This window comes from Calonectris borealis, chromosome 16 (genome assembly GCF_964195595.1).
Source record: "Calonectris borealis chromosome 16, bCalBor7.hap1.2, whole genome shotgun sequence".
In the NCBI taxonomy this organism is placed as follows: domain Eukaryota; kingdom Metazoa; phylum Chordata; class Aves; order Procellariiformes; family Procellariidae; genus Calonectris; species Calonectris borealis.
This window is the reverse complement of record NC_134327.1, coordinates 9,881,381-10,025,559: the sequence shown is the minus strand read 5'-3', so window position 1 is coordinate 10,025,559 and position 144,179 is coordinate 9,881,381. Positions and strand designations below refer to the sequence as shown.

At 39.1% G+C, this 144,179-nt stretch overlaps 5 protein-coding genes and 1 long non-coding RNA gene across 10 annotated transcripts in view; 2 read left to right on the top strand and 4 right to left on the bottom strand.

Moving 5' to 3' along the window:
* The window catches only part of BAIAP2L1 (BAR/IMD domain containing adaptor protein 2 like 1), a 44,137-nt gene extending 1,916 nt beyond the window's left edge, over positions 1 to 42,221 (top strand). Inside the window, exons 2-14 of the mRNA XM_075165213.1 lie at positions 7,636 to 7,711; positions 11,135 to 11,221; positions 28,938 to 28,999; positions 29,098 to 29,169; positions 29,503 to 29,640; positions 31,026 to 31,178; positions 31,633 to 31,800; positions 32,535 to 32,685; positions 33,875 to 34,082; positions 34,398 to 34,475; positions 34,825 to 34,990; positions 41,030 to 41,070; positions 41,610 to 42,221. Of these exons, the coding sequence (XP_075021314.1) occupies positions 7,636 to 7,711; positions 11,135 to 11,221; positions 28,938 to 28,999; positions 29,098 to 29,169; positions 29,503 to 29,640; positions 31,026 to 31,178; positions 31,633 to 31,800; positions 32,535 to 32,685; positions 33,875 to 34,082; positions 34,398 to 34,475; positions 34,825 to 34,990; positions 41,030 to 41,070; positions 41,610 to 41,685 (1,476 nt within the window). The 3' untranslated portion in view covers positions 41,686 to 42,221. The remainder of the gene's footprint in view (positions 1 to 7,635; positions 7,712 to 11,134; positions 11,222 to 28,937; positions 29,000 to 29,097; positions 29,170 to 29,502; positions 29,641 to 31,025; positions 31,179 to 31,632; positions 31,801 to 32,534; positions 32,686 to 33,874; positions 34,083 to 34,397; positions 34,476 to 34,824; positions 34,991 to 41,029; positions 41,071 to 41,609) is intronic.
* LOC142089142 (uncharacterized) lies at positions 6,489 to 27,096 on the bottom strand. Of its 2 annotated transcripts, XR_012676117.1 has the most exons (4): positions 25,884 to 26,843; positions 25,688 to 25,765; positions 19,616 to 19,757; positions 6,489 to 7,527 (listed from the first exon to the last, which is right to left on the bottom strand). It is a non-coding gene; the product is annotated as an uncharacterized LOC142089142 (long non-coding RNA). The 2 variants fall into 2 exon arrangements; XR_012676116.1 differs by lacking the exons at positions 25,688 to 25,765; positions 25,884 to 26,843 and adding an exon at positions 26,872 to 27,096.
* A 1,426-nt stretch (positions 42,222 to 43,647) lies between the features above and the next one.
* BRI3 (brain protein I3) lies at positions 43,648 to 58,744 on the bottom strand. The gene is made up of 3 exons (XM_075165214.1): positions 58,363 to 58,744; positions 56,576 to 56,690; positions 43,648 to 44,036 (listed from the first exon to the last, which is right to left on the bottom strand). Exons 1-3 carry the CDS (start codon positions 58,526 to 58,528, stop codon positions 43,904 to 43,906), a joined length of 414 nt encoding a protein of 137 aa, XP_075021315.1. The 5' UTR covers positions 58,529 to 58,744; the 3' UTR covers positions 43,648 to 43,903.
* A 3,997-nt stretch (positions 58,745 to 62,741) lies between these two features.
* TECPR1 (tectonin beta-propeller repeat containing 1) lies at positions 62,742 to 89,809 on the top strand. Its single transcript, XM_075165212.1, has 25 exons — positions 62,742 to 62,905; positions 66,111 to 66,343; positions 68,043 to 68,225; positions 68,740 to 68,862; positions 69,520 to 69,645; positions 71,217 to 71,391; positions 71,488 to 71,588; positions 72,957 to 73,058; positions 73,415 to 73,560; positions 74,432 to 74,958; positions 75,811 to 75,956; positions 76,918 to 77,073; positions 77,589 to 77,738; positions 78,383 to 78,540; positions 79,825 to 79,952; positions 80,237 to 80,339; positions 81,015 to 81,111; positions 81,513 to 81,592; positions 81,920 to 81,976; positions 83,500 to 83,674; positions 84,905 to 85,040; positions 85,390 to 85,482; positions 86,221 to 86,327; positions 86,821 to 86,940; positions 87,637 to 89,809. Exons 1-25 carry the CDS (start codon positions 62,752 to 62,754, stop codon positions 87,829 to 87,831), a joined length of 3,771 nt encoding a protein of 1,256 aa, XP_075021313.1. The 5' UTR covers positions 62,742 to 62,751; the 3' UTR covers positions 87,832 to 89,809.
* A 2,712-nt stretch (positions 89,810 to 92,521) lies between these two features.
* BHLHA15 (basic helix-loop-helix family member a15) lies at positions 92,522 to 96,105 on the bottom strand. 3 transcript variants are annotated; one of them, XM_075165209.1, is made up of 3 exons: positions 95,639 to 96,105; positions 94,303 to 94,451; positions 92,522 to 94,000 (listed from the first exon to the last, which is right to left on the bottom strand). In XM_075165209.1, the coding sequence occupies exon 3, from the start codon at positions 93,962 to 93,964 to the stop codon at positions 93,464 to 93,466; it is 501 nt and encodes a 166-aa protein (XP_075021310.1). In that variant the 5' UTR covers positions 93,965 to 94,000; positions 94,303 to 94,451; positions 95,639 to 96,105; the 3' UTR covers positions 92,522 to 93,463. The 3 variants fall into 3 exon arrangements, with proteins under 3 accessions (XP_075021310.1, XP_075021311.1, XP_075021312.1); XM_075165210.1 differs by lacking the exon at positions 94,303 to 94,451 and having other exon boundaries at positions 92,522 to 94,176; XM_075165211.1 differs by lacking the exon at positions 94,303 to 94,451.
* A 1,825-nt stretch (positions 96,106 to 97,930) lies between these two features.
* LMTK2 (lemur tyrosine kinase 2) lies at positions 97,931 to 143,528 on the bottom strand. 2 transcript variants are annotated; one of them, XR_012676115.1, is made up of 15 exons: positions 143,172 to 143,528; positions 128,319 to 128,443; positions 127,264 to 127,408; positions 125,394 to 125,467; positions 124,742 to 124,860; positions 123,252 to 123,339; positions 114,146 to 114,279; positions 110,944 to 111,028; positions 110,190 to 110,311; positions 108,603 to 108,752; positions 105,423 to 108,342; positions 103,752 to 103,887; positions 103,106 to 103,354; positions 101,841 to 101,961; positions 97,931 to 101,165 (listed from the first exon to the last, which is right to left on the bottom strand). XR_012676115.1 is itself a non-coding variant. In XM_075165207.1 (14 exons), the coding sequence occupies exons 1-14, from the start codon at positions 143,320 to 143,322 to the stop codon at positions 101,933 to 101,935; spliced, it is 4,527 nt and encodes a 1,508-aa protein (XP_075021308.1). In that variant the 5' UTR covers positions 143,323 to 143,528; the 3' UTR covers positions 97,931 to 101,932. The 2 variants fall into 2 exon arrangements, 1 of the variants encoding a protein (XP_075021308.1); XM_075165207.1 differs by having other exon boundaries at positions 97,931 to 101,961.
* Between the last annotated feature and the right edge of the window lie 651 nt (positions 143,529 to 144,179).

The following is a 144,179-nucleotide window of genomic DNA, read 5'->3' as shown; positions in this document are numbered from 1 at the left end:
AAAAACAGTAATACGAAGTTAATGTTGACAGTGTGATGAAATGTCTTCTGTGTGGGTATTTTGAGAGGTCTGGTATGTTGCATCACATAGCTAGTACTCAGAGGCCTGGAAACCCTCCTGCCCTGCCCTCATTAAAAATTGAAACTTTATCCAGATAAGGTATAAAGGCTGCTTCAGATAGAGAATGCATTCTGGATCTACTTTAAAGCAGTTATTTCTATATCAAAGTTAAAATCTTGAAAATGGTTCTTTACTTCTGAAGGGCAGAGAGCGCTAGCCTGTGTATTCAGCATTTGCCATGACTGTAATCACAGCTCCCTCATCTAAAACAAACGAACACCTCTTTGTCCTGTGCTTTAGTCTGCACGGTGAGCACGCTCCTTTGTTTAATAATGTTCATCTAACTTCTACTCTTGCATTGTGCCATCCTCAGTAATACAGCGCTTAAAACACCATGCTGGTATTGATAAAATCAGCAGCAGTGTGTTTCTCCTAGGAAGGAGAAAGGCTTGGTCTGGGGAAACCAATTCGGTGTAGTGTAGCGATGGCGCCTCTGTGCTGCAGGACTGAACACAGGCTTTTGACTTCTCAAAAAAAAAAAAAAAAAATCAACTTTTGGGTGACCTGGAAAAATAATAGAAAATGAAATTGAATGCCTTGCTGGTTTGTTTTCCACTTTTTTTTTTTTTAATTTTCTTACAGTGCTAATCCATTGGATTTATTAAATACATAGTAACCTGTGTTATACAGAGCTTCAAAATATACTTACAGAAGTCATCAGGTGGCTAAGTAATGCCCTTGTATTTTTATCTTACTCATCCTTTTTGTTGGCAACAACATCAGAAAGTGAATACCTCAACATTTTTTAGCTAACCTGACTAAATAAACAACATAATCCACAAATACGTGCATGTGTGCACACAAAAATCAAGGCTGACATTTACTCTTTATGTAATACTTGAAGAATCACTTTAATGCATGATAGGAATGGCACGTGCAAAATGAAGCCCAAGGGTGTGGGAGCCTATGACTAAAGAGGGCCACAGCCTCCCTTTTGCCAAGGAACTGCTGCGAGGTTCACTGGTATGACATCGCCCTGCCCTTGTAACGCACTGCAGCGATGTGGCATGCTGTGAGGGGACGTTGTGTGACCCCCCTCACGCACACAGCGTCAATCAGTAACCCCCAGAAAGTTGTTACGTGTTGGTGTGTCACCGCAGCTCATTTTGTCTGCTGTATATGGGGGAAGAGACCTATTTGGCATCCAGCTACGATACACACAGTGCAGGGGAAAGGGGACAAAACAGGAAAGTACTGAGTTACAGACCTGTCATTCTGTCTGTATGGTCTAAGGGCTCGGCAGGCGTATTGCTCCTGTGGTTTGAGGTTTCCGGAGCTTTTGGTAATAGCGTGATAGCTGTAATTCATTGATGTTGGTAATCTTGGATTTTAAAGATATATTTCTCTGTATTCAAGTAAATCTTACCCAGAAATTTTGATTATCAACCAAAGTGTTATTAAGAAAAAAAAAAAACCCAAAACCAACCAATCAAACAAAAAACGCCACAAACCAACTTTGTTTGTTCAATGGAGTGCTGTGTTCTCCTGAGGGTCATATAGAATTATTTTGGTAAGCTATATTGTTTTATCATGGAAATATATCCGATAAATTCAGTTTAAAGCCCTAAATTCCATGTTTCTGTATTTAAAAAAGATTTGCAATTGGATTAAACTACCAGACCTCTTTACCAAAATTAAAATTCACCTATGGTCCTAGTACATGCTGCAGTAAGGCTGTTGTTTTGCATCACTGAAATATAAATTTCACTTGGGGGAAGAGGAGCCTTTAGGAACTTGTGTGTGTATAAAGTCCAGTTCTATCTTAGTACAAATTATCTATTTTGACCTCACTTAGACTTATTCCTACTTAGAGTCTATCCTGGGTCATGTGTTCATAACCTGAAAAAGTTTGTATTTGAAACACACTGATGGATGATGTATTAATGTTTCTTTTAAACAAGAAATGTTCCATCAAGCTGACTAATAATTAGTCATAAGAACTAGTCTTTTTGAATAAACACTGGCATCCTGATTTTCTTTTTTTTCCATTCTGTTAAACCTGTTTTAAAACAATATTACGCTAACTTACAACTGAGATAGCTTAACGTGAGATGTGTTGAGGGCTTAATCGTGCCCTTCTGAAAACTGTATTGAGGATTTCAAAAGCTAAAGGAGGAAATGAAGTAAAATAATGTACAAAATGCTTCAAGCACAGTAGAGCATGATCTACTTAGATCTACAATAGAGTATGATCTACTTTCTATATAGCTTTTTGGATCTTCTTAAGTGGGTTCTTAGATATAGTGTAGCAACACTGAAGACTTTTTCCAAAAACTTAATTTCAGTGTTTTCCAAATTGAGGAATAACAATTTAAACTAAATTATTAGTAGGTATACAAAGGTTAGCTATGAATAGCTATGGTGATGGTAATATGAGTAATGTTAGACATCAAGATCTACTTTTCTGTGCTAGTTTTATAATTTCAGATTTCTACCCAAATACATCGTTATCCACTTTTGCAAAAGTGCCTGCAGGATGTAAACTTGAAACTACAGGGAGTCTATGCATTGTTTAGTTGTATTCATACCTGCTGAGCTATTGTTCTGCGAGGTGTGTCTTTAAGTAAAAAGCAAAGCTAGCATTTACAGGAAGGCACTTTTACAATGGCTGTCATTTGTTTTGAAGATTAACGTTGTTTATATGACTATCAGGAACTGCGGAAGATATAATACCTATACACAACAAGTGGAAATACAAGGCTTGTTCCTCTTCAGTCAGCTCCTTGCTACTAGGCTGGTTAACTCACATTGGTTTTAAGTGGTGGAAGGCACATAGCAACTTTCATACCAGATTATATGAGGATTTAACTACTTGAATGACCAGAATAGGTTTCTCTTATGCTTTTTCTTGGAAGGTCACTTTTGCCAACTCTAAAATTCGCTGCATAAAAAGATGTTTCCAGTTGCCTATTTTGGAAGTGTTTCCGTTCATCCTAAATAATAGAAAGCTGTAGGATCTGATCATGTGCCTCCTCTTCTCTTCTAGTTAATTATTCTGTTCATGAGAGGTAGTGTGTCACTAGAATATAGGACACTAGATTGACAATTAGGAGGCCTAGTTTGTGTTCCTCACTCTACAGGCAAATGACGTGTTGTGAACTACTTTGTCTCTCCCAGCTTTTTTCTTATTTTGTGATGTCTATTTGGATTAAGACAAAAGTTTTATTCCCATGTCTTTGTACAGCATGGCAGATAACAAGATAGTGATGTTTTCTGAGACTTTTGACAATTTTAAATTAGTGGTTCTCTTGATCAGAAATTCTTCTTTGTTCCTCTGTCTCTGCTTTTTTGGAAGTTTTGAGATCTGGCTTTAACATATGACTTGCAATTTTGCACTGGTGTTCAGTTCCACTCATTTTCATGACCTTTTCCTTAGACTGCAAGTAAGAGAAGCTATAAAACTGTAAGACATCATCTGAAAATAAATAGCTATACAATTGATTTCTGAGTGGCCTTTTTCCCCTATAACTTCTGAAGCTGAACAAAATATTACAATCACTTTAACTGATCTGAAATGTCTTGGCAATATCAATTTTATACCTGATCCTGAAGAGGGAGTTGCCAGTGACAGTCTCCCTTTTTGAAAAAGTGCTCTAGATATTTCTTCCTGGACAGTACTTCAAAGAGAGCAACAGTGGTTAACTATAAAAAGAGCACTAGAAGCACAGCCAGGTTTTTGTTTGCTTTGAGAATCTAGTCTTCAGTAGAAAGAAAAAAATACATATTATGCTAAGAAGAGAGAGGAAACTCATCTAAGAATTATTTCATTAGATCATCTTGGAGACCCAGTGAGGGGGAGTGGGGGAGGAAGCTAAGTCTTTCTGTCAAACACAAACCCTTAGTAGGAAAGTAGATGAGCCTTGCAGAGTGCTGTGAGGATCAGCTAACCAGACCCTGTGTTAAAACCAAGCAAATTCCAAAGGGGAGTTTCCATTGCGAAGGTTTTTGCTGCTTCTCGGGCGTTCACGTCTAGAGACTGGTGCAGACGCTTCTGCTAACAATCAACCACTGTGGCAGCGCAAAGACTGAAAGACTTCCAGAGACTTCTTGGTCTAATGGAGAAAAGATCCATTAGTTGTATGCCTTCCAGCTACTGGAGGCACTGAGCTATAAATTGTTTCTTCATCTTTCCTAGCAGTTTTACATATACGTTGAGCAGATGTGATGTACTGGAGCTCTTCCTCGGAGTTCTCTCTTTCAGTGGACCTGTTGTGTTTCCACAGCGTGGTCTATATCTGCTATACATGAATACCCAATACGTATAAAGTTGGCTAGTGAAAATAAAGAGCTATGGGGTCTGGCTTCAGAGAGGGTTGCTGTTGAGGGCATTTTTGCTGGGTTTTGTTCAGTTCCTCCTAAATGAAAACAACTAATGACACCGTTTTCTGTTTGAAATCTGAATTAAAAGATGTCAAGAAAACTGGAATCTTAACCCCTGAATCCTTAAGACAGTCATTCCAAAAATCAGTATTTCAAGACCAGTAATTAACATGTTACCATTAGAATTTTTGGGAAGGTGGCAGTAAGGGTTTTACTCTGTAAGTTCTTATTGCGAGGAGCAGAGTAAGCAGGGACACGATCTGTCTTTCAAGAAAAGTCTTTTCAGTATAGAGTGGCATTCAAGGTGGCATTGGGATTCCTACCTGCCATGGATACATATGGTTTCTATGTCATGTACACCTTTCTTTTCCCCCATATCCTTGGAATACAGGACTCTGTATCCTAACACAATGCCCTAATTCACCCATTTTTTTCTTGTGATTCACTGAATCCATATATGCCAACAGACATCATCTTCAGTACACTGCTGGGAAGAGAAGGCAAAAAGATGGAATAGGAAGAGACAACTTACCCCTTGGAACAAAAGCCTCACACTCGCACTGCCTCAGCTATGGGGAGGGCAACAGAGGCACAGCAGCAACATTTACAGTAGTAAATTAAAGAGTTGGGGTGGGAGAAGGGATGTTCCCAGACATTAGAGCTTGAAAATCCATACTGTTAAGTTGTTAGAATAGCCCTTGGCATTGTTGGCCCAACCTGAAACACGCTCTCCCAAATGATTTCTGGATGTGGTTTGTGAGTTAACACAAATCAAGGGCCTGGGGACAATAGGTAATTTGCTTGCAGCGATCGTGTTTGGGTGGGTAAGAGTTTGATGGTATAAACCAGTAACAATCCCAGTTGCATTTAATTTGTGCAAATAAAGGCAATGGGGCTAGGCGGTGGTGTTCTGTGTCTGCTGTTGATGTCACATATACTATACCATTATTAGAATCTATTAGTTTTATATCTTTTTTTTAATATCTATATTTTTTACTCAACATGACTTAAAATATTATTGGTGAAATCTCTGGAGTTAATTATTTTCTTCACTCTTTAAATTGACTGGAGTTTGGGTACAGCACTGTACTTGAAAAATAATAATAAAGTTCTGTCTGAATGACCTTGCCTGAAAATAAGACAAACGGGATGGTATTCCTGTTCGTTCTGTGTCCATGTATGTACTAAATATAAATATTTTCATTCTGTTAGTAGTATAACAGACAAAAGCTTGACACTATTTCACTTGTCATGCGTCTTGTATTTCTTGTAAACAGAAAGTGTCTGTTTTGAATTCTTTGAACTTGAAAGTTCTACTGTGTGAACAATATCTAGAAAGATGTGAGTTGTCATAATAATAGTAAGAATAACAGAATGGTGTCTTCAGGTATCTAATGATCTTCCTTTGATGATGATAAAATTTTAGAGAGTAATGTCACAGCTATAGTTTTTTAGGAAGATTCTGGGAAAAGAAGGTCTAGAATCTGCAAAAACTTTTAAGGTTCTCCTTTATGGAAATATAGGGCTTGTATTAAATTTATTTAAAAAAAAAAATATTCATTACCAAATTGTTCCTGAGACTTAGCAGCTGGTGTTATATGAAATTGTATTTTGTAGGGACGAGAGAAAAGAAAGGTTTAGAACATTGCAGTTACTTGACTATTAAATGACCAGGCACATACAGCAAATTCTAGAGTACTTGTTCAGATGTAGTTATTTACATACATAAAAGGGTTTTTTGTTAAACAAACATGCTGTGTCTTTAATTCAGATAGCAATTCTACCTGAAGAAACCAAGAAGCCACCAAATAAGTGAAGCTCAGAGCGCTCTCTTTCAAACTTATTTATCGTTGTTCAAAAGTTAATTGCAACATCCAGTATTTTGTAATACCACTATTTATGCTACATATGTTTGATACATCTTAAAAGGCATGATTCTGAGGAGTGAATAACTACTGCATGTATATCGGCATGTCAGCTTTTTTTTTTCCCTTCAGTGCTCATAACAAGATAAAAGTAACTTTGGAATATTGATTTGGGGGGGGTGGGGAGAGAGTTATTGTCTTTGACCAGAAAGAGGTAAACTGAAGCTTTCCTATGAGTAGGGACAACTCAAACTTTGTACGTGATTTTCCTTTTTGGAGTGGGCAAAGCTGCTTCTCTTCTTTTCTTCATCCCCCAACTTTGGGAAAATTCAACTTCGGATTCAAATTTAATGGCTTAACTTATTTTCTACTTTTTGCAAAGACTTGAAACTTTTCTATTTAATGGTGTTTTTCTATTTAATGGTGTAGCTATTTTCTTGCACTGTGAAGCTGCCTGTCACAATTTCTACCACTTCATCAGTTTATAGAATTTGCTAGGTATTAAAGTAGTCATGCTTGGAGCTGCTGGATTTCAGATTCTGGTTGTTTCAGCCAATAATTGTATTTAACAGCCAAAGCAGCTGCAGTGGATTTCTTTTTTTTCTCCTTCTATTTAAATAAGGTCATCATTTTCATTTTCTTTCAGGAAGAACTACAGCTTCGCACAATAAAATGCAGCATTTTCAAACTTTAAAAAAAAAAAAACACCAACAAAAAAAAAAACCAAAAAAAAACCACCACCAAAAACTGATTTCCCTAAATACTATCTGTAACTTAGAAAAGATGAATAAAGTGCTTAGTCTTCCCGTAATCAGATATCTGGTGCATTTCTTTTCTTTTTTTTCCTTTCCCCAGCAGTACTTTTTTTCAAGGGGGAGCGGGGGCAGGGGGGTGAAGAACTGAAATCTTGAACGATCATGAGAAAGTTCTCTTTATTGTCTGACTTTATAAAACAATTAGTGGATAAAGGTTTTTCTCTCATTCTTATTTCATCATCACCTACCATAAAAGAAGGGTCTGTGCAAACTTTGATCATATACTTGGCATCCTTTTATATTATAAACAGCCAGATTCCTTTTTACCTTTATTGAAATAGTTTACCTTTTTTTTTTTCCTGTTTGTTGATCTTAAATGCTCAGTTTCTTCTCCCTTCCATCCTTTGCTCTCCTCTTCCTCCCAAGTCTTCTATTTTTCATCTATCCACAGACTTTTCAGATGTGTGCTGTACATATGAAACATAAAAGTAGACCTAAGTGACACTGAGATAAATACTTTCATCCACTGTTGAATTGCCTTGGCTATAACACAAATTTTGTTTTCTGTTCACTAGAATGTTATGGAACAGTTCAATCCAGGACTGAGGAATTTAATAAATCTGGGGAAGAATTATGAAAAAGCTGTTAATGGTAAGTCTTCTAGGTGCTAACTTTAGAGAGAATGTTTAATTTTCATTTAAATATACATATTGGATATGACGGTTATGTATAAGCTTGATTTCCAAGCTGAACTTTGGATATGTGTAATTAGGGGAAAAACAAACAAACAAAAAAGTGCAAACACCCAAACATATGTACCTTCTCCCCCCCCCCTTTTTTTTTTTTTACTGTCCTGCAGAAGTTGCATCCCAAACACTTAGGCACAGAGCTACTGCAAAATAAACTGAACATAAAGTGTAAATAACCAAATAACCCACATTAGACTAATAATATAAATGGAAAAAAACAAAGTTATGTAAATTAGATTTCTCTTTTTTCCCCTGGAAATATCTTCCAAAGATATTTCATGTTCTTAGATCTGTTCCTACTCATCTATACACATCACTACCTAAGTAACCCTGTGAACAGAACAACTTGAATAAATAAGACTTGCAGGAGGGGATTAGGTTTTTTTTCTTATCCGTACTAAACCTGATGGTATCTTTTTAATGGAGTCAAAATCGGAACGAATAAATTTGAATCTAAGGACTGAGTCTCTCAAACTTTTTATAATGTGGTGGTTTACTTCCATTATTGACTTCACAGAAACTATCTATCTAAGAATGTGTTTCCAAGACTGGGCTCTAGATTCCCAAAGCTTATATTGTAGGACCTGTTAGAGCTTGCTCCATTTCACCTATGCAGACCTGTTGAGCTGCTTGATACTATATTAAAGCAATGTAAAATCTCTCTCATTTTGCCTCATTCAAGTCTGTGGCATATCTTTCCCCTACGTGTAATCTAGTACTCCGAGAAATGTGATACTGCAGAAGTAATGCATAGCCAAATAGACAGTGAAATCTCTCTTCATGCAAATTTTAGACCAGGCTTGAGAAAAAGATAAAACCAAAGCCTGCTGGAGATGAAAACAGGGAAATGTTGACTTATTTGCAGTAATGCCTAACCTGATGGATTAACATTGTGGTTACCTAATACATAACCTTAGGGATTATAGGTAGTACCAGAAGTAATAACAAGTGTTTTCATGTTTGGCTGAAAGATTTTTATGCCAGTTTCTGAGGGTTTTGCTTTTCACATACTTTACTGTTGATACGTTACACTGTGCCTCTTCTCTTTTAATTTGTCATCAGTAATTCACAATATAACTGTGCACAGCAACACTGGAGAGGCTGATAGATACTGTGTTCTAGCAAGTTTGCCTTTTAAGACCGGCTGATAAAGCATACCTAGCATGAATGTTTAATTTCAAATTAATACATGTTTACAATGTTGCAACAATGGTTGAAATATTACATTAAAGTCATCTTTGGGCTGTCATAAATTGTTAATCTTTTCTCCATAAGTTCTGAGTGGTATAAATAGATCTGTAACAAGGACTAAATACTCTGTTGCTAAACAAATACTTTGCAGCTTTCCAAACAAGTCAGGGTAGGCTGACCAAGAACATAAAACTTACAAGAACTTCTGATAGGTTTATAATGCATTTTTATACATTTTGAGGATAAAAGGTCAAAACTCCTTTTCCACAAAAGTAGTTTACTAGCCATAGTACTGGAAAAGAGACTATACAAGTGGAGTTCTTGATTTAGCTTGATTAGCACAGGAGAAATCACACACATTTTCTTCCTTTTCTAGTGCCTGTATTGGGATAAAAGATTGACTTGGGCTATCTTGAGAAAACATTAGATAGGAAGAGTTGGAATAACATAAAATCTTTGCGTATGGGCGGCATACTGCTCCATCAGTAGCACCAGTACAGTTCTGTTCAGAAGGTTTGAATATAGTGCACCTATGAGACGCAGCTTAGACAGAAATTCCCATTGTCTAATGCAACAGGGCCTCAAAAAGGATCTTTGTTTCTTTTGGAAAAGTTTCAGGCTTCTCAGTGAACATACTGTTAGGTAACCAAAGATGTCACCTTTGCTAGTAAAAACTATAAAACACAGACCTAAAATACTGTAACTGGCAATTACCATTTCCCCCCAGAAAAAAGTATTCTGAAGTCAACAGTGAGAGTCTGCACGGCTGCCACTTTAGGTTAAAAATCTACTACAAAAAAATTATGAAGACTTACTTCAATAAGTATTTTTCACTGCCTTTTACAATAAAAGCTTGCCAGTTTGTCCTTGTTATTTCTTTTCTTTGCGGTGTATAGATCAGTTCTAGACACTGCGAAGACGCAAGGCAACCATTGCGTGTTGTAGATCTACTACGTAGGTAATCTGTTTCTCACTACTGGCATCCCTGCAGTTTGAATCTTGATGTTTCTGTGTTCATTCTAGCAAAACTGGCTTTGCTGTTTAAATCAGCTATAACCAGGAAATGATTAACTGAGAATAACTGAAACCCCAGTGATATATATTAAGAGCTTATTGGTTCCTGTAAAACTGGAATTGAACTATAAACAATAAAAGGTGGGGAACTGTCCTGGGGTCAAAAAAAGATGAGTATCCAAGTGTTAAGTAGGGTCTATCTTTTTGGTCAGGAATGCTAAACCTTCCAGTTTGTTCTTAAACTGTATATGCACTTGTTACCTGAGGTTTTTATTGCTTAAAGTACTTGGAGTACAGGTTTCTCTGCCATCCTGAGTTCAGTGACAAAGATAAAAGTAGGCACTTTCCTGGAGTGTCAAAATAACTCTGTGCAGAAATTATATCTATCAATGCTAATTTTCCATGTCTGTCCAAGAAACCAGAGATCTTCCAACATTTAAGCTCACTAAGTTGCTGAACAATGTAATTTATAATAATCTTGGGAACATTGATGGTATGTTGAAAATTGAGAAAAGAATGCCAAATGGGTTATCTGCATAAGCTGAACATCATCTTTCAGAGACTTAATTTTTGAAGTTTTAACATTTAAGGCCTAAAATTTCCTTAAAGTGGAAAAGTTGGTGTTTATATGTAGGATCCTCAGATTTCAATGTATTGTTGTGACAAGAAATCATATTTGTTATTGCAGTATATGATGACTGCACGGTGTTATTCATAATGGTAATTTTTAGGAGTGGCTGTATCAGATGTATCGAACCTTTCACATTTCACTTTTCTTTTAAATATATCACACCTGGTGAACTGTATTTCATTATAGCTTTTTTTGAAGTGAGATTCTCTTTCAGCTAAGATATCTGGATATGTATGAAAGTTGGAACTAAATCACAGGCTGAAACTTCATTAATATATTCTGATGTTCTGTCTTTGTCACCTGATTTCACAAATTAGCAGGTAGGACAGGCACTTGAGTAACTTTCTCTGATAGCAGGATTTCCTTACTGCCGTATACCACTCTCTTGCTGTGTGCCCCGGATTACAAAATTTCATAGGATCATAGATTAATGAAAATGGAAAATACTTTGATTTTTTTTAACACTTTTTTTTTTTTCCTCCCCTCAAGCTATGGTAGTGGCTGGAAGAGCATATTATGATAGCCTTGCAAAGATTGGGGATATATCAGCTGATTCTCCAGTTTCTAAAGAATTAGGTAAGTTAAATCTCTTTTTTTTTTTTTTTTAAATTACTTCAGAATATAAACTTTATTTTTGTTTTCCTACTGGCAGTTCACAGAACTAATGTGAAGTAGAGAAGGATCGGAAGAAGTGTGTTTTACTCTTAAATAATGCATAGATGGAAGGGATTAGATTCCTTTAAGACGTATTATTTCTCAAGACACTTACAATGTTTTGACAAAATGACTTTTTTTTTACTTTTGTGAATATATTTCTGCCTATGCATTCAAAAGCATGTATTTTTTAGGTTCACATAATTCTATAATAAATAAATATGGAAAAATGTGTAGCTTGATTTTTAGTACAGGGATGAATGTTGAAATATTTCTGCAACAGAATACTGTTGAGGTATGAGGAGTCCTAGTGTATGGCAGCAGTTCTAAGCTAAAACAATTTTCTGGATGAGTTCCACTGTGAAGAGTTTAGTTCTACTTCACTATTTTTGATCAAGTATATCACTAAAAGTTCGCAGACGCATTATATTTATTTTCTAGTTGAGCTTTTGACAGAGAAACTGTAGAGTCAAAGATTGACTCTACATTGACATTAATGTAAAATTAATCCAAGTTCTGTACTTTCCTGAAAATAATTTCTGAATTTTTGAAAGATCGTCATTAGCACTTAGTTTTGTACTGCTTTGGCTAGCATTGAAATGATACTGCTCAATCTACAAAAATGAAGTTGTCATCGAACTATTTGTAATATTTCTGACACTATAAAACAAAGAAATAGGAACTATACTGGAAAGAGGAAACATTTGTTTAAGGCCTTCATTTGCTTTTTGACAAAAATAACTTGATGAAGTGTCTTGTCTGTGAACTTTTGATTATGGGCAATGTAGAACTCTTTCAATGATGTAACATGCGTCTGCTCCTGTAATTCACAATAGTATGTTAATTCAGCTGATTAAAAAGGATGTTTTTAAGTAAATGTTTTTTTAATGATTCTGCTGAAGCAGAATTGAGAGGAAAGACTCTCCTTGAATGGTGACCACTGGTTTCTATGTGCCTGCATACATTTTTATGATTTGTTCTGAAACCACTTCTGTGTGAGTGTTAACATTCTGTATTGAAAGTTGGGAGCGGCAGAACAGCAAACAGTACAAAGCAAACAGTCCTAATGTAGTTGCTTTCTGTATTTGCTTTGCAGGTTGTTTACAGGAAGGAGAGTTGCTGGTTTCAAATTGTAGAACAAAAGCATGAGAAAGTTAAAAGTAATAACCATGCAGAATCTTATAAAAATATCAACAAATGCATAACTACAATTTTTGCAATCAAGCAGTTGGTCATATGCATAGAAGTAATCTATTTATTGAACTTTGTATGATTGTGGGATATTATCTACTTGTTTGAAAATACTATCATTGGATAGTCTCAAGCTAAATTCTGAAAATAACTGTTTTTCCCTATTATTGGGGACAATACAGAATTGTGATTGAAAATATATTTTTGTTTAACTATGATTTCTTCCCTGCAATTATAAACCTTTTTCTAGATATACTGTATTGAGAAAACATGGCCTTCTTCAGGGTCAGGCCTCTAACACTGCTTTCCGTTCATCTTCTACTTAATCTGTTACTACAGAAAAATCTTTTCTTAAGGAAAACAGCAACTCTGGATTTCTTCCAGCATACTCTCTGATAGAATACTTACTTTAGAGATAAGAAAAGTCAATGAACACTAGAAAAGGCAGGATAATGTGGCTAGGAGTCTGTGAGAGATTTATTTGCATTTTCTTGAAAAAGTCTTAATAGTTCTGGAGCTGGGCTGCAACACTGACCTATTTAGCAAAGAAATATGATACACCCCAGATGTCTCTAAAAGTATCTTTGCTTAAAAAGAAAAAAAAGAATTTACTGCACCTTTTAGTATTTTAAAAACATTAAGATGCATGCTGAGCAATATCAGATGTGGAAGGACTAGATCAAACTTTGCTGTGATTTGCTCGTTTGTGGACCTTATTAACCCTAGTGGAGTTACTGTAGGCCCAGCCCACTGTGGAATTGTCTTTTCTGTGAGTTCCTTTAGACTTGCCAAAAGACACGTTATTGGCCACTAACAGCTCTGTCACGCATAATACTTCTGTTATCTTTGCCAAAAAAGAGGTCAGTAGTCATCAGTTAAGTTTTGTGATATGGCTGGGAACTGCTTTTCTGGACTGTATTCTCTTGAGCAGCAAGTGAGCTGACACACTAGCTTGTTTTATAAGAGCAACAGTCTAAAGGTGACTGGCAAAGAAGCAGAGAGGAGCAATGTCCTTAATTTTATATGTGCGTGTTATCTGTATCCAAATCTGATCTTTGGAATATTTCTGTAACTTTTTACTTTTCCCTTGTTTAAAATTATATTATAAGGCCTCTTCCTGTATCCTGTATTAACTGAAATCAATAGCAACATTCCCACAGATATCAGTAGGAAATCATTATATTCTTAGTATTTAAGATATTATCCTGCCCCTTCACAATGAATTAGGTAAACCAACAACGACCAAGTTCTAAAGTGTTTTGGAATGCTTTAATATTTGAGCATAAATTGAGGTACTGTGTTCTGGATTTCCAGTGTTTAGGTGTTTGGACAACCAGAAAATGTACATGTTTTCATCTGAGTAATAAAAATTTGAAGCACCCAAAGTAAATATTTAAACTAATGCTTGAAACTAATCTGTATAAAAACAAACAAGCCCCTCCCCTCCATGGTTTACCAATTTAACCACAATCAGGACAATTGGCTTATAGGTGGCAAGACTTCAGAGTAATCAGAAATCCATGGTGCTGATTTTTTACCTCATTTTATCATCTACAGCAGAAATGAAGGGAAAGCATATTTGCCAATTAATTATCTTTGACTCATCTTAAATGTACATGCCTTCTTCATTAGCGTTGTTTCACCCATCAGCCACTAGGTACTTTTTGGCTGTAAAACAAGGTGTTAGAACAAGATTTCTTCCTTTCCCCCTTTCTCCAATAGTTAACAAATCAAGCTGTAATTTTTGCAGATACAGTTCATATTTAAATCAGTTTTCTGAATAATGAACAGGGGAATGAGGCAGGAACCAAGGTTTCGGGTCTTTCCTGTAGCAACCTCACCTTTAGTAGTGGCAGATGAAAAATAATGTATTATTCTAAATTCAGTTGTGTTGCATTAAACTTCTTACGCTTAATTATGAAAGGACTGCAAGGCTCAGATGGCTAAACCACAATATTATTTAGAATTTATGGAGAATCTTTACTGGAATATCGCACTGAGTCATTTCACAGTTCAAACCCAAACCTGCTGGGTGACCTAGAGCATATTTACTGCCAAGTGTGATGTAAAGATTTGTATCAAAAACACAGTCAATCTTTCCTTCTCATAAGGAAACGCAGAACATGGTCTTCCTGTAATGAGATAGTAAAATGGATTCCAGCCCCACAGGCAGGGTAGAAACAGAAATGGAAAAGAAATAGGGAAGAAAATTTTTGAAGTAGAGAGTAAAATGCATAGAGGGCAGAGAAAAAGTGGGGCAAAAATGTCGAGTAAAAATCTGAGAAAGTGCTTTCCTCTGTTGAATGAGATTGGAGCAGAGGAGGGAAACAAGAGAATGAAATTAAAATCTGGATATTCCAGCTGATTCAGAGCTTTTGTACTAAGTATCTGTATCTTTCAATTCTGGTTGAAGCTCTCTGAATTATTTTAATACAGAATAACTTAATATGAGTAAGTTGAGGAAGTAGAATAATATACTGCATTCATAATACAATCCTTATGAATAAGGGATAAGTTGATTTACGTCAACATTCTTCCTAATTTTTTATTTTCCTAAATTTCGAAGCTTGTAGTCCCTCAGACTTGGCTATGAGCATTAGAAACATAACCTGAATTTATGTAGTTCAAGTTATTCTGCAATATGGAATTTGCATATCTATCTTTCTTAGGCACCTTTTGGAAATCCCACTAGGAAGAAAAGATAGGAAACAAGAAACTGCACGGTTAAAAATGTTAAGATTTTATACTATGCAAATTCCAGCATACCACATCAGCACAATAAAATTTTGTGTTTCAATAATGCACTAAAAATAATTTCGCGTAGATACTATACCACTGGTAGAGTGTTAAAATAGTAGCTTTCATGATGTGTTGGCAATCTTTTTTGTCTTGCCCAAAATACGGGTTTATGAGGCTTTGTCTGATCGATTTTTAGTGCTTATAATTTTAATAAACTCTCTCTTCTAGTAACATAGGCTGTCTTTGTAGCTTTCACTTGCTCAAGGAATCAGGAAGTTATTTCCTGCTCACTCATTGAATGCTACTTCTCATATCTTCCCAACTATCCTCTTTAGCACCTGCCAGTTATTGTAGCTACAACTCATTTATTGTATTATGGTGTAAAGTCCCAATTTGTTTGTTATGTGGCAACGGTATCTATAGCAGCCACCCACAATTATATTATGGGTCTGTACCTAGAGCTTATTGCTCAAGAACTAATAAGTGTAAACTATTCCTTGCTTGTCAAACTATAAAAAAGCCAAATTGTAAGAAAAATACTACATTGTATGGTCTTGACCAATGGAACTAAATTGCAGAAGTTGAGCATGTTAAAAGGAAAATCAGAGGAGACAAAAATCTCTTCCCTAATCTAACCAAGACTGATAATTTATTTAAAGATTACTCTGTGTTATAGGCTTATTTTTTTCATAGTCTCATTCTGTTAAAACTTATCTGGAAACAGGTATGCAAAAGCTTATGCTCATCTATAGTCTGAAATGTAAGAATTTGGAAAAATTTAGGTTCTTTTCAGGAGACATTTTCTGGTTAAAAACCACTACAGGTTATCTAGAGAAGCAAGTATTGAACAAAAAGATTGCTCTGTGTTATGGCAGTCACATGATAGGGAGAGGTGGGGAGAAAAAACCCAAAAACTTCTAATGGTGCGTATAGTAAGTGGAATCCTTGCCTGACAGAGGATGAGCCCTGAACTTTATATTCCTCTCATGCACAAAAGAAAGGATGTTCTTAGGGTCTAAAAGCCAGTATTTGAACATATTCATGAAACACAAGTTTGCTCATAAATTTTTAAAGGTCTCCCACAACTCATCATGCTTTGTCAAATACAAAATCTCAATTTTTTTGTGATATAGCAATACACACAGTAATATAGTAATTACAGTAATACTACGATATGGATAACTGGGGGCAGGGGTTCTCTATATGCATGTTTCCTTTTTTTGAGAGCCCTTATACTTCTCTGCAGTTAGCCAAATGTCTATAGTTATTGGGGTAACAGCATATTAGTTTGAGACTCAAGGTTGATAAACCATCGGTCAGTTAAGAGAATAAGCTAATGATTAGTGAATAGGCCTGCAATTTATCCAATAGCTAGCATTTCTTATGAATCTGTATGAGTAAGCTAGTAAGTTAGAGCTCTTGAGTAACATCTAACAGGATCACAGAGATCCTTTGGTAACTGTTTTCTAGCTTTTCTTAAAGCAAACGAACAATTAACAATTTGATAATAATGTAAATTTAATACTAATGTAATTAGTAGTGTGAAGTTCAATCTATAGAGAGTTCTATCTGATTTTTTTTTTTTAGTGATAACCACTTCATTTTACATTTGCAGCTAAGAGAAACCCTGTGGACTTTTATCTTTCTTTCCTCATTTCTATTTGCAGAAATAAGACCTTTCTATACCAGAAACTGTGAGCTTTAAGTGGCCAACTCATACAGAAAAAATTTTGGAACTGAATTGGAAAATTCTTATTTTGCTAAAAAGAACGTATCTCCTTGCTGAAAAATTTCTAATCAGAATGTAACGTAAGGCAATACCATCTTTTAAAAACACTTACCTTGCAAGTATGTGTCATTCAAAACTGTCTATTTCCTTCCTGATTAATAAGCAAAATTGCCACTTGAGCGGGTGCTTTTCAAAGCTATAGCTCTCTCCTGCTACTTCTGTGATATAGCACATAAGTGTCACTCTCACTATTGAGAAAGCCAAGCAGAAAAAGAAAACTGCATGCTTTAGGATGAATGTAGCTAGTTGCACTTCAATTAAAAAAAAAAAAAAAAGGGTGGGGAGGGGGGAGTTGTTGGCTTACTTTAGCATATAAATTGACCCTTTCAGCTGGAATCCTATTTCACTTGTCTTAGAAAGATGACACCTAGCACCCTTCCCTTCACCGGCTCATTTAAACTAAAGAAAAGAGATCTGTCATCTTGTCCCATCTTACTTAACTGCATCAGTGTCGTTTCTTCTCTAGTAAAAATGTTCTGGTTTTGGAATAGATTATGTCGGAGGGAAAGGCAAGTGAAGCATGCCAGCAACTACAGAACCTCTTTAGCACCTCATCGGGTGGAAACTTCTGGGAAACTAGCTTAGAGGCTGCAGTTTAAGTAGTTAGTATATCAGGCCAGCTTTTCCTATGGAGCATTAATAAAATGCTCTTCTACTGTATTTATAATGAAATTGCATTGGAAGAAGCCACTCCATTCTTTTCTTATAAAAGGAATGTACAGAGCACGCTATCTTGAAAAGGAAATACAAAGTAGTCATGTGGGTTTTTTTCAGGAGTGAGGTTTTGTATCTTCTGATTTTATAATTACATTCTGGGTTTGTGCTATATAGACCTACAATCTGCTATAAGAAAGCTAGGAGGAGTTGAGCCAGCCTTGCTAGATACATTTCTACTGATGAAAACAGTAACTGGATTAGTGGAAACTTCTTGCTATTCATAGTTCTACTTTTCAAGGTCATTTACAAGGTTAAAGTGAGCCAAACAATCATATTGACAAACTTTTTTTCCTCTAGAATCAGTGCTTTTGATGTTCAGTATTCTGCATGTAAACTTTTGATAAAAGTCTGCTGGAAGAAAGAAAAACTTCAGCCTTAGATTCTTAAATATGAACAACTTAACTCCACATCTAATAATTTGCCTGACCATCTATTGCAGAGCTATTGGAAGCTGTATATATACACTGATTTATAAATCAATTTAACTATTCAGATATTCATAAGCATGTGCCCTGCCAATGGCCTGGCAAAAGCTCCTGCAAGTCAGTATTCGTGAACAGTGGAGAATACTTGGCACTGTGCTATTAATAAAACAAAAAGAAGGGCAAGAGAAACCTGTTACCATGTTGCTATCCAGAACCATTATTAACAAACAAACAAAAATCATAGAGCGATAAATAATCAGTGAAGAAGGTTGCCACAAAACATGTCCTGGACAAGGGTGATCAGGTGGCATCAAACAATGAAGCTAAAAAATCGTTAGCTTAAAATCTTTCGGTTGTTGTTGTTCTTAAGTTCTATAATCTTTCCCCGCTAAAATATAAAACAGAAATGATCCTACCGAGAAAGAGAGTGAACAAGAGATGGGTTTGTTATTAAACGTAAAGAATGTAAATGCTTAAAAATGGATATTGCAGCTTGTTCTTGTACGACTACCCCAAAAAAATGTTTGTTCTGTATACAATCATGTTGTTGTAACTTCTATTATGAAGACTTCCAGTTAAGGTGCAAATTTTCTGGTTCTAGAAATGGCTGAAGGGAGGAATAGATCATGAAAATACACAAGGCTTTTTGGGAACAATTGCAGGGCACTGATGTTGCAGAATACTAGCACTAGGGGAAGAAAAGATGACAGGTATTCATAGGACTTTAGTGATATTTTTCCAGTTATTTTTTCAGATTAAATTCTAGATAATTGGTCATATTTCTGAGTCAATTTCAGTATTTTATTCCTTTTTTTTTTCCTCTCATTACAGCAACCTGTAAACTGAAGCTGAGTCTCCTGCTTTTAGTGATAAGATATGGGTATAACACTCTTACAGTACACAGCCCTGAATTTCTCAGGGTGGTTAACTTACCAGTTCATAGGTAGCATTGGCAGTACTGTTCCTTGTGATGCATCATTATGGTGTTACGGTTATAGTGTAATAGCTATGACATCAATGCATGTGTCTTTGCACCTGCTACTGTAAGCACACCTACTTGTGTGTGATGACTCTGGAGTTTAGCACAGAACACCCATAATGATACATGTGACCACACACCCTCAAGGGAAAAATTAGATATTCAAAACACCTAAAGTGAGCGTGTACTTAATTGATAACTATGCCTCAAAGGCTGAAGAAAATAGCAAAAATACCATGAAGGGCATCCTTAAAGATTTTCTGACTGTATTGGAACAGTTAAATTTCACATGAGTCTCACAGGTAGCGAAGACATCTTTCATCTTGCAGTGGAAACCCTGAACTTCACCTGTGTGTACACACAATGTTTTCTAGATTGTGGCTAGTGTCTGTCTAGAAGGGAGTAATTCGAAGTGTGAGAACTGGCATTCTGCGTGCACGGCAGGTGTGTGTTCTCCGGCAGCTCTTTGAACTTACCCAAACATAGTACGATCACAAGGTGCTGGGGCTAGTACAGCAGGCAGGGGGCCGTTCTCTCTCAGCTGATGTTTAGCAGTCGTACTTTTTCTTCACCGCCACCCCCAGGTATGTCTGTTGGCGAAGAAATAAGCCTGAGAGCCTGTGTAGAGAAAATATACTTAGTTGTCTTCTCAGTGAGAGAAATAGACGGAAAATGGAAAGTGAATGACAACATTGCGAAGAAAATGACATCATATATGTAATTAGCTTGTAAATCCTTTAACCAAAGGTCTAACTATATTTTGTATGTACAGTCAGCTCTTACTGATGAATTATTTCTAAACAAAACAAATCCAGTATCAGTTGTAGATGTCCTTGATGTTCCTAAGTTGTGGGGCCGGGGGGAACGGACAACCACTTGTCTTGGACTTCTGAGGAAAAGACTCTTATCAAAACTTTCAGCTCAGTTTGGGTGTGGATTTTGGGGGGGTTTTTTTGGACACTGCTAAGACCGGGAAACTCGATGGCAGTTCCAAAGTGCTGTAATAAAAATTGCAGTGATTCCTTGCCTTTTACTGAATATTATGTAACATTTGTAATGATAACGTAAATATTTATCCTCTCTAGTACTGGAAACCCATCAAGAACTTCAGAACTTCATGTTTAGCATGATTTGTTTGTTCCAGTCCTGCTGAAACACAGAGATTAGCTCTGTTGTATGATCTTCCCTAACTAATCTGCCTAAAAACAGCAGGGCTTCATACAGGCAAGTTCAGGCTTGTGGTTGTATGGTAACTTATTTTCTTTGCACCTGACTTGTGTAAGGATTACAAGTCACTGGTTTAACACCACTGCAGCTCAAGTATGAAAAGCTATTGTATATAAGGCTTTCAAGGCCCTATGAAAGATCAGTCTCTGACAAACATATATTGTGGTTTTGTATGTTTGGGTAAAAAAATAAATGCCTGCAGCAGTCTTCATATATATTACTAATGGAGTAACAGGTGGAAAAACAAGTTTGCCATTGTTCATGCATTATTTATGTGGCATATGCTTTTCCTTTCCTTTTTTTCACATTAAAACTTAGTTACTATGCTTACCAATCATCTGAAACAAGATGAATATTTCATGTTAATTACCATCTATTCAATGATGTAGTAGGTTTAAAAAATTCTAATCTCTGAATTTTTTTGACTAAGAGATCAAAACAGCTTGGGAGAGAAAGGGGAATTAGACTAGCAGACTGAACTTTGCTAAAACTGTAATAAAGTCACATTCCTCTCTAAAATATAATGTAAGCTAATATTTCTGTTCTGTTTAAAATTGTAAAATAGGAGCATCACACCAAGAACAAACTCAGAGTAACTGGAAATTGTAATGGTCTTGATAATCTCTTAAGTATTCACTCTTGTAAAGTCTTATGTGGGAATAGCTAATTTGTGAACAGTTCATTGCCCACTTTATAGCATGTAGTGCATGGTATGAATTTTGTAGTACTTTTAAAAATCACTTATGTCAAACTGAAAGAATTTTGCATTAATTTTAGACTAAGTAAAGTATATCTAAAAAGCAAGTTGATCCTTGGGTTTAACTGAATATGGCTTTTTTTATAAACAGTCATAGACTTCCTGAGGTATAAAGAGCTGAGGAGTTCTTTGTATCTTTTAATATTAAATATTCCAAAGCTTTAAAAAAAAAACATAATTTGAATTCAAGTCTTATGTATTGGGGAAGTACTTCATTATGCATTTTATACTATTTTCTTTCACATGATCATCAACAAAGTTTTAGGACAAGGAAAAGATTACTACATAATTTTGATCCTGAACTACAAAATAAAATGGTATCGTAAATAAGAGGTGCTAGGCTACCCTGTAGAAGTGAACTGTGCTCTATCCCTTCACTGTTTGTCTAATTATGAAATGGGAGAAGGATTTTTGAATATCAGGATTCTTTAATTCTATTCTTCATGCTGAAAGCAATGTGTAATCTAACGGCAGGGAAAGTGTTAAAGAGAGTATTGCCAAGTATGTGTTCTAGAAAACTTTACTCCAAATAATATACAGCTAAGCTGCTGAGAATTGGTGGTTAGGCTTTTGTTTTTCCCTTTAGACATATAAATTCATTTTGGGTAAAATCACAGCCATCATCTTATAATTGGTCCTGAATGCATTTTTTTCCATCCAGTTCCACAACATAATAAGCCTGTGACTAGAAGACGGAGGTCCTTGAGAAGATGGTCACAGCTCAACCGTGGCCACCACCAGTGCAATTTATGCACACACACACACACACACACACACCCCCCTCCGATTTTTAACTTCAAGCAGATGAAGTTTTGACTGTGGTCAAACGTACATAAAAACTCTGTGCATGGGCTAGAATATATTTTTTCACTAGGGAGCCATATGAAGAACACAGGCAGTGAAGCCCTATGAGAAGGAGAAAGGAGAGCACTATGAGTTCATCACCACCTAACACTATGGGTCCCCAACTCACAAAATTAGCAACAGTGTCTTGCACAATCCTGTTTATTGCTTACTGGTTTTGTCTGGACATGGAGGCAAGATACTTAGACTTAGGCATCTTCAAGGGTCTTACGAACTTTGGAAGACTGTTTATCTCTTCTGTATCAATGAGACTGTAAAATATCTAAAAAGATTTTAAATATTTAGAAGTAATGGAACTTGTGAAAAAATAGTGATAAAACTGAGCTATGGAGAAATTGAAACTTCTTAACTCTGAGCATTAAATCAGTTTCAGATAATTACTTGAAATATTGTGAGCTAACTTTAGGTGAGAAATGATGCTTTGAAAGCAACTTCATATAAAACACATAGTTAAAGGGGAGCTGAAAGCATGAGATTATTTGTATGTTAAATGAGTAATTGCTGCAGTTTATTTTGTGCGGGAGCCTAATGAAAACAACTTTGACAACACATGCTGTTAACAGGACTACAATTTTTATGTCTTTATGTATCTTTAACTGTATAGCACTCTAAATTTTATTTTTGCATGTCAAATAATATCATAATGTTCAGTTTCATTCCTCATTTTTTGATTTTATTTTACTGGACTAGTACATGAATACACAGATTTCAGCCATTGTGTCGTGGAGGGTTTTTTATTTCTTTTAAACCATGTTTAATCTGTTTTAAATTAACTTATTTGCTTGTTATATCGCAGAAACATATCTGTTGTTCACAGCCTTGGTGAGAACTCTGCATATTTTAAAATAAAAATTCATCTGAGAATGCCATTTAGAATGTGACATTATCTTTGCTTCTATTTTTGTTTTATTTACAGTGTTTATTTATTTACAGTTTTTATTTATTTATTTGCTGTTCTAGCAAAACATAACTATCTATTTGGAGGTGCTGCTTCAGGGCACTACATCTAGCATGTATAGTGGACTTAAAAAACTTTATTATACTCTGAAATCTCTTCCCCTTTTCTCTATTGTAGGTTTTTTTTCTCTTTTTCTATTCTTCCCCTTCACCTTCTGCAGTCACCTTCACAAAATGGTATTGAATGGTCATGGGTCAATGCCATTTTATAAAATGAACTACAGAGAGATTTACTCCTTGCTTCCTATTTCATGTTCGTTCATGCAGTAAGGAAAGGCAGACTTGACCGAGTCCTATTGATTTATGTGCATATTAGTATTAATTCTACAGATTGTGAGGGTTTTTTAAAGCATTCTGGACAAATTGTATTAGAAGCAAAGTACAGTTAGAGCTTGGGAAGTTTTACATTACTTTGTCCTTCTTTATGATTTTATTCTTTCACATTAAATTCCAGTAAGGCTTTTTGCCTTCTTTAAAGCATCTGTTGCACAATTAAATCCTTCTGCAATAAATCCTTCCTATGACAGAATGATAAATTTAACGCATTTGAGGCTTAACAGGTGTTTTGTTTAATCATATTTATTTGTTATCCTGTATTCATTTGAAACTTTCTATTTTACTACCTTTCAGGGGCTACTGGCTTCAAAGGACTTTTTCTAACTTTCCCTTGTCATAAATACTTTTCTTCTGGGCAAAGGGTAACTTGGAAGAAAGAGAGCATCTTGACAGAAATGGCATCTAATAATACATTTGAACTATATTCTCTCCATGTGTAGCTTTGACTCAGCCCTTCATTCTCTTGTTTAATGTAAATAATTATGTAGTTTCATCTCTAAGACATGAAGTTACTAGACCTGCCCTGAATGCAAAATAGGACAACAGGAGATAAATGAGTGATATAATTAAGCACTTTGTCTGTTCCCAGACATGTAAGAAAGTCTCTCTATTAAGAGACTTAAAATTTTTCAAGAGTGACCTCCTCTAAATAAACCAAAATTGATGTATATTTCAGGTAAGGTGATGCAATTAATACTTCTATTGATTCTAATATAGCTATTTAGTATTTTCAAAGTTTAAGTGATTTTGTTGGTAGCTGTTAATATTTGTTTCTGTGACAGAACTCTATTGATTAAGTTCCATTTTTGTTTCTAACTTGAACTAATTCTTCTAGTCTTCTATTCGTAAGAACAGTCAACATAAGCTAGAAACATAAATACGCAGTACAATCACCCAGTGCAAACAGTGAGGTTTAAGTGTAACTGCTGCAGAAGTTCTGTATTCTGGCCTTACAATGAATATTTCTGTTAGACATTGCTTTCCTTGTTTTTCATCTACTGTGAAGACAGTCTTTTAAGGATGTCTTCTTGCTCATGGGATGCTGTGTATGGAGAAATAACTGTTACATGCTTTGGCTTAGTGATTTTTTTTTCTTGGTAACAAACCCAACAGTATTAATGGAATTCTCATCTGTCTTATTTTCTCAATAGAAAATATAGATACAACCAACAGCCTTGGTTAAGCCTAAAAATATTCCACAAATTCCTGAAGCTTCAGCTTAAAAGATCTTTCTACCTATGCATTGAACCCATCTGAAACTAAAATAAATTTATCATGGCACTTGGCATTACTGGTCATGGTCATATTTCAGATTATAGCTGTATTACGTAGCATGGTTTCAAGAACCATACATGAGAAATGTTTGGTTTATTTTTAAGTTATTTAAGGTATTTGAGATATTCCCCCAAAATCCCTATCTGAAAGAGATTGTTTCTTCTCTTCCCTGTAGTGCACTTATAAGGCAATAGCAAAATAACAGAACAAGTATCTATAAACATTTACAACTACGTTTTGGTTTTCTAAAACAAATGTGGGAATACTTAATGTACCTCTACTCTTTTAGTCACAAAGATTTCACGTTCAGGGTGTGGGGGAATGGAAAGCAGAAAAAAGTATCTTTGAAAGGCAAGTATTTTAATAGTTATGTTTATCAAGACTGGTGGTTTTGGTTTATTAATTCATTGCATAATATGATGCCTAACACTGGTTAAAGTTTACAGTATGTCTGCCACAAATTGGACTTAAGTGGTCTGTTATCATGCACTCCAGTCATGTCATTATGTTTGATAGGTTTGGGGTTTGCCAATAAATGATGACAAGCTTAATATTTGATTATTGTGTATTATGAGCTCTCATATATAAAACCTGATCATGAGCATTTTTAGTTGATGTGGGAAATACATGTTTGTCTTCACCTTAAGTGGTTTTCTGTACCTTTTTACAAGATGAATATTTACTGAACATTAGAGCCTGGCCTTAGGTTATACTGTCATTAATCCAGAGTAACCCATTGTCTTTATTAGACCTATTCTATAATTCACGATTGTAATTAAAATCAAAATACTATATTGAAGTTGTTCAATTTCCATTCTACTTGGACACTGTTATATGTAGACTAGGGGTTGTTTTGCCTTTCCTGAATTAGTCTTCCACAAAAACTTGTCTGCTTGTAGAAATCTTATTTGGGAGGCCATCAAAATGTGGCTAACCCATTACCTTAAACTGGCAGTAAATAAACAGTATATGTTCACTGTAAAAATGTTCCCTATTCGAAGTGCACAACCTGACCTATAATTTAAACTATAATTTAAATCTTAATAGGTCAGAGTGTGCTTACTATCGGTTCTTTTCAAAATGTTGATTCAAAACATGAAAGAGGAAATTAAATGGGTGAGCCAGTACATACAGTGCCTGTGAATTACCGGTGCAGTAAGTAGATTCCAGCATAAAATGGCTTTTGCCTGATGCACAGCACACGGGGAGTCTTTGGTTGAGAGAAAAAGAAAATGCAATTAGAGATATAGTCACTGATATCTAAAAATACTACTTAGAAGTGTTCTAGAACACTCTAAAATAAACTCGTAAAATAATCCAGCACAAACCATTTAGAAGGAAGTGTAGTTTTTAAAGTTCTCTTCATTTCAGGACATGTTTTGGCAGTATTCTTTGTAATAAAGATGAAAAAACCTGTTTCTAACCAAGCATTCACAGCCGAAAGACTTGAAGGCTGCAGTCAGTTCAAGTGCTGTGTGAGACAAAAATAACAACCTCCGAGCGTCAGGTTTTCCATTCTTGACGCACCAGGTGAATGGGTTGTTTTATTGAGCGTTTACACTGTGGTGGCAGGGCAGGCCAGAGGAAGGGAGTGTGAAAGAGCGATGCGAGAGCTGAGTCAATACCCGACGTTGTTGGATGTCTGTCGGTACTTGGAACGCTAAGGTTGGCTGCGTTAGCGTTGCCAAGTATTAGCTAAGTGTGCTGCTTTGGCAGCAGATTCTCAGAACGTACTTTTTACAAAGAGGGGAGGATAAGTTCAGTTTAAAAAGAACAAAAATCTATAAGGGCCATTTCAACACTCACCCTGAATTTCTATGACTTCCCAAATAGCTTTCTAGTCTGCAATATTTAAAACCAAACAAACTTTGTAATTTTATTTGTATTTCTTGATTATTTTTTTCCTGATTTCTTTTAACACTATTTTCCTTTTTAGGTTGCAGATAAGTGTTTACAAAACTCTTCTAATTTTAAAAGCCCGTTACAGTCTAAAATGTATCTTTTCAGTTGTGTTCGGTGAAACAGAAACACTACGGACTGAAGTGCATTCACTTCTACAGCCTTAAAATAACAGGGTGGCTTACTCATGTCCGTTACTTCAAGTGCTTATGTAACTACATTGTATTTACTTTTCTATTGCATACTAGCAACTAATTACTATAGCGCCTCTCACTTCTCATGGTATTTATACTTCTGTAGTCACCAGCAACTTTAAACATGAACAAAAAAATCATAGCACTCTGTAGGCTGTACAGAAGGACTCGGGGGGGTGGGGGGGGGTGGGGAATACAGCACCCCTCTGTCTCCCCCACCTACCATCCTGAGTGCTAATTCCTTTTTCTTGCTAATCAAGGGGTTGACTGTTCTCATTGTATTCTGATTCCTTCTTCCAAGTGTCCTGTAGCCTGTTGTGCAAAGAGACGTGGAGGCTGGGATTGGGGCGTGAAGAGGGATTCCTGAAAAGTCGGGAGAGATGCATGTTTTTCTTCCTGCCTCATGTTTCCCCATAAACCATAATGCAGACCCACATTTTACATTACTTAGTTACTGCGTCATATTGCTTCACAGGACAGAAGATATGGTTCTCATTTCAAAGAAACAAAAATTTTGAGATGTAACTTGAAAATGACAGAAAAGAAGGGAGAAAGGTGATAGGGGACACTATGGGAATGCATTTACGTTATATGGGAAGGTTACGAAATCACTAACATGCACTATGGGGAGACAGGTTTTGATGGCTGGGGAGAATACGAGAAGGACCTCATGAAAAGTTGTCATTCATTGTATTTAGCCAAATTTTTTAATTATCTGCACCTTTTGGGAGCTTTTGTGTGTACCTGAAGGATCTGAAGCATTATAGGATGATAAGTCTTTGCTGACTAACTCAGGAGGGGTTCTTAAAGAATATGAACGGTAGAAAACAAGATTTGTAAAGCAGCATGTTGAACAGTTAATGCACCCTTTTTTTTCCCTTTGAAAAAAGGAAACTGAGAATCGCATAAGATAACAAATAGGAGGGGACACACAGAGCAGTCCCATGCAGTGACTCTGCCAGTGATATGTAATCAGAATTACAGAATTGTGTGTACCTTTGTAAAGCTTGCCGGTACATTAGGACAGCACTATTGCGGGTTTAATACTGCAAGCACCTGCATGGCAAATACTTCCCGGTGGGATAACTGCAAGGTTGACTGAGGAATAGACAGATTACTAGAGGAGGCGTGCCAGTTAACCAGCTGTGGAAGTGAACCTGCTGTTCTTGCCATGGAAATGGAATGACAGTAAAATACATCTCTAGTCAAGACTTTCAGATGTGACGCAGTTTGGGAATCTGATCGTGGCCCCAGCGCTTTGAGTTTTTTGTAAAGGCTCCTGGTTGAGACCTGGTAACCATCTACAGGTCTAATTCGGGTGAAGACAAACTGGGCACTTCAGGACGCTTCCAACTACTCTTCTCAGCAGTATGTTGCAATCTCCCAGACAAGACTGGCACACACTCAGTGCGTCAGTGCCAGCGCAAAGAAGGGAGTGGGGATGGTGTGGCCATCTGTATCCAGAGCAGGATGATGTGGCTGTCTGCATACAGGGCAGGACTGCAGCAGGCGCAGTTTACATTGGTTTGCACATAGAACCACACCCAAAGGATTGAGGTATTTTTCCTCTATACCCTCTTAAAGCAAAATGAAACAGTCCAGCTTTTAACTGCTCGCAGTTAAGAGTAAGCTGTGTAATTTTGTTCTGGAAGACAGCAGAGCATAATGGGCATATTTAGGATCTGTTGAGAGGATGCCGAGAAATCTGCTGCTTCTTGGCTGTTGGTTAATGCCGTACAGTCAGGCTGTAATCGCTGATAAAACAGCATGGGAAATTAATCAGCATATGTATCAGATCTGTTTTAGCAGGTGTGCTGTGAATGAATGTGAAAGGTTACTTTGTTAATTCTGAAGGTGCAGTTAGTTAATAAACATTAAAGTTCAATTCTCAGACTAAAAAATGGAGAGCAGCTATTTGGATAGTAACAACTATCTCTAGTTCTTGTGTGCTGTTCTCTGACTTGGCAAGAAAAGAGGCTGTTACTAAATCAATATAAGCTATTCTGGAGAGAAGGAAGTATTTATTTTGTCTGGCACTCCATGTCCCTTTTGCATAATAATGCATGATTAATTCTTCCACTGTCACTTATGAGCTTCTTGGTTTGTCTGTGGCCAGATCTAGTTATTTATTTAAACTGCTGTGATGAGCAACAGCAAGAAATTTCCTATCCCTCTTAAATATATTCTGGTTAATAAATATATTAGTTAAATATATTTTATTACTGCTTTTTGTTAACTAACTTCAGAACTCTATGAAAGAAACAAATATGGTTGTATGTTTATCAACAGGCCAAGTTCTCGTAGAAATTTCAAGAACACACAAGAAGCTTAATGACAGTCTAGAGGAGAGCGTAAGCTAAACAATTTCTTTTTTTAATCTATTTTCCTTTTGAAATTATAAATTACTTTTGCCGATTTTTAATAACACTTCATTCATTTGCTTTTAAAGTTCAAAAAATTTCATAAGGAAATTATATCTGAACTGGAGAAGAAAACAGACCTGGATGTAAAATATATGAATGTAAGTACATTCAATTCTAAAAGTCATATTTTATTTACCTATTGCTAGTCAAAGAATTTTTCAGAAATTGCTCCCTAACAGTTAATTAACCAATACATTAGAATTAAGCTTTAGATACATAAACATGGCAAAAATTTTCATGCTTGTTTTGAGTTAAAAAGGGAACCAATACATGACGTAATGGCATTTTTAAACTAAAGTTGAGAAAGGCAATTGCCTAACTCATTTGATGTGTATTAGCGGTATCCCACAGGTTATAGTAATGTTTTTTAGTCACTTACCCAGTTACATTGCTGAGTGCATTATGAGATGTTTTAAATGCTTTGACTGCAGGCAACTTTAAAGAGGTACCAGACTGAACACAGAAGCAAATTAGATTCTTTAGAGAAGTCTCAGGCTGAGCTGAAAAAAATCAGAAGGAAAAGCCAAGGAGCACGAAATGTAATGAAATATGAGCATAAAGAAATGGAGGTCAGTGTATTGTCTCTTAAGTTATTTGTTTCTTTCTTTGTATGAGAACTGGTCAACAGAAAATTTTAAGCTATTACAGGTCACATCTGCTTTAAAACTTGACTTCTGAAGCTTACCACGATTTTTGTATATGCAATGTTATTAGTTAATATACATAACTCCTCTGTAAGTTGTTTGGTAACAGTCAAACTCTACAATTTCAAAAAACATGCATTTTTGGTTCATCAAAGTTGGTTTATATTAAAGGCACTCCTAGAGTATGTATTCCAGTTCAAATTAAGCTCTGGACTGCTCTGCTGTACATATTCAGAGACTTCTGCTTCAGTTTCTAGGTTTCATCCCTTGACCGCTACTTGTTTTTTGTTGGTTTTTTTTTTTTTAAAGTACCTCTGTAACTACACCTTTATGCAGAGGTTTACACAGGGAGTCAGCTATGCTATGCAAATTCAGTAGTAATTTGCTACAAATTAATTTCCCAAAATAGGCAAATGCCAACTTCTGTTATCACTTATTATTACCTTTCCTACTGATCTTAAGACTGCATTGCCATCTTGAGGCGAAATAAGAAATGGCAAGGCAATGAAGAGAAATTTTATTTTAAATACTAAGTCATATTCTGGTTGTCGTGTATCTCAGAAAATACTTGCCATTGATATTTTTATTTGCACAATACTTTTATTTCATGCTAGCTTATATGTTTTTTTCCTCCATATTTTTCTATTTTAATATTCTTTTCAAAGAAAGCTTTGTTTATAAGACAGTACGGTAAACATAAATAGTACTAGCTCCTATTTCTTACTAGCTTTCTTTTAACCTGCATTCATAACAGTTCTTTTTTTTTTTTTTAAGGTATTGGACTGAGGATTCAAGGATTAGCATTTAATCACAGTTTAGCCATGAATCCTCATAACCTCAGACAAATACAGTTTAGTCTTTTTAGTAACTCATTTTCCTTTTTCTAAAATGAAGTAGAGATTCATCATAGCTTTGTAAGAGTAAATGTAACTGCTATAGAGCAGATGAAGGTAATTAGTCTAATTAGAACACCTGTGGCCTTAAAATTGCTCAGCACAGTTGTTGCTTTGATGTCATATTCTTATTTACTGCAGTATTTTATTTAGAGGCTAAAAGACTGTTTCTTGTTTTGCTTCACTTCCCCCCCACTCCCTAAATAGATTATTGATTGCCTGTAATAAGAATATACATTTACCTGATGAGATTAGGGGAGTTAGGTGTGTGCATGAAAAGAGAAAGACTTGGAAGTAGAGCCACCCTACCCCACCCGCCTTTTATCTAAGGCTTTTGGAGTTTGCTTCAGTAATTGGATATATTATCAAATAAAACTCAGATACTGTATGTGATTTTTTTTTTCTTTTTTTTCTTAGTATTTGGAAACCGTGAGCTCTCGACAGAGTGATATTCAGAGATTTATTGCAGAAGGCTGCAGAGAAGCTCTCCTTGAAGAAAAAAGAAGATTCTGTTTTCTGGTTGACAAGCACTGCAGCTTTACCCAGCACATGCACTTCTATCACATTCAGGTCAGTGGCATGAGTGTAAACAGAAATGAAACTCCTGAAATCTAATCATACAGGAGATCAGACTGCCATAAATAGCTAAGATAGCACATAGGAACACTGTAGTGCCAGACACTACAGCATTGTGATCCGTTCATAGAAAATGTTTACCATGCAATATTCTCTTAAATGTATTGTAGCAACAATAAAGGGTTACTGTGACTTTTTAAAAATCATATATTAAGAAAAAAATGTATGGACTGATCAGGTATTTCCAGTATCTGACCCTGAAAAAGGACAGTCTCTTTCTACAACATACTATTTGTTTCAAAGAGGTATTACTTACAAAAATCTTTGAAAATACTTCCATTTTGCTGGTGTTATCATTTTGATATAATAAAAATTAACAAGTAGGTCTGTGCAATTTCATGAAAAAAAGCGTATCTTTGACACAAGTACCTTTTAAACTTGGATGCAGTGTGCGGACTTCCTAAAATCCAAGCTGCCTGGGTGGCAGGAAATCTGTAGCGATGCCACCAAAGTGCCTGAAAAAGTCAGAATGATGATAGACGAAATAAGGACCCCTGGTTCCACTCCAATATCAGGAACTCCACAGCCTTCACCAATGATAGAGAGAAATACCACGGTATGTTGTGCTTTGATGGTTAAAGGTTCTCTCTTAAATGGGAGTAGAGTGGCTTCACTAGCTTCTTTCGTACTTTGGGATCGAGTCTATTATGTACCTCACTTGGAATATACTGGGGTCGGGTATGAAAGCAAAATCATTAAGCTGAATCTCCGCTACAGGAAAAATACACAGTATAGAAGGCAGAAGCACATATCCAAACAAGGCTCAGTTTTCAGTTCAGTACTTAGGACTTTTTCTGCAGAGCCCAGCCTCAGGACTACTTTTGTTCTAACCATTCCATTTTCTACGTTCTTATCTGTAAGTTATAGTGATCACATATAACAAAATGTTACTTTCTATTTTCCTTCCTTCTTCCGTCCACGATTCTTATTAGCGTATTAGAGTACAGGTTAAATTCTAAATTCTACCTATTTGTATGTTGTGTCACCATTAGTTGTTGAATTTCTAAATGATAGTGGTAAACAAAAAAACCTGGAGATTATCTAGGTGTAACTGTGCTATTTGTGGAAAAAAGATCTATCATAGCATTCCCACTAACAAATGTTTATAAAGGGACAGAAGCCTCTTACAAGCTATTCTATCAGCAATTTCATAGGAACATGAGGACTTTCTGACGGGTCTAAATATGTATCACTTGGGAATATTTAAGCATTGCTTTCTAGAATTTGATGTTGCAAATACGTTGTCACCGTCTCCTCAGTATTGTGATACCGTTGTTCTTTTGACTCTAGATTGGAAATGATTTTCATCTTCATCATGAAAATGTATCAAAGGTGCCCCCTGCTCCTACAGGTAGGGCATACACTAGTCCACTGGTTGATATGTTTAACAATCCTGCAACGGTTCCAAAGACGTCTTCTGAAAAACTAAATAATTCAGCCGGTGAGTGTCACTTTGTTGCAAACTATGTAAGTGTAAATGACATACTATAGTGTTCGAAATTATCTTAGGACTTCTTGACTACTATGATGTGAATTCCAAGACACATAGAGGAGTAGAAAATGGTCTTTACGAAGTATTTATATAAGTTACCTAACAGGAGAAATATGTGTTATAAGATGAGGAGAATTGTTTGCAGTAAAATGCAGGTCAAGATAGGTAGATTCTATTTTAATCACTTTCTGTGTGTCCCTGATTAACGCAGCTTAACTGTTCTTACGACTTCCAATCTTATCAGAAGAATACGTTCTATAATTTTGAACAAGACACATCTGAGCGATTATTTCAGTGCACACAAATAAACACAAACTACTATTACAGTCTCACTTTGATTTCCTTTGAGGACATGTAGCAGTTAGGGAAGAATGCTCATGGGACAGAATGAGCACAGTCTTGTATTTCTTTCCTGAAATGTAAAATCCTATTAAGATTTGTTTTCTAAGTTTTTAATATATTGATTTTTTTACCTTCTCTGCTACAGGGAAGGGAGGGAAAGAACTAAGCTTAGATCACAACATAAGAAATGCAGAACTTTTCAATGTGGTAATAGCAATTCCAGCATTTCTTCCTTAAAAAGGCATTTACAATAGATTGTACTGGTCAAATAACATACAATTTTGAGACCTCCTTTACGTTTTCTTCTGGTAAACATCTGGTGTCTGCAGAGTGCCAACTATCTGCAACTGTCATCGATTCAGTTGAAGTTGAGTGCTAGGCACATTTGAAAATGAAATCTTGGACTTTATACCCAGTTACATTTTTATTTTTTAGAATGGAAAATTTTCAAATGTCTTTTACGGCTGAGAACGTTTAGCATTTTTCATGCCAAAAGAGGAAAGAAGTAGCAAGTTAAAACTTACATAACTTTTTATGTCTGTTGGTTCAACTTTATTGGGGGGGGGTGTGTATATAAATGCACATGCTATTAAGAACTTCATGGTGATAAGAAACATTGGCAGATAATTGAGAGGTGTCTAAGTGGAAACCAAAGCAATACAAAGTCTCAGAACTTGATATGCACTTGAGTATTCCTTTATTACTTTTTTTTTCCCTGTTAGACTACTAGTTGTATTTAATTTTGTTAGTGTGTGGCTAATTTTGCCTTTTTTTTGGTCTTTTTCTTTTTTGACAGAAAATTCAGATGATGCCAATTTACCGCGTTCAACTTCTGTTGCCACGGGACTAAACATAATGAAAAGGCAAAAAGTAAAGACAATCTTCCCACATACTGCTGGAAGTAACAAGACATTGCTTAGCTTTGCACAGGGGGATATCATCACACTTCTTGTAGCTGAAGAAAAGGATGGCTGGCTTTATGGGGAACATGACGCAACTAAAGTGTAAGATAATCAATATATTACCCAATTTGAACGTGAAGGAAAAACATGTCTCATCAGATTTTGTTAGCAGATATTAGTAAATGGTTTTCCACCTTTTTTGCTGGCTGTCATTGACTGGAGACTTGGAGTCTTTCTGTAAGGTAAATCATTGCATTTATTTTAGGGAGATTTTGTACACTAATTTGGTATCATCAGACATCGGGTCTTTAAAAGTTAAATCTCAGTTCATTGAGTCTACTGTTTTGTCCACTGTTGTCTTTTGAAAGATCTTTCCAATTCTATATAACATGAAATTGAAAAACTTTCCCGTTACAGAAAAGGATGGTTTCCATCATCGTATACTAGACCACTAGAAGAACCAGCGGAAGAAAAAGCATTTGTCCCAGTGCCCAGGTAACATTTTGGGTGGGACTTGCAGAAATGCCCACATCTTCTCTAACACTTATTAAAAATGTTATTTTTCTGCTTATGTTCTTTGTTGTTCAGTGACATATACAGTAAATACTTTCTAACAGTCTGTAGTATGATGCCTTGATTACATTAACATATTTTAATGATTATACAAAGACCCAAGAACTAGCTTCACCCCAACTTTAATTTAGAGTCCCACTGACTTCAGTGGAATTGTACGCCTTTATCAACTTTCAGCTCATGCACTTTTGTGCGTTCCTAGGGCTAAAGATAAGTGAGAGAGATGTATTATAGGAACTGAAAATGTTATTTGTTGGGTTCTGTCTTGCAGCCCTGCACCAATCCGAAGTATTAGTTCTGTAAATCTCGTGGAAAAAGGTGATGTTGTCCTCCCACCGCCAGACTATCTGGGGTCTTTGCAAACAGATAAAAGAATGGAGTCTTCCAAAGATACTACTGTTAAAACACCAACTGACAGACCAGAAAATGCAGGTCCAGTAAGTAATCAATACCATGAATCCGAATGTTCTGCCCTGCTTGCTTTCGTTGACCTACTTAGCTGAGCTCTTAAGTGAGGCCCTGGAATATTCTACCTTAGCTACTTGTACTTGACTTCAGTGGCCCTTCGATGCAGCTTTCTTCTGGAGTATCATGGGGTTTTGGCATTTCAATCTATCTGTAGTAATAGGAAGGGAGAAGAATTATTCAGGGATGTAACTAAGAGTACTAGGAGACTTACTCTGCATAGCAAACTTCTCGGGAATGAAATCTGTGAAATATTAAGAAATTCTCATAGAAAGTAGTACAAATCCATCACCTTAAGTGATTTTAGAGCTATAGTGGACAGGTGATTTAAAACAGCATAAACTCTGTATTCAGGAATGCTTTATGCAGCCCCATGAAAGTTAGTGCTGTTTTTGTGGATGTTGCTGAGGAATATATGTACTAATGTCCATATTCAGCAAAACCACAGCTGAGTGGAAATACATTAGAAAATAAATAGATAATGCTATATAAAGCTAGTATTTCTGCTATTAAGTCAGCATTCAAACAATGATTCAAAATGAAGACTGATCTAATCAAATTAAGCAATTACTAGTCTTTTTCTTGCTGCTTGTTTAAAAAATATTTTGCTGATGTGTATCTAATGGTGATAAATGTTTTTGAGACTTTCTTCAAAAAGTCTCTTGAAGCAGAGATCACATTTTGATGGCAAAAAACCTTCTGTGATTTTTATATATATAAAAAAAATTTTTTTTTTTATATATATAAAAAAACATAGTTGTCACTGCTAAAATTGAGAAACTGTACCACAGTATGATCAAAGTTCCATTAGTAGGTATGATAGCAAACTTCTCTGAAGTCAGGAATCCTATAATTGGCTGCCAGTAGCTAAAAAAATTCACATTTTATTGTTTATTGGTACAACTAAAATATTTTGTATTTCAATATAACATCTAAACAAATTTTGGGTTGTCCTTCTCACAGATGTTTTTGGTTTCTAAGTAATCTGTTGAATCATACAATAGAAATTGAAGTGGCCTTTGTAAATTTGTACTTCAAAGTAAAATTAACTAAAGAAACTTAAAAAGCAGAAACTGGAAGTTTGTTGCATCACGTTTTGATTAATGGTGAAAGAGTCCATTCAAGTTCAAAGGATGACAGAATATTTATAACGGTACTCCTGTAAAATGGAAAGGCATCAGGAAACAATGGTAGTCTTCAAAGAAGCCTCCTCTCCTTCTGTTTCATTTAAGTCTACTACTAGGATGTCAGATATATCTACAGCATTTTTTACTTAGAGGTATTGGCATTGGAGAGGGTTAACAGGTCTTTGTTATATTGACAAGCAAAGAGAATGAACTGTGTTTAAATAAGTACAAATAGAAACATTTGCTTAATAATAACAAAAATATAACTAACTTCGAATATGTCACTCTAGAAAAAACTACCATTGGAAAGACACAGGTATGACACAAATTACATCGTCAGTAACATCTGAATTTTAAACTATTATCTGCATTTCAGAAGCATGGAGAAAGACAGAATTTTAACAAATGGGAGGAAAGGAAATGAAATTATATTAATTTTCTTTCTTGAGTAAATAGTGTGTCTTCAAAGAAATCACTTTTGTAATCACATCATAGATTTGTATCTAGTTCTTAGAAGAACAGGTCACCTCAACTTTACAAATATAAAAAATGTGAAAAATTGCTGGAGGTCCAGCTATACAGGACTTTTCAGAAATGTTCCCTCCAGTTGTACTTGGCTTTGTAAAGCCACTCTACAGCTATTTCAGAAGAGCAGCTATAGATACAACACAGAGACACACTTCTACTAACTGCCAAAATATCTCTTGCAGATGCAGAAATTGAAACAAAAAAGTATCTTTTCTCTGGCGGGGGTGGAAAAAAGGCTAGTGCTTCCCATTATAGAAAAATCTGTGATCCTTAAAATGCATGAGGAACTAGAAGCAGAGAAAAGTGTCTTCCATAACAAAAAGGATGAAAGTTGCTTGACAGGGACTTACGAAGCTTTCCTCTCAGTTAGAGATCTTATCCTGTTTAGACTAGACAAGTAATGTTTTGGGATTTTTTTTTTTTTTTATCTAAATATTCCTATTAAAAGATTAGCTGATTTTTTTTTTTTTGTCAGAATAGTCTATCCTGCTCGAGGGTAGGAAGTCTCTGCAGAGGGACCTGGACAGGCTGGATCAATGGGCTGAGGCCAAGTGTATGAGGTTCAACAAGGCCAAGTGCTGGGTCCTGCACTTCGGCCACAACAACCCCAGGCAACGCTACAGGCTTGGGGAAGAGTGGCTGGAAAGCTGCCCGGAGGAAAAGGACCTGGGGGTGCTGGTCGACAGCCGGCTGAACATGAGCCGGCAGTGTGCCCAGGTGGCCAAGGCGGCCAATGGCATCCTGGCCTGTATCAGAAATAGTGTGGCCAGCAGGAGCAGGGAGGTGATCGTGCCCCTGTACTCGGCACTGGTGAGGCCACACCTCGAATCCTGTGTTCAGTTTTGGGCCCCCCACTACAAGAAGGACATGGAGGTGCTGGAGCGTGTCCAGAGGAGGACAACGACGCTGGTGAAGGGTCTGGAGCACAAGTCTGATGAGGAGCGGCTGAGGGAACTGGGGTTGTTTAGCCTGGAGAAGAGGAGGCTGAGGGGAGACCTCATCGCGCTCTACAACTACCTGGAAGGAGGTTGTAGTGAGGTGGGGGTTGGTCTCTTCTCCCAAGTAACTAGCGATAGGATGAGAGGAAATGGCCTCAAGTTGCGCCAAGGGAGGTTTAGATTGGACATTAGGAGAAATTTCTTTACCGAAAGAGTGGTCAGGCCTTGGAACAGGCTGCCCAGGGAAGTGGTTGAGTCACCATCCCTGGAAGTACTTAAAAGACGTGTAGATGTGGCGCTTAGGGACATGGTTTAGTGGGCATGGTGGTGTTGGGTTGACGGTTGGACTCGATGATCTTAGAGGTCTTTTCCAACCTTAATGATTCTATGGTTGTACGATTAGCATCTATATATTTGAATGTAGCATATTTGAATCCACATTGAAGTAAGTGGTTTTATTTATCAGTAATGAACCTTGTTGTGTAGGAAGTATATAATTTGTGCAGTGATGTTATGTTTCTAGGACAATGTTTTTCTATGGGGAATAAAGCTTTTCCAATGCATGAAATGAATCTCAAGAAGTAAGGTCTAAATTTTAGTGTTCAGTCATTTTCAAATCAAGTATCTGGGAACTTCTAAAATTATTATGAAGACAAGCATCCTTATTTTGACACATTTGTGGCTTTCATTTTTGGATAAAGAAGCAATGAGCCTTAACAATTATCTAATGTCAGATTTATACATTGGTTCATTTATCCTATGGCTAGCTGTTGAGACCTATGGGATCAACATGTCCTTCAAATGCAATTATGTTCGCAATAGTCAAAAGATGTATCAGCCTGTGGAAGCTGCCAAGCAAGCAGTACAGTGAGTTCTTTGCCCTGTGACAACTGAAACGTGACTTACTATAGAGCTTTAAAATTATTGAATCCATTAAATTGTCTCAGTATCACTGTACTGTGCTGCTGTCTTTAGTATGGCTAACTGTTATCAGCCGGTTCTCAAGAGTAGTCACCTTAAGGGTTGTTTTGTTTGTTCTATGGCATTAGTTCAGGGGTTTTGGGAATAAACTTAAGGCTTGTGGACTAACATCCTTGTTGAACTGAAAAACCAAAAGGAATGGCAGATCATTTAGTTGACAGACTAGGACAGAATTCTAATTAGAACAGTATATTCCCTTTAGAGACCAGAATGGGCTTATAGCCTCTTAAGAATGGAAAACAAATACATCTTTTTTGAGATTCTAAACTTCCACAGGGAAAGCAAGATAAAAAAAATAAATTAGGAATTCTTGAGTATAAAATAATGACTACTCTTGTTGAGGTACCCCATAGCTCATAGCAGCTACCTTTTTACTGTGACCCCATGATTCTTCTTACCTGTTACCATACAAAATAAGGAAGAGTCGCTGCACTTGCATCCAAGTTTTTGCTCTGAAGTCACTATTTACTTTCATTCTTTTGGAAAGTTGCAGAGCTTCCTTGTCTTTCCCGCTTCCGTACAAATCACCAACCCCCACACCACCATAAGGCTTTGGAAATAAGCTCAACATTGTACCAGGCTGGTTTGTATGTAAATTCTGTATGAGAATACATGTAAAACAGTGCACTTACAGTGTCTTTTATGCAGAAGCAGGAAATGATTCATTGAGGCATCTTATTTTTGTTTCAGAATACACAGGAAAATAGCTCAGGATTTCAAGGAGGAAAGATGAGGAATGTTCTTGCAAGTTAAATTATTCATGCTGAGTTATATAGGACAGTACTATGCAGAACAGTATCAACTACAAAAAGACTTAGTAGTTGATGGAGCTTTGATGAGGGTTGGTGTTCAGTAAGAAGTAGCACGTAATTCAGGTATTTGTTCATTCTAATTAATTTTAAGGGCTAATTAGGCCTCATTCTAAGGTCTAATTCTATTTATGACTGATGTACATGAGCAATTTCATTAGAATCACAAGTCGAGCACATGCTTAAGAACCCTGCTGAATTAGGTCCTGAATAAATAGAGATTTCTTCACCTGCATCATGGTATTGTGAATATGGTAGCTAGGAACAAGTGTACAATCGATGGTGTACCTGAAAAGGAAAGGCTTACAGGCCTCTGTTTAGCAGTGAAATTTTAAGTATTGAAAACAAAATGGTCATATAGACTGAATGATTAGTACAAGTCAAGCTGCTACAGAAAAGGTGACTGCATATTCCTGCTTCTACGTGCAAGAACGTATATTCAAATTTTCACTTTGAACTTTATCTCACACCTATTAGAAGTAATGCAATTAGTTTGCAGTTTGAAATATGTCATTTTTAAGTATGATTATTACTAAAAGTCAGAGGGGGAAAAAACTAGAAATTAACTAGAAAAAACTTCCATGTAGTTTTGGCTTGCGAAGGGTAATACTTTGCAACAGTTTTCCGTTTTGTCACACCTGAAACACTGCATCCTGTAGCAGCACTGTGACAGAGCGACACTGCCATCTTTTGGGTTAGCTTAACTTCGCAAGAACCATGTACACTTCATCACAGAAGTACAGTGCAAACTGTAGCTATAAAAACAAGTCTTTTCAGATTGTACACTTAGACATGACAGTTTCATTATAATGAAATATTAGCAATAGCTATGCAAAACTATTCCTCCTTTTGTATCACTCCCATACAAACAGTGCAAATTATACATGTACATGCCATGAGCTGTTGTCTTGCTTTTTTTACCCACCACCACTACTCACAAAAGTCACAGGAGGTACCTGAACTCGTACTCTGTAAATCAACAATAGCTAAACACAGTAGGTTGTATAAAAAAACTCTACATAATACTGATCAGAAATCTGCCCTCACATCAGGCTTTTAACATTTAAATATGTCATTATGCTGGCTGCTGATTTTTTTTACTTAATGACTTCACAGTTATACGAAGATACACTGACTGTGTTTGCTCTGTAAGATCTGCTCCAAGCCTAGTTTTGGCATTTTGCTGTGACAACTAGCAGTTTATAAATTATGTTACAGAAACAGTATGGTATGATATTTGTGCTGCAAGTAGTTCTGTCCTGTTTCTTTTGGTTGATGGCTGTTGCAGTGACATTTCATTTGCTATTTTAACCTATAAAATGCCCAGCTAGACATCAGGTGATCACTGAACTTAAACCTGGGGTGGGGGTGGAAATGGATACCACACAAAAAAAACCCAAACCAACTAATGCTAACACCATTTTTTAACTTCCTAATTTTGATGTTCTGAGATAATTCTCTCCTCCACAACTACCTCTCCACTGTTCAACTGAACTACACAATAATTATTCTAAATAGCTAAATATTTTAGGCTGCTTGAATGATAGGGTCTCTTTTCCTTAGCAAGATAGTGAGATCACCTGTAGCATATTTTTGTAAATCTATATAAGTATCTTTTTCTTTTACAGAAACCTGATATGAATGGCATTATAAAACCACCTTTTCTAAGGTATGCTTTTTAAAGCTTTTACACTAATTTAGTTGTGTTGATTTTTATATTAGCTTATATTATTATATTGATTGTGAGGGGAAATAAGGATGTTTTTCCTGAATTACTCTGTGACCTTTCCTAGGCATTGGTAAAACATGGCTGAAATTGGTTGCACTTTTCTCAAGAGTGGCATCAGGTAAAACACATTGCATAGGCCCTTCTCAGAAAAATAAGTGTTTCTCCAGTAGTTTGTCAGGAAGCAGGAATTAAACTATGTCTTTGAGGGTTAAAACCAAAAACTTTTGAAGACTGGGAGCTGTTTAAAAAAAAGTCCAGATTAAACTGGGCATTAACTTCCCAAATTTTGGATCACTGCAAAGTGAGTCTTCATATGTAAGTTTAACTTGAATTTTTAAAACAAGCTAAGAGTTGCACAGAATCTTTTAGTCTAAAACCGTAAGTTAGTCTTCAAACAACTTGGATGAAGAAACTGCATGGCTTAAATTTGGTTTTGTATTGCAGCAAGCCTTCTAGTAACTTTGTGCATTTCTTTTCAGTGGAGAAAATCCTTTTGCAACTGTGAAACTCAGACCAACAGTAACAAATGACAGATCAGCACCAATTATTCGATGAATATACAGCCATACACATGTACTTCCTCCTTATAAACACCATTTTCAGTAATGACAATTACTATCTAAACTTGTTCTAAAAATTTATTTAAATGTAATTACTGTACAATAGAAGCATACTGGAATGGATTTCTGATTATTTTTAAAACCTATACTTTCTAATGAGGTAATTGCTTTGGGCTAATGTTTGAGCACTTTGGCTTGATTTTACAGTATGCCTTTTTTGTAGTAGGAATTGTGAAAATACTGGAGATAGTTTGGAGACGCTAGTAAACCAGTGTAACTAATAGCTCACAAATCTGAATCTTTGGCATTCATTATTGGAAACTGCAATGGTAAGTTTTAGAATATAAACCTGCATATGCCACTTACTAAATAAGAAAAAGATAATTTTTTTTTTTCCAAACAGAACAATGTAAACAACTGCCTTACTCCAGAATAGAGAATTACCTGTATAAAGTGATTATATATTATTTTGTTTAAGAAAGACACCCTAGGTTATAAATAAATATTTATCCTTTAAGAATAGACAATTTGTAATGCTTTGCTTAATGTTCAGATACAAATTTTCAAGTGTTAACATAAACCCATTTTAAGTCTAATATTACATTGTCAACACATTTTTCAATGATAATTTTTTCTTTAAAACATGTTGTCCAACTTTAGTCTTATAAAAAGTCATAATAAAACAGTGCCATGGTTTTTTTCTCAAATGCTAATATAAAAAGCTGCCTTTGAAGTTACTCTATTACTGCAGCCTTCTACAAAAGAAAAACAGATTAAGTTTGAAAGTTTTCATTTAAGGAGCCTGGCAATGGCATAAATGCTGGCATAGTACAGCATCTGAGTTAAGTGAAATAGCTTTTAACTTCAGTCACAACAGAGTTGTACAGTTTGTTACCTCAGGCTCAGATTTTCTAAATCCAACAGAGCTAACTTGTCTCAAAGACTTTTCCTACAGTAATAATCATTTCAGAAAATAGCCTAGAATGCAAGAAACTGGCTCTGCTCTGCATCAGCATTGGGTGCTTTATCACTGTACAGTTCAGGTGATATTTCCCACCTGCCATATGAAGTCTGTATTGTGCTACTGCCAGTGATTAATCCTTACTCTAAATCATCCTACTTTACATATGTACATGCTTCCTACAGCATTCCATGGATATTTATTTTGTTGTGCCTGCTTCTACAACTATAAACAGTAAATTCAAGTCATGTGAAATGCCTTTCAGTTACTTAATATCAAAAAATAGTATATGAGCATGTGATGGCTGCAGAGGTAGAGTCCACTCATTCCCCCTCCTCCTCTCACGCTGCCTTTCACGTTCAAGCCTAAGGACACTTCATTTGCTATGGAACCTTGCATAAATATCCATTATCCCATTTTGAAACACAAACTTTTCTGAAGTGTAACTTACACCAGAGCCCATTTTCTAAAGTGTATTAGAGGCAAGTCAACCTCGACTGTATAAGCTTTCAATAATTCAGTATCAGAATTAAATAATCTGAAATGCAAAAATCTTACTCAGGGCAGCTTATACATGGCAGCACCACAGCCTCTCTTCCTAGAGAAAAGCACCCTGCTGCAGTCAGAAGTTACTGTTGTCTGTGAACTAACACCAGCTCTAGCCAACACCAGATAAGACACCGCTGCTGCAGCCCTTGGAGGTCATGCGTGTCCCTATAAGCAAAACCTTCACTAATTAAAACAGGGCTCTTACTGTTTGTTATTACTAGTGCCTAGAGGGTCCATTAGCATAGTGGTAGCACACACAGCACTTGCAATACTTTCCTCAAAAACATCTGATGTGCTTAAACAAGCACAGCCCTAAACTATGTCTTTTTTTTATCATAAGGATTCTGGCAAATATTTATCCTTCTTTGTAGCTAGGATTACTAACTCTACTTTCAGACTACATGTTATCAGACACATTAGTCACATACTTAATAATCCAGCCACAAGTTGAGGATTGCAAAAGGAAAAGCAGTTTTATTTAGTTTTCAACAGGTGCCACTAAACATGGAAAACAAGTTGGGTTTTCATGTTTTGCAATGCACATGCTCATAAAAGATTAAGTTTAAATTACATGCAAGAGACTAAATTTCTTCACACTTTACAAAACAGGTCTGAAGCAAATAAAATGATTGTACATGACATTTACATTAGAAAGAGTATGCTAACAGTTGTAGCTTCCGTAAGCACGTCCACGGTCATCCCCTTAGCCAAAAGCTGCCCCACAATTAGGGCATCTTCTCTGCCTCAGTGCAAGACAGAACAGAATCCCAATTGGAAAGAACACAATGGCACACAAAACACCAAGACAGGTGAAGGTGTCCTCCAACACGCCAACCCTGTAAAAATGGAAAACAAACTCAGTCAAGGACACCCACCAAGTTTGCCCCAAAGTTACCACTTTGTGATCTCGCAGTCACTAAAAAACACACCTTTTAATACACCACGTAAAAAGAGGTTTTGTTTTTTTTTTTTCCTTCTTTTAAAAGGCCTTTATTTTCATAGCTTGCAGCAGAAGGTTTTGAATTATACCACTTAAAGAAAACCAGGAAAGTTGCAGGTGATCAGACTGTGGATAAAAAGTCTAAAAGGTTTAATTTAAACTAGCTGTTTAGTTCCAGGCAGCAACCATTTCTCTATCACTGCAATCCACGACTGGTACTTGGAACAAAACATACCCACCACACCTCTGAGCAGTTCTATCAGGTCCAAATATTGGTTAATGCAAGTACACTGAAGAACACACAACGGATGTAGCACCTGCTATACAAGGAACAAGTCACAGTACTCTCAATTTAGAAAACTTTAACATGAAAAAGCCTGTGCCTCTGCAGCCATCTCTGGTCCCTAAAGAATCTGAAAGTCATGGTTCTTCTCCTGTATTCTTGCATCCTAGCTCAACTAACCTTGCCAAGTAGCTACGTAGGAATAAGAGATCACATATTCAGGACAGAGACTGTAAGCAAGTATCAAACTTTATTCCTTGCTAGCCCTTCTTGGGGTTAAGTTTTTCTGTATAGGTGAGGATACCATTTCCTAGAACTAAACCTTAGCGTCACTACAGTTTACTCTCATAAAAATGAAAAGAAGCCTGCTTTTAAAATAACTTACTGACTCTTCTGGAACAATACAGTACTAAAGATTTAACTGCACCAATGTTGTTATACTGGTTATTGCATACCAAAAAACTCCGTTTCTCAGCTTTTTAGGTCTTTTATAACAGGCCGCAGTCACGCTTGTGTCATATGCTTTGCCTGCCTAGTTTCCACAATTATCCTGGTATGAACCCTCTCAGTTCATTCAACCTCAAGTCTCCCACAGTATACATGCACTAGAGCTCTTTCAGAAAAAAAATAGTCCTTGTTTTCTGAATGTTTTGATCTGATGATTCGGTGCTTTTTCTCAGCTTCTTCCTAAGGGAAAGATTTGAATAGGCAGCAAGTTGTATAATGCTGGTTAAGGGCTTCTCGTGAAACATCCAGCTCATGCTTTTATGAAGCAAGTTAAAACCATTGCCGACAGCGAGATGAAATAGGTTTGTTTCAGTCTGTTACTTCAAATTAATACACAGCTTGGCCATGTCTGGTTCCTGCAGTTGCCAGCACATTCTCTCAAATGTGCTGGCATATCTTTCTTCAGAGAGCGCAAGTCAGTATCATTAACATGCAAAGGACTAGGTGTGCTGGGCATTTAGGGCTCTAAATTTAGCAGGATGAGAGGGACTTAAAAAAATTCTAACGGTAGATTTACAGTGAGAGAGCACTTCAAATGTCAGCACTTTGTTGTGGAAGGTGCCAATTAAATAAGTGTGTAGAAGACTTTGGTAACTACTCACATTCAGACTTCCTAAGTCACGAGAACAGCTCAGAGGTGCAGCACTACTGTCATAAGCTGTTTAACAAGTTTATTTCTGGTAGCTAGAAAAGTCCAAAGGCCAAACACCCATCACTATTAAAATAACCCTCAGTTGGTGTTCCCGGTTTCTACTTCCAAAAACTGATGTCCCTTTAGAACTGTAGGAAACCTACTATTGATGTCATTTGGCTCCAGCTGAGTCCCAACTGAATGATCACCCTACATGAGAAATTCTGTTTCAGCACAGTTCTGTGACAGCAGAAATGTACCTGAATTTCAGTCCCTGACTTCTTTCTGAAAGGCTGTATCTAAACATCCCCCTAAATGAAGACAGACAGTGAAGCCTGAGTATTCAGACTTAAGAAATTTGAGCAGCTTTGCTGAACTCCAAATTTTGACTATTTAGTATAACACTTGAACAAGATGCGTCCTCTTAGATTCCCTGGTACAATGAAAGTCAACAGAAACAGAGCTAAGTGACCTTGAAATACATGCTACAAGCAAGATGCCAAGGCCAACACGTTTCCCTACAGAGCAGTCACAGACAACCTATTGTACACGTAAATAGAGCAAAGGAAGGAAGATGCAGGCTCAGAGACCATTTTCCTTACTGCAATGGGCTAAAACATTGTAACTTGATTAAACGAAGAACCACTCCCCTTCCCCTCAGCCACCATGAGAAGCCAAAGGCTTTTCAAAGTATTATTGATATTCTGCCGCTTACGCAACTTCACATTCAGCTTAAGCTTCCAACATCAGTCCCCTCCTTTTGATGAACTTTATTTCTGTTTACAGAGTTCTTGTGATAGAAGTCGACTTTATATTTGGTATAAAGGTATCGTCAGGGTACAGTTGATCCCAGAAGTAGTTTTAGTTTCATCTATATCCTCATATATATCTTCATCTTACATCCTCAAATAACACTCCTTTAAGGCAACAAGTTAAAAGATGTAGGCTAATGCTCAAATCACCATACAGATTCTAGTCTCAGCACACAAGTGTCCCAAAGCTCAGACTTCTGTAGCCTGTGCTGTTCATTGTGGCTACTCCTACAAACTCAGCATAGCATTGCCCCTCTGTTCCTTGCAAGTCAGGCATGCGCACTACCAGAGCTCCATCTATCAGTGCAAGCGCTTTATTTTGCCACAACAATGTAAGATTACTCTGGAACACTGACATCTCTGTGTCCAGAGAGATAACAACAATGACAGATCGGGTCTGCAGAAGTGTTCTGCTTCTATGACAAACTCTCCAGGACTTCAGATCCTACCATTTTTCCCAGAGCTGGAATACATTTTGTAGAGTTAGTTTCAGTGGTGTAGGTACCACCTTTTTCCCATGGCTCCAGAGCACTTCAGGAAAGCCTCCTCAAACATGGAAAAAGTTTCACCACTCTCTCCAGTCCCTTTTAGCTCCTATTCCCATACCTCTATCCCCAAATCACAAATCTGGATATCAACACTGGCCTAAAATAAAACTTTATAAGTATCCGTGATACTGCCCAAATCCATAAAACCACCTTTTTCCAGGATGGAATTGCCATATTCAGCACTTTGATAGTCAGCACATGTTGTAAAGGACAATGGTTCTGGCGTGTCACCCACAGATACTATTGTTAATACTAGAAGTACTAAAAAAACCTAACATTTACTGAGTACTTCGTACAATAGTTGCGGTAGCAGTAGTACCTTATTCTCCAACTGAAGCAACAGCGATGTCTAAGGGATCAAGCATAACATAACAGTGGAACTTTTTTCTTTATAAATAGATTTTACATCTTCTCCAAAAGGATGACAGCCTCCACTGACGAGACCTAAACAAACAGACTGCCATACCAGACAGTTGGTCCAGCTTACCTACTGGGGTTTTGTATTTGATTCAAATTACTAATTCTTGCCACAATGCGTTGCTGACTTAGAATGTTGCCGATTTAACACACAGAATCCCACTTTCATTTCTGGTACTTCTACTACAATACTATACAATACAATTAACTACAGTAAGTTTTAATACTGACCATCAACTACAGACACACTCAGCAGCAGCAAGAGCAAGCTTCTACTGATTGTCTTTGTGACACAGTTTACCGGAGCTCTCTTCTGTAGATCAGGTTTGGCAACACCTACATCTGTCCAGCTGATACCACAGACGTTTCTTGTGGGACTGATGAACACAGTTTTGTGTGCCATCAACTAGCCTTTACACTTCTGCTGGCTTGATGACAAGTATGTCCAGTGGGTTTATGAGGGTCAGAGGGAAAGGCGTCATGCACCCCCCACCTGGCATGCAACGCATTTCTACCTCTACAGTGAAAGTGCTGACAAATTACACTATATGCCAGCAGACAAGAAGGAGCCAGGCCATTTCTGCTGCAAAGCAGAAACTCATCCTTGTCTTGGCACATTAGTCACTGACTCACAGCACTTGCCCTGCATCACCTCAGCAAACAGCACTCGGAGAAACTACAGGCACTAGATTTGCTTGATATTTGGTTAATATTTCTTCTGTGTCTAGTGTTCCGCTACAAAGAACTTTAGCTCAGGATCCCCATCAGCCCATGGGAGCGGTGTCTGCTTCCCTTCCCCTCTCACCACAGAGCATTCCCCAGCAAAGTGAAATACCAATGAGGAAAACAGTCAGAGGGGATAGTACTGCGGGGGAAAGAAATATGGAAGGAGTTATTGAAAAATTATGAACAGAACAGCAGTCCCTGTCACTATTAGAAAAAAGGCAAATGTCATACAGGGGCATATCATGAAGTAAACTTTCCCATATACTCTGGATTATTAATGCTTCATCCAGACCACTGTATACAGCTTTGGTCCTCATTAAAAAAAAAAAAAAAAAAGAAGTGGATTAATGAGACTCAAAAGGAAAGAAAAATAGTAGAGGAAACGTAGCTTCCATCAACTTACCCTTGCTACTTTCAAGTCCTAATCCCAAACCAGCTAGCCTGTGCCAGGAAATGTCAAAATTTGCTTGCTAAGTCAAGTTCAGAGCATACTAACCTAAGCAGAGATGCTCTTATTAGACTGACTTTTAAAGCAGAGTTGAATTAACACTTGCTTTCAGAGACTTCCAACTAGCTGTCCTACCTGAGCATATTATTGGAGGTGGAGGTGGTATGCAGCATGGCCTAAGGCTAACAAGAAAGCTTTAGCATAATTTCTTTGCTGTACAACCTCTTTGCCTAGGGTACATCTGGACACTAAAACTGTAAAATTACATTGCAAGTGACCCTCAAAATTAGACTGCAATTAAAGAATGGAGTCAGTAAACAAGGCTCTCAGCCCGACGACTTCATTCACCAGGGAAAAGATGTGCTACTACAAGTGCCATCTCCTGGGAAGAATCTGCTAATAGGACTGAAATGCAAAGTGATTCAAAACTGTTTAGGTAGCCAGACTGGTTACAGATACAGCGATAGAAAGGACACTAGCATTCAATCAAAAATGGCAAGCCTGGATGCAGAGGTTGAATATGGCAATTTGTACTTGTGGAAATGCATGAGATGCTGAGCACCCTCAGACCAAATAAAAATCAGCAGTAGAAACTCAGGAGGTGAGCCCTCTCCCCTCCACAGGTTAACCCAGTATTACATTATATGTACCAAGAGGCTCAGACACAATCTAGACATTTCTGAGTAATTAAAGATTTAGGCAGTTTGCAGTACTACAGATCCATCCAAGAAAGGCAAAGTCCCCTTTCCAGGCATTTCAATGACACCAAAAATAACATTACTTTGAAAAATACATACTAAGTGCAGTACACAGCACGTTAAGGCTATTGTATTTCCTGCCTTGTTTTGCTATTACGCTAATGCCATCTTTTTCATTCACACACATTGATCATTCCCTTTCTGCAGGCTTTGCTAGTGTTTTGAGATCTTCTCCTTGTCTCTTAATAATTCCATATTCAGTTCCTGCCCTGAAGTCTACCTTTGTGACAAGTAAGCCAGTGTGTTATGTTAAGAGTATAAGCAGCCTAATTTTGATCTGACTTTAAAGAATAAACACACTAATTAAACATTAGAGAGGGATCAGTCAGGGTACTTCTGGTCAGCCCCGAGTAGCTGCAAACCCAAGCATAGATGACTGCTGTCTAACCCGTTACAATCAGCGTTCTTAATCAGCTTGCAAGGCCCAAGTCTATTGGTCAGCAGATGTCCCTGACACTTTAAACAGAATTTATTTTAAACTCCCTTCCCCTTAAACAGAGTTATTCAGGAAGTGTTTTGTGATAACGCAAAATGCCAATTGGAAAAAAAAAAAAAAACACAACAAACAACAAACACAGAAAAGTGAAAAAAAAAAAAGGAAAAAAAAAATAACCATCCATATTCAACACCAGACCCAGGGAAAAGGACCAGCGAGGGACAAAGCAAGCCACAGGAAGCACTGCTGGGTCAGCAACAGAGGAAGACCAGGGACAGTACACCAAGCAGCAGACCAAGTCAGCTACAAGTGACGCTCATTTAGAAAGCTTACCAGAACTGTATCTGCTTGACCTCCACCACAACGTACCTGTTATTTCAGAGCCAGTTCCTATCACATCTATAGCAGTGGGATTACTACTACAGCATTAGCTACACAAACACTTTCTGGCTTCTGTTGATTTGTGTCACCATCTAATTTTAGATGAACACTTATCCAATCACTGCTTAGCCAGTAACTAAATTTAGAAGGAGGGGAAAAAAAAAAACTTTTTATAACAGAGAATGAGTATTTTAGTTTTTGCTTGTGTAATTTACCTGAGCTGCAGAGTAATGAGAGACTCCATATTCAAACTGTAGATTCACTAATATAACCAAACATAAATTTTGTTCTACAGCATAAACCACACAAAAGCTGATTATAACTGCACCACTCCCAATCTAAAAATAAAGTGGAAAGGTTTATTTATACTGCAAGCAGCATCTTGGACTTAAGCTATAACTGCAGCTGCCAACCCCATGAAGTAAGGTCAATTATTCCCACTGACAAGTATTTAAAACCAAATTACTTTTCAAACAACCCCCTTCTTGAAAATAAGTCTTAAAACATTACTATCTTAAGTCAAATGCTCAGGATCAGAGGGCCAATAGTGAGATCTGCAGACACAGCATCAGTACAATTCAACATGTGCATTTTTAGACTTAACACTACATCACAATACTTAAATGTGTGCTTATGAGCATTTTTCATCCCTTACAAATAAAGTTGAAGGGTCATTCCAGGTAATCAGAGACAGTTTGGTTGTACAACAAGCTTTGCAAAACCTGAAAAGAAACTGTACTTAAGACGACTGCTGTCGTCTACACAGATACTCCCTCACTGATCAAGCAAGTGGAATTTTCAGATCAGTATCCCATCTCTCCTGCCACTGAGGTTGGTTGAGTCTCTAACTTTAGATTTCAGTGGAAACATCAGACCAGTGACAAGCATGGACTTTGGAAGCAGCACACTAAATTTGTAATTTTGAACATAAAAACCAACACAGATAGCTTTTCTTTATGTCTGTCCTAGCTAATGCAGCAGCTAGGTTAAGCATGTTTAAAATTGTACCTGCAAGCAGCAGAAGAAAAAGAATTGACAATTATATATGCAACTACTGAGTAAGCACGGGATGTTTACAGTTTTATTTCCATGAAGAGAGGTGCCAGCTCCTCTACCCTCAGCTTGAAGGCATATTGGTTGTTGATAGGTATTCACAGAAAGGAGCCCAAACCTACACATAGCCACTGGCTTGCCCTACTCAACACTGTACATATATGTAAATGCAATTATCCTTAAAAGTCACCTTCAAGTAAGAGACACCACAGTATTTGCAGATTCATCTGAACTTCCTTATGCTTTAGGCCCCACTTCCTATACAGAGGGCTGGCTGCAGAGCCAGAGAAATTCTGGCAATGGGAACACCCTGTATCTAGCCGTTGTCTTTCTTGAAATGCCTACAAATCACCAGCTTTCTCTAATGCACTAGCACCACTGCTTTAATTCCAGTTCTGAGAACACACTAATTAAGAGACAAGCTTCATGGCTTCGCACCAACAGCCTAGCCTCACAAATGAGGCTAAGCATGCCAGCTAAAATTCTCTGTAGATGGTGGACATCTATCCATGATGAACTACACTGAGACCTGGCGTGTTTTTTCCTCACACGTCTGCATACACAGCCAAATCAGTATCACCTCTGGTTACCAACAACCAAGACCAGTTTCCTCCTCTCACCCAGAACAACTCATTGCTACAAAGAAATCCTAGTTACCAGAATACAGACACCAAGACAAATGGTGACACTAATTAAAAAAAAAAAGCTATCAACTCAGGCCCAGTTACAGACTGGTCGTTAGGGACCAGATTATCATTTTTATACGGTCCCATTAGGGGATACATTCCTGCTGTATCTTAATCACATAAAGTCTCATTTATTAGAAAAATGTGGTTTGATTATTGTCCACAAATCAGTTCAGAGCAGTAGAACAAAAATCCTCAGAAACAGCAAGAGCTATGCTGTTCTCACTTGGGACCCTATTAACAGGCCTTCCTCCTCCTCCCTCTGGGCTTAGGTAACAGACTTCCTGCTAAGCAGCTGCGTGCCTCTGCTGTTAGGCTGGGGGGAAAAAAGTTACAGCTATCCTAGTCAGTAATTCCAAATGGCAGACTCATGGCATCTGCTCAAGTCTGCTGTATCAAGGCTTTCTTCTTTGCAATCATGTGCATAAGTCATTGCTGAATTTCATGCCCTAACTGCTCCAGCCACCAAATTACAGCACAGCAGGGATGAACGGGCCAGTCTGCCTGAACAGCGTACGTTTACAAAAAGCTGCAAACTGTAGTATAAAGGAGCTACGCTGATTCCCAACACAGGCTAATCATCTTTGTGACAAAAACTAGTGTCAGGAGCTGCTGCACTATTACAGCTATTCCTCTTTATAGCACTCTTGAAAAGGTATTTCAAAGTTGGCTTCACTCACAAGATTCAAAAGGATCTCTAGCATGTCAGCCTGCTGTTAGAAACTGAAAATCCACAGGTTTTCCTCAGAGTATCATACATGCTCTCTAAATAGCTAGGTTTTTTGGTTTGTTTTTTGTTTGTTTTGTGTTTTTTTTTTTTACATTTCTTGCATATTTAACCAGTACACATTATGAAATTCTATTAAGAATAATTACATAAGGTTTAAATATAGTTGTTGTGAATAACTATAGAAAACCTATATCCTGAATGGCCTTCTATCAAACCGCACACAGTGTTTGCGATTGAAAGAATTGAAGAAAAACCAGAAGACTGAAATTTTGAGGGACTTTATCACCTAAGCACAATTTTCGGGGAGTCTATTCTCTCAGGAGAGATGCACTTAATTGAAAAAAACAAAATTTCAACCAAAACTTGAGAACTTGCTACTTTGTCAAGTCAAAAAAAAACCAAAACAAAACACCAAACACTGTGGCAGGGAAAGGCTGTTAAGAGATCTGAGAATAAATACAGCTTTAATCAAACTTGTCTCATTCTCCAATCCTGGAAGAAGCTTCAGTGTTGTTATAATTTGGGACCCACTACAATACTTCTCAAGCAGATGTTTTGTAATTGTCAGAAGAGAAAGCTGCCACAATGCAGCGGCTTTATGTCCTTTCCCTCCCTCTTTCTTCCAAACAACTGAATACTTGTTAAACAGGAAAATAAAAACCCAACAGGGCCCATCACAGGCTCTGCCCCAGATTTTGAAAGAACCAGCTTTTGCAAACATCACATCAAGAGAATGTTTTCACAATTTTTAAAGGGATCTTTCTTCTGTTAATAGGAAAGCAAACATTCCTTTGCAGTTTGTTCTACCCAACAACGCAAAATGGAGAAAAAGAAAATGAAAGTGACCACAAGAGAAGCAGCCAGACTGCATTCTCCAAGCTAAAAAGATAATTACACAGCTGCATCTCTAAAGTTAGTGGCTGTAATGACTTAATCTGTACTTGGGAACATAAAATAGTTTAAAAGCAGGACTTGGCCAATCCTTAGATGTCAACTACAAGCAATAAAGCTGACCATATTCTGCAACTCAGCTTAATTCTTTGTACATGAGGGTTGGGAGAAGGACTCACACTAAGACAATAGGACTACAACCACCCAACAGATTTTAATAATGCAAGGAAAGATGGAACATACATTAATACTGAAGTCTGTAATTAGAAAGCAACACTGACCAATGATGAATGAAGATGATTTGACTAATGAATAACTCTAAGCAAGAGGTACAGCTTGCAAGACAGGAGAGTCATCCCTCTGATGCAGCAATGCTTCAGAGATATAAGGAAAAAAATGCAATTACATAGTGACCAGGGGCATACTACCTACTTGTAGAGAAGCTACTTTTGAAGATACTTCATACTTTTTATGACTTTATACTGTAAATCAAGCTTAAAGATCGACTGTACTGTAGCTAGCTTATTAATCCCAAGATAATTCGTGACTGCAATAAAATAGACTTCTACCAAAATATAACAGACCAATACTGCATATTTCTCCTCAACATCATATATTTTAAGTTGGAAATGGTCTTGATTTCAATCAGCAACATTTATACATGCCATAGTGCAAAAGACTGGTTTGTATTTCTGATGGTAGAAATCCTCTTGAGGGGCTTTCAGTTACATTATTCCATTGCCACAAGCAAGGCTCTTTCCTCATGATCTAAAGCAGATGGACTTCTCTTAATGATCATGCACAGCATCAAATCAGAAGAGTAACAGGACAGCTGACTTAGCAGTTTAATAACAAAGTTTTTTATGTACCATTAATAGCTTTTTATGTTTATCAGTGCCCTTTCAACAACTTTGCTGTTCAGTGTTGTATTCAGAGTGTAGCTACATGTTACATTCTTCATAAAATAAGTTTCCAGGCCAAGGAAGTAAACTAGAACTATGTTTAAGGTCGTGAGAAGTCAAAGAGGATTATGAGCTCCCTGTCCTTTCTCTTGAAATGCCAGACTATCAATTCCTTAACTAGTCAAAAGACAAACAATCTTGAGATTTTTCCCTCCTACCCTGAGACTTTGACTCTTCCTCTAAAGACAATTAGGAAAAAAACATAGTGATACTGCGAAGATGACTATGATACACCATTACTAGACACAGTTACTCATCCTTGGGATTCCCTGATCAAGAGTATTTCCAAAGTGCTGAGAAGAGTCCTACAGTTTAAGCAGCGCAGTATTATGCCTCATAATAATCAACGTGTCACAGTTCTCCTCATAACTTTTTTTTTTTCACAGCCCAAAACAAAACCTGAGGATCCAAGAGTCAACAAGGTTTGTGGAGGGTATTTTGCTCTAGGAAAGAGTCCACAACATACAGAGCACTGGGTACCTCCAGCAGAGCAAGTCTGATGACTTAACAAAACTATCCAAGTGAGGTCACTTAAAAACACCTTGCAAAAGATAGCTCATTTTCCCAAATTTGGCTAAAGTGAGATATTATACGTGCAAATTATTTTTTCAGAGGTGTCTCCTAGAACATGCCAGGATAACTTCCAGAAAAAAGAAAAAAAAAAATCCTAATAATAGCAGCAAGAGTCTACCAATCTTAAGTTATTGCAAAGACCACTTCCATAGTAAAACGTTTTGAGATTTATTGGGTTTAGAGCCAGACTGTGTAAACACACTGCCTGCTTTTTACCATAACATCGTTCCTGTCTTCAGGCTGAGCTAGAGCATAAGCATTTTAATGTGATTATTCAGGTGGCAGGATCTACCACATCCTCTGAACAGCTCAGTAGTTACTTTCCCTCACTGTTTAAAACATGTAACTTCTAGATCAATAGCTCTAGCTGATACAGGTTTTTCAGCCTCAGCTCAGTGGCATTTCAGCAGGCACCTGTTTTTACATAGCACCACAAGATACTTCTTATTTAAATCCACCTTTGAAGGCAGGTACTGACTCTCAGACAAACATCAATTCTAACAAAACCAAAAGGCATCCGGGGGATAGCCTCTGCCACTATGACAATCTCTCTCTCATTCATCACACTGAAACCTGGTATCATTTCAGCTATTCTAGCAAGTCTGTTTCCTACACATTTTGAAATGGATAAGCAAGGGCTCAGACCTGCAGAATATTAAGTGCCTCTTTGCAAGATGCCACAAGAGTAACTCCCATACATTTTAACAGAAGGGGAATGATTCTGCATTTGAGTCAGAGCTGGCCAGGCGCACCAGTGTCTGAACTGCACCAGCAGCAATCTGGCTGCCCTCCCCCTGTAGTTAATACCCTGGGACGAGAAGAACAGAGAAGTGCAAAGGGACTACAGCTGACTTACAGCACTAATGTGGAAACAGAGTGCCTCCTTCCCTTTTTCTATGGCTGTTGATCTCCAACGGGGAAGTTGTTCTTTTGTTGCAACTCCAACTAATAGCTGATACCACTTTCCCTGGTTTTCACCACTTCATCAGATTAACACTTTGAATCAAATCTATTAATCTCCCTGTTCCTCTGCAGTAAAAGGACTTTTAAAGTAAGAGATCTTTTAAAACCTTAAGATACTGATGTTTTCAACCAATACGGACAATCACCCTGCCTGGTTTTGCACAGCCTGGATGTTGGGAATGGGGACACACACCACAGAAGCGGAAGCTGTTCCACAGAACTGCCAGATAACCAGAAGTGACTATGGTTAAAGATTACAAAAAATTTCACAATAAAATCATGCCACTCACTATCACTGAGCATAAACACATCAGAAGGGACTTCCTGTAATCTCTCCCCCAAGAACCGACCCTTTACTGAACTGCCTTTTCATTAAAAATACCACTTACAAATCTTCCCCCATCATAAAGAACAGATTCATAGCGGTTGTCATGAGCCCATTACAACAAGCTCATACTACACAAATTAAAGCCCTCCACTGCTAAATTTTAGTGCTTTTTCAATGAATTAAATTCTAATGCACACACACAAAGAGAAACTATTGAAAACCAAGGAACTATACAGATACCTGTAATTTAAAAAAATAAAACCCAAGACCGAGTTTATTGCTCAACTAGAGAGTTATTTTACCTGCAGGCAGGACAGCCACCAACTACTACTACAGAAGTGGTGGTAGCAGGCTGTTGAATAATGGTGTACGTGCTCGAATAGTTTGGCTGTGGTGCCGGTGGGGGAACAGCATACCCTAAAATAAGAAAAAACCTCAATCACCGCACGTAAGGCACAAAGAACAATGATAATAATTAAAAAGTATGGAAACAGAACATGGAAAAAAATAAATAGAAATGTAGTCTTGATTGAGCACTTTAAGAAGCTCTATTAAAATCACAGTTGGAACACACTACTCAACACATCTAATAGCAAAGCCACTTCATAAACCCAAGTATCTAGCACAATTTAACCATCTAAAAAGGACACTGAGGTAATAATTAACTTTGAGAATTTGTTTCAACACTGTTTGAGCACCATGGAAAAACAGTTTAAACAAACAATGATCACAGCTTTCACTTTTGGACGTTATATATCAGGTATGTCCCACTCCAGCGGACAAACTAGTTGAAACAGAATAAATCTTCCTCTGGTTTCCAACTTAACAACCATATATTAAGTTTCTAATTGGAGAAAGAGGTAGGAGCGATAGGATGCAAGTGGAAAGGAAGCAGGTTGCATAGCACAGAAAAAAAACCCCAACTTTCAGAAAACCCATGTTAGCTAGTGAATGTGGCATTTTAACAGCTGTAGTTAGAAAATACAAGCCCTTAACTACTGCATTAACCTTAAAAATTAAAAAAAAAAAAATGCTTTTTAAAGGGATAGTTAGATGTATGCAGTGTAATCATACAGTCAAGGTACACTTTGCCCAGGTACAATCCATTTTGAGCTTCTCTCCCAGGGCACAGTTCCCAGATTTTCTTGAATCAAGTTATGCATCTGTGAAGCCGACCAACCTCACTGCTTAAACTTAAAATAATCAGTAATATTTGTATTATAGGAAAATAAGCTCCAAGTTATTAGCAGGAAATCAATCTATGGCCTCAAGATTCAACCCAATGTTTGATGACCAAGGTCTGTGTCTGCTGCATTCAGTGTATTTTTTGTAACTTTTGAAGCATTCCCTTAACACTACAGAGCCTTTCCTGAAAGACTACTTCCTTCTTTGATGGAGGTTAGTATTAATTCAGTTAACAGAAGTACTGTATCAACTCACCTGCTTAAGTCTCTCCAAGACTACTGAAGTGTATCAGAAAAAACAAACATTAACCAGAGTACAGTGAAGTGCATGCAAAGAAAAGTGCAAGTTTGGGGTCTGTTTTACTGCTAGCACAGCTGTGCCTCTTTGCCATTGTTTTGAGGCGGAAAACCCACACATCTGAGGGATGCATGCAAACTCAGTCGGTATTTTGGGGAGGGCAAAACACAAACACGACGTTACCTAGAGGCACCTAGGGAAGGAGGGGAAAGGGAGGTGGCGCTTTACACCGGGATCCCCCGCACGCCCTCCTCCCTGCGCTGGTTTTAAGCGTGAAAACTGCGACGATCCAACCGCCTCGCTGCTGACAGGGAAGCCCCACGCACGGGAGGCTCAGGAGTTTCCCCGCTCTCCTCGCTCCTGCCGGGCAGCCCCCCCACGGCGCAGGCCACGGCCCTTCTCCACAGCCCGCGGCCGGTCTGCGGCCCCCGGAGCACCACCGGCGCTGCCCCCGCTCCGGTCACCGGGAGTGAACCTCTCCAGAGCCGCCCCCCGTCCCAGCGAGGGGGGGAGCGGGGCGCAAGCTCTCCTCTACACGCCGGGGACCCCGCGCCCCCCCCGACCCCCTCAGCTGGCGGCCAGCCCGCCCCCGCCGCCTCAGACCCACCTGCGGCAGCCGCGGCGCCCGGGTAGGGGTAGGGCGGGGGCGGCTGGAAGCCGGGCTGCGGGGCGGGGATGGCGCCGTAGTTGCTCTGCCCGTAGTCGTAGCCCGCGCCCTGGGCGGAGGGGCTGTAGGCGGGGGGCCGCTCCTGCAGCAGGGGCTTGTTGTCCATGCTGGGGGGCGGCGGCGCTGCCTGCCCGCGGAGCCGAGCGGAGCGGAGCGGCGGGCGGGCGAAGAGGAAGCGGCGCCCTCGCCTCAGCGCCCAACTTGGCGGGCGCCGCCCCTCCGCCCCGCCCGGGGGCGCCGGAGCTCAGCGGCGGCGCGAGAGCCCCGGCGGCAGCGCCCCACGCATTCGGGGCCGGGCGCGAGGGACCGGCGGCGGGGGAGCGGCTGAGCGGCCCCTGGCGCGCGGGCGGCCCCTCCCCGAGCGCCCCGCACCGTGCGGACGGCCCCGGCTGCGGCGCTCGCGGCCGGTCACAAGACTGCGCCCCACGTGACGCCGCTCCCCAGCGGCGCGGGCTGACTCGCCGAGAGGCGCAGGAAACCCTCGGCCTTAAAGGGGCCGCGCCGCCCCCCGCCCGGCACCCCGTCGCCCGGAGCCGCCGGCGGTACCCCGACAGCCGCCTCTCCTTCCCGCTTCTCCTCCCGATCGTATGACTGCAGCAGGGCTGCGAACGCGCTGCCCTCGCTGGGAGGGTGCTTGCTCCTCCTGCCGCCTGTGCGTTGAGGCGGGAGCGGCCGCCAGCGGGACAGGCTGCTGCACGCTACCGCGCGTCACCGGGCCTGCGGGTTATTTCTTAATTAAGCCGATGATGGATTTCTAACATGCTCGCTGAGACCCTTTTTAGCATCGCTCTCCTTCAAGTGCTCCTCTCCCGAAATGCAATCCCTGCTGGAAACTGGCGGCCTGAACAGGACGAGGGCGAGCCCCGCCACGGGTCCCAGCTGACACCCCAGCTGCAGGGCCTGCTCAACGCGGGGAGACCCCGAGAGCGTTGACAGAGAGAGGGGTGCGGAGGGTTACAATTCTTCACCTGTGACAACACCAAGAGCCACGGTGAATCATACAGTAGCCAAAGGACTTCAGCTGAGCTCTGGGAAGACGGAAAGGTTGAGGGAATGGGACTGTGTGTCTGCGTGTGTGTATATGTATATTCTGTGTGTTTGCATTTACACAGAACCCCCAGTCTGAGGAAAAAGCAAAAATCAGCAGGAAACAGTGCTGTGTTCTGCAGCCACTTCTGCAAACTCCTATGTCCCCACTGGGAAGAGCTGCACTTGAGTGCTAAAGGAAAAAAACGAGCTCTGGGCGTGGTGGCATGGAATGGAAATGTTGTAAAAAGAGGGAAAGGTGGTGAAAAGAGATTGAGGAAAAAGCAGAAGAAAACCCACATGGTTCGAAGAAACACTAAAGTTGAAGAAACACTAAAGAAAGGAAGCGGAAGGCAAGGGGGATGCCGCTTTCTCCTGTGCAGCAAACTAAAGAGACGAGTTCAACAGCGCTTTTACCGGTCTCGGCTGCTTCTGAAATCCAAGTTCTCAACAGCTGGACAGCTCAGGCCAGATGTTGAAAGGATCTTAAATGTCTTTTATCACAATTAAAACTCTGGCCTCTTCCCTCCACACCTTCAACCCTTGAGCTGCCTCATTCACAAAATCTTTTGGTTTTGAAATACGCATAGGTTTGTCCTTCACTACAGGTACCAATAAGGGCCCTATCGCCACAGCAAACACTCTCATGAGAGCAGCCCTGTGCAGTAGGGAAGGTTTAGCCCCATTTCATAGGAAGGGGGAAAAAAAAACATAAAAAAGGAAAGAGATTAAACAATTTGCCTCAAAATGAAACAAATTCTTGAAACGGATAGGGATGCAAATTACACAACCCAAAATCCAAGCCAGTGCCAGCATCACGTGATGGTGAGAGGATCCCTGCCCTCTTGCTTTCTGTCTCCTCCCTCGGGTTTGCAGTCCCTGACTCATCTGGAAGGGGCACCTCTCACGGTTTGCAGTGACATTTAAAGACCGCTCCTACTCTGAGGAAAGCTTTTGCTTACTGTAACTGTAGCGGTATAAATATTACATGAGGTTTTTGAAAGAAAAATCTGAAAGCACAAATGCAACGCAATACTTCCTCATTAGGGGAAAGATACTTCCCTAAAATGAACGTCAAGTGACAAGGAAAAAATCCCCCCTTTAAAGAAGTGAGATTTGGGAAAGCGTGGAAGAGCTGACAGTAGGGAAGCTACCCATACAAGCCATTTCCAACTGTGTTAGGACAACGGCTGCAAAACAGTGAAACATGATTTAAAGTATCTTGACTATGCTTTGGACAGAGCAAAGTCTTTCGTAATAACAAGAGATTTAAAAACTCGCAAAGTTAATTTCGGAGTGCTCTAGCCTTGCCTAGGTCAGGGATGTGTCCCAGTCACATTTTCAACACAAACCATGGCTTTGTCGTGGTACACTGCCGGTTGTATTCAGACAGCTACAATTACAGGCAAAACTGAGGGAAATCCCCAGACCTGACAAGGGCTAGCAACCTTAACCGCATGAGACCTGGTTCACTGAAGATAACTCCTTCCTCCCGAATCACGCAGTAACCACAAGACTGAAGGACAGAAGTAGGAAAGGATATCTGGATGTTTTCTCTCTCTTTTGCAAGGCCTCGGAGGCCCATTCAGGGAAGACTCGGGGTGCACCCTTCACAGGCCACAGACTGGCAGTGAGGTTCACATTAACCCAGTACCCCAGGATTACACAGCAAATCTACTGTTCAAAATGATGGCAAAATGAAAATTTGTTTACATCTAGCTGTTTGTTTTTGCAAAACCTTTCTCTTGTTGGCTCCTTACAGAATGGAAGTCTCTATTGCAACAACAGCAACTGAATAAAGCAGGGCTCAGCATCAGACACCCAAAGTGAGCAAGAGTTTTCATAAGGCATCAATTCATTCCTAATTTTTACATCAAATTACAGACATAGCAGAGCCAGCATACTCGTTAGCTGGGTACAGACCACAAAAAAGTTACGTGCTGCCAGTGTTATGGAGAGTGTTCATTTGGTTTCACATGTAAGGTCCTCCTTAAAATAAGCATAAGAAAACTGTACTGGTTGTAAATGACTTACCATGCGAACTCCTTGCATAATCAATCACTCATGCTGCCATCCTGCAGGATTACAGGACTGTGGTTCAAAATCCAAAGTATGAGAAAATCCCAGAAAATGCTCCAAAATGCTATCCAGTTCCCATGGAAAACAACGGAAGTCTTGTTTCCACCTGCTTAAAATGGCACCTGGATTGAATGCATGTCAAATGTATGAGAGTCACAACTGCTACAAATCTTGCAAAATTAATTTCCTAGGATCTAAACAGTACTTGGTCTTTATAAAGATGTTTTACTACAATGATCAAAACACTACTAGGGAGCAAAAATTCTGTGTCAAGATAGGCACCAATCTGCGCAAGGGACCAAACCACAGCAGCGTGAGTCAAGCGTCCCCAGGGTTCAGAAGGAAACAACCCAGACAGGATGGTTTTGCCTCACACAGACATCATTCTAGAGAATTTAATATGTACATCAATCCTCCGAACCACAACCTCCTGCACAACAAAACCACCTGAACCTACAGCCCACAAAACAAGAGCAAGGCAGACATATTGTCTTTAACCAGCAACTAGAAACTCCTCAGGCTGGGGTCACAATGGATCTGCCAGTTCCCTTTGCAAAAGGCCTGAAATGAAAGACGACTGCTTTTCCACCCTCCTTTGCTGGGCCTTTGAGATACACAAAGATCTGAGATACTTTTTGTTTGCAGATCTCTTTCGTGTTTGGTCATTTGAATAGACAGGCATGGAAGTTCTTGCCTATCTTGTTAGATTTTCTGACTCACTTCAGAATAACGTGGCATGTGACGGCAAAACCTGGGATTTATAAGCAAGCACTTTCAAAGGGCAGTTATCATTTTGTAGCAGGGCAAGTCACAGTGGTGACCTGCAATAAATGTTAAGCAGCACCTTTGGTGTCCTGGGAAGGACTGCTACTATGCTACTACTACACTGCCTCAAGTTGTGGCAGTAAAGGCCGTCTCCTTCCTTACACCTCAGGCACGACATTTACTGGTGCATCACGAGTAAACGTAATTTCAGGCAACCGCTGTTTTTCCCACCTCTGGCTGTAATTACTGCCCTCTGCGCAGCAGGCTGGCCGGAGGGATGGGCTCTGCCTGCAGAGCCCCTTTCCCGGGAGTTTACAGCAGAAGCCGGTCCCGGCGCTCCCCCAAGGCCCGCTGCTCCCACCCGCAAGCGCGGGCCAGCCCCAAGCCGCCCCCGCCGCGCTGCTCCGCAGCCGCTCCCCCGCGCGCCGTGACGCGCCCGCCGCGGCGCCTCCCCGCCCAATGGCGGCGGCGCAGCCAGTGGGAGCGCGGCGCCCTCCGTCGGCCGCTGCCTCCGCGCCGCTGCGGGGCCGCGCTGTGGCGGGCGCAGCGGGGAGGCTTCTTCCGCCGGGAGCGGCGCCGGGCGGCGAGGAGAGGCGCGGCCGGCGGGAGGCAGGTGAGGGGCGAGCCCCGGCGGGGCCGGGCGCGGGCAGAGCCGCTCGCTGTCAGCCGTCCCGCCGCTGGCAGTGGGGCGGGCAGGGCAGGGCAGCGCGGCTGGCCATCGGGCCGCCGCCGGGCCGGGCGCAGCCCCTGCCGCGTCCTGCCCCCCCGCCGCCCTGCCCGGCGGCTCCGGTGCCGGCGGAAGGAGTGAGCGGGGCCGTGGGCAGGTGCCGGCGCCCCTGCGCAGTCCCCTGGGGAAGGCGTGCGGTGGGGTCCGCAGGGCGTTTTCGGGCGGTGGGTTTGCACCGTCGCCGCCGGAGACCCGCTCCCGTCTTCTGCCCGCAGCTGGCCGGCTCCTTTCTGCGTGGGAGCGGGCTCGACGGGGGAGCGGGCGCCCTGACCGGCCGCCATGTCGGCCTCGGGACCGGCCAGCAGCCCCCGGCCCCACAGGGGCTCGTAAGCCGATCTGGCCTTGGTGCCCGCCCGAAAGAGCAGCGTGCGCCCTCCTCTGTCTGCACCTCGGGTTGTTCCCGGGTGCTATTTACGCTTTGTTAGGTTTGTAAAGCGCTTTGAGATCCCCGCGGGTATAAAGCAGTGTGTACATGTCTTTATAGGAGCATTGGATAAGCTTGCCAAGCGTGTTCATTTGAAATGGAGGTAAAGTTTGTCTGGGCGCGTTTTATCTTGGGACAAATTGAGTCCTGTGGCGGTTCACCCCCGCGGGCACCTACACGAGATCCTGCCACCGCCACGGTCTGAAGACAGGGGCACGTCCCCTCTCTCCTGAGGAACTTCATTACTTTTATAACATGCAAGGATATTTTTCTTGAATTCTGTAGCAATCAGTGTTATGCCAGGCAGCTGGAAATTTTAATTAACAACATATCATCTTAATTTAAGTCGGTTTAGTTCTATCAGAAATTACCTGGCTGAGCTGAGGGATGAGGAAGAATTTAGCAGGTGTGGATCTTATTTTTTCCAGTCCCCTGAGAATACTAGGCAACTTCTGTATTCACTGAAATGCAGGTGAGCCACAAGCGCTGAGCATCCTTCAAAATCAAGCAACATTCGTCTTCATCTTCTGCAGCACAACCAGTGCAAAAGGGCCTAAATTGAAGTCTTGAAAGTAGTTTATAATCCCAAATGCATCTGGGATTTTCCCATGATTCTCCAAACACTCTGTCTCAAAAGTTCAGAAGAAATAATATGCAGTAACTCTCACTTATCTTGGCTGCCTTGAGTATTTTAATCCAGTTGCATCTGCCTGGACTATCTTAATTCTGTCCCATCTGTATTTTTCCTAACTTTGTAATCTTTGGAACTTTCACTACCTTTTCCGAACTCTTCCAGGTACTTTTCTGCCTGCCTGGACTGTCATTCCAGGTACAGGTCTTCATTTGTATATTTGCCCACCTTTAACACACCCAAGCATCACTTTTCTTTATTATCTGGCTAGGTAGATATTCGCATTGTATTATCCATAATGCTTCCTTTACTCCAGACTCGCTGGCATTCTGGTTGCTTAAGATTAAATGCATAATATTTTCCTCTGTTATAAAGACTGTTTTGCAGAATTTCAAGTGCTAATACTGAAAGGCTTATTTTATGGCCTTTATTTTCCCAGTGATACTCACATTATAATTTTCACCTCATCCTCACTTTGTTCCATACTATGTCCTTCTGTACTGTCCTACTTTTACTAACATAGAAAGGCAGGATATAAAGAGGATAAACGGCTGGTCCAAGAGCAGACAAAGGCAGTAATACATGCCTTCATACTCCCAGCAACAATGAAAAAAAAAAAGTCAAAACTACAGGATTCATCATAGTTATGCTGCCACAACTAATAGGAGAACTTTGCTCGTGACTTTCCCCTGGCCTCACTCATTCTCTGCTGCTATAAATTTTCTTCTCCCTGTTACTCACCAGTTTTTTAGGTATTTATCAGCAGCAGTTCTAGGAGTCAATTCTGAAACATCCTCCCTGGGATCCCATGTGAATTTACTGTGCTGTTCTTTGACACTGGCCTAGCTGTTTCCAGATTCTCCGCAGTTTCACCTCTGCCATTCGAAATACACTGTACAAGTTAGTCCCGCGGTACCACTGCTCATTGTCAGTCAGAAGGGCAAGTCTCCTTAGGCTCTTGTGTTGAAAGCATAGTTGCCATTTGACAACAAAGAGGCAGTGTTTCACGCTGACTCCAAGCAAGGATTCCTCTTTTCTTTCATTGTGTTGGATCCGAGTCCTCTTTTCTACCTTTCCCCTCCTGGTCCTCCACTGCGCAGTTAATAGAACTGGAGGCAAAGTTCAAAATACTTATCAGTAGTTCTGACTGTCAGACATAGAGAGCAACCGAAATTAGTTCAGTTAATGGCACCGAGAAGGCCAAGTGACAGAAATATGCTGGCCTTTCTTGACTTCTAAAAGGACTGGCATACACCTACCTCACATAAAATGCTGACCCCTCCATGAAGGGTAGGGCTGCAGTGCTCAGAAAGTGGCAGGTTATTAAATGATAAAACTGGAGTGGAACCCAACCAGGTCTCTGCTGTCAAACCACACTCTATGTATACTTAAATAAATATCACAGCTATGTATATTACGTAAAGATCAGATTCCAGAGTGGTCACCAGAATGCTTTGGAAAGAGGTTTTCTGGCAGCAGGAGGTAATATGTCCATGGATTAAAACTACATGTGTGCTTATGGAGAAGCTCCCTTTCACATCTTTTCCTTTGTACCTGTGTAGCTATGTTGGTATACGCCAAGAGGAGGCTGAGAAGGAGGTATCGTAAGATATCATGGCTTTGTGGAACTGAGATGAGTGGGGCGTGTAGCACCACCGGCATTACCAGCTCTTAAGAGCAAAGCCTTCTGCTATAAAATGGTCCATGCTACTTCATCTTGGTTCAGTGTTGGCTTCTGTCCTCAGCCTGCCAAAACCGTCCTATTCATGTTGTGAGGTCTTGTAGGATGGACCATAGTGTGCTGGTAGCAAGGTCTTTCACATGGATTTTCAGAGCCATCTAAGAGGTGTAACTGCACAGCTCTGACTGAAAGAGATCTGGCTGCCAGCTTTGCATACGCTCTTTTTAAAAGATCATTCTTTACATTTTTATTTAATTTGACTGATGATGGCTCAGAGCAGAACCGATCTACAGTAAATTCAAGATCAGTTTTTTAAAACTGTCATTTTCATTAATACCTCCTTTTTGCCTTTCAGACATGGCCATGCCCAGTTCCCTTTTGTGGGCTGTTGACATTTTTGGGAGGGTTTACACTCTGTCTACTGTTGGCCAGTACTGGGAGCTCTGTAAGGACACACAGCTGGAATTCAAACGGGTCTCTGCTGTCAAACAGTGCTGCTGGGGAATAGCCTGTGATCATCAAGTATACACCTATGTGTTCTCAGGTGACGTTCCTATTAGATGCCAGGAAGAAACCTATGAGAATCAGGTATGAAGTGTTACGGGGACCTCTATCACACTGCCACACAGTCATCAGAAAGGAATGATAGAAAATCTGTACATCGGCTGTCTTTATGCATTTTTCTTACAGGAAGGTTGTTTGGTTTTATTTATTTTCATTTTTTACCTGACGTTTCTGAAGAGTATATATATGCCAAATAGCAGGTTATTCTTTTAATATTTAACTCTCAAAGGAAGGTTATACTTCCCTGCTCTTATCAAGAGCAACGCCAGTGTGCACTATGGCCTGTTTTATGCGAGCCATTTCAGACTGGAACATTCACCCTTTTCACCTGATGTTTTCCTTTCCTTAGTGACAAATACACAATCCCCTTAAGAAAATATCCAGTGTAACTTTTAGGCAACAAAGATGCATTATCAAAAATTTGTTATTCTTAAGAAAATACTATTTTTTAATGTTTCAAAGAATTCTCTAATAAAGGCATAACTCTCCATTAAAGTACAATGTTTCCAGCTTTTTTGCATAGAAATGTTAAGATGATCCTTCCTATGTGACGTACTTCAGAAGAATGTCTTCAAAATAGTATTTTAAAGGAAATTTATCTATTTTGTTTTTTAGTTAACCAAAGGTTATTTGAGGGAGAAAACTGAAGGATTTTCTTGAGCACATTTCTCTGATTTCTAATGGGCAATGGGATAAATATAAGTTGAGAAAAGACATTAACTTATCTGCATGGGTAAAAATACAACAAATTAATTTTATACATTATTTAACATTTATACAACTTTCCAGCCATTTACGAATGTTCCTTTTGTTATGTGAACATGTCCTTTAAAAATGCAAAACTTTAAATTTTATTTTATTTGTTATTTTAAAACTTTTGTTTTGTTTGTTCTAGGCTATGAAAAAACAGAAAACAAAATACTAGAAAGCACAAAAGGAAATATTCTGCAAGAGCTAACAACGACAAAATTAAACTCAAATAGTTTACAGATAATGTGCAAAGCAATTTAGCCAGATTCCTAGTAAAAGTAAATATTTTGCATAAAAATTACTTGAACCACGCATTTTCCACATGCCCTAAAATGTAAAACAGTATCACATGACAAATTTTGCCAGTGTTTCTATAGTAGGTAAGAGTGTGGGGGAAAAAAGAAAAATCACAGCTGCATTGGCGAAAACCCTAGCAAGTTATTTGTTCTGTAACCGATTAAAGCCAGATTTGGCAAAAAAACCCCTCTTGGTATAACATAAGATACAGGGAGGATTTACTGATATAGTTACCTTGACATAGTTTCTGGTACAGAAGCTATGCTATTTTTCTAGTGCAGGCAAGATACTAATCTTTCTCATGGGGAGTAGATTAGAGATCCCAAGGCTATCTATACAGCATTATCCTAATGCTGCAGTATCATGGTGCCGTACATCACCAAAGAAAAAAGCACTGTTAGTAGTAAAATATATCATCAGATGTTCCTATTTATGTAGCTGAAAATGACTTGGTTGGGACTAGCTCTGCAGTCAGCCCTTCTTTGATACTCTAAAAAGCTTCCTCCAAAGACTGTGTTGGGTCAGGGCTTACAGTGTGAACACTTTCTCATTCACCCCAGGAATTTATTCCCCTTCTACTGCAGAAGATAAGAAATGTTTCATTTATGACTCCCTGTAGATGTCCATTGAGATGATGTGATCTCAAATAAAATATTTTATTTATTATTTCTGGCAGCGCTGGAATCCAGTTGGTGGCTTTTGTGAGAAATTACTGCCCAGTGACCGCTGGCAGTGGAGTGATGTGAGCGGGCTAAAACATCAGCAGCTTGATAGTTTCACACTGCCTTCACCACACTGGGAGTGGGAGTCTGACTGGTATGTGGATGAAAATATTGGAGGGGAACCAACAGAGAAAGGGGTAGGTGAACAATACCAAACAGATCTATTCTGGGAATCCTTAGTCTGTAAAATAAAAGGGACTTTTATAGAAGTGTAAAAGGTCTGTGACAATAAAAGGCACGTACCTTCCCATAACTACTTCTTTCTGGGAAATAGCTCAACTGTAATACAACACAAGGAAGGCTTGTTTGAAGGCTTTTGAAGTCTATAGGAGCTTCTATAGAAGCTTTTTTCTTTTGATCAGGCCACGAAATGCTGGCAACTGGATGCCATTGTTATTTAAGATCTTTACTATGAAGAAAGTAAAATGCTTTACTGTGTCTTGTTTGTTCTGTATATATCATGCAGAGGAATTTGGATATGATTCATAAATCATTCATGGAATTAGCTGATCTGTTAATCAGGGCTGTTGAGACATGCACAGTAACATGTACTGTATTTGTAGGAGTGACTCTTGTGCAGAATTGCTCCGAGTTATGATTTCAAGCTTTTGCTTCGTCCTGATTTTCATACAAGAAAACCTCTGTTTGCAGGGCTGGACTTATGCCATAGACTTCCCCAGCACCTACACAAAGGATAAGAAATGGAATTCTTGTGTCAGACGCAGGAGGTGGATCAGATACAGGAGATACAAATCACGGGATGTTTGGGCGAAGGTTTGGATATCTTTTGAATATTAAATAAACTGATTTTCTGAAATAATCAATTATAAGAGCAGGGAAATTCATTTTTTATCACTGCTCTGTAGGCTGGATCTGGATTCCTTGACTTCCAACTTGTAATTCTTGGAAGCATAAATGGAAGGCTGGGATTTTTCATAGAAACCTGTGGTAATAAGGTGCCAAATCTCATGTTAATGCAGTTGGAGATAGATGCTCAGCTCCTTTTTAACTTCCTTTGGTTGTTTGACAAAGCACTCTCTTTCAAGGTGGCACCTGTCTAGCATCATTCACCAGCTGTGTCCTCTATCTGTATGAATAACTATTCTTTAATAATTGTTCTTCCATTCTAAGAATGTACAAAAATTGTAATTTGTGATGTTCCAGCTTTCCAGTTCAAAGAACATCTGTATGCACTGTTCTGTGAGTAAAAATTTCCTTTAGATAGGGGATGAAATTCAGACTTCTTTGAGCTGCTTCGGCAGCGTTTCCCCTCTCTCTGCGTATAGCAGCCTTGAATGAGAAGAAGAATCTCCATGCTCAGCCACTTTAGTAAGCAATACATGAACCAATCTGCAAGAAACAAGTTAGGCCACCAGCCAAATCACCTATCTATTTGCAGTGTCTCCTCAAACTTCCTTCTCTTCGCTTCAGATCGTATCACATGATGATCCAGATCAGTTGCCAGACCCTTTCAATGACATCTCCATTGGAGGGTGGGAAATCACCGATGAGCCTCTTGGCCGTTTATCAGTATGGGCAGCTTCTTTACAAGGAAGGGTATGTGCATGTTCCCTAAGTTTTCTAATATAAATTACTACTGAAGAAGAGTAAATGCTTTTAAAGGAAGGCAGGTTTGTTATTGTCTTACGTTGGTAAGGAAATACGCTGTTTGTGCATCTGGCAGAGGATGCTGCTTCGGGACTACATTATGTAACACCTTGTGTTGTAAATGGAAAGGCTTGGTATCTCATAGGGTTGCTGTTTTATGGAAGCCTTAAACCTCTATAAACAGGTGAATCTTAAAAACTTGGGCTAAGTAGTGTCTTATATCCTGAAAAATGCCCAGAATGCAGACTATGGCACTGGTAACAAAGAGAAGGAGCCTTAAAACCTGAAAGATTCTTGCAAAGCATTGTGCCATGTCCCTGTGGTGGAAAGTCAGGAATGATTCAAGGAGTTTACAAAATGGTTTTCTAAGACTTATTGATCAGAAAATGGTAACCTCCTGACTTGGCAATGTGGAATCCAGCTCTGGATTCCTGTGGAATCCAGGAATGTTTTACATTTATTTTCTATTGAAAACTATACATCTTTCTTTTTTTGTTGTTTTTAGGCCTACCATAAGGTCTCTCCTCTTTTGCTCAGTGCTGTAAAGATTTGATTCTTGCTTTCCTTCCTTCATCCTTACGGCATGTATCTGACATTCCTTTGTCTCTACACAATTTCGAACTTGTGGTCTCATAGGGAAGAATGTAATACTTTTAACAGATAGCCTGAGATTTCAGTCACAATTGGCACTGCCTGAAGAGACAAGCAGTCTTGGTTAAATTGCTTAAAATAAAATTCCCTATGTCTCATACTTCCCAGTAATAAGTGACAAGCATCCCACTCTACAGGCTTATTTGACTGACATTGTAAAATGCTTTCATTTCCCAAGTAAAAGTCCCCAGAGAAATAAAGTATTTCTAAAAATGAGGATTTAGCACTCAGCAGTCATGTTTTGGAGCACTCATACGACTACTGCAGGATGCTTTCTATGTTTGACCTTCCTATTTTGACTGTGATCTATAGAATAGTGCACAGAGACTAGGGCCAAGGCTAGCAAATGGACTGGATGTCACTGAAGGCTGCACAGAGAATGGAATTTTTACCCTATTGTGGCAAGCCTTGTTCAGTGAAAGTAAGCTCGGGCTATCATCTAACAGTAACATTTCTGTGTTACATTTTTGTTCATTCTTGGTTTATATAACGTGCCCTGAAATACACTGAAGTGTTTTTTAAATGTTGAAGTATACACAGAACTTGTAGCAATAGGTTACTGTACCCAATCCAGATTCACTTCCATGATAAAAGCTAGTCTGTAGAAAAGCCTCCTCCCTTAGTACATAAGGAAATAGTCTTCAACTACATAATCAACATCAAAAAAATATCTTTAAAGGTCAGAGTGCATACATTGCATTAAAAAATCCTGTTGTTAAAGGAGGACTGTTCTTTCCAGTTTGTCTTCATGCTTGTCTGTCCTGGTTTTGGCTGCTTGTCGGGTTAAACCACAACATTGTCTCAATGGTTTCATTGTTGTAGTGATATTTTTCTAAGTTTTGTTTGTTTGTTTTTTTAAACTTGTCTAGGTATGGTACAGAGAAAACGTCTGCCATCACAATCCAGAAGGTTCCGTGTGGTCCTTAATCACCACTCCTGGTGAAGTTGTACAGATCAGCTGTGGACCATATGACCTCCTTTGGGCAACTCTTTGGGAAGGGCAAGCTATTGTGAGAGAAGGAATTGATAGGCATAACCCTCAAGGTAAAGTTTGTTAAATTTAGCTGGAAGTGCCTTTGATTTGTATAGTGTTGAATAAGAAACTAACCTACAACACCTTCTGGGTTTTGTTTCTTGCAGGAATTTCCTGGAGTATTGTGGAGTCTCCAAGCTCTGAAAATGGGATTATGCATGTCTCTGTGGGTGTTGATGTGGTATGGTGTGTTACAAAGGATAGAAAAGTAAGAGGTGTCATGCTCTGGTTCTGTTTTTTTCTTCCCTTTTTCTATCTGCTTTTTTCAAACAGGCATGAAACTTTCATAGGAAACATTGGTGATTTGGACTCACTATCCCCATGGTTTGGGGAATTCTGGTTTCCCTTGCTGTTATGGGAATGCTCTGTGGTTTGTGATATACATAGTTGCGTTTAATTTAAGGAAGACTTTCTGCTTTTCTCTTGGAAGGAATTTTCTAAACCCAAGTCAGACAGATGTGATAGATGGGTGGGCATGTTGGTGGGGGTGTAATAAGGGGCCTACTTCGAAGGGATATTAAGCATCAAAATTGAAGGGACTCCTACTGCAACTGTTCCTTCTTCATCAGCCTTTTAATGTAGGGGTTTTGTATTTATTAAGTGACATATCTGGTATGTGTGTGTGTGATTACTATCTTACTGGGGTTTTAACATAGAATCATAGAATATCTCAAATTGGAAGGTACCCGTAAGGATCATTGAGTCCAACTCCCTGCTCCTCACAGGGAGTCTTGAAAGTCTTGAAGAATGTACTAGAGTGCTCTTGTGCTGGTTACAATCAAATCCCTTCATGTTGAATTCAAAACCATAGATGAATTCTGTACATGTATAGCAGTTTTAAGTAATTGAGTTACTCTGGTTTAATGAGTTACTACCTGTCAGCTGAGCCATGATAACAGATTGTGTCCAGCCTGCTCCATCTGCCAGATAAAACCACTAGAGGAAATGTAGATAAGCTAGCATGTTTTTCTTCAGATCTGCCACAAGATAGTCAGGTACACTGTCTGTAATGTGATTCAACCAACAACTTCTAAAGTAGCTGCTTGCCACTACATGACTATATGCTAAATACAGATCGAAATTTTTCCCCAGCCCACAGACACTTTTGGATTGGTAAAAACTAGTCTAAGAGGAGACAACTTAAAGAACTGTACCACTGAAAAGATCCCTCTGACAGTTCCCTCCATCAGCCCTGCTTCTGGGGTTTGAACACAAGAACACTATTTAGAAGCCCATTCAGAGTGACCAAAAATAGCCTACAGTTGACATGTAATAGAAAGTATTTTTCCAATGGCAGAGAAACTAACTCTGCACAGAAAGTCATAACAAAAAGTCTCCTTTTGGGCTGTTCTGGCTGTAGTTGGTCGCAAGGACACACAGTTGGGGTACTATTAGGAGACTTACTTTATCTTTACCTGATAAAGAAAAAGAACCAAGGAGGTAAGAGACTTCTTAAGGCAATGCGGCAAGTCAGGATTAGAGATTAAGACTAATCCACTAAAGAAACTAAATTCCAGCTGTCTGCTTGCTAATGCAGAAGGAGCAAAATTTAGACTTTTTGCTGTTGCTGTTGTAGGTGTGGTTTAGAAGAGGAGTGAACTCACACAATCCTTGTGGAACAAGCTGGATTGAAATGGTTGGAGAAATGATGATGGTAACTGTAGGCTTAAATAACCAGGTAAGACAGCTGTATACCAATTATGCGGGTATTTATGTTCCCCTTTGTACAGGCAGTATTCACACGTGGTGAGGACTGTCAGCAGTGCCAGTATGGACAGCTGAACAGGAGGTCCATGTGCTTGAACTGCTAGGAAGGAATGCATGGCTGAATTCTTCACCAGAAGATGAACAGTCAGCATGTCTCTTGTACGGCACATCCAGGTGCAGACAGTTTTCTCTTGATGATACAGAATTTTATACAGCATTAAGGAAGAACACAAAAGGAAAACGCTGTGTCCAGCAGATTTTTGTGCTGCATTTTCCACCTACTTGCATTCCATGCCATTTCCTTCTCAAAGCCCTTTCCTTCCCTAGGTCTGGGGAATCGGCTGCGATGACAGAGCAATTTATTTTCGCCAAGGTGTCACACCAAGTGAGCTCAGTGGGAAGACATGGAAGGCAATTGTATCTGGCCGAGAGAGTGACAGATCTCAGACGGGGAGCTCAACAAGTCTGCTCAGGTAGTTAGTAAATTACCTGCTCGAGACTTTGTACGCCAAGGGTTTCAATGCTAGGAGATATTTTTTTACATTCAAATGGTACAGACAGGGAGGAGCGGGGAAGGCATCTCTAATCATTATGTATGCCAAAAAGCATTTGTGTTTTTTGCCATTAAAGTTAACAATAAGCAGCAGTTGTTGCACTCGGAGTAGAAACTGAAGCTCCCATAGTGAAATTCACTGCATGCTTGCAGTAAAGTGTGTTTCTCTAGGTTTTACTATCACTATCTGGAACTAGTCTCTAGTAAGAGAAAACGTTACCTGTGAAATATCATGAAGGAGTGTCAACTCTACTTAGGAATTATCCTTCTCCTGAATGTCACTGTACATTTCCTTTCCTACAGAGATTAAGTCAGTAACTCCCCACTGACTGCTGGCCTCTTGGCTGTGCAAGACATGCCAATGAAGCTGAGAGTGCTGCAGAAGCTACTTGTTTGAGTTACAGTGTGCTCTGAGTAGAAGCCCTCTCTAGCTAAGATAAAAATCATAAAGTTAGTAATGGACTTTAAAAAACCCTATTCGTTATTTCATATCACAGAAAATGTGATGTTGCTTCAGTGTTTTCCTGAGAGTTGTAGGCAGCCAACATCACCGATTGTTTGAAAAGATCAATGAAATATCTTCCTATGTTTCAGATTTACTAGACTGGTCCGCCAGATTTGTGTTAGACTCTTTTCCCTTGATGATAGAGTTTGACCTTCAGAAGAGAAGTCTGCTGTTTCTCTCCTAAAGCTGAAAGACTAGGTTGATTTCCGTATGTCTGTGGTCTCAGGCCTGTGCTAATTTATAATGCTTTGAATGATAGTTAATTAATTATCTATTTGTCCTTCAGTGCTGGCTGTTTCTTTACTGATGATATTCAGAACCAAACGAACGCGATCATTCAGGGTGATGCAGATACTTCCTCTGATACAGAGCTTCCAAGTGTTCCCATGAACCTTGCCAACACTCCCCTGATGGGAGCTGCAGCCAGCAGCAGTGGTAACGGCACAGACAACCAGACAGCAGAAATACGTGCAAATTTGACTGTGGATCCTCTGGACTCTGATCAAGGAGAAGCCACTGTTGCTTCAACTAATAACGAGAAAGCTAATCTTGAAACACATAAATCTTCTACAAACCCAAATCCTTCTGCAGAACTGCAGTGGACAAACATTGACTTGAAGGAGGCCCAAAAGCATCCAGTCCTCTCTGTCAGCACCTTTGCAGAAACGTCCAGCCTGTCTTCCCTTGGCATGTTCTCAGTGGGAGCTGAGGAACAGTACGGAGCCGATGAGCACCCACTGTGGGCCTGGGTGTCTGGGGGAGGCTGTCTTGTAGATTTGCACAGCCCACTGAAGTGGTTCACTGTTCCGTCAGGTACTATCCAGTCACCACAACAGACCCTAATTCTCAATGCTCTTTAAGAAAAATGTTGGTTTGGGTTTTTTTTTAACAAAACCAGCAAAACTTCTGATAACCCATTTACTCTTATTGCAGTTTGTTAATACACTCCATGTCTGAGGATAGTGCTGCATGTATTTAGCTGTACAGCACTTTGAGATTGAGATATATAAATGTAAAGGTGATATTTTCTCTGAGTTTCTCTAAGAGTTTTGTAAAATAATCTCAGCTCCATCTGCATCTCATTTTTAATTGCACTGAAACTGCAAGTTCAGGCAAAACCCATAATATCACTGAAAAGTAACTGAAAACAGAGAAAAGGGCTCTCTTGAGAGATGCAGATGCCACAGATAACTCACTCGCTCCTACCATTCCTACTGAGACAAGGGTAAGATACAGAAATTACTCAGAGGCATTGTGAATATGGGCCCAGCTGATAACTGGATGGCGTTAAAATTTAGATTCTTGAAAGACAGTGGAATATAACCATATTTTCAAAATAAATCATGAACTGTGGCATCCCAGTATTTAATAATAGTGTAACTCTTAATGCATTGTATTACCTAATTATCTTGCAGTTCAGTGACAAAGCTCCCATTTTTACAAGGTTATGGCTTTGAAAGATTCTATATAATCATCTAGTGATCCCATTTCTATGTATCTTTTACAAAGTTTGGCTGTAATACATTGATTCCAAAGTATAATAATTAGAAAAATTACGTTAGACTGGGTTGATTCAGTCCAGTGTTTAAAGCAGCATCGTGTTTTACCTTTCACAGAACTGTATTCAAAGCTCACTGGAGTTTATTGGGTTTGGTCCTGCTCTAGGTTTGTCATCCTCTGTGCAATCTCTATCTCTGTCGATCACTCCAGCACAGACAGCAGCGTGGCGAAAGCAGATTTTTCAGCAGCTTAGTGAAAGGACAAAGCGGGAACTGGAGAATTTTAGGCACTATGAACAGGCTATTGAGCAGGTAAGCAGTGAGGGCACTTATCTCTTGTCTACTAAACACATCTATCACTGGGCATCACTAATGCATTTCTGATGTACTGATCTGAACTTACTGTCAGCTTTATATTCTTGTCCTTATTTTTGTCTGTGACAACTTTCCTGGATTATCACTGTCTGAGCTCCCTGTGGGAAACTAGCAGCTTATCAAACATGGAACAACAATCTTTATCTAAAAACATTAGGTGATAGTTTTGGATAGGAGCAAACGAAGCATTGGTCAGCGTTATTTGAGTACACTGAAACCTCAAATCCACAGAGGAACGTTTGCAACAGTGGAACATTGTATGAATTATTCCACCACAAGATGAGGCTTCTTAATTGAAACAGTGACTTAAGTAGGTGAACTTTCCCTCTCTGCGACCATTAAGGGATTAATGCAACTTGGATAAATAAAACAATGATGCAAATGTCAATAGCAGCACTTAAATAGCAGCACTTTTGTTTGATGTTCCCTTTGTTATGACTCCTTGGCCCTTTTCAGATTCATTCACATTTTTGGTCCCTTCATTGCTAATTGCCAAATGACATCTGGAATTCATTTGATTAAAAACACTAGGAGTTCAGGGGTTTAATCAAGTTTAAAAAGATTATGTCAAAAAGCCTTTAAAGTCCAAACAGAATTTGTATTATAACAGCAGCATACTAGAGTCAGTTCGTATCTATGTGCTACTACATTCTTGCAGAGGTAAAATGTTAGTACTGTTCTACACATGCTATTTCAGCACCTTTCCATCCAGTTTTGTCAGTTTTCATTTTGTCTTTAGTTTCCTGAACACACTGATGTACTCTGTGTCAGAATTTACTGATATGATACAGACTAACCTGCAGCAGAGATTTCTTGTGGTCACAAGAAACAGTATTTGGGAGAAAGAGAGTGAGTCATGCAGTTTCCTTACTCCTGTAAATTTGTGTTTGCATTGCAGTCGGTTTGGGTTAAAACTGGAACCTTGCAATGGTGGAGGAATTGGAAGCCTCATAAATGGATGGATGTTCGAGTCGCACTTGAGCAGTTCACTGGGAGCGATGGAATGCGCGACAGCATTCTGTTCATCTATTACATGTATCATGAGGAGAAAAAGGTGTGTTCAGCCTGAGACCCTTGAGAGAGTTGCATTTGGCAAAGGAAAACCTTTGAAGGGAAAATAGTTTTCTTAAGGGAGGCAAATTATGGTACGCTATTGTTCTAAGTTTTGGGAACCGATTCAAATGTAGCCCAGGGTACTAGCAAATTGCGAGCTTTTCTAAGCTATAGCTATGTTAGAAATACCCAGTCAGCAACCATCCACATTGCTTAAACCATCAGCTTTGCACTAATTAGGAATTCTTTTAAAAGTTCAAAATGTTCTTGATTGTGAAGAAGGAACCAAGCTTGGCTGGCCAGGGTCTTCATAAGTAGGGTTAATGCATACGGGTAATATGAATCAGAGGTAGTGCACAACTGGAAATTGAGCCCCATTCCTCCTGCACCAAGAACTGATTCTTCACTATCCTTGGCAGGAATGCCTCATTCATAGCCCTGAAGTGCAAAAATGCTGGCTCTGAGGAAGGTATATCTGAGTTTGCCTTAGTCGAATTTTTTTTTCTCTTGTCTTAGTATATCCATGTGTTCCTGAATGAAGTCACTATTATAGTTGAAGTTCTGAATGAAGCCAAACACTCCTTTGCACTGTATACACCTGAAAGGACGAAGCAGCGATGGCCAATCCGCCTGGCAGCCACAACAGAGCAAGAAATGCATGACTGGGTAATTCTGTGAATTTTTCATTTCAAGCTGGCAACATCTAAATAAAACATAAAGGCTAGTCTCTGAAACCTCAATATTACATTTACAGTATCTAGGATACTTATCTATTTTCACAATTTAGGTATTTAAAAAGTCTGTTCAAACTTATTTAGAGGCAGCTGAGGCTTCCTATCTCCTCTGGAGTTTGCACACTTTCTGATGTTGCAGTTATCCACAGTAAAACCAATATTGTTTTTCCTTCCCTTCCTGCCTCCGGATATAGATTAGGCTACAAATGAGTTCGGTGTTTAATTCAGTTAGTCTATTGACAGTTCTGCATTGACAGAAGAACTGTTACCTGTTGTCACTGTTGTAGAAAGTTTTATGTATAGACAGGCAGGCATATATACACTGAAACAATGGAAAAGCTGAAAGATACTTCATAATGAACAGATACTGCAAACCACATTGGTTCCAGTGATTGTGTTAATCATTTCTAGAACACTGAATTCCAGTGCCTTTGAGAAAAAGCTGCAAATTCACTTTGTTGATTTGCTAGAACATGCAAAGGTAAAACTTCATTTTCTAATACTGAAACATCTATATGGAAATTTTTGTTCTCACTGTAAATGGAAGCTTTTGGTTCTCTGCTTCTTGTTTTGTAGCTGTCTTTGCTGAACATGTCCTGTTGTGAAAGCAGACGGATTCAAGGCCCTCCTTCTCACCATGCCATTTGGTCAGTTACTTGTAAAGGAGACATCTTTGTTAGTGAGCCAAGTCCTGAACTGGAGGCTGGACCGCACCTGATGCCATGTGATCAAATGTAAGAGGTTTCAGAAGCTGTTCTTTCTGCATGGGATGCTATCCAGCAAAACTGTCTTTCATGTCAATTCAGTGACTTTGATGGGCTGTTGGAGTGTATAGTACACTGCAGGTGCCTGTCAATGACAAGGTTAATGGCTGCCTTCGTATTCATGATTGCATGTGAAGAAATTCACCAGATCATATTTTAATTCTTAGATGCTGGAGCTGTTCATGTGATTTCAAAAGCCTTTCTCATTGAGATCCCATTTTTTTCTGATTGCATCTTCAATGCCATAATTACTTAAATTAAGAGATGGCCTAGGCTAAAAGTAAAACTAATCACTGTAATTGTAATGTAATTTGAACTTTCAGTTTTAGCTGAGTCAGGAAATCTGAAATTCTCAGTCCTCCATAGTCACTACAGTCCAGGAGCAGCTCCTTTACAGTTTCTATTACAACTATGACAATATAGTACTCTTCAAGCAAAACAATACCAGACTCAGAACTGGTGGATTAAAGTCCAATCTTCAATTTAAAAAATATTCCCAGTTTCAAGTGACTTGCTCAAAGTGTCTTTGAATAATACCTGAGAAATTCTTTAGTCCTTTTCCTTCAGGGTAGAGCACTTTCAACATCTGGCAAATCACAAAGCTGATGTGCTCTTGCATCTTAGTTCAGGGAATCTGTGACCTAGATGATCTCCTGCCATTCTGATAACTAAAATACTCCTCTGCAATCTCTTTGTTTTCCCCATTCTTCCCCAGAAAAGTACCATGGCCAACTGGCTATGTAAAGCCCCAGAAAAGGATTAATCTGCAAAGATTAGGAGAATAGGAAGAATTAAAGCCCTTGTTTTTACCAAGCTCCATAGCAAATCTATAAATCATTTGTTTTCTTGTTAGATAAAGGTAATTCCTAGATTTAAAAAAAATGAGGATGAAGTTAAAGCTGAGGCAGTTGATGGCCACTAAGACGTAAAGATTCTAGCAAGATTATCCTAACTAGTGTTTAAAAAAATTATATAAAAAACAGAAGCCATAAAATAAAAGGAAGGTAAAATACTTGAAAGCCTGAAAATTCCAAGTGGAGGCAGACGGGTTCCTTCCATCTACTTTTCAGTAGTTGTTCAGAGGGAAATGCTTTCAACTGGCAACTGCCTTCACTTAGAGATTGCATAGAGGTTGAACAAGCAAGCATATAAAGTTGCCTGTCCTTAAGATTGTTGAGTTGTAGGAGGAGAAGGCATACATTCCTGATGGATGTGGTGTAGAGTAAATGTAAAATGTTGTCCTTTTTCTGGCAGATTTTGGCGTCAAGTTGGAGGTCATCTTCGACTGATAGAGTGCAATAACCGAGGCATAGTGTGGGGCATAGGATATGATCACACAGCTTGGGTTTATACTGGTGGATATGGAGGTGGCTTCATTCAAGGTATGGACGATTGGTCTACTGCGGTGTGCATGTTTCTTACTTATCTTCCTGACTGGGTCAGCTATTCAGGTTATTTCAGCTGTCCTTCCTTTAGCCTAACCAACATGTAGGGTTATACAGTGAACAAGCCACACATTAGGAAGGAATTGGTATTGCAGTTCTATATTTTCAGCTTAAGGGTGAGAAATAGGATAATCAGCAATATTACTGTGGCTATTGGAATTTAAAATGTAGTGTCTTTAAGGTTTAGCTTTAGTATAATCCAAATTATTTATTTTTCACAGGACTGGCTAGTAGTGCTGATAACATTTATACGCAGTCAGATGTGAAATGTGTTTACATCTATGAGAACCAACGGTGGAACCCAGTCACTGGATACAGCAGCAGGTTATTTACTCAATTTATTGTATTTATTTACTGTAATTTTTTACTACGGTCAAAACAGTAGGGGTTTGTTCTAGCCTTTCAGAACCGTTATTGCAGTTATTCTATCTTCAGTCTCCTCCAACATTTATTGTTATCCTGAGATGGAAGGAGTAGTGTTTCTCAATTTTCTAGATTTTTAATTATCCATTCAAAATGCATTTGTAGCAAAACATTACAGATTTGTGCTTTGTGAGTGCACAAAGTGTGCCTACTTGCAACATCTTTCATTATTAAGGCCATACAGCAAAGTTGTTATTAGGATCTATATATTCATATACATATTGTGCTAAATGCATTGGGTCCTTGAATAGTATATTTGAACAGAAGTATTGAAAAAGCATCTACATATATGGGTGTCTATGGGATTCATGTTCCGATTTTCAATAGTAGTGAGGAATATCACTCTACAGAGAAAAGTTTACATGGTCCTCAAGTCTGGTGTAACTGGAAGCAATTGTACAGATTCTTTCCCACTATCCTCATCACTCACATGATATTTCTAAATACAGAGATTAATGACAGAAGACTGTTTCGTGTATGAAAGTAGGAAGTGCTACAAATAGGCTTTTCTTTCCTCGCCTTTTAAATTCTCTGTTGTAAATGACCTTGCATTCCTTCTACACTGTTTCACCACAGAGGTCTGCCCACAGACAGATACATGTGGAGCGATGCATCTGGCCTGCAGGAATGTACAAAAATCAATACCAAGCCTCCTTCTCCACATTGGTCTTGGGTAAATTTTGTCTTAAAAGTCTTTTTACTAAGAAGGCAAGGCTTAGCAAGTAGGATACAAGACTTGGGCTCAAGTGACCCAGATTTTCTTCCTGGATTTGTCGTAATATTTACCCCTGGTTTCCCCATTTATACAATAGCAATAATCTTCCACAGCCAAAAGAATGTTAAGCGTTGAGTGGGATTTTTTTATTTAGTGGGACTTAGACTGCTGCTCTGATCCTTTTCTTTTCAACTGAATTAAAAAGACTTGGGAATCTCTGTATGAATTTATACTGCAAGTATTAGAGGGTTTCTAGCAAGTCATTGCACTCCAAAAGGTGGAGGGAAATAGCAGAAGAGGTTATTTTTATTATACATTAGGTGTTGATTGTGCTTGTTATTGTCTCCTTTTGACAATAGGTATCCGATTGGTATATTGATTTTAATACTTCAGGCGGAACTGATCGGGAAGGCTGGCAGTATGCAGCAGACTTTCCAGCGTAAGGAGATACCTTCTTCTACCTAAAATACTAGCAGGCAAATGCTATACTTAAGTCCTCATTCCTTCTTGTTTGCTGTTTTGCACATTAACTGTGCTTTAAAAGGGACAAGTTCCTTGATTTCTCCCTTTTTATGGGGACACTAACATTGAAATTTGCCAGGGAGGTAGGGCAGCACGGTGAGCTTGGCAAACTATATAGTTTCAAGTATTTTAAAGTCAGCAGGCTTGTCTGGTGGGCAGATACATAAAAGTGCTCTCAGTCTGGCACCGACACTGGAGATGCTCTGACATCCTCATGAACACCTATTTAAATCTTTTTTGGTAGGTCCTACCATGGTCACAAGACAATGAAAGACTTTGTCCGACGGAGGCGCTGGGCAAGGTGAGGAACTAAGGTGTAAACAGAAGTTTTGAACTTGAATGCTAACTGTTCCCTGGAAGTCTCCTTTAGTTATGAGGCGAAGAGTCACCCAATCAACAAAAGCAATAGTAAAGAAAGCTGCAGTAAATAACCCATCTGCAATAGAGAAGCCAATGATCTTTAGCATTATGGCTTTAATTTTAAGCCTTTACAGGTAGATACCCTGTTGGATTTTGTGGGATCTGTAGATAAAGTCAGCTAGTTATTCTCTGTATCTGATTTTCCTTATGGTAAATGATGAAGGAATAGTAGAGTCTAGGTATATTAGTACATACTAGGTCGCTTGTAACAACTGGTAATATGTCTTGTATATTAATACTTTTAACATATGAATTCCACATACTGCGTACTAGGCCACAGATAATCCCAACCCCACTTAAGTCACAGTACACTATATTTAGGTGGAACCTGGAAAATAGCAAACTGCCGCTATATTCTATTCTATTAAGCAGAGAAAGTCTGTGCATTCACTGTTTTTCCAGCTTTTCTATGCTTTCTATACTAGAATATCTAATAGCTACGCTAATAAATTGCTGTGAACTTGCAGTTCCACATTGTTCTGTTTTGTTATTGAGGCTACAAAGCTAGTATTTTGGCCCTTGTACAAAAGTCTTTGAAGTAAGGTCGTGAAGCATCAAACTGTTGTTGTTGCAGGATGTGCAACAAAACAAATGACATCCAATCATCAGAATGATGACTTGAAATAAAATAAGCAACTTGAGAAATACCCTCAAGCCTAAACATTTCCTCTTGTTTTAACTATCAATTGAAAATTGAAAACAAATAGGGAACAGCTCAGGGCTCGATCCAGTTTTCCAGAACTGGAGAACAGAGAAATGTCCTGAGTTTTTTAGGACATTCTTCATATATAGAAATTACTGTTGTGGTGATGATAGAATCTAATGTAGTTTCCCTAACAGACAGCACTATTTTGTTGCAGTTTCCACAGAAAAAATACACCAATTCCCAGAGTGACCAACTCATTAATTTAGAGCTGCCTTATCTCTGCCTACCTCAAGATGCTACATAACTTTTTAACAGGCCCCACCAAAAAACTAATTGTAAAATTATTCCCTTAACTAAGACAGAGGAAGGAATGAACCGGGTGTGGAGTTCTCTCTGCAAGGGGATTCTCAGCTAGGGTCAAATATTCATTATCCAGCTGTTGCCCAGTGAGTTTGAGAGAGCTAGGGAGCAGTGTAGCACAAGCTGCAGACTTCTTGGATGGCCTTGGTTTTATAAAGTAACTTTCTTTTAAAAACAGAAGCTTTGAGAAATTAGTAATATGTCAAAATTCAAAACCTGATGCAAAACATGATTGATTGTTCTAAACCCCTTCCAAATTAAAAATACTAATACTTATTGTACCTACTTAATGAAAAGACTTCAGGATTGTTTGCACTGAAGTCAACAATGGGCCGGGAAACAAAATTCAGTTATAGAAAGTACGTACTTCTGACGGGTTTGGGGTTTTTTTGCTTCAGAAAATGTAAGATAGTCACCAACGGGCCCTGGCTGGAAGTGCCTCCTGTTACCCTGTGGGACATCTCCATAATTCCCAGTTCAGATGCAGATGATGAAGAAGCAGTAGCACTGTGGGCAATCAGTGACAAAGGAGACGTGCTCTGCAGGCTTGGAGTGACACAGCAAAATCCAGCTGTAAGGCTCCCTGTTTATTTTTACTGCCTTATTGATGTATTTAACGTAATGATGCAAGTACGTACACACAATTGTGCAGTGCTTTCTCTTACAGCACCTTGTTATTTTTTTGCCCTTTTATGTCCCAGATTTGAAAGTCCTTGTCCATCAACTGTAACACAGTTTGTTGCCCACATTTCTTACAATAGCGCTTCTCTTGCATAATCTACCTTAGCTTGTGCCACGTCACTTGCAGGAGCCTCTCTCAGTCCCTGTGTATCTTCTCGTGAAGCATTTTACTTCCACTTTCTGCATGGATAGCTTAGTTCCTCTTTTTTTTTTTTTCTTTAATTGTTGATAATGTGTGTATCCCATTTAAATAAACTGCCCAGGGATAGAATTCCTCTAAAGTACGGTCCCAATCTAATGCCTGTAACTATCAGTAGGAGTTTGTCCATTGACTTTTCTGGGCCTGGAAATGACTCTGCTTATTTAAAAGACAGGTGGCCCTGGATGTACCTACAGATTTTACTTTTTTCTATGAACTGGGACAGATTTAATGAGCGAACATCCACTAAAGTATGCAGAAAGGAACAAATAGTCCCAGTAACTTCAATAGGAATACTTCTTTCCTAATAATAGACACGTGCTGAAATGCCAGATTAGGGTTGATACACACTAATTTTAAGCCACATTTATAACAGGGCAAAAAAACACTAATGATATACTTTAATGGAATTTGGAGAAAAAGTGCAAGAAGTTGAAAATTTATAGGAATTATTTTTTTTCTTCCTATTCAGTCAGTTACAATAGTATGGATCTGTACAGCAGTGCAACAGCAAGAACTGGAATACGGTGTCTGGAATCTGAAGCCCCATATCAGTCAATTTTTGTGAGACTATTGTTCTGTGTAATCAAAAAAGGGGTTATTAAAGAACAAAACAAACAAAAAAAAAAACCAAACCAAAAGGGCTGTAACTCAGCTATTCCGAGACGTGTAGGTGCCTAAATTCCAGCAACTTCAACAGAAAAGGCCATTAGAGTTCAACATAGCTATTGATTTCAAAGAGTTAAATATCCAAGTGTCTCTGAGGATCAGAGATCTTGTTTCTATTCAGTCACAAGGTACAGCAATTACTCTTCACAGTATTTTTCACTATCTAGGGTTTTTCCCATTTGACAATAATCAACGATATTTTGTTGTGGGGTTTTTAACCATTGCTTCATAATTCATCTTCCATGATTTGTTAGGGAACATCCTGGCTTCATGTGGGAACAGATCAGCCCTTCATTTCCATCTCAATTGGAGCATTTTACCAAGTGTGGGCTATTGCTAGAGATGGTTCTGCCTTCTATCGGGGTTCAGTGTCTCCAAAGAAGCCTGCAGGTGAGTACTTGTACTTTTTTGGTACCGTCTTCATCTTATACATTGTGTAAGCTCTATTACGCTGCCATGTCTGAAAAAGACAAATCTGTTTAGCCGAGGCCTTTCCCATAGCTGTGCAAAACAGTGCATATGAAGAATACTCATGATAATTATAGCAGTTAATTTGCTCTTCACTTGTGTGATTTAAAGTGTGTGTTTGTTTCTTGAACAAGCTAGTAAAAATATATTGAGTGTAGCGTCATTCACAGCTTTCTTGCACAGCTATCTATTTCAACTGCAGACATTTCCAAGACTTCTTGTACATAATTCTGTTTTCTCAATGTTTTACTCAAGTATTTCTGACCTTTAGGTGACTGTTGGTACCATATTCCTTCACCTCAAAAACAAAAGTTAAAACAAGTCTCAGTAGGACGAACATCTGTGTTTGTGTTGGATAAAAATGGTAAGGATTTTTAAAAATTAATTTATCAATGTTACAAAAAACAAATCAGTATACATCAGATTGATTTAAAAAGGACAGGCTAAGTTAGAGCTGCTGTTTGGACAGATGATTACTGTTGCTCCGAGAGGAGTAATATTTCATATTGAAAGAGATGGAGTAGGCAGCCCACTTAATTACTGATTTTGAAGACTTGTTTTTTGTTATATCTGATAGTGCCCTAGATAGCAACAATCCAGCATCTATGCTATTCTTGGGGGGAAGAGATGAGTCTCAGAGAAGAGAATTGCATGGCAGGATTTTGTCTGAAACCCTGGAACGAACAAAACTGAAGAGGAATACCTTCCTGTTGCAAAACCTAGAAATAGCACCATCATTGCAAGATAAATTATGAAGCATCCTTTTGTAAAAGAAACAAGTCTTTAACACCAGTCTTCTTCAGAGATCTTAATCTCATTTGCTTTACTTCTTTAGTGCATAGTTCCTTACATGAAATTTTTCCTGAAGAAATTTTACAAAACAGAGTATTTGCTGTTTTCCAGAAAAGTTACAAAGAATAACTATAGAAATACAAATTCCAAAGTAGGAACTTCCTTGTCCTTCACTGTAACACATTAGTCAAAACCATAATGCATTTCCACAGAATACGGAAAGTATTAACTGCTGATTTGTTATGTTGTTTGCTAGCACTTTATATAAAGCAGACATCCTGAGCTGTAACCAGGACTATTTATTTTACAGGCAATCTTTGGTACCGGCAAGGTATCACACCAAGCTACCCTCAAGGATCTACTTGGGATCATGTTTCAAATAATATCCGTAAAATGTCTGTAGGGCCCCTGGACCAGGTGTGTATTAAGCTTCCTTGTATCTCACTAGTTTATTAAAAATTATGCTTAACATACTTTTGTAATTAAATTAAGTGTTCTTCAGAATTATTTTTGTTTAACTAACTTTATTCCACAAGGTGATTGTCTAAATGCTGGAATCCTGATAGCAAGACAAGAATCAGTCAAATAGTCAGCCAGTGAAATAGTCAGCCCTTTGCTGTAAAAAGCCTCATTAATTTCTTTCTTTCTTTCTAACAAGGCTATTTTATATATTTAATCTCTTTCCTGCCAAGTCTTGCTATCTGGCAGTCTTGCTATCTTGCTATCTGCCAAGTCTTGCTATCTGCTATCTGGTTGGTTGTTTGGGTGTCTCTCTGACTAAATTAGAGCGGTTTTGGCCTATTCAAGATGAAGACTAATTTCTGGAAGTGGTCAAACAGCATTACAATTTTCACGTCTGGGAAGAGCAGCACGAAGAGCACATTTTATTGCCTCTCTTTGCTTTCTTGAGGTCTGGGTGATAGCTGACAAAGTGCAAGGAAGTCATAGTTTGAGCTGTGGGACCGTCTGCCATCGGACTGGTGTTCAGCCAATGGAACCTAAAGGCCTCTCATGGGATTATGGTATTGGGGTAAGTGCTGGGGGCATAACACTGCCTAAAAGTTGTATATCCAAATACCCATGGGCACACTTAGAAAGGAAAGTGCCGTCCTGCTCCAGCTGGCAAGCTTTCTAAAGCATATATCTGCAGGAAATTGACCTTTGTTCTTCAGTTTTAGGTTCCTTTTGTAAGTTAATATAACGGGTTGTGCAATTACAGCAATTACATGGGAAGTCATTTATTTGCATTTGATAAATATTCATTTTAAACAGATAATTTAAAAGTTATAATGGAAAAATCAGTGAAGTAAGTACCATTTTTAAAAAATTGATTCCTTCCGAGTCTGCACGTGATTGTTCCTTGTTGTTGTTCCCTGTATTACCCCCAATGTTTTGAGAAAGGCTATTTCAAGGTTTTCGCCCCTTTTAAGTTGATGGAAAACCTGCAATAGCTCTGTTATGAACACCTGACCCCACTGATTTCAATTCCCTGTAATAAAAATAATCCTCAAGCTTACTACCTATTTACCTCACTGTCAGGAAGGTATGTTGTGTTGTGTTTTGCTTTGTTTTACAAGGAGCCTTTTTTCTGATTCAGCGCAAAGCAGGATTACTTTCCTCGTGAAAAAATAGCATAAAACTAGTAGTGCACATAAAGCATCACATCAGATATTGTAATTGCAGGGTGATGTTTCTCCTTTTGTATTTTTTTATCAATATTTTACAGGGTGGATGGGAGCACATTACAGTCAGAGGAAATGCAACGGAAGCATCTAGGGTCGCTATGCGTGACACTTCTGAGGAAAACGCTGCAGTATCAAAGGATTTCGAAGATGAGAGCAAAGGGAAAACAGAACACTCTAAAACCCCTCTGATGGTCAGTGAAAGTCAAGAATTGGACAGAAATGCTGTTAATTGCTAAGTTGTTGCCATCTACATTTTGCAAACAAGCAGTAGTCAGCATAATTTAAAAGGAAACTGAGTATCTATTGCCTGGAGAGAAAAACATGACCTTTTTGTGCTACTAATATATTTTACTGAACTGGAATTTGCAATTGGGTATTTTAAATACTGATTGCTTCTACTACATCATGCGTAAAATGTGACTTGATAGAGCTAATAGTTTTGTCAAAGCAGGCAAGATTTTTAGCCACAATGTATTTCTGACCCTTTACCATAGCTGCTACACAACCATACAAATGTGAGTATCTTTGCAGATGATCACTACATTTACTTTTTTTTAATGACTATTACAGTTCCCTTCCCCACATTTCTCTCATATTCACACACCTTGCACACTATTCTTCAGATTCATATTTGAGCAGAGATGAAGATGTCATAGCAATTTAAATGAATTACAGGCAAACATAACTGGTCCTGATTGTACAAGCATTTATACGTGCACGTAACTGCTCATGTGAGTCCCACTTATATAAGCATGTAGCTTGGGTCATGCTGTTCTTGCTCCCATCAGTAAAATTAAATTCTATACAACTCAACCTAGGGTGCAGTTACCAGTAAAGGCCAACTTTTGCTATCTTTGCTCACAATGAGCAAGATCTTAATCAAGAAGTGGAACCACTGGCTTCAGCGAGACTATGTAGAGAGCATGGTCCTATCCAGTCTGACTCAGTGACAAAGTCTCGTTCTAAATTGTCAGTCCAAATGGTGGTAAATCATGTTTTGCCTCCATCTTGACTGGAACCATAACTGAGGTATACAGATGCCTACCTAATGAGATTGAAAGGCACCAGACACTTGAGGAGTTAGGCTGTGTTCCAGATCATTGCAAATTATGCTTTCATAGTGTAAAAGACAAGAGGAGGTCTTAAATAAGATTCTGACTTCATAGTGGTAGGAATGCAGAACTTTACTGATTATCAGTGGAGTTTGCCAACGTATACTGACATGGGTTCAGAATGAAGCTCTGCTCTTTGTTTTTAGTTTTTAGTAAGTGATTGATTCATCCCTTCTTCCAACAAGAAACCATTTTTTATTCTCAAAAAAAAAGCTTTTTTTCCTGTCTTACCATAATTTGACTGTGATGTGAAATTATTATTTGAAATCCAGTCCTTGGGAAGTGCTGAAAAAGCCTCTCCCAATAGCTTCAGGAAAGCACCATGTTTTTCCCCTGGCAGGAGTTCACAATCATTTTTCCTCTCTGTGTGTGACTGTATGGAGTTATTTTTATATGATGAGCAGTGTGGTGTGGTCTCAGTACTGTATGTGTAGAAGTAAAACTTATGTTTGCACGTATTTAAAGAATATATTTGGTATTTTAATGCCAAGGAAAGCACTGTTTCCAAGTCCAAATGTGAATGAAGATACAAGATGCTTTACTGTTTAAAAAAACCTGTTGATCTTTCCAGTATGTGATTAGAGATTTCTGTTTTATACATACATTGTGGAAGTACCATAAAGAACGTGTTTGCATTAATTACCATAATAGGTTTTGCATAACTTGCACAGTATCTTGTCCAAATAAATAACTTTATCATATGGTTTTTTAGAAAATTATTAGGATTGTATTTTCTCTGCATCATATCAACATTTTTTTCTTTTAATAGTCGGTGTTTACATATCCAACAAACTGATTTCATATAATACAAACCTTTGCATTTTTCCCTGCATTGCCAAGTTTCACGTACTTTACTGTAAAAAGCTGAGTTTAAGTAAACAAAAGATAAAATATAAATTGTTTGAGTACTAAATATTTGCCTTCTGAAACTATTATTTAGAAAATTATTTAATTTAAACATGTCATTGTTATGGCTAGTTAAAATAAGGAAAAGTTACTTTAAATAATTGAAATAATTTTGAAAAATAAAAGTAATTTATCAGAAAAAACTGTTTCTTATTAAATCCCTTTTGACATGTCCAATAAAGCAGCGCTTTGTAGCAAAGTACCATTGTGGAACTAGCAGTTGTCATTCCATTAAAACGCGTATGTCCTGTGCCTGACTATTCATTGGGGATGGCTGTGTTCAGAGAAGGGGTAACCTTCATGTGTTTCCTCTGCTACTGTATTTATAGCTAGATATTACGTGCCATTTGGGGCTTAATATTTGAAATAATGCTTCCTTCTCTGCAGGAAGTCCTGTCAGAAATACACTGCCACAAGCACTTTTAAACTCTGTATTTTTACCAGTAGTATCAGTAATTGGTTCTTAAAGTGATGTGCAATTCTTCATCAATCACACTGTTAAAATACTGTTTTTCCAACTCATTGGTTTCCTTCCTCTGCCAAAGTAACCAAATAGCAATGCAAACAAGGCTATCCGACAAAAACATTTCAGGGATGACATTTAGTATCTGGAAACTCTCAGATTTCCCTTGTAATGGACTGGTCTAGCAGACTAATGACCTTTAAAGAATCCTACAAAAAATTACCATAATCCACAAGTGCTTAGTCATCATTTATGACAGACAGAACCACAGAACTTAGGCTGGAAAGGACCTCAGGAAGTCATCTAGTCCAGCCCCTGTAGGGCTAATGCAGTCAGGTTGCTCCAAGCCATGTCCAGTCAATCTGAACACCTCCAAGGCTGGAGGTTCCACAACTGCTGCAGCAGTTGCCACCTCAGTTGCCACCTCTGCTGCAGCCCGGGGCAGAGGCCCCAAGCCCTCTCTGCAGCCCACACCTGGGCAGCAGCTGTCCTTCCCGTGGGGCAGAGGTCCCTGCTGCGACACGGTGCCAGGTACCCCGCCCTGCAGCGCCTTCACGCGGGCTCCAAGCCGTCCTCAGCAGAGCTGCTGGGCCTCTCCGGGGCCCGCTGCTATGGCCGGCCCGAGCGCCCCGCAGGTCTGTCCCTCCCTCCTCAGACGCCGGCCTTTCCCAGCCGCAGGCGCAGCCGAAGGCGCCAGAAGGAGCGCCCGGCGCTGCCGAGGGAGCCGCGGGGGCGAGCCCCAGCCCGGAGCCCCGCCCGGCCAGCCGCTCGGCCCGGCCTCCCCGCGCTCTCTTCGAGCGCCACCGCCCCCGGCTCCTCTCGCGAGAGGACGAGCCCGCCAAAACGCCTCACGGCCGCGACCGCTCAGCGCTGCCGCACGCTCCCCGGCACCGAAGCGCCCACCGCTCCGGGCCAGGCTCGCCCCCGCCGCGCCCCTTCCCGGGTACCTCCTGGCCACCGCGGGTCGCCCACTCCGCCGGCGAACGCCGTCGCCACAGCCGCCGCCGCCGCCCTCGCAGCCAAGGGAGCCCGCCGGCCGCTCGCGGGCCAGCCCGCTCGCCACGCGCCTCTGGCGGGTCGCTGGCGGCGCGAGGTGCCTGGAGCCGCTCGCCGGAGCCTCCGAGGGGCCCCCCGGCCCTGCACAGGGGTCTGGGTCGTCCCTCCAACCGCTGGGGATTCCCAGCAGAAACTGCTACCCTAACCTGCCCGGCTTCTCCCCGGGACCCCCCCGGAGCAGGGGCGCAGTGTAATTTGTAGAATTGCATGTGTCCGATTAATGCATTTTTATACCCAAATCCATTTAGTAAACGCACAGTCATTTACGTGACACAGCCTCCAGCCAGCCTCAGCGCTGAGCTCCTGGCACCGACACCACGGGTGCTGTGGGTGGGTGTGCACACCAGCGTCCCCCCCCGAGCCCTGCGGCTGGCAGGGGGTGACGGCCAGAGGCACAGCCCGACCGCCCAACCAGGCTGCAACACCTCTCCCACCATTCCACGTACAGGTCGGGCTGTCAGTACCAACAACCAGGTCCTGCTCGCATTGAGCTACATGCTGAGAAATGACCCAATGACATCCGACATGCTCTCTTACCTGAAGGGATGCTAAGTAAAGAAAATGCCTTGGTGTTAGTGCTTTCTCCTGTTATAATCAGACAACGTGTAAGTACATTAAGGGCTTTACACCAATAAGGAGCAGCTGTTGAATGAAGTAAGACAGAGCACTGTTCTGGCAAGTCAAATCTATAACAGACTAGGTTAGTACTTTCATTAACACTTGAGTACTAGGAGGGCTAATCACAACTATTTTAGTGTGAAAATAGTTTGGAAACTAAGAAAATCCCAAGTCGAGGCAGGATCCAAATAATTTGTCTCTCCAGTAAAGCAACCACACATACAAAACATTACGTTGTTCTACATCATACCTGTAGATCGCGATGGTGGAGAAAAATTCACATCCCTTACCAGCCTGTCAGGGAAACCTTACCTTTCAGTTCAAACGAAGTTGTCATGCTATCAGCTCTGCTGGAGCAAAATAAGGAACATGTTACAAACTATGCAGTGCGGTGTAACCCTTCTGTGATGGATCCGATGGATCCTTCCCTCAGCCACCGTGCCTCCTTGGATAGCCCTGCTTTGCAGGGAGAAGGACCACGCCACATGCTGTTACCAATCCTACCGGTGCACGAGATGCCAGATTCTACCTTTGCTGTCCACACCACAGAGCAACAGCCGTCCTGCAGCACAGGACTGAGGGGGTGTGGGTAGGGAGAGCTGTGACACAGGGGCTCCATGGGCAACACAGTTCCAACCGAGGGCACCTCCGCTTGTTCTTCAGGCATGAGAATATGAGAGGAAATAGAGTTCCTCAGTGACATGAAACTTTTTACAAGAAGATGGGGGGGAGGAGCGGGGGTGGGAAAAAAAAAGCTCATTTTCCTTTTTTGAAGAGCTCCTGCTTCATTTATTATGTTTTATAATACCAGAATCTAGCACTAACCCAGAAAGAATCCTGTTCACATTACAGGCTTCATTAGCAAATAATTTGTAATTGCATACATCATTGTCTAAATTACAACTATGCTAAAGCATTTTTATCATAGTCTTGGCAAAAATAAGTCATTTGTCCCTTATTTAATACTTGTATTACAATGGCACCCAGAGACCCACTAAAGAAAAACTCCATGAGGCTGGATGCTCTGGAAACACAGACCAGAAAATGCCCTTACTCTAGAGAGCTTACAATCTAAGAAAGCTTTGTAGATGTTTACATTAACAAGTACTTTAGAAGTTTTTATGCTTTGCAAGATTCAAAATTATCAAAGCAGATCCAAAACACTCGAGATAAATATTCAGATTTGGTGGCCAATTTCCCATATGTGCCAGTTCACTCATCAAGTTAGTCAAATGTTGTCATCAATTTTCATTTCCTCCATAGCAGGATAGATAAGAACAGTTAGTGAACAGCACTGAAAGGTTAGTGAACAGCACTACAGCCAAGATTCTCAACAAGCTCTAGCGAACTCAGGTGACGTGGGTCTTAAATGCTCAACTCACAACCCCTCCAGAGAGGGTAATTTTCAGAAGTTACTAAATCTTTACTTTCAAGTCAACTATAGTGTTACAGGATAGGTTTCCTGATCCTGACGCACCACACAAATATATCATTAAGCTCTGAAAAATTCTTACGCTTTAAGGTATTTTTTCATGTGCCATATAAGCTATAGCCATGAGTGTTACCTGTTTGTCTTTTTAAGAAAAAATAGAGGATAGCTGGAGGCAAAAAATAATCTCTAAAACCTCTATGTACGGACATGTATTATCATGCAAGAAGGAAAAAGAATTACGGTAGTAGCTAACTGTAGGTGTTTTGGCTGAAGCTGTGAATCTATGTGGAATATTTTTGTAGATGTTCCTCATGATCATCATCCCCATGTTGCTGTTGATAATGCTGGTACAATTTGGACATCCAGGCTCCCCCCATCCCTTCTGCTGCTGGAAAGTGTCCATTGGACATATTGAGTATAATGGAGGTCAAGGATTTAATGTAATTTTTGGCCAGTGTGAGAGTCTCTATTTTGGAAAGTTTATTCTCAGCCCTCACATGAGGGATCACCTCCCGCAAAGCCTGGAACGCATTGTTGAGCTTGTGCATTCTCTGCCTCTCCCGCTCGTTGCTTTCCAGTCTCCTCAAATGCCTGTCCTTATTGCTCCAAGCATGCTTGGCTCTGGCTGTAGTGATCTTGCTGCTCTCATTTTTTCCCCCATTCCTCCTTTCTCTGTGTCGCAAACATTTCACCAGTTCTTTTTTTCTCATTGCTGACTCCTCAGAAAATGCTTCTTTGTCAACAGTATGCCTTTGCTTCTTTCCTTTGGTTTTAGTCTTCATGTTTTGGTAGGTGTACTGGTATTAAGCATCAACGTGCTGTAAAAACATGACACCAATATCTTTAGCTGTTGCACAGTTCCATGCTGAACAAATGATCTGATGCAGGTTTGTTTTATATGTTTGTTTACTTGTTCACCACTGGAAAACCATCATTGGCTCTCCATTTAGTGATGTTCATTTTAGAAGTTGTGACTGTTATTAGTCAAGATGGCCTGTGCAGATGAACAGAGAAAATCCTTTTTTAGAGAACAGATCCTCCTTCAGCTGGAAGGAAGGAGGTTCAGAGGGAGCAGAGGCCAAGTGAATGAAACCATTGAAACAAAGATGCAGTGAATCACCTCACATATGGGAAGCCAAGTGAAAAATAGACACCTCTCTACTTTCTTTTAAGTAGGCGTCGAACTGGAGAGATTTCTCCTCTCTCACTGCACATAAGAAAATGGTTTCCAAGCTGATCTAGTCTTCCTGTGAGAAGAGTGAACCACAACTCAAAAAATATGAGGAGTACAATGGTCAATTAGGTTTGATAACACATTGCCTCTGTTTTTTGATCTCACATGCTTCTGTTTTCCCCAGCTCTAGTTACCACAAGTTACAATAAAAACATACACCGCCTCACTGTACATATGCAGGCTTATGTATGGGGTATTAGACAGAACCCTCAGGCTCTTACTCAGAAAGTAATTTCTCCTTGAACTCCTGGTAATTACTTTTTGTAGGAATAGGTTTCCACTGTATTTATGAGCAGTCCACTAGAGGGAAACATGACACAGTAACTCATACAGGGGCTCAGAAACTCCTAGCCAGAAACACGCTTTCACCCACAGCATCTCTACATTCTGGGCCAGTCCACACCACACACACACAAGCAATTCCCTCTTCCAACAATAATCAAATAACGGTGGGGCTTAATTGCAGTTTCTGCCCCAGTTCAACAGCAGCATAGCAGCATTTATCCTCCATGTTATCCAAAAAGACACAGCAACATTCCTTCCTCACATGTTAGCAAGGCAGATGACAACATTGAAATTTTACCCTCCCCCAGCCCAGATTCTGTGCCAACACTACACCTGAAGACAGCAGCCTCACAGCAACCCTGCGTCTAACACCAACGATCAATGCTACTGAGACTCTGTTTCCAAAACGCGTCCTCCCACTTTCTTCCAATCCATAGAAAGGTTCGGTCTTAAAAAAAATATATTTTTATGCTGATGCTATTATGTAGGAGTGGCTAGAGAGTTGGTGAGCCAATTAAAAAATCCAAACTAGCCACAGGTGCTTGACTGTCCCAATATAGGACATCAACCTTAGCTGGAGCAGGTGGTGAGCAGCTCCCTGGTGCACTGTGGTAAATATCACTTCCTCTCTCATTTCTTTAGAGACACCTTCAGCTGCTCAGCATTCACAGTGACTCAGTTCTCTGCCTGCGAGGGCACCCTGGCCATCCCCAGGTTCCTTACTACCAGGGAGGCAACTTTGCCAGAAAGGACAGGAATTCATAAAGCATTTTGGTTAGGGTAGCACCCAGGTGATGAATGCTGAGAGAAAGACAGCACCGAGTAGCTTGTGTTGTGGGAGCCTAGAAGAAATGCTAGAGACACACGGGTATCTTAAGCAAGAAAACAGGACGAAAGCCAAGCACTGGGTTTGTTCTGGACTCTCAGTCCAACTCACCTGGCAGGAAAGGCATAACTGCAGGACAGAAATGTAAAGGCAGGCACAAAGGAGACCAGTCAACTTCCCACTTCCAGCGCAAAAAGCGCTGTTGGGGAGAGCAGAGAAATGAGAGGCTGCTTTTTGAAAGGAAAACAGTCCACAGGACTTGGTGAAGAGGAGGTTCATGGAGGCAGCCAGCAGAGAACGCTGGAAGAAAATCCAAGAGAAAGGAAGCTGCAGCAAACTGGGAGCAAAGTATTCTGTAAAACTGCAGACTAGGGGAAATCAAATGGGATAATGTGGAAGAAGAGGGTGCTTTGCTGGCTGAGGTTTGCTTTCAGACTGCTGCACACTGCTGTAACCCTGAGAAACCACCTCATGGAGCCACAGGCTGCCGGGGAGATGGCATGGGTGTGCAAGGAGGAAATGGAGAGAGGATCAGGAACAACAGACTGGGGTGGTCAAGAGAAACCAAAGGGAGAGAGCAGCCAAATACCAATAAATTTTCCACCCTCTGCACCCGTCCATCAGGGCTAGCGTCCCTCCTCTGTGACTTACCGCTGCCACCAGCTGTGGAGAAGGTGCCTAGGGCCCGAGGGGTGACATAGCGGAGACCTGCGGGAAGCCAGGAGCAGCAGGAGGGTCTGGGGGGGCAGCAGGGGCGCTGCCTGTCCTCCGGGCTGGGCCAGGTCTGTCAGCAGGAGCCTGCGAGGGAACCAGGACCTGCCTCACGCTGAGAGGAGAGCCCCAGGGACCGGGCGGGGAAGCGCTGACAGGAGACCCCCCGGCAGGCGCTGCTGCCGCGCCCGCGGCCCGGAGCTCGAGCTGGAGCCAGGCCCCGAGCCCCGCCGGGCAGACGCGGCCCCGCTGCCCGCCACGCCGGCAGGTGGCTGCGCTGGCGCGCCCGCGGCGACACGTCGCTTTAGCAGCGGGGGCGGGCCCGGCCCGGCGCGGCGCAGGCGGGCGTTCCACGCCTCAGCGGCCGGCCTGCGAAGTAACAGCCCTGACGGGGAAGGGGCCCCCCGTCACGCGTGTACGGAGGCGAAGCACCAGGCCCAGGCAACGGAGTCGTGCAGGGCACATGACCCCCAGCTGTCGCCATTACCCTTCCTACCCCCACGGAGACAGCAGCCGGCACAAGGCTCCTGGGTTTTGGATGGTGACAACAAAATGGCAGGGGGGAGGTGGCACGCTCAGCCAGCACGGCGGCAGGGTGTGTATCGAGGTGCTGCCACCAGACTGATGGAAGCTAAGCCAGGCAGGGCAGTGTCACTACAGGAGGGGTCGGTCTAGTACTTACTTCAGCAGGTGGAGTGTCCTCGGGTGGAGGAGCAAAAGGTCTGCCTCAACTCTGTTCTGCCAAGGGCTGTGCAAGTTACCTTGCACCTGTGTGAAAGAGGCCCACGGACAAAGCACCTCCCTCCCTTGCAAGAAGGCTGCTGATGACAAAGACTGCAAATGCTCAAATTCTTTGATAATAGGTTCTATATAAGATGACCAATTTAGTGCCATGGGATCTTTCACATCTGTTCTCAGTACTGACCACTGTCTTGGTCAAATTTCAGCCCAGTAGTTATATTTTACCTAATGAAGTTAAGTCATCTTGATATCAGTTTCTCATTCCCAGGCCTCAACAGCCGCCAGGACTCAGAACAGCTGCGACACGATGTGAGGGCTTCCACAACAGCCTCCATTACGACTGACAGTGCTGTGATGTGTCATCACAACCGTAACAGTTCACAGGTTAAGAGGAAAAAACAGCACCCCCCTCCTGCCTCAGGGAGTGCCCAGGCTGAAACAGTCTCAATCTCATGTGAAAGCAGCTACCAATACACACAAGTACTACATTCACCTGGCCATCTTCGGTCCATTCAGCACATGCACTTAGGTAAAAAAAAAAACGATAAAATAATCTCCTAGAAATAAACTCAATAAATCCTGAGAAAACATATCATTAACTTGTTTTCTGAAGGGTACTTAATTTTGAAATCTCCATTCTTCCTACAGATGCTTAATTCTAGGATTAAAAGCAATATTCAGTTTTTAGAATTACACTGTTTGTATTTTAAGTATTGCTTCTCTACTGACTGCATATACACATTACCTGAAGTTCACACAAGGGTGATAGTAGAAGAAATTAAAGGCGACTACACTATTTAGTGCAGACTCATCTGCTGGGACTGTAGCTTTGAGTTTTTGGTACTTTCTCAACCTCTGGACACTAACAAATATATCTTACAGTAGAACTATACTGTGGACCTGATCCATTGCTGGCATCTGTTTAAGAATGAACAAACATAGACAAAGAGATTATAAATATATAACTGTATTTTATTTTTAATATTAAATATTTTTAAATTACAAGCAGTTTCTTGAATCACACTATGCATGATAATCAATATACAGTAGAAATTACAATTTAAAAATGTACACAATTTAAAGACATTTTGACCTGAAATTTCATTAACTACGATATATTGCCATAAACCTCATACCTGTATTAAATTACAATAGGAAAACCTCATACCTATGATTTTGTTACATAGTTTCTCATTTACAAATAGAATTAAACATTATATATACACACACATCAGTACCATTTAAGTTACACCTACATCTGTGCAAGTTCAAACAATTTCATAAACAAAACTAACTGTAAGTCATATTCAAGTTTCTGAAAAACAGGCTGCTGGTATTACAAATACTTATTTTCAATAAGTTTATATGATGTTTGACTCTCCTCTAGATTTTTTCCAGTCTTGTACCAAAACCATTAACATACAAGGATATTTCTGTATGACTTAAAGCTGAAGTAATTTTGTACACTCCATTCTTATTTAAGGCTATTTCTTATAAGGCTAATATACTTAGATTCCACCTTTCACCAACTCCAACAAAAATAGCCATGTCACCAACACCTGACAATGCTGACGTTTAGCATAGTGCTTAATCATAAAAAAAAGTCTTTCTACCAACCAGCCTCCTCATGAAAAAGATTGAGTACTACATAAAAATCTGCTAAAAATACTGATAAAAAGAATGAGGCTTAAATGGCTTTCATTAGTGCATCAACAAGGATATGAAAAAATGTTTAATCCGCTCATTTCCATGAAAATGACAGTTTCCATAAATGCAGTTATACACGCAACATATCTGCAGCTTGGGGATTTGGGAGAGTACAGGTGTTTCCACTAAAACTGGACACTCTTCTCGCTCTGTTGGCTTCTCACCACAGATCCTCATCTTTAAACAAACTTCCTTAGGTGGGAAAAATCAGATCTTTTAAATAACTTTAGTAGCCAAATTGAGACAATGCCTTCAGTATTCAAATAATCAAGGTATTCTACTAGAGAAGGAATTAAAATGTAACCAGTCCTCATAATAAACCATTGAAAATAGATACATGTACTTCTAAAACAGAAACCATGCTTAAGTAGCTAGTGCAAGAAATTACATATAGTTTAATGAATGATTTCTAACAAATCCCCTTATTATAATGTAACATGTTGGAATTACTGATTCGTCTTCATTGTGCCACTGACTGCTAGGCAGATATTTAAATATTGCTAGTAGTTGATCAGATTTTTAACCATAAATTTTTACAAAAAAGACCTTTTGTATTATTGCAATCCAGCCTACTGGATTACTGAAATTAAAATTCATTGTTTAACTGAGGTGAGTCAATTTTAAATATTTCTTTCTCTTCATTGTACAGCTAAAAAGGACATTACCTTGCTTAGTATCATACACATCCCAGCTCATTTTGGAAAAAATGCTCCTTTGGCAATTCATTAGCAATGAGTCCATTTGGACAAAGGAGTAAACTTTCACTTCCTATGTAAGATTTTCTTTAAACCCGGGTAAAGAATAAAAATCTTAGATTTCCATCAAGCAAAGGAAATTCCTGATGTGCAAGATAAACATCTGATTTTCCAGAATTATAAGAAACAAAATGCATAACCAAACTGTAAAATTCTGGAGTATAAGCTTTTATTTAACCTTGGACTATATTTTAAATCAAATGATTCAAAATTAAGGCTGAACTCCAGGTCTGACACAGTAGATTTTTCACCATGCAAGGCAGATAAGCCCACACATTCTTTGCAGACCATTATGGAGTTTCATTCTTAGTTTTCATTTTCTGTACTTAAAGTATGGTGAGAATTATAAAGGACAGATGAGATATCTTAATCTAGCTGTATCAGGGAGTTTAATGTTGGAATTACGGAATTTCTAAGCAATAATTTGTGCACAAAGTCTATTACTTGTATTTGAAATCATTGACAGTAGAGCACAGCTTCCTTAAACCCTCTACAGTATATACTGTAAGCCTGTATTAAGAACTACTTGGCTTTGCCTCTTAAATCATGTTTTGGGAAAAGTCTATGAAAAATTCGTTTCCTTACTTCACACTGAAGAACAGTTCTGACTAACCCTGAACCCGAGTGCCTCATTAGAAAAAATTATCTCAACAATACGTTGGCAACTTTAAATAACATTATAACTAAATCATTCCCTTTTGATCGGTATGGAAACCATTCTGGTTAAGGGCTAAATAATGCTGTGAAAAAAGCAATTAACATATTCCTGTCATTTTAAAACATACTTTAAAAAAATCAAAATGCATACAGAGGTATACAAAACCAAACTTTACACATCTGAAAATATCTAGCCCTCCCATACTTCATGTGATGAAAGTTTTCTGGTGACTGGATCTGAACACAGAGCATTTGGACTGCCATTATACTGAAGCCCTGCCAAAATGTAAAGTACTCTGTATTTTAGTACATTTGTATTTTAGTACACTAAAATACAAAATACAAAGCCAGGTAACCTGTTCCTATCAGTGTTTCCTACAGATCCACAGCTGCATAAGGCATTCCAAGAGATCAGGGATTTCTTTCTCAACTGAACTCACTCTGGAGTAATAATTAAGGATTTTTTTTTTCCAAGCAGTTTAAAGGATTAAACTAGCTAAATGCATGGTAGAGTATAAAGGTTAAAAAAAAACCCATTGTATTTCCTTCCCTACAGACAGCTTCAGAGCAAACTTTACTATACTGCATCTTTGGGTCAGTATGCATTTCAAGATGTACCATGGAGCCTTGCAGACATCTTAAAATAGGTCTGGCCTTATAAAGGGTGCAAAGTTGGGCATAAACCATTAATCCAATTCTTAATTGTCATAACATCACTGAGAGGTAGATTTACCACAGGCCTCTGAATGGCAGCTCCAATCTGCAGTCAGCAGAAGAGCGAGCTTCAAAATTCACAGAATGTACAACTGAAGAGCCAAGTGTGCCCAAATCCAGTCTACTGAAATTAGTCTTTATAAGATTCATAAATTCCACAGTTTTGTACAGCCAGTTTTTCCTTTTCTCTCTCCAAGGCAGAAATTGTAGTAAAAACTGGAAGGCCCTTAATTATGATATAGTCAGATGCTATTACAGTTTAAGCAGTCAGTAGGATCATATTCAGGAATTAAGAGACATTATCTCTTTCATCTAAAAATTCCAGAGTATATCATATATTCTTTTCCAGTTTCCTATAAAACATGAACACTAACAATCAATCTATAATCATTATCATTTAGAAATGGTACTGAATATAAGATTTCAGCAAGTCTAACATAACACTCAGAAGTTATGTATGTTTTACAAGTACCGTGCATAGCAAAGGCTACAAAAAGGACAAATTAAACTGGGTAACTGGGCCAATTCAACTTGTCTTATTTTCCTTGAAAGATTTAAGATTTTGATTCTGTACATCATCAGGAAATAAAGGAAGAATAATCCATAGTGCAATTGTAATAAGCAAAGTAATATGTAGTGATATCCTTTTGAATAAATATGGCTCACTACTGATCAACTATCATTCATACAGTTTCAGCAACACAGCCACCTGTTGCACAGGACAGTTATACACAATTCTACAACAGGTGTATGTTCAAATAGATAATGAACTACATGGAAAAATATAAAAAGAATATTATACAATCTCATACATAAACCAGACTGTAGTGTAATTGCTTTAATTGTTTCTTAAGTTATCTGAAAAATACTTCAAGTACTTGAAAACAGCGGCAGAATCATCTTTCAATGAAAAGCAAAATTGCACTGATTTAAAAATACATTACAAAGTTAAATACACATTCAAATTAATGTCCTGATTTAACATTGCTTTCAGTGTTTACTTTCATTTCTTAGTACTTCTTGATTACCTGTGTTACTCCAGGAGGATCCAGAATTTAGATAAAGTTTCAGACAAAGTCTGTGTGTTTTATGTATGTAGTCCAAGGAAGTTTTAATTCATTTAATCTTTTTCTCCGTCTTCACTGCTTCCTATTAGTAGAGGAAAGGTCATAAGGTACAGTGAGATTCTTCTGCAGAACCCTCACTCCTTTGTAAGACTCTCCTTAGAACTTGGCATTCTGCTGTTTCGCACTTCCAAGTTTTGGTTAATCTTTCCCTAGAGCTTTCAACTACTGTAAACATTTGGTACATTTATACATAGACATCTGCTTAAATCGCACAGTTCAATGTCACTTCTTAGGACACGTAAGTCAATGTAGGATCTCCAAAATAATCTCCCTTATCTGTAAGTTACTAAGCAGCAAACATTATCTAATCAATAAGCACAATACAAGAACAATATAACTCCCTCTATATAAACACTGATTACATTTTTATAGACATTGACCATTAGCAAGGCTCAGCAATCAGTAATATTTCTTTTTAAAAATGCAACATTTAATCAAGATTATTAGTATACTGAACTGATTCAAGTCTGCTTATTTTTGCTTCTCTTAACCCTCAAAAATGTATCAAAGCTTAAAAAAAAGCTTTTTGTTACAGACAAGAAAGCTTCTGTTAATAAATACTGCTAGTACTCAATATTGCTATGAACAGATTGTTTGGCTTTCCTAACAGAAACTATCCTACTCACAGCTCTAGAAAACATGCTGCAATTCTTGAGAGACTGTCAAGAATGCACTTTCTAAAAAGCAATATGAAAAGGAACTGAACTGTAAAATAAGCTTAGACAACGACAGAAACATTACGTTCCTAGCATCCTCACCCTGTGCAATGAAAATAAAATTGTGACTTATGACAGTGCAATGATGAGAATTGTTCAACTGCCATAGTGTGGCAGCTATATAGAAGTGCTTAAGGACTGCATAGATTTCATTTATATAAATAAAGCACTAGTTTTTTGAACAGAAAAATTGTGAGCTTGTCCTGTCAATGTTCCGTAGAATATCCAACCACAAGTTTGTAGCAACTTGGATGAAAATAATCTCAATCTAAATAGAAAGCTATGTCTTAACTGAAATACATGACCAGACATAACTTTTATAACGTTAAAAATGCATTTCCAAATTAAGTATTTAAAATAGAACAGGATTTGTCATATCTATTAGTTACAACTTTGCATAAAGTTTTTAATTTGTAGTTTTAAAATAGTTATTGTAACTAAATCACTTACCTCCTTGCTCTATATCTGAATCTGTAAGATGCGTAAGAGAAAAGCTTGCCATGTTTGCAGGAGAGATAGAGAATCTGGAATAAGGGGATGAATGTGACCAGGTCTGATCGAGAGTCCGGGAAGGTGGAGGTGGAGAGAAGTACTTTGATGACTGAAGAGGTGGTTTAGAACTAATAAGACTATTAGCTGCCTTTGATATAAAGGATGGCTCTGGAGAAGAGAAGTCATCATCCCATTCAAAACCCCCACCTTGGGGGAAAAAAAAAAAAAAAAGAAAAAAGGATTTACAGTAATGTAAAGTCACATACAGTTTTAAAAGCAAGCTCCTGGAAGACTGCATTAACCCAAAACAAAACTTGTAGCTTTTCTGTTCTAGCCCTGGGGGTCACAAAGATTTGTTGTCCATAGTTTGGTTGCTTCTCAAGATACCCTAGCCACATCAATATATAAACAACCAGTATTACGTCACAAGCTTTGATAACCAGTAACACTACCTGAGCCTAGCTGAAGTGTGTGCTTAGGATGCAAAACTGAAGCCAGTACGGTACAGTGAATTTACAAATCACATATAATTTAAATGACATTTCATTAAAAACTATGCATAAAACAGTGTCAACCCCTGCTGTGTATAAATATATTCAAGTACCTTCTTCATCTGTCGAGCTTTCTGAATTTGCAAATCTGTTTAAGTAACTAAAACTCGAAGATGGAACAGGAGTGCTGTGAGAGCCTTCGCCGTTCAAGTCTGCTGCACGGTTTCCCAGCTCCTTAGTTGGCGTTTCCTAAGGCAAACACAGTAACTTACTTAACCCTCTTGTACACACAACGTATCCATGCCTATAGATGCAAGCATTCAAAAAATACGCTCCCCCACCCCCGTCATCAAATCTACTGTGGAATTAAATGGTCTGTAAACCCTTCAGCTACTACCACACAACAAAACTTTGACTTATAGATTAAGCATATGCACATACTTCTATTTCTAAAGAAAGTTGTATCAAATCTACGCTAAAATGCATGCAGGAAATTACTATTTACATATTATTTATGATATAAGAAGGTTTCACATTTCTAGGAACAAAGCTAAAACATCTTCCAATTGAAAACAGTTCCCTTATCAGCCTGACACAGGTAGGGTTTTTTCCTATTTAATAAAGCTTTATCCCGTCTCCCAACATCTTTTTTTTTTTACCCTTTAATCATGGTTCAGGATAAAGAGACAGACTTTCTATGACCAGTATTTGAAGTAGCCAACATTTTATCAGTTACTGTAATAATAAGTAAAGAGTTCAGCAACTAAGAGCAGTTTAAACACAGCTAATTTTTTTCCTTTCCCACTGACAAAAGGATTACTATTCTACAGACTGCCTAAACACAAATATATCACCTATGTTTTCTATTCCAAAACACAATTATCTCTAATATTTATGTGCGTCATCATAAGCAACATTTCCAAAGCTTGACAATGTTACTGTTCTTTTAAACTCACTGTACTAGTTTAGTTGCCATAACGTTAAAATACAATCCCCTCTGTATCAAGTTACAGAAGTTAAAAACTGATAAAGCAGATAGGGAAACAAAGGTAACCTTGAATTTTATAAGCAGATCAGTATTTCACTGAACGTGAATCACATTGGATTAATAAAAAGTAGCATTACCATCTAAATACTATTTTTATCTTTGATTATGGTTTAAGGTAAATTTACCTTAACGCTAACTGACACAAGATTCAGAATTAGGTTGTGGTTTGGTTTTTTTATGGGTGTGGTTTTTTTTTTTCCCCTCTTTTCTTTTATAAAGGCATTTGAACTTAAAGTCCTCAAACACATTAAACAGATAAACTGCTTCTATAAAGTTACAACAACATTTGGTAAAATAAATTAATCAAGTCTAATCCATAATGATGCTGTCTCACATATTCAGATTAAATACAGTTTATAAACATCATAAAGGCACCACATTTCATTCAGCACATGCAGTCAAGGGTCCGAAAGCAAGGGAGATTCAGGATTTAGCAACCAACCCTGCCCAAAGCAAAACCCTCCTTCACTTCAAATTAGTGCTGCTATTCTACCAGCAGCACACAACTGCACCCAGCCAAGAAAGTTTCTTTTTTCTTTGTATATAAAGAAAAAATGATCCACATCACAAACAAGATCTAACGCCGCCCAGACAAGAAAAGTGATCTTGTAACAATGTGTCCACAAATATTAAGCTATTCTACCACATCTTGTTTAAAAAAACCCAAACCAACAAAAACTTCACTTAATAATTGGGGGGAAAAAAAAAAAACAAAACAAAAAACCAACAACGATACCTGATCAAACAAATAGACCGTCACATCATCAAAGAATGTTACAGCCTTTTTCTCATTTTTCCAAAGCTCATGTTGCCTTTCATTAAGAGGTTTTGGAAGTTTCAACAAGCTTCTCAGATGTTTTCCATCATCCTTGTCAGTAAGTATCTCAGGTACTTGATGAACAGTTTCATCTTCACTGTCAGAACTCAGACTATGCATATGGAAAGTCCTCATGTCATCCTCAGAATCACTGTTTTCATCTTCCTCATCTGCATCATCACCATCTTCTAAATCAAGCATTCCAGAAACATCGAGTTTGCCGAGATATTTTCCTTCAATATCCGGCTCTTTCAGTTTTTGCCCTTCAATGTGATAGAAGGACTTCTCACTGTTACCCAAATCTAAAGGACTGTGTATGTTATGCACAGACTTCAAGTCTCTGTGTGAAAGAAGTTCTGAAGTATTAGTGCCAACACAAGAGACGGTTTTATGGGAAGTCTCAGATAGTTTTATTTCATCCCTTAGGTTACTTCCTATCGATATTTCCAGGGAATTCAGAGTTGCCTCAGCCCAGTCATCAGGACACCCCTGCATCCTCACACCCACCTCTTGCATCTCTAAGTTGTGATTTAGTTCCAGTTTTGCATTTTGGTTATTGGCATCCTGATAATTCCTTACATCACACTTTTGCTCTCTCTCTTCAAAACTGTAATCCTCTTCGGTATTATTTTCTCCTCTATTTAAAGAAACAACACACGTAGTCTCTCTTGACAGATTTATAGTCTCTTCTGGTTTTTTATCTGGCTCGGAATCATTATCAGAGAAATAGGCAGAGTCTCTATATGAGTTTTGATTTCCACCCAGAAAAACCTTTGGGGTTATTTCAAAATTGCTGTTCACTGCATCTAAACAAGCTGCTGCTTCTGAAATAATTATGACTGGATTAGAAGGTAAAGCACTGACATTGCTCTCGCTGACAACACAGAGAGCAGTATCTACAGTAGAAGCATCCTCAACAGTGATATGGGAAGTCCACTCTGGAGATTCCAGGTTCTCCGTTTCGTAGCCACTGTCAGCAGGTTTATCAGGTGGCAAAAGTTTCTGAGGACTTTGAGCCTGTAAAGATTCTAAAGCCTCATTTACATCTAAAGAATCCAAAGAATCAGGTGTCTCTAAGGCTTGTTCTATGGTTTGTACAGGAGATGGGCTGTCTTCCAAAAGACTATCCTGGCTTGTACAATCTGAAGTAGCAACAGAAATTAAGGTCACCTCTTCTGCAACATCCTTACAGTTCTCAAAATGATTTGATGTTTCTTGTTTTTCCTCCAATAAACATTCATCTTTTTTTAATATGGGAGACTTATCTTGCAAGTTTCTTTTCATATCTTCCTGATCAGTACATTTTTCTCTATTAAAAGCTATTTCATCACACTTGAAAAGCATTCCCTGTTTTATTTGTGCATCACACTCATCTGTTTCAACAGCAACACTGTAATATGGATTGTTTCCGACATTATTATTTTTGGCATTATTGGATAGCTCTTCTTGACAGAGAATATCAATGTCATAGGACACGACTTCGTTGACTTCCTCATTTAAAAGGTTTCCCTCATCCTTCAAATAAGGAAGATTTGCACGTTTACCACATGACTTATGTGCTACAGATGGACTAGAGGATGCCTGCATCTCTACAGTAGTCTGAGACTGAGAATTCGGATCTTTATTCATTGTCACTGGGTTAAAATTTTCATCTTTCACTGTTCTAAGACTTTCATGTATTAAAGAAAAGACCTGTGCATTTTCAGCCAACACAGGCTCAGGCTCTACAGTGTTTCTATTTGAGGTTTCTAACATACTTTTTAGAACATCTTCTGTCTTTTGGCCAAAATCACTGCTGGTTTTGTTAGACAATAATCCTGTTAATAAGTTTTTCTCTTGAAGAAATAAGAAGTTATCAGAAAGTTCTTCTAGAGTTACCAAGTCTGACTGGTTAGAGATATTTTCACATAAGGAAACTGTTTCATATTCAGAAGCATGACTAGAATGCTCCTTCTCAGAAAGGCCTACTGCCTTTCTAGCATCTGTGTTTGAGTTTAAAACAGCTGGTTTAGAGTCTTTAGGAACATCATTTGTTTCAGCAAAACCAAGTATTTTTCTGTTTGTCAATTCTTCTGATCTGTCAATGTCATTAAAGATATTCTGGAAAGGACTTTCTGGACTACTAGTAGCAGGCAAAAATTCCTGTTTAGGATCTGTATTGTAGTGGAAGAAGTCCCCGTCAGTGCTAGATTCTTCAACATCAAGATCCCTGAGAATTGTGAAATGAGAGCTTTTTTCTTGTACAGCTTCCTGATGATCAACTTCTGTAGTTAGTACAACTGATTGGTTATCAAAATTCATGCTGCAGCCACTTCCTTTTTCCTCTAACTGGATATAGTAGTCATTTCCAACGGAAAGCTTGTGTGCATCAAACACAGGTAACACCCCAGGGACAGCAAGTGATGCTTCTTGACCACTTCCATCCTGCGCTCCCGACCCTTGCTCTGAAAGTGATCTCTCAAAAACCTCCACTGGAAAGAAAATACTTGTGTATGTCATTGCTTCATCAGGATTCACATGACCACATTCATCAAAATGATCATGTTTAGCTGCCTCCCAGATATATTCAAAGCTGAGACCCTGGCTTGTTTCAGTTACAGTAAGAACTTCCTCCATCTCATGGCCAAGCCTATCTCCTGTGAAGTGATCTAAGATTGGAAATGCAGAATTATTTGTTTCTCTATTTGAGGTGTTTGGTTTAAGAGCGTTCCACTGCTGTTCAAAATCAATCTCCGAGTCCCTTTGGCTTTGCATGCGAAGGTAAGTTAAAAGTCTATGCACTTCTTCTGCTGTTGGTCTCTTTTCTGGAGGTAGCCAACAGAACTGCAGAACTTCGTACCTATACGAATAAGAAACATGTTTCAATAGGTTTCACACTGAAAAGGGATTTATAAAATTCAGATATCTAACAAGCTAAGGAGTAACAATTAATATCACTGGCAGGAATTTCCATCTATAGCAACTCCTTTTACTTTTATGTAGGGTTTCTTTGCCAGGAGCATGATTCCATGTAGCAATTTCAATATATTTAAGAGAACTGAGTAATCTGAGAAACTTCTTCAGCAGCTTTAAGAATAAATAAAAACATTTAAAGTTTACCATCTATCAGAGTATGGCTGCTCCAGACGTGGCTTGAAGAGTTTAACCTGCTTCTCCTTTATGACATGGGTTAGGACTTCCCTGTCAGAAAAGTCTGAGTAAGGCTGAGCAGCATTCTCAAACAGCTCCCATAACGTGACACCCAGGGACCTGAAAAAGTGCAGCAAATGACTGTACATTCTAAGAACTATTTAAAGTTGCTTTTCTAAGAAAGTAAGGATTATGCAAAGCATAACTGGCAAGAAGAAACAAATATCACTCTCCGACTGGCTCTAATACAGAACCTGTTAACTCATTTTATTTGATAGAATGCTAGAAGCCTCAAGAATAAAGTTGCTTGAAGGCAATGACAATGAAGGCAACACCAATGAAGGCAACAAAATACAAGAGGCCTCAAATGATTCAACTATGGAAGAAACTCCCACATATAAAAAAGCAGAAAATGCCTATTTAGAGAAGCAAGATGAATAAACCTCATGGTTAGTCCAACAGTAGGAAAAACTTTAATCAGAAATTGCAGTTATGGGTCAAACTGCTAGAGAACTAATCTTTGTTTCAGTTTTCATAAAATTACTTATTTTTAAGCTGCAGTGGTCAGATGCCACTAATGATATTTTTCAGTGATTAGAGTTGATGCTGATCTTTGGGCAACCTTTTCTTGCTCAAAATGCAAAGTAACTGTATTACAGTAGAATTATTTAGACTGGAAGGGGTCCCTGGAAGTCATCTAGTCCAAACCCATTCAAAGCAGCTCTATATAAAAGGCACTAAAATTCAAGTTGAAAACCTTTAGACCCTGGGTGCTTGTAGTTTAGATGAACAGTATGATCGAGGAAGCCTGCTTGAAAGATGCAAGAAAATCAGTATTTAGGTAATTTCTATCTATCCCACTTGCTTTCTGCAACCCTATCTTTAAATTAGCAAATAAAACCTAGTTTACTATTTAATATCCTTAGAATATAAAAGCAGGAATTTAACTACGATGTTTTCAGAAATGTTAGCCTAAGCCCCAATTTCCATTATCAAATTTCTTAGGACTTGAGAATTGAAGCAGAACTTGGCAATTTCAAAAAAGTTCATCTTCAAGATTTTCACTAGCTTTTGTCTATAAGCTCTCTGGTAGCAGAGACAAACAGTTAATTGCAGCCCTCAAATGCTGCAGCAAGAAATTAAGATGCTACTGTTCTACCAATGGAACTTAATCAGGCTCTAGTGGCATCAACTTTTTATGTCATCCACAGCTATTATATTACTGGAAAAATAATTTACCATTTCCTTCCTTTATAAACATTTGAAGGCATTTGGCAAACACACAGTAATTACTTTTATTAGTATAAACGTCTATTTTTCTGCTAAACATTTTTTCTTAGTCTAACTGCTCTCTCAACAGATTTCTAGGCATCTTTTCAAAGCAAGATATAGTTTCAGGTTTGTAGAGATTAACCTACTGTACATCTGATGAAATAAAAAAGCAGTGCATCAGGCCAATATTCAATTTAACTGTAAATATTATTTACTCCTTTGTGTAGCATTTGAAAATATGTTCACAAATCTCTCATTGAAATTATTTTAAAGCTTACTACATACCATATGTTACTGTATTTATTTTGCTCTGCTGATAACAGTCTGTCTTGAAAACTTGTTACTAACTCAGGTGCAGTCCATCGGAGAGGAACAAGTTTCTTCTCATCTGTCTCAATATAATCTTCCTAAATTATTGATAAAAACACAGAAAAAGACTGAACAAACATTGGATCAACTTCCAGAAGTTGACAGTCCTTTCCTTAATATGGTTTTATGTGATCCCTATGCAAAAAGTTAGAATTAAAAAAATTAATCCCATTTTCCCCAAGTAACAGAGAATAATGCTATAGAGGAAAGGTACTCACTGTTCACCGCATAGTAGGAAAACTGAATGCCAACTTCTTGTTTAAGGTTTGGTACTCAGAAAATGTTTTTAATTAATGCCTTGAAATTTTTACTTTCTTGATATATTTAAATATTTTGAACATTTTCATTACGAAATTTGATTGAATTTTTCCTTTCTTAAAACATTAAAATGAATTTGTGCGTATTTTAGGACTACTGTAAATAGGACCTAAAACAGATAGATTTAACCAGAAGCTTCCTTCTACAAGCATAAACTCCACTCATCTCTAGAAAGATCATCTATTCTGTTACATGAGCTTGCTACAGTTATTTGCCAGTTATACTTTGAAAGTCCATTATTCAAATAAAGGACAATCTAGTGTCAGTTTATAAGTTTAAAGTATGCTTGTTATAACCTTAGGCCCCAAATAGTTTAAAAAAAAAAAAGTGGTACACGACTAGATTAACTTACCTTATATCTACTGAATCCTATACCATAATCTCCTACTTTGACATTTAAATCGGATGTAAGAAAGCAATTCCGTAAAGCCAAGTCACTGAAAAAGCAAACAAATAAATAATGAGACCAAACCAAGAAGTCTTCAATGCAAATTAAGACAGGCAGGTTAACAACATCTTAAAACAGGCAGGCCACAGCGTAAAGTATCACATGAAAAGCCAACAAAATTTAAAAAAAAAAAAAAATCAAGGAGTTATGCACACTTATAGGTTACAGTAGCAAGTAGCAGGCCATAATAGGAGCAGATCAGTAATACAAAACAACTAGTGCAAAGGATTCAACATCCACACTATATACACTTTAGTGATTTTATTCACATGAGCTGTAGTCCGATCCCATAGACCTTAATCCTACTAAAGGCTGAAGCAAGCTAGGTGCAAGAAAGGTGTGGAGCTAGGTAGCCTTTCTGACTCTCTTTGGATGAAATTAATTCCATGCACTCCAAAAGACCAACTCATAATGCAAACCCAGGCACAGTAACTGGCAAGATTAATTTCAGAAGTACAATTTTGATCCAAACTAAATGTTAAGATAGTCCTCTTGTCACTTACATTTTCACTAAGTTTTAGAACCTATACAAGCCAACAACTGATCCTATATCTCACTGGAATACTGCAGACATCATAGTTCTATATAAACACTCATCACTTTCAGAAAAAGCAAACACTGATAGGGTATCTCCTTTCAGTAGACTTACTGGACAAGATTTGTTTTGTGGCCACAAGGATATATTGCCCTTAGGCCCTCCCGCATTTTCAAAAGAGAATCAATTCAGAGCCACACAATCGAGCAAATCTGTGTTCCAAATAAAACTAAACACAGTGACAAGGCAATCGCATTTGAAGATTTTATACAAAAAACCCTAGACTATTATGACATCCTTTATAAAGAAGTTCAAAATGTAGTCACTTCTGTAGAGTAGTGAAGTATACTCTTAAGCATTCAAATTACACACAGAATTTATATGCAATTATTTCATTCTACTAATAATACTATGATGTAGATTACTTAGGCCGTTCACATGTTAGAGTGATGTAGGTCCCTCTTTACCTAACACCTATCATTGCATGTCTTGCATTTTAGTTGTCATAAGTAAAATCTATCAACAATTCAGATCAGGTTTAAATACTTAACAATTTACAATATGATACTAAGCAACTAGTAAGATCTTACACCTACAGTTAAGCTCCTCTAAATAACAAAACCATACATTACACATGAACTAGAACTACAGATAGTATTTGAAAAAGACCATCAGAAAAAGTAGACCACCAGACCACAAGTACTTATAGCCAGCAGTGCTGCTGTAATAACACCAAGAAGGTGTTTTAGAAAACCCATCATGCAAACTCAGAAATTTATGCATGTTTAATGAAGCTGCGTGCTTACTACGGAACAGTAGCTGTGACAGCAGAGCGCTCCACAGACTAATTGCTCAAATATTTTGCTTCTCAGTTTCACAGAAGGGTACCAGGCAATTAAGTGCACTGGAAGAACTCTACCATTGCTTCTGCGTGGCTTAAAAAAAAAAAATCCCTGAAGTACAAACGGTCTGAAAGCCACACAGTTTCCCTACTTCAAAGAAAAAAGAAAATGTTTTCCTTTCCAGGGTCATTGAACTACACAGGTGAGAAACACATTTGTAATCCTCAATTACGCCCCAAAGCTTTCCAACTTGTTTTATACTATTTAAATAAATATCCTGGAAGAGAAAATAAAATTTTGGCTGCTTGAATTTACCACTAACAACAAAATCACTGATGCTGGAGCTTTACCACTTACTCTGACAGCATCAGGATAGTGTTGCTAGAAGTAAACATTTACAACGAGAATCTTGCAGATCCACAGAATAATTATTTATCAAGTTTAATTGTGTTTCACTGAAAACATACTGTTAAATGCAATACCTACAAAGCCATGCTGCTGCAACACAAGAAACAGTGATCACTCAAGTTTGACAGATACAATTGTTACTACTACCTTCAAGTCATTTGGAATTGTTGAACAGGTTAAAAGAATAGCTCTGCCCATCAGCCACTGGCCAAGTCCAGGCTTTAGTGTTTTCTCAAGGTTTTGCTGTTGTTTTACACCTGCACTTTTCAAGACTTCAGTTTAATAGTTCAGCTTCTCCCTGAACACAAGGTCTCTGCTTTGTCTAAGTAACAAGATGTGCATTGATAAGCTCTAGCACAAGTTCCTAACTTGCCAAAAGTGCTGTTTCTACAGCAAAGAACAGACTGACCCAACATAAAACCAAAATAAAGTAAACTATCTTGTGACACCCAAGGTTTCATCAGGTAAGCCACATTCGGGGAGCAAGTACTCTTTAAAATTTTGATCATTACAAGTCTAAGGTTGATGTCTTCCAGTTCCTTAACACCTTTTCATTTAAAGCCAAAAAAATTAGTTTTGGCATATTTCTGAGCAATTAGTTTCATGAATACATTTTTTCCCAGCCTTTTACTACTACTGCCATTCTTTCAGTATCAACTGCATTAACTTTAATTAAAAATAACGAAATCTAGCATTTTCCCCCCAATTAAAACAAAATTTTTCTCCCATTGTGATTTCTTCTGAATCTGACTACTTCCGTTATTGAGGATTAAAAGGTTACACGAACAATAATTCAGTGAGGGAACACTTGCTTCAGTCAGATTTTTCCTCTAAAGTCAGCTTCTCCCTTACTGCATCAGAAAGGCAGCGTTGGGTTTTTTTTTCCCCCATTTTTAGTAACAAAGGTAACAGATTACCGAACAGAAGTTCTAAATTGCTATAATCTATAAAAAATACACAGCAGGTAAGATTCATGCTAACAAAATTCTACCATCCCTCCCCTCCAATAAACAAAAATTTAACTTGGCCAAGAATTAATCTAACAACTACATCTTCTGGATTGGCTTAGCAGTAGGTTGTGTTCTATGGGCTGCAAACCTAAAAAGCAGGTGATCGGCTTTCAGCAGGTGGGAGCTGTAACACCACACCACTGCAGTTAAATTAGCATCTTCATAAGCATCACACCTTCAGGACTTAAGATATGCAAGTTAGACAGAAGTTTGTTAAAACACGATGTTCAGTACACATGAATTTTAATGAAAATATCTACATGAATTTTAGAGTGCATCATAACTAAAAGCGGTTTATTTGGAAAGCATACCTATGCACAAAATTATGTTTATGCATTACAGCAAGTCCAGCAGCAATCTCGCACGCCATTCTCTGTAGCAGCATTATTTGTGAATCTCCTTTAATGTGTTCCTGCTCATTGCAGATATAAGTTTTTAGGTCACCCTGTAAAAGAAGTTGAAAATACTTGTCAGCCTTGTATGTTCGTTGAATCCGAAAAATATTTAATGAAGAATCAACTAACCACATTACTTATTAACCACATTTGTGCTTAATAAAAAAATCTCCTTGAGTTTCCAGTCTCAATAAGGATTCTTACAGAAGTCATCTAAGGCATATAGTATTGTCCTTTTAAGGGTTTTTAATCAAATCATTTAGTAATTAACATTCTAGATCAGACTGCGACATAAAACCTAAATGTCATGCAATAATACTTTCCATTAAAAAACAAGTTTGATGAGCTTCTGTTTTTAAGTGAGATGAATTTTCAAGTGCTGCAAATCAGCAAAGTTGACTGTCTGGAATTTGCAAGGGGATGGAAGGGAGAGACCAGAGAAAAGGGTTTCAGACATTGCCAGCTCACCAGACCTTTAGATATAAAAATACAACCCACTCCAACAGTCAAAGAATTCAGAGGATGGCAGCAGTTTCACTGAACCTAGGCAATGCTGAGCAACAGCCACATAATTAATGAGCCCATAGAAGCACTCCATAAACTACTAAAAAAAGAACAACTTTGAAATAGAGGAAAAATAACTGAAAGTTGTCAAACATTCAGGAAAAGCAAGACTATAGTAAGTGAATCTAAGCAAGGGAAGAGAACAGGTTTTTCACGTCATTATTGTTCCTACTTTCACAGTTGGACTTTTAATCTAGCACTCCTGTATTTTTGTTATTTAAAATATAGACTTTCTGTAAGTTTAGCAAATTATTTCAGAGGGTATTCTTGTATTGAGACTGCACAACATATTACATCACAATTTGTTTCACCAGAGCAACATTCTGGGCTCTAACTGTCCAGGTCCCTTATCTGCCTAAATCTTGGGCCAGGAAGGAAACTGAAGGGAAGTCTTAGAATCATAGAATCATACAGGTTGGAAAAGACCTCTAAGATCATCGAGTCCAACCGTCAACCCAACACACCATGCCCACTACACCATGTCCCTAAGGGCCTCATCTACATGTCTTTTAAATACCTCCAGGGATGGTGACTCCACCACTTCCCTGGGCAGCCTGTTCCAAGGCCTGACCACTCTTTCGGTAAAGAAATTTCTCCTAATGTTCAATCTAAACCTCCCTTGGTGCAACTTGAGGCCATTTCCTCTTGTCCTATCGCTGGTTACTTGGCAGAAGAGACCAACACCCACCTCGCTACAACCTCCTTTCAGGTAGTTGTAAAGCGCGGTAAGGTCTCCCCTCAGCCTCCTCTTCTCCAGGCTAAACAACCCCAGTTCCCTCAGCCGCTCCTCATAAGGCTTGTGCTCCAGGCCCTTCACCAGCTTCGTTGCCCTTCTCTGGACACGCTCCAGCACCTCCATGTCCTTCTTGTAGTGAGGGGCCCAAAACTGAACACAGTATTCAAGGTGCGGCCTCACCAGTGCCGAGTACAGGGGCACAATCACCTCCCTACTCCTGCTGGCCACACTATTCCTGATACAGGCCAGGATGCCATTGGCCTTCTTGGCCACCTGGGCACACTGCCGGCTCATGTTCAGCCGGCTGTCGACCAGCACCCCCAGGTCCTTTTCCTCCGGGCAGTTTTCCAGCCACTCTTCCCCAAGCCTGTAGCGTTGCCTGGGGTTGTTGTGGCCGAAGTGCAGGACCCGGCACTTGGCCTTGTTGAACCTCATACAGTTGGCCTCGGCCCATCGATCCAGCCTGTCCAGGTGCCTCTGCAGAGCCTTCCTACCCTCCAGCAGATCAACACTCCCGCCCAACTTGGTGTCATCTGCAAACTTACTGAGGGAGCACTCGATCCCCTCGTCCAGATCATTGATAAAGATATTGAACAAGACCGGCCCCAGTACTGAGCCCTGGGGAACACCGCTCATGACCGGCCGCCAACTGGATTTAACTCCGTTGACCACAACTCTCTGGGCTCGGCCGTCCAGCCAGTTTTTTACCCAGCGAAGAGTAACTTGAGACTGACCAGACAAGGCGGCAGCCTTCGCACTGGCTAAAAAGCGCTCTGATGTTCAGAAAAGACTGAAGATCACTAAACTTCCTGTTCCTCTGGTGCTTATGTACATTATGGAGCTATAACCAAAGCATCTCATTCCTCCTTAACATGGTTTAATAGAATAAATAGAATTTGCAATTCTATTAGTTCAAGCAGTAGATGTCTGTGGTACATTAAAATCCAACAGTGCAGTGATAGCTGAGGTGGCTGGCTGGACAGCCGCAAACCTGAGTTATATTTAATAAAATAAGAAGCAATGGGACTTAAAACCAGACACTACTCCTATGTAAAACAACTTCATTTTAATTTTTTTTAAAACATTAGATTCTACAGTATGCACAAGCAGCTATTCTATCTTCATCTGCTTTGTGTGTACTACTTATGCTGCAAGTAGCTATACCATCTTGTGAGAAAGCACGCATAACTTCTAATACTGTTTAATGTTGCAGAAGCCTTCATTACATTCTCTTTATCCTGTTTTAGCTACTAATTACGTAACATTTAAGTATTTGCATCCTACAGAATTACATTTTTTAAAGTGTTTCCTGAAAGATTCTTCTGACTTACAATTACAGCTTTAGTATCATACTGGCTCATGTATATATGTATGAACATTATACATAAACACACCTTTCTACCTTGCCAGAGCAAATTTACTAGAGCAGAGTTCCAAAGAACAACAAAATGAAGAGCATCCATAACACACACAGATTCCCAATTGCTTCGCCTAACAAATATAAGCAAGTACAAAATACCAAGCTTAACTGACTCTAGATGGCAGCAAGTGCCCGAAGAAAGCCAAACTCTCCAAAATTGTTGTCATTCATTAAAACAGCAATTGGTTACTTAGGGTTTGTCCCAGGTGGATTAAGTTCCTAGGATGCCTGAAATGCACCAAGGAATTACTTTTTAATTTTTAAATGCATTATTAACAGCAGTGCTGTGTGGCATCCCTTGTTTACTAAATAATTCACATAGGCACACATTTTTGTAGGAAATACAACTTGTATTAAATCCAGCACCTTGAAACATACTGGTTCTATTTTCCCATTCTATTCTAATTAAGGCTACAATCAAGGTTAAAAACATAAAAGAGGTTTTTTTGGTATTGCTTTAAAAGGGCATTGCTTATACCAAACTGGGGGGAACCAATGAATACACTCAAGTGCTGGACTGCCATCCAGAGGGACCTGGACAGGCTGGAAAAAGGGTCCAACAGGAGGAACCTTATGAAACTCCAGAAGGACAAATGCAAGGTCTTGCACCTGGGAATGAAAAACCCCTTGCAACAATACAGACTGAGTACTGACCAGCTGGGCAGCAGCTCTGCAGGAAGGGACGCAGGGATCTTGGTGGACAGCACACTGAACATCAACCACCTGGGTGCCCTGGCAGCAAAGCCTGCAAGCAGCCTCCTGGGCTGCAAAAACAGGACCATAGCCAGTAGACCAAGGGAAGGGATTATCCCCTTCTACTCAGCACTTGTTAGACCATATTTAGATCCTGTGTCCACTATTGGCTGCCCCAAAACAAGACAGACAACAAACTGGGAAAAGTTCAGTAGAGGGTCACCAAGACCGTCAGGGAGTCAGAGCATTTCATCATGAGGAGAGGCTGAGGGAACTGGGCTCCTTCAGCCTGGAGAAAGGAAGACTTTGGGAGCACCTGATAGCAGCTGTCCAGTACGTATGAAGTTTAATTAAAGACTGAACCAGGCTCTTCACAGTGGAGCACGGAGGGAGGATGAGAGACAACAGGCATGAGTTGAAACACAAGAAGTTCAGACCAAGTATAAGGAAAACTGTTCTCCACATGAGGACACTGGAGCAGAAGCACAGATTGCAGAAGCACAGAGAGACCGCGCAGTTTCCATCCTTGGATGTTTTCAGGATCCAACTGGACAAAGCCCTGAGAAATCTGGTCTGACCTCAGGTCGACGCTGCTTTGAGCAGGAGGTTGGAGTGGAGACCTCCTGAGCTCCTCGCTAGCCTGAATTATCCTATGATGCTTCTCTGCCTACAAGCAGACAACAGCAACACAACAATGCTATTCCCATACTATTTTATGAGCCACAAAATGGCCCTTTATCAGACAGACTTTTTAACACAGTAAGTATCAAAGGTTATACATATCTGAATAAATACAGTTCTGCAAAATTCACTGCTTGAATTTTCAACTTTCTCTGCTACTCTGCCTCTTCCCTCCTCTCCTGGGACTCCATGAAAACTAGGTTTCGTCCTTCCTCCCATCCTTCTCAGTACTAGTCAGGATCAGTTCAGCCATCTTTGTAAGTCTTAATATGCTTTTTCTCTGTAGCAGCCAGAAGCCAGGGGCATATTTACAGGCAGCACTCTTTGGTAGTTTTCTTGTTCATGCAAATTCCACATTTGGTCATATGAACACCCAAACAAATAGCTGACATGACTTTTTAAGCCACTAGGTACTGATGATAGGCTTTTAAAAGTGTAAAGAGGTTACCAAATTATGCCTACCGAACACTTTCTACCCAGTTGGAAAGCTACCTGCTAAGTCACACAATACCACATAATTGCCCCTTTTGAAGTTCTTAGACAACTAAAAACACTACCCCTGCCTCCCCCCTCCAACACTGCTTCGCAGTGTAAGTGCCTGCGGTCACTACCACTAAAATGCCTGAAAGTGGTGTATGGTATGGAGCACCTATACCAGCAGAAAGTTGTTTAGTAATTTTAAGAAATACTAAACAGTTCTGAGAGCACAAAGAGTCTTTGAACCCAACAGACATGATTTCTGAAGTTGTCATGAATTGTCAACCCCCTGCCTTTTTTTTAAACCACACACCACTGATGTATCTATTATTTGCCTCATATTGATATTGACTACGATTATTAAACAGATTTGTTGAACTCTTTGGTTAAGAAGTTTTCATTGCAAAGATTCTTTTTTGATTTGAAGATAATGTTTTCAAGTGGCGGTAATTAGAAAAAGCTCAAACAAAAGAAAGAACCAACCACTGCAGGCAGGCACCTTCCACTAACAGCAACATCCCTAAAGCAAGCTACAGGGCATTCTAGGCAAATACTGCATCCTGATCTCATCTGCCCAGGGAATTGCACGACTTGAAGAATTTCTGTAAGAATCAGATAAGCAAATCAGCCTCACAATATACATGCTACTTCCACATTTGAATAACTTTACTCATAAATTATGTCAATCCATTAGAGGATTTGCTGTGCTGACAAAATGCTGGCCACACACGGCTGAGTAATATATTGAAGTTAATAAGCCAGCTACCACTATTTTTAACCTGGCATCATTGTACAATGTTTAACAGTGAACAGTTAGCTATTCATAGAAGATTGTACCAACATACTAAGCAAACTAATAAGGGGGGGAGGGGTTAAGAACTTACTGAGCATTTCTTTTAGTATTTACCATTTTTTAAACAATTTTAACACAGGCAAAGGAAAATTAGGACTTAAAAACTTTAAATCACTTATGTGCAACTGACGTCTCTTGCTTCTCGCCCAGCTCTGCAAAGCAAGGGACATAGAGGAACTTGGATTACATTATAAAATAGGCTAAATGCTAGCAAACACAGTTACTGCATATACAATCAAGCAATCTCAAGTAACAGAAATGTATAAGTAGTTTATATGGCCAAGAAAACAAGTAAGTTAGCCTGCCTGACATTCAGCGTTGCTACTGTGACAGTTAGCTCTGGTATCTCTGCACTACAGTTTCCAGTGCCTCTGATCAAGATCTTTCAGTGCCAAGGAGCCTGGGAACTGACAATCCAACAGGGCTGCCTGAGCAGCAAAACCAAGGTCAAGTAGCCCTAAAAAGGCTACGAATCCTAGTAACAGAAGTTGCAAAAAGGGGTACATGCTGTGACAAGCTATGAATTTGAAGGAGCGCGAAGAAAACAACTGCTGTACCCTCTAGACTATGTTGGTCCGTAGAATAGCCACATTTCTCATTACTTAATATGCCAAACTTGCAAAATGAACTCTACATTGCCAAAAGAGCCTCAAAAGAGCTTGTCATCTGAAGACATTTAAACTCCCTATCCAACACAGTTGACATATTTGCCACCTTTTTTCTTAACCATCAAATTCTTAATCACATAAATACAAGGGATTAAAACACGTTTATTCTTTGTTGTATATACATATACAACACCAGTATCACAAGGTAAAGAGGTTTAGCATAGCATTGTACTACTGCTAGGAAAACAGGAACATGTTTCTCACCCTTCCCATTTGAACAATATACAGTCACCAGAGACACTAGAACCTTTAGTCAACCACTTCAACTGTGTCTGCCCCTATGGTCTTTCTGCTGAAGAATCACTCTTGCATGTTTTAGAAGCACCTCCATATCCCTCGATTTACCCAATTTCAGGAACAAAGTACAAAAGAAGCTACCAGCTTTCGAGATCACTTATTAAAAGCCTGAAAAATAAAAGTAACTGTCATCCCAGTCACAGTGATAAAAAGCAGCTTCTAGAGTATCAGCCTACTGACACTCCACTAAAAACCTGCCTACTAAAAAAAGCTATCTAGCCATACCTTCTATTCCAAATGGTGCTGTCTGGCTTCCTTCACATTTCTTCCTTCTTCATGTCTCTCCTCTCCCCTCACTCCAATATTGCTACCTCCCACACTAGGCCCTGGGACTACAACAAGAATTAGTGACATACAGCAATACTGACTAACTTACTGCACTCGTCTCAATCTCTGCATAAAACTATTCAAGTGAACACTGTTTTGTCTGCCCAGCCCCTGTATATTTGTGTGCACAGTGAATAAAATACTATGATGTCTAGGAGATACTCAGCTCTACCAAGTAAGACTTCTTCAAGTGAGCCAGACTTTCAGTATGAAAGTCACGTTTAACTCACTATAATATATAATTTTCTCAAAACAAGTTTTAGTTCACTTGGAATAGAAATCAGCACAGACATTTATTTTCCATTCCAAAGAAATTACCTAACTACGTTTGAATTTATAAAACTACCACTTTGGCTGTTGAGCTTACTGCCCCCAGTTAAAGTGAGTATCTATTTTATCCCCTTAAGTAAAATCCTTTCCAGATTACTCTGCAGGATCACGACAATTTCTCACATTAATCACCAGGCATCAAGGATATTATTTTTTTCCTGTATACTTAAAGTAGGGCAATCTTTAAAAGTTACTCCATCTTCAAATTCAAAGTTGGATTAAATAGCATAACTATTTAAAACCATGGCAGCAATTAAATCTGATTAAATATTTGGATATGTATCTGTTAGACTCTATAAAATGCAATTCTCTTTCAAGGGTCCTTTTAAAGAACCTCCAATTTGACTAACAGTTTAAAATCAGTAAGATTTCTACCTATTGAAAAACCATAAAAAACATTATCTGATTAACCTTAGGCACCTACTTTTTAATTCTTAGCAAAAACGGAACATTTCACTTTGATCAGTCACTTAAAAAGTTCAGGCGTTTCTTCCATTTAGAAAAGAATTATTTTATCAGCACTTCTGCCTCATTAATTTACCACAGCTAATAAATTTGAGCAAAAGAGCAGTAATGAAAAATATAGTTATTTAAGGTCACAGATTAACTCATGTTTCTCAAGAAAACTCAAAAGTTCATATTAACTCTTAATTTAAATTGCTTGAGGCAACTGATGCAACTAGAACCGTATTTGTGCACCTAAGCTTAAAGGAAAATTTTGTAGTAGTGAAGCTGATAAAAAAGGATCTTGCTGGATTTTATAAATGCAAACTATCTTACTTCTGAAAGGCTTATTTCTTAACACTTCTGAGTTCATTTCTGTCTTGACATTTTTCAGGGAACTCTGCTTTAAATGTTATCTAGACCACAAACTTTAAAAGCAGCTATTGAGCCAATGTTTAGATAGCCACCTGCAGTTCTGGGTTTGTTTGTTTTTTAAGAATGTGTTATGCTACAATAAAGCAATTCAAGTCTTTCCAGACCATGGATCCATCACCATATCCAAATTCTAGTCTCTGAAGACTCTGTGTATACTGGGCACAGTTCAAAGCTTCTGTACACGCATACCACCCCCCTTCTTGCAACATTCATGTAAATTCCAACACATGCCCTGGAATGCAGTGGCTGAGCAAGGTTTTTGTGCAACTACCCTTCCCATCTTCAGTGGCCTTTGTGCCCCTAACAGCAGAGCAGAAAGCAGTGAGAACACCCTTCTTCACTGTGCTCTTAGCGTTTCCTTTGGTGTTCAGGAAGCATAATAAGGCAGTTACTGGGGGACGAGGGAGGGAGGGAAAGAAAAGAAGGGTAAGAGTAGGGAAAATAAGAATACAGTAACAGAAAGGATCAGGAAGAGAATAGGATGATACTGAAAATTCTAGCTATTAGAATACACTCATTACCAATTCTGGAAGTAAGCCCACCATCGCATTTTAGCCCAAAGCTGCACAGCATGGGTAAAATTCAGGCACCCTGGAGGAGGAGGAGGCAGAAGGGAGGAAAAATTCTTTGTTTCCTCAATTTAACATTTTCATAGAAATGGTAATAAAAGCACATTAAGGCTGCACCGACAGCAAACAGAGTTTAGGATGTGATTGTGAGCATGTGCATGTGATACCGGACTGCAATAAAAAGCTTCCTTCTATGACCTCCTTTCCCCTCCAAGCTCCCTGTTACATGATGTAGACAGGCTGAAAAAGACTAGTAATTCTGTTATCAAGGAGAAAAAAGCTATTTTCCTCTTCAGAACATTCCACGATCACCTAGAATTTACATGATGAATTGAAAAGAATGTAAACAAAAAATGACACTTGTGGTCTGTCTCTAAACCAAAAAAGTCAGTCTCCTGAAATTCTGGTTATTCAAGAAACTTACCAGAAAGAAAAAGAATCATTTCATCAGTGAAGGGCAGTAAATACACTACATAGAATTTACACCAATGGAAAAACAACTGCAGCCTTTTGTATAAGTGCACTTACCAAGTCACAGAACTCAAAAACTAGGAGATAAGGAATGGCTTCCACACATTGCCCAATACATTGGAGAACATTTGGATGCTGAAGAATACTGGAGTGAAAAAATACAGTTAAAGCCAGAAAGATCACAGTATACATTATTTGCAGTATAACCCAACACACTGAAATCCCTAACAGAAGTTTCAACACACAACGTTGGCGGGGGGGCGGCATGAACAGAAGGTGCAAGTATCCAAAGCCACAGATTCCATTTGCACCTTTATATCTCCTTTGTATTGCTGCAGCATGCCACCGAGAGCAGCTGAAACTCAGAGGATCTCAAAACCACAAAAGCCAGCACTGCCACAAGAAAGTCACACCCATCCTCCCACCACTCCTTATACCAAAAGTAAGTGCATGCAACCGGTTCGTGAACTACACTGAGGAACTGATCTGGCTAAAAGCTAAACCTTTTTTTAGCCAGGTTAGTTCCCAGCCAGATCAGTTACTTTTTCTAAATTGCTTCAAAAACACTTGTGCCAATGCAGCAGAAGGCATGAAATGTCTTCTTCTGGCAACTGCCAGCAATTTAAGCCTAAATGCAAATATAACTAGGACATTAAAAAGCATCAAGAATAGAAAGCTCTCTATGACCACTCACTTGTAGCATATTCAGGCAAGGTAAACCACATAATGAGGTATGTCTAGTGAATTACAGTATGCCTCTCTTTTCCAGTCATCTACAAAAGCCATTAACTTGTGGCAGTTAGCTCTTCAGAGAATTCTCACTATTCCCAAAACACAGGAAGAGAAATTACATTCCCTTTAATATACCAAATTCCTTTCTAGTACACAAACTCAATCCCTAGAAGCAAGTATCCTCCAACCATAACACAAGGGGAAGAGAACACCAAACAATCCTGTTTTATTGGCATTTCCAGTCAGATCAATGATTTCTCAATTGTAGAGTACTACTGGGCTGAAGTTAGTGTAATTCTGTATTTTTTTTGTGCACAAGCCTCTTTGCAAGCTACCTGAACAAAATTAGTTTTTATCACTATGTTGCGTTTAATTTTTTGAAAAAGGGAACTTTAGAGAAATTAATGTGTGTCTGATAACAGCCAAAGTGTTGCCAGTTCCCCAGCTTCTAACAGGAAAGCCAAGTACAGGAGTTAAACCTCAGTTCTCAGGGGCAAGTAATTAGGCATAAGGTTAGTTTGCAACATCAGGAGTTTGTTCCAGCTGTAGAAGAAAATGTGATAAACCAAACCCAGTGTGTTTTCCAGTCATGAACAATAACTACCAAACACATTTAAGCAAAGAGCTTATTTTTATTTCTAAGCCAACACAACTGTTGCTTACTTTGGATTGACGGTATTTCACTTTTTAAAGACACACATTTCAGTTATAAGGGAGGGCAAGTACAGACAGTAACACTGAAAAAAAGAAATGTCCATAATTCATATGCAGAAGATGAAGTGTGTAAGTTAACCAAGCTGTGAAACATTACTTACTAATATGGCTCTCCATTTCTTAAAAACTGTTCTTGCTCCTTGGGACCTGCACTTGCCTTCAACTCCTTCACTATTACCCTTGCTACACTAGTGCCTGTGTAGATCTCTCCAAGCAGAACCTGAAAAAAGATAACCGTTGTGTCTTTAATGGGAGGGAAAAAAATTTTGGAGTTTCCCTGCAGAGAAAAACAGGAGCTAAAAACATTCTTTAAGAAAGATTTTCTGGCTTTTTTTGTCAATGCATGCAGAGCTTTGATAATTAAACACCCATACTTAATAAATCTTGACAACTGATCTACACACCAACTTTCAGAAAACATGTTTTCTAGTGAAGACCACTTATTTACTTAAGATTTTTTCCTAGAAAGAATTGGTATTAACAGGAATGTATTAACTCAAATCCATGGAAGTGAAATATCTACCTAGTAAGTAACTCTGGTAAGAAAATACATGTAAATTAAAGAAGCACTGATTAGTGCTGTGATTACAGCTAAAAAGTGCATGCAAGAAAACACCTAATTTCAACTTCAGTTTTTCTTATTGCTATTACTTTTTTTTTTTTTTTGAGTACCATTTTAAAGGAAATACAGTAGCCTAGCCAGTTAGGAATAAGACTCAAACTGAAGTACAATATTAAAAGATAACTTCTCACCTTTCCAAACCAGCCATTTCCAATTTCCTGAATGTAGTTTAGACTCTGACGTGCAACTTGAGACTTTGATCCATCTGTCACACACAACGAAACAAATGTAACATGTATCAAACCACTCAGATGGCCAGAAGTTCTCTAACTGTTGAGGAAATAATGCAAGCTACTACAGTATTTATTCCCAATTACGTGCATACATTCAGACCAAGCAACAAAACCTAGTTAGACATACATAAAGTATGAAGGTAACGTTGTGACAATAGCACTCAAGTGAAACATTTCTCAGCCTCAGCTTCTAACTATACTAGAACACACCCCCTACAAAAACACAGTGATTCTCCATATGAAATGTAAACTTTTGATTTTTAACACATTCAGTAAGAAAGCAAAAAGGCCGAGTTCCAATTCCAATATAAAAGTGTATCATACCCTGTAGCTGGGTAGAGCAAATAACCTACTTACAAAAGTTTCCTATGTAAATGAAAGTAGAAAACCCAAGACAACACTCACTGCTTGTACATCTTAACGTTTATAGTTACACAGAGAGTTACCATTTTAAGAGAAAGGATTTGACTGCTTTACTCTTCAGCCCAACTGCCCTACTTATAGCTACCATCTGGAAGGAGGACATTTTCCGACGAAAAATGCTTCACGTAAAGAGCCCAGAGTGGGAAAGAATAGAAAAGAAGATCCAGATCTTGGCAGAGGATGGACAGCAACAATGGCAGACTCCACGCTATAGAAGAGATTCAGCAGTGTTTACCCCTCTGCTGCCTCATCGGTTAGGAACACTAATAAATAGATGTACACATAAACTTTCCATCATTACTACTCGTCTGACTGAGAATTCTAGCCCACATTTTTATTTCCATAAACCACGTTTACACCAGTATTACTTTACTGGAACAGCTATAGCTGTCAACATGCTCCTAAGCACGGAAAAGGCTGTATCAGCACAAGTACATTTTTACCAGTGTACCTTCGTCAAGTATACTGCCTTACTTCTGGCAAAATAACTTCTAGTGACAGAAAGCACAGTTTTAACAATTATGGCAATGTAGAAGAGCTGACATAAAAGGTTTTTCACAGATAATTTTCCCTCACTCACTAAAACACTAAGGAGTAACATTTCTTTTGTATTAAAGGCACACTGACAGTTTCTTGAAATTTGTAGGTACAAAAATTTTACTAGAAGCTTCCCTGAACATCTAATGAGTAAGCAACACAAGCAATATATGTAAAAATTATATGTGAAGTAGTATATGAGAGCAACTACTTTATGCTAAACTATGCTTGTAATATTTAAGGTGCTTAAGTTTCCTTTTACAAAAATTGTATTTTAAAGAATACATTCCAAAAAAGCCTTTCATACAGGGAAAAGAAATCTAATGTCTGTCTTACCAGTACCACATTTACAGCATGAAGAGTCTACAGTGACATTAAGAAAGCAATGCAGCTGAAACAGTAGCACTGCTGTCAAGTAAGAGATTCACTCTTGCTTCATTTAAGGCTAATGGCTAAAATCCAATGACAACTTAGCCATGAAGAAAACCACTAAAGAGCAGAAGTCACTAACGTCCTAGTGTACTTCAAACCCTTTATGTATATAGAGGCATACTGGAAGTACTCCAGAGCGGTTTATTTAAGCTAATTTCATTCTCTTAAGCTACCTTATGTGGCACCCTGCCATAAGTTAACATTTTTGAAGTAATATTTCACATTTTATACTACACCCCACAAAATATATTTACTCAGTTTATGTACATTTGTAACAATTAATTTGTTACACAACAGTCAAACATAATCAGCTACACTCCATTTTTGACACTGAAATTGCCGACTTTTGGTGTTAAATTAAAAACCAGTATTTTACCTGTACGAGATGGAAACTGGGAGGGAGTTGGTAAAGCAATACTGGGAACTGAAAGAGTAAACACTTCTGCTGGAGACTGAACAGATGGAGTATCTTCTGCTGGAGGTGTAAAATCTATTTCATCATCAAAGTTATCTTCAAATTCCTGCAAAAAAAAAACTTAGTAAACAAGCTGATCTTTGTCTTAAAATTAGCACTGATACATTTCTTTTAGTTTGAATGAGCAACGTTAAGGAGGTTTAGCTTTTCTCCAAGGACAGTGACAGATTTTTAGTTTTCTATTCCTTATTTTCAATTTACTACTGCTTTAAAGAGATTAAAGTATCAAGTATCGCTTTTAACAAAAAGGGGGGGTTGGGGTTTTTTTTTGTTTTGGTTTGGGTTTTTTTGTTTGTTTGTTTTCTGTTTGGGGTTTTGGTGTGGGTTTTGGTTTTTGTTTTTGTTTTGTTTTGTTGGTTTTTTTTTTTTTTTTTTTTTTACTTTAAATGTTGTCCCTGGCTTTGAATTAATTACTATGTACTGCCGAGACCAAATATTCTCCATTTAGAAATGAGAGCAAAACTCAATTTTAGGAACACTGATAACCAATGTTCCAAAAGTAGCTGCGCTCTCATGATAATAATTTCTCCTCAACAGTTTTTCTACAGTGGATATGTATCTTCAGTATTCTCATTCAACAGCAGTGTCTTAAACTCTGTCAGCAGACTAAGAAAAAAAAAATTAAAAGAATACACAGAAAATCAACAAAAAGGTTCTTTAGAGCAAAATTGTCTCAAGGGTATACTTTTCCTACTGATCCCGATAGCTAGTAATGGTTTTGAAAAGACATCAAAGATCCTTACTGCAGCATGGACCAAGTACTTAAAATAAATGGTTGCAGCAAGATTTCACAGCATGTAGAAATACAGTTGCTGGCTATTTCAGAAGAGAGAATGTACAGTGACACTGAAGTGTCAATAACTGCAGAGTATTAGCACAAATAAGCAAGTATTCTTGATATCAGAATGCAGCTAACATTACCACTTGTATATACATTTGTAACTTCAGATGCTTACCTTGAAATCTATCTCAGGATCTTTACAGCAGGAGACACAGTTTGCAAGCAGTATTACCAGTACTACTAGAGTACATAGAGACAGAATCACAAAAGATGAGGAAACTTCAGCTGTAGCTCCTTCTCCTGGAAGTAAACATGTATGTAGTATTATATAAATACGTTTACCATTTTAAGAAGTTCCTTCCAAACATATTATCCATCTGCATTTATTTAAAAGATGGAGTTTGAACATTTAATTCTGTGAATATGATCAAAAATAAGAGGAAAGTGAACAGAAAGGACATACTGGTAAAATATATCTATGCTCTACCACCTGCCTGCACCATTCCGGACTTACTTGATTCAAGCTAAGAGGCCACAGCCAACATGATTAACCAAAGCAGGTGATGAACAGTGATAGTCCCAAGCCTCAGGATTCTTTTTAAGTCGACAAATTTATACAGATATCTGAACATGGATATTAGAAATCTGGTCTTTTTGAAGATGTGTCCCATGAGCCAAAACACCAGTCCCAAGATAAAAGGCAGCTAGGAGAAATCCTCACTTAAACTGTGTACAAATTTAAAATATATTACTATAAGGCGGTACTGTCTCTTTCAATAGATTCATTCGTGACAGACTGCCAAATACATAAGTTGCTTTCGTAAATGCAATGGATCTAACCAGCTCCACCCCAATTTCTATTTCTTGTGATTCATTGGGTGATTTGTCTCCATTTCAAGAATTTCAGACATGATCCCTAATCGTTTTGCAAATACACTTCCAAATAATTTTCCAAAATTTTATATATAAACATTCTACAGCACATTTTCTATGATTAAGTCAGGTTATTATTATTCACACAGGATCAAAAGCTTCAAATGGCATTTTATAAAAATCTTAAGTCTTTGCCAGGGGAATTAAACCTATTTTCATCCCTGTTTTCATCTTAAGTTGAGAACAAAGATATACAGTTCCCTAGGAGACCACAGCACACATCCTGAGGGTTTGGTTTTGTTGTTGTTTCTTTTTAAACAGGTACTGCCACGAGGACTGGAAGACTAGTTGGATCATATCTGATTAAAATATATTTAGATATTGCATCAGTGTTAAAGTTAAACAATGTCAGGTGACTTGGACTGACTGGATTTTTTGGGAACATTTGAGTATCAATGGGAACATCTGGCAACAGAATATAGTATAAATAAAGCCTCAAAAATAAAGAAAATCAGAAGTTGATCACTAGTTAAGGGACATACAAACTTGTCCATATACCTCTTTTACCTTCAAAAAACTACAAAAAGTAATTAATATATTTCCAGAAAAAGCTACAGCTTTTCATCACGTTCCACAGAACACTTACAGAATATTTACTTACTTTAATTACATGTGAATAGTAAATTGACATAATCAAAATACTGCTTTAAAAAGTGTTAGCATACTTTCGAAAGATCACATTTTCTGTACAATAAATGAGGAATATTATCTATACAACAATAAAAGTTAACCAAAAAAGGAAGGTTTTCAAACAACTGATACTGTTTCTAGTTTCCACAATAGCTCTGGCATTCTAACCTCATTAGAGAATATGAATACTCCATTTCTAGATAGTATGTATTGTTCAAACATAGATCAACCACAATGTGAGGCTGCTCACCACCTTTTAGTCAAAATTCTGATGATAAAAAAAATTCTGAAGAGGGCTCTCAATAGAACAATTTATATTCTTTCAAATTAAGTCCTCTACATAACACCCACGTATTTTTCCATTTGTAAGCATCAACAAGAAAAAAGGGGAAGGTAACAGCTGATTTATGTTTACTTCCTTCAGATGTTCGGTAACCTTACTAAGTAGACTGAAAATTACCTAAACCACAAATGTAAGCATTTTGTCAAGTCATTAGCTAAATTACTGTAACAAACACACACACAAGCAATATAGCTTTAGATAAAATTTAAGAGAGTCCTTTGAACTTCTAACTGAAACCAAATAATAAAAGGTAGCTTTACTACAAAATACTACCAGGTATTACTAATTAAAATTATTATTTTAAAGACATTTTTCCAAAACCACCCCACCTAATTTCCAAACAGCTTCTTCACCTTCACCACCAACTTCACTGAAATGAGAAGTCAACTCACCGCAGACCATCTACTGAACAGATGCAGATTTTCCCCAACTAATAAACGCCCATGAACACATCACCACAATTACAATATCTACTCCTCCCAGTAGAAGATCAAGACTCCTGAACCCCCTAGAATGTTTCATCCAGTGTACCGGATGCATTTGGGAAAGTTAGCCAAGCAAAAGTAAATCACTACACGATGAACTCGGACACCAAGAGCATGTTTTACTATTCACAGAATGCATTACTAGCACGTCTTAAAAGACTGCTATTCGAAGACTAACTTCAGACCAGATCCTTAAAAGGGAGGTATAAAACACCTCAGCTGTCAAGTGTATAAAACACTAAAAAAAGCTATCAAACTTTTATTTTGGGTTTATGGTACACCGTAATGTCTCCTTTTTGATACCCACATGGCTAACATGAATTTTACAGTATCTTCCTGTTCCCCACAGGAGATGAGCATTATCACTTCTCATTAGCATCCTCCCCTGCTCCAAATACCGTATCTTCTCCTAGATGGTCTTTTTGACCAGCCTCTACCAACACTTGGAGCAGTTCTTCAATATTTGCTTTACCGCTTTCAATCTTACTGCTTCCTTTCAAGACCTGACCAGGGGATTGTGCACCCAAAAGTGCATCTATTGTTATTATATTAGCTAGTCTAGTACAAGATGTTATCTCTACCCACAAACTTCTCACTCCAGCCCTTGAACTATCACAACTAAAGCAGCATGACCACAACATGTATTTACATAAACATTACCATGCTCATTCCAACTTAGGATCCCACTTTTGACCCCCCCAAAAGTTACAAGTTACCACAGCAAATCCAGCTGAGAGGATTCAAGCTCCTGGTGTTCTTATGCCAGTCTTCTGGTTTATTTAACTCAAAATGAGACTTAATGAGCACTAATAATCATAAGCTGCATTTATTGTTCATGTTAGATATATTGCACATGTATTCAGCTATTTTATATGAAAAAGACAACATATTTTGGTTGGAATTCCTTCTGTAAAGAAAACTGCACATTTATCAAGCCTAAAATCAAACTGTTTTATGCAAGTTACACTCTTCCCCACAATGTAACCATCTCCTTTAAGTGTCCTGGAATGAAAACAGAAAAAAAAAATTGCTGCTGTTCATTATGTTACTTCCTAACCTTACAGACCTTTTATAATTCTCAAGAAAAGAAAGTGTGTGAACTAACAGCAATTAATTGGAGAAAGTAATGAAGTTTTTAAAAAAAAAGGAAAGCAAAGATCACCTTTGAAAAGGCAGCTAACCATTAACAGTTCATTAAGAAGATGGAATTCATCTAAACTTCCAAAAGCACAAGGAAAATTTCACATACAAAGTTATAAAAAGATGCTTTAATACAAGAAAAATGCCAGTTATCATGGGCAAGTTTCTGCAACACTTACAAAATAGCATTTCAGATGACTCATACAAGTAAAGAGCTACTTACTAAGAATTACAGAATCCATCTCTATTTGGATAAACTTTGAAGTTTCTCATATAGTCATTAATACGGGATATTTTTTAATTTGCACTTTAAAAAAAAAAAATGTAAAATTAAGTACAAAATTATGGCAACCTATAATTGGGCTAAAATTTATTATAAGTGAAGTTATTTTAATAGCTTGCATAAATACATACTCAGTGATAGAACTCACTGATTAAGTATTGGAACTGGTGTTTGACAAAGTGCTGAAAAATCAGCTGCAATATAACCTCTTTTGCATTTTTCAACTATTTCCATCCAATGATTAATTCACTGGAGCTTAGGAAAATGACTTGGAACTGAAAAGGTAGGAGATGTTTAATACCTCCTTTTGTTTGTAAATTGTGAAAGTATGAAGGAATGACAGCTATTTATTATAAGACCCTGACCAAAAAAGCAACCAGAAAGAAATCCGTTCAATTAAATGCAGAGAACCATTTTATATAGTTATTACAGGAAACAGTTTTCTTCAATAGCAAAAAAAAAAATGTTAAAATATATTGTAAATTTAATTAATTTTATTTTAAACCTAGATTAAAAAAATCCAATAAATATCGCTCACAATTTCATAATGAATGCAAAAGTTAAGATTCTTAACTCAATAGATTCTAAAAGTAGAGAATTTAATAAATTTACTCAGTATATGATCTCAGTTGAAAAACCTATCATATTTAATGTAACTCTACACAGTAACAACCTACTACATCTTAGTATCTATCCAGAAGGCAGAATCGGTTCTTTAGGAAAGGAACTGCAAAACAGATCCAAAAAATACTATATGTAAAATGCCAACAATATAAGGCTTCCTGTCAGTTAATACAAATAGTCTAGACTACTTTGGTCCAGTATATCCAAACTACTTAAGCAGGAGGAAGAGGCCTGGATTATATCACTACTGTATTAAAATAAGCAGGAGATGCAGTGTGTCTGTGTAACTGTATGTGTTACTGTAAGATTAACACAACATAATGCTTTACAAAGAACTCTGTGCTAGTAAACGTCCATCTCAAAATGGCATCTAGATGATCCTAAATTATCAACACAGAAAATAAGGCATTTTTTCAAAGCCTCACAGTATTAAATACTGATTCTATGCTGTTACTTACCCACTTTTAGGAAGCACATAAACAATTCAAAGCCCTGGCTGAAGCAGGTATTTAATTAACAGCTATTGAAGCAGATTCTTCAGCACCTCTGAAGACTGCCATTTCATAAGCAAGTTTTACACTAAAGTCTAAATTTGAGCACAGCACATCTGAAGTCAAACCCTGTACGCAGGCAAGTACATGAACATGCTCACTGAAAAAACAATGATAAATTATGCTGGCATTCTCAGGATCAAGTATAGACATGAGTACATACACTTCAGTACGTATTAGCATGTTTCAAGGGGTGGAAAAATGTTATTTTCATACAAAGTATATTTCAAAGCAATTTACATAGGTCAGGATTCTCTATACTTTCCTAAGTTTCTTTCAAGTCTACCTTCTTCATAAGATAGTTCGCTGACTACCAAATGCAACAACTAAGCAAACAGAAGTTTGTTTCTCACTAGAACTGGTTTCCTTCTCTATCCAATTTCCCAGTCTGCCTGCAATACTCTCAAATACCCACGTATGTCATCCATCTGTGGCTTCCTTTGCTACCATTAATTAGGAGCAACAGGCATGCCAGCTAGCCAAATGGTCCATCAGTGTTCACTTGCCAATGAACAGCCACCACTCAGAACGATACACGACCAGATGTATCTGCCTGTCCATATGAGGGATGGTAGGCCTGCCTTTCTTCTACGACCAGATTATGAAAGGCCATGACTCTCTTAAATTTGGGTCAATGTGATTAATCATGTTATTAAGGTCTCAACCTTCAGGAAATTGGGCTTAAAAAAATGCATGACACTGCACAGTTCTAAGCTTGAGGGAAAAAAAAAAGCAAATGTACATGACAGATATTACTGAGTACACTAATAAAAGACATTCACTACTGTGATAAAGGCAGTGCGAGGCCCAGATAAATTAAGCATTATTAGGGAACAGTGAACTTCAAGGGAGCATCTGATTTTAAGCTTTCAGCACAGTAGTTGCTATGCGACAACAGTCCCACTGCATAAGCAAGAGCCTCTTTTCTTTCAAGAGCAGCTATATAAATGGCAGTTCTGCACTAATAGCTATAACTATTTCCAGCACAAATCTAGCATGACAGCAGTCACTTAAACTGTCTCTCGGACACCCTCAAATTATATGATCATGAACTAAGATGTTACTTTACGACACCAAGTCGGAACACAGCAGCCTTTAAAATACTAATGAATGACCAAATCTAACTTTGCTCCCTAGCTACTTCCATGGTATCTTTCATAAACTTGATCAGTTTACTTACTCTGCATTTAATGGATATTAATGTAACTAGATTAAAAAGTGTAATATCACCCTAATTTATAGTGGTTTTGATAATATGGTTTTAAAAGCTATCCTGACTTTCCTAAATAATGCTGTCATTCTCTTCTATCTAGCAATTAAGTGGGAAAGTGTTCTCGACTCCCACTCAGTTCTTCACAAGTCAGATTCAGATCATGAGCTTTTCCTCACAAAGGGTTTCTCCTGCGTTTGTTTACTCCCCGAAATCTTCAGATGTTTACTACTAATAGAAACAAAACCAATACAGATACAGCCAGGCCTATAAATTCTGAAGGCCTAAAGGTAACAGGTAGAATACTAAAACAAAAGCCTGTTCAAAACAATTTTAGATACATCTATTGTGTAATGTCTGATTTATATGACAAAGTAAAGCACAACATGCACTGCAACTCCTGTATTTCACAAAAAAACCCTCCAAACTCAAAAGCACATTCCGTCAGTTACTGCATTCCCGTCATCTCAATTTTTTCCTGCTATGCTCCATTTAACTGAGCCAGAAAACAGCATCATTTTTGAGAACAAGTTTCAGCAGAAATGTGTGCAGTACCATCATTTAGTTGTGCAATGCTTATTACAATAGGCTTTAAAATACTGTATTAGAACTGCATTTTAATCACCATCAACCTTCAACTAAGACACAACACAAGCAAGCAAAAACTCAACACAAGTTTTGAAGGAGTGTTATTTGCACTTCAGACATTCTTTTGGGAAAGAAAAAAAAAAAAAGAGAATTTTAGGATGAGAGAGGCACTCCAAATTCCAATCAGCCCTTTGATTTGAATCACCATTACCAGTACAACAAGAAGAAATATTCCCAAGATCTCAGATGACTTTCATTGCCTTGATGTCCTCAAGACAATGCCAGCACCTTAATGAAATCTGTAACTGTTTCCAAATGCCCAAAGTATTTCAAGCAGAGACCGGAAATGTTCCTTCATTGAGCAAATCCCTAAGAACACACATATGTAACAGTCCTTAAGGGACTTTGATGAGCTTCTCAGTTTATATCTGAACTCTTCAGCTTTCAGATTTTTAGTACTTATTGCCATTCAAAGAAAATAAAGAAAAACAATAAAAATAATCTGGAACAAACTACTGAAAATTTTATTAATTGTAGAGAGTTATTTCAAAAGCCTATCCTCTCATGACATGACTACTACCCTTATATTGTATAATGCAAAGTTTGCGTAACTAACAGAAGTAACCATCAGTATGCATATTACAAATGTATCTTTCTGCAAAAGCACTGTATCACCTGATTTTATTTTCCCTTCTTCCTTACAACTATGGAAAATCCTAATTACTAGATATAGTGTCAAGAAAAAAACCTCTTAAGGACTTAGAACTACAGCTGTCCAAGATATTTGTGCACATTTGTATTTAATCTTTCAGAATACAAGAAGCAGTAATTAACAGTTTGTCAATAAAACTATTCCCTGCCTAAATCTGAATTGTGTTACATGGCCTAAGTCTCATGCTTAGAAAAATGTAACATGACAAGACTTTCAGAGGTAGTGGAACAAAAAAAGAAAAAAAAACAAAAATCACATACAGGTTACTCTGTTACTATATTCTTCTAGATAGAAACGGAAACATTTCACCCCTCTATTCAACTTGTCCATTACAATCCCTATCTTTAAGTCCCTCATGAGGGAGGTGGGTAGGATGAAAGGCCAATGTGCACAGACAATTCTTTTGAAAAGGCACCAGCTTTTTTTCTTTACAACAGGAATCATCAGAAGTAAGGGTAATGAAGACAGCAAGTGGCAATTTCCTACAAAGTTTTTTCCCCATGAAGCAATAAAAAAAAAAACCTCTGACACACTCCTCCAACCCACCTTGTGTTCTGGATATAGTTCTACAGTGACAAAAGCCAGTTTCGTAGTTAAATGTGTTTTGTGGACACGTGCCGTGAAATCATTACTGTCCTATGCAATAAGTGACAATACTTTCAAGAAGAAATATTAGCTACTTCATATCACAACTGGATATGTAACTCTGTATGTCAACAATTCCCGGCAAATTATCTGTCCTCTCATTTGTCCTTAGAAAGAATATAAGAAGTCTATCCTGCAATCTAAGCCAACACTTTATCAAACTATTTTACCCCATGCTCCCCCTAAATACTTTTACAGTGTGCTTCAAATGAGCTTCCGCAGCTGCTTAAGTCCACTTTGTATGTAAGGGTGGCACAGGTTACCTACCCTAAGGCAAGAATATCCGGGGCAATGCTGGATTCTCATGTAGTACAGCACCCTCAGAACAACGCAGCTCCAATCCTCATTTTTTCTGAACACTTGTCCTGGCCTGAGTGTTGGCTGAACAGTTAGTAACTACTAAAAGTATGAGCTGTGGTTAGTTCTACATTTCTGTCCTTATTCTATTAGCCTACAAGTCTTCCCAGGAATGTCAAAGAATTACTCACACAACAGCACACTGCTTGATTTTAATAAGGACTAAATATAGGCTAGTACTTCAAGTGTTTACAGAGCGAGATCTGTTTGAAGTTTCAGTGTTAGAATCTCATGTTTGCACAAAGACATCTTAAGACAAGGTAAAAAATATACATGTTAAATAATTATGTGTCCTATGCCTTCATGGCAGTGTTTCTGGAAAATCTGGGTAGCATGATTATCTTGCAAAGGTACCATCTGATTCTTAAATATGTGTGTGTGTATATATATACATATGCAAAAAAAATTCTGCAGAGCACACTGTATTCTATACTGCTAGATGTTGGTTTTGACAATTAATTCCTGCTCAAGGATGGTATGTTTTCATCTGCGATACCATTTCTCCAACAGTGAGCCACAGGAGTTGCAGATTTTCTTTTTTTAAACAGGATAGACCACAGTCATTTAAAGAAGCATGAGAAGATTACACATCATGGTATCTCAAACCATCAGAAGCACCTGCAGCACGGAAACCAAACCATCAGTATCTCTTTGTACCAACATTTGACAGGAATACAACCTATTAAGATATACTGGTTTGAAGAGACTAATTTCTTTCTGTTCATGTGAAAGGAATCCATACATGCAACCTTCATGTGATGGGATTTTCTAGAATGTTGATTTTACAGTAGATGCATTTCCAACTCCAACGTACGACTGGGTTAAGAAACGTGGGAAAGAAAGAAAGAAGCAGCACTTTGCCAAATGAGCTTATTCAGCTCTATTTCTCTATCCCTCTTCAGAGCTGAAGGATCCCTAGGAAGAAAAATGGACCATAGGACTAATGACTGATTTTGGAGAACTGGATCTGGTCTATAGGCTGAACGCATAAGAGCCAGGACTCAAAAGTCTACTGTTAAAACTTTCTACACCTCTTTCATACCGAAGAAGTCTCAGGGTGCAAAGGTAGTCCTAAAAAAGTCACATCACTGTTAAGTCACTGCACTGATGTTTCCTTACCACTAAGGAAATTTTTCTAAGTGTAGTAATGTTGAACAAGGTGTTACTTTGTACCAGCATTTCATACTGAAAATCCCTCAGAAGACAATTCACTGACATAACCTGCTTCACACCATCACTGTGTGGCACACCTTGCTACAGGTTGTGCTTGAATTACGTATGTGGACTGAAACAGCTATTCTGACACACACTTTGTACATTTCTGATTATAAAAGCATATACAAAATGTTTCTAGTATCACTGATGTTGCCTCAAGACCTTTCATAACAGCAATACAATGAAAACAAAGAGTTTATACAGAGCAATAAAAGCATCGAAGCTATTGCAAATTGTATCCAGAACTGTATCAAGCTCCAGATACTAGATGCACACACCAAATAGAAAGGTAGACCCAAAATAAAAATCTAAGGAGGACTCCAGTAGTCCATGTGGTGTCCTTCTACTGCAGAACTGCAGCATTAGGACTGAAACAGAGAACTATGATTTTTGCAGCCTCTGGCATTATACTGACTGAGGGTTCCTTCATCCTGTGCTGGTAAACCACACGTGGATAGTCACTGAAACCAGACTACAGCAAATGTCCAGAAAATTACTTCTATTCAAATTTGCCTGACAGTTGTTCAGTAGTCCCCAAAAATGTAACTTTGTCTTCTGTGCTTTTCAAACAGAACACTGGATCTCACTATAAACACAAACTCCTTTTTTTTTATACAGGATCTGGGGCAAAATCAGCACTAACTAATGGGCCCTTTCAAACCAATGACCTGCACCTGATGCTATGACCACATACTTTTAGACTGTCTCTGATCAGTGCTATCTTAATATGCTGCAATGATACCTGAGGAATTATGAAATACACCCAAGCATTCAAGATGTGAGAAAAGACCTCAGAAAGTGACTTCCTCCTATAAAGACTGCTTTAGTTGTAGCAAAGTCCAGACACTTTACAGCCAGAGGCTGTAGACCAAGAAAGTAGACCAAGCCTGTGAACAAAGCCTTGCATGGGACATCCCTGCAGGCCAAAGAGTCAGGGTTGGCTTCTTACCTCACAGTCACAAACTCACAAACAGAAACAAAAGATAAAAGACAACTTAGCAGCTCTAGCTCTACAATTACTAGGCGTCTGGGACAGAAGCTAGAAAAAGAAAGAGAGGTAAACAAGTTTAGTGCTTGAAAGGGGGAGGAAAGATAGACCACTCCCAAGAAAAGTATATACCACTAATTAAAATCCCCACTTTACAAGCAAGATTTTTCTTAAGTTCAAGTGATCCAAGTCGCTAACTTGCATATGCTTAGAAAACTGCTTTTCTTATTATGTGCAAGCGTCACATATATTTTACATTGTACCAAACCACAGGCCACGACCACAATTGGGCCCCAGTCTGACAGAACTCCAAGTGAAACACTAAGCCAAAGCAACTCAAAAGCAACAATTTTCCCAAGCGTATATATATGCTACAGAACTCATCTTAACAAACAAAAAAAAGCGACTTAATCTCAAAGTTTTAACTTGTCATCTATGGCCAGCTGACAATACTAGATATAGCTGCATGAACATCTACATACTCTAGATGGATGTCTCTGGATACTATACACCAATTTCTAAGCATCTTTTCCTGGATTGTATGTGACCAGGCTCATCAGCAAGGAGTCACTGCCATGACGTTCAACTGGTCCAGGAGGGAAGTCCCAAGACTGAGGTTCTCAGCACAAACCAAGAAAGCATGTAGGTACCAGTCCAGCTACCTCAATTCAACTGAATAGACTACATAATTCATCACAAATGTAGAATCGAACACACCTGCTAAAAATGCTACCACCTATTCAAGTTTTACAGGAAAATAAGAATATTTTTGAGTCCCTGTACTTTGTATTTGCAAAGACTCCATACAGCATAGAGATGATAGAAATACTTTGTCTGACATTACACACATACCCTTAATTCAGATTCTCAGCCTTCTTGGAGAGGCAGCTGAATTAAGGTCAAGTATGGAAATTCAAGTCAGAAGAACAGAAAGAGAGCTTGAATGTAAATATAAAGCTTTAGCACAGTAAAGCAGACATATCAGATTATAATGCGCTGTGTTTGGCTGCAAAATACTGCTCTAAAGAGTAGTTCCCAAATGCCATTACTTCAGCCACACAATACTAAAAAAGTGGAAGTCATCTCAGCCTGACGCATTCAAGTAAAATCACTAATACTCCACAGGCTCAAAACAACTACAGCACTTCATTCTATGAACTCCTTTCCAGTAGACCTGCCCCCAGCTCTCACCTCCAGTATAAAGTGAAACCTTAAAGTCAGAACTATCACAGTACATATCAGTATCCTCCTTTTCCATTCACAGAATAAATTAAATCTAAGTTGGTCAAAGTATTTTTAGCTAGTAGTATCTTCAACATCTTGTTTTTCCTATTTTCTACAATAATTGCTATGAACCCCACCAGGGGAACAGTTAAAGCCTTATTTCCTTTACCTCTTCTCCTTACTGTTGAAAAGAAAAAAAAATTAAATGAGTTTAGAACTACAACCTCAAAAACACAAGACGAATATAGAACACATCATCAATGCACGCCTTCATCTGCGCACACTGTGAAGCCATACTTAAAAAGAGCGGCATCATTCATCTCAATCAAGGCCCTGGGAACTTGACAGTTCCCCAGCCATAGTCTGGCATACTTCCACAGCAGTTCCACAAAATAGAGCATTTTTGAACAAGGAATCCAATCTAGTCTTGCTAGAACCTGCCCATCACCATTTCCTGCTTTCCAGCTTCCTCCCCAAAAGAGAAGTTAATTTATTATGGGTATATTCCGTGAACTATTCCGCAAAGTTTACTACAACAACTACAGACACTTTCCTCCTTTTTCTGTGGATTCCCACCTTTCCTGTAACAAGCTCAGGGCAACACACATCAAAATGTTTCTCCATTGTCAAAGAAGCAACCATTCTTGCTAGGTGAAGAATTGTGGGATCCTGAAATAATTCTGAAACCAGTTACTAATTATTTCATGAAAAGCCCATTAAATTCTTCACAAGTTTACAACACATATGTATCAGACTGAGCATTATGGTGAACTGCAAAAACTACCAAGGCCCAGGATGGAGACCATCGTGGCCAGTCCCAATACAGGAAATCAAAGCAACCTGCCACGGGATATATGAGAGAAATTCACAGCATGGCTGAAGTTGTTTTTAAACACAACTCATTATTCTTAACCCAGCAAAATAGTCACAGGTTTGTCTTCTAGACAGGTTATAAAATTTGCCTAGTATGACAGAGAAGGTTCAAGACAAAACAGTCTCATTATCATCCACTGGTAAGCTATTCAAAGGAAGGGAAAGAAAAAGTCCTTGTAGCTTTCTAACTGGTTACTGCTGTAGTGATGATACAGGACACGTTGCAGACTAAGAATCTGTTGCGCACAAACCCATTTGCGCACATTATTTCATTCAGTAGGAAGTCTTCCCAGCAAAAGTGATGCCAGTGAAACTGGAAAAGGTTCCTCCTGAAGCCTTAAAGGTTTAAATAGTAAATATCTGTCAATAAAATAACCCAAATACATAGCTTCTTACTATACGGGCAAAGATACAGTAGAAAGCAGCAGTTTCATTTCCTGGAGTTCATTGGGTTTTCCATAACAGGATTCGGCACAGTTTGCTAAACTTCAGATAACATCCCACGTACACTTTGGGCTAAAATTATAACCAAAGACAACGTATAAAATTACAATATGTCATTAATTTTGTATTAGTCCAATATTACAACATCATAAATACTTCTCTTAGCAGCACTGCATTTAACATACCTGATTCGGCCTTTTAAAAAAACAAAATTAAAAAAAACCCAAACCAACACTTTAATACTATATCCTGCATTTTGTCCAATCAACTTTTCATTCTGAGAATGAAGCTTTTTACCAGTGTCATGGAAGTTATGTTTTGATCTTCCAGCTTTGTAAGGTACATAGTATAGCCCTGATAGCAAAGAGGAATTTTTTTTTTTTTAAAAAAAAACCACTTGATGCAGACACTCTGACATCTACCTTTAAATAGAAAAATTAACTGCATTTCAGTAAAAATAAGACACAGAAAAGGCGGAAAAGACTTCCACACAGAACTGATTCTGCTGTCTTACCTTACGGCTTGATGACAAGTTAATATTATTTGGACAATCTTCAAGTATTTCATAAATGAGAAAACCATCATTTAGTCTCAAAGGAAATACAGATTTGACTGTCAGTCTTCTCTTTTTCAGAAGCTTACTTTTACAGAAAATAAAAAAGACCTCAAAAGAAGGCTGATGGAGGGAGTAACTTATGAACAATTCAGAAATGTTCTTGGGAAGAAAAAAAATTGGGAAAGAGGCATAGATCCAAAAATAAAGGAAATATGGGTTCCACTCCCAGTTTTGATACTTGCTGTGGAAGAGCAGCCAAATTACCTAATCTCTGTGCTTCAGATCTCTCCCTCCCCACTGCTCCTCCTCCTCCTCTCTGAACATACTGTCTATTTCAGCTGTTCAACTCTTCATGGCTAGAAATGAATCTCAGTACACATTCAAACCAAACCTAACAAAATTCAATGTTATGCTTGCAAGACCAAATGAAATACAAAAAAAAAAAAAACCGAATCAAAGAGATGGTTGTTACCTATCAGTACTAATAAACCTGTAATCAGTAACTCATAAGATTGAGAGCACATATTTTTTAGTTTGTGCTTTTAAGACAAACAGGAAAATAAGCAAGAAAACTGAAGGAAGTTAACGTTACCTAACGTAAGAGACAAATAAATGTGAACGACATGACTATTTAGAGAGACTGGGCCGGGGGGGCCGAGGGGGAATCCGACTAATCTGACCGGAAAGGAGGGAAGCGCCGTCTGCCCTGAAGAGCCTCCACCCAGGAACGGGAGTCCCGGTGATTCACGGCCAAAACAAGAAAAAGAAAAATCACGCTGAGGTCTGTACAGGCTAGAACGGTAGCCCCTATAGAAAGAACGTATGTGGGTAAACACACAGAGAGAACGAGCACGTAGTTCAATCTAACGAGACTGAGACACCTACAGCGGGACATCGCTCAATGCCACGGCACAAGACGTGACCTACCGGGCGGGAGCCGCAGCCCGCTGTGTCGAGGAGCCCCGTCCTCCCGCCGTGCCCTTCCCGACGCTTCGGCGAGGGGAGAGCGCCGAGCGCGGCGCGCAGCCCTGCCCGCAGCACGGGGGAGGGACGGGGGTTTGGAAACCCGCAGTCCCCTCGCTCCGCCACCACAGAGCCCCGGGCTCCAACGGGGGCACCTCGCGCCGAGGCCCCGCGTCGCTGCCCCGCTCCCAGGCTTCCCCTCGCAGGCCCCACCGCGGAGCCGCTCCCCCACCCCGCTCCACTCCGCCGCCTCCCGCGCCTCACCTGCACCTGCTCGCGGAAGCGGAGCCGCCCCGCCGCTCCCCAAGAGAAGCGACAGCAGGAGGACGAGCCCGAGCGGGCGCCGGGGTCCGAGGGGCAGCGGGCCGCCCCCCCGCCGCCCGGCACCCCCGCCGAGCCCCCCGTGCTTCTGCATGCCCTCCGCTCCCGGTCCGAGGCTCGGCGCTGAACGAGGGGCTCGAGGTTCTCAGCGTCTCCGGCGAGCCCCCGCGGCAGCCGCTGCCCCCCGCCTCCGCGGCGTGGCTGCCCGCGGCATCGGACCCCGCCGCCCCGCTCCCCTCACAGAACCCCGCCGGCCCCTGCGGACGCCGCCGCCACCGCCATCTTCCGGGCTACCTGGCCGGGAGGGGGTGGGGCGCATTGCTGATTGATAGCCCAATGCGCCAATCATCCCGCGCCTCACGCTCAGGAGGAGGGATCACTGTCTGGAACGGGGCTAATCCGTGATTGACAGCCAGATCAGCCAGTCGCTCTGCAGAGGGCGAGCTAGGGCGAGCGAAGGCTGCGGCGCGCGAACGCCGGAACGCGTTTGCCAATCAAGCCGCACTCCGGACGACGGGAGGAGAGCGGAGTTTCCCTCGGATTGAAGGCGCGCTCCGCCAACCGGCTGGCGGCGCCGTTCCCGAGGGCGGGAGCAGGAGGAGGGGCTTGGCTGAGCCCGTGCGCAGGACACGCGGGAGGAGCGGGAACAGCGCCGCCTGGAGGCGCGGCGCCCGTCCGCGGGGCCCTCGCCGAGGCCGAGCTTAACGCGCCCTGGGCCCCCGCACGGGCAAGTCATGGCGGGCCCTCCCTCAGCAGGGATCCCCCCGCACAGAGCGGCACAGGCCCAAACCTGTGCCCTCGTCTCTCCGAGACCACGGCGGTGTCCTGCTCTTCCAGGCCAGCCTGAGCCTGCGGACTCCCGCGTGGCCTGAGCCGGCGCGGGGCCGTGGCCGAGCTCTTCGCCAGGGCAACCCGTGTCCAGCTGTCCCCGCTGTGCACCCGCAGCTCGAC

Bases quoted from the DNA above. Each gene is read 5' to 3' on its own strand.
- BRI3 (XM_075165214.1), bottom strand. From the start codon at position 58,528: ATGGACAACAAGCCCCTGCTGCAGGAGCGGCCCCCCGCCTACAGCCCC. The intron at 56,691-58,362 runs GTGGGTCTGAGG...TTCTTATTTTAG, and splicing joins GGGCGCCGCGGCTGCCGCAG to GGTATGCTGTTCCCCCACCG. The intron at 44,037-56,575 runs GTAAAATAACTC...CCATTTTTACAG, and splicing joins GGTGGCTGTCCTGCCTGCAG to GGTTGGCGTGTTGGAGGACA.
- TECPR1 (XM_075165212.1), top strand. From the start codon at position 62,752: ATGGCGGCGGCGCAGCCAGTGGGAGCGCGGCGCCCTCCGTCGGCCGCT. The intron at 77,074-77,588 runs GTGTGTTCAGCC...CTCTTGTCTTAG, and splicing joins TGTATCATGAGGAGAAAAAG to TATATCCATGTGTTCCTGAA. The intron at 77,739-78,382 runs GTAATTCTGTGA...CTTGTTTTGTAG, and splicing joins AGCAAGAAATGCATGACTGG to CTGTCTTTGCTGAACATGTC.
- BHLHA15 (XM_075165209.1), bottom strand. From the start codon at position 93,964: ATGAAGACTAAAACCAAAGGAAAGAAGCAAAGGCATACTGTTGACAAA.
- LMTK2 (XM_075165207.1), bottom strand. From the start codon at position 143,322: ATGCAGAAGCACGGGGGGCTCGGCGGGGGTGCCGGGCGGCGGGGGGGC. The intron at 127,409-128,318 runs GTAAGCATCTGA...TTTTTTTTGCAG, and splicing joins ATCCTGAGATAGATTTCAAG to GAATTTGAAGATAACTTTGA. The intron at 125,468-127,263 runs GTAAAATACTGG...TGTGTGTGACAG, and splicing joins CCAGTTTCCATCTCGTACAG to ATGGATCAAAGTCTCAAGTT.